We start from the raw sequence: 144,179 nt of genomic DNA, 5'->3' as shown, positions 1-144,179 counted from the left end.
CTCATCAATTACGTTGAGGAAGTACACGTTGCAGTCGGTGGAGGGGAGGGGCCCTTTGAAGTCCATGCTGAGGCACTCAAAGGGGCGGAAGACCTTCACAAGATGCGCTCTGTCTGGCCGGTAGAAGTGCGGCTTGCACTCTGCGCAGACTTGGCAGTTTCTGGTTACGGTCCTGACCTCCTCAATGGAGTAGGGCAGGTTGCGGGCCTTGAAAAAATGGAAGAACCAAGTGACCCCTGGGTGGCAGAGGTATCAGCGGGCAGCGAACGGCCAGATGAGCAGGGGTCCTGAGGCGCAGTCCAAAATGGCGCCAAAGATGGCGGTGCCCACATGGCGGGCGGCATCAAAGATGGTGGCACCCAGGGGCCGCACGTGGCTTGTGGTGGGGAAGATGGCGGCGCCCGCGGGCTGCACGTGGCTTGTGGTGAAGAAGATGGCGACGCCCCTGGATCACACGTGGGGGGTGTAGCAATGCTGGGCCTGGAAACAGTGGCTTTATTGCACAAGATGTTGTGCCTCCTGCAGCCGGAACCATAATGTGAGCAGCGCAGGAGAGCTTACACTTATACGCCACCAGCTGGGCGGAACCAGCAGGCTGGGATTTACTGTGGTACCTGTAATAGAGTAGCAGTACTGTAATACATGCAATGTGTTACTAGTGGTGTTTACCACAGCATGGAAGGCAGCAGGCTGCCTCAACCTCAGCTGTACATCCTGGACAGACACAGAGGCAGAGCGTGAGGAAGAGTGGGAAACTGTGGCACCTAGTGGGCACAGGTGAGCATAGGCACCTAGTTAAAATAACTCACCACTGTAAATAGGCACTTGTAAATAAACATCCCTCCATCCTGTCATTTCATGGCGCACGTTCTACAAATCGCCACGCATCCTCACCGCTTCATTCCTGTGCAAGTGGGAATGGCAGCGCTATGTCACTGCCACCTCCGACACTGATGACTCTCCGCCCCCCCCGTCTCACTCCTTGCATTAGGTGACAAGGCTATTGTAGCCACCTGAGTTGGCCAAGTCCCGATTTAAAATGGCGAATGGCAAAGGCTGAAGGGAAATTCAGCCAACACAGGCAGAAACCAGCAGGTGCCAGTTTGCTGTGTATTTAACTCTGCAAAAGCCCAGACAGCATTGATACCAGCGACCATCAGCATAATAATGTAGCAGCCATCTACATATTAATGAGCAATCCCCAGGAACAATAGCAACATTTGGGACAAACAAAACTAAGCCAGACTCTTCGGCGCCAGCAGGAGCCAACACAAAAGAGGTTAACGGACCCCTCAAGACCGCCCATTGATCAGGGAACCGCTCCAGTATTGGAGAAATTGAACCAAGCGATTGGAACAAAGTCCAATCACCTAGAACCAGGTACAGGGTCCGCCCCGAAAGGCGGGAAGCCCCTGGGGACTATAAAGTTAAGCCCCAAGTTCAAATCGCCCCTCTTCTTCTTGACCGGGTCACCCAGCAACGCGAACCAACATTGACCGTGACCGGTCCAGTGGCCGCCGAGAGATCGTAAGTCTTAAGTCAATGCTCGCTACGAGATGGGCGCTCCTAGCTACCAATCCATACCAACTTCGAATCCCGTAGACTCAGAACCCGAACGAAAGGCCATTTGTTCCCCTGACCTGGTGGGCCAGTCCGAAGCTAAGTATAGGCCTGTTAGTTGTAGAAGTAGCTTAGAAGTAGAATTTGTTCATGAGTAGCGATTACTATGTATAATAAATGTGCTTTGATTTGAATCTTACTAATCGGTGTATTGAGTTATTGATCATTACTTGAACTTGAACCTCGTGGCGGTATCATAAAGATACCTGGCGACTCGAGAGCAAAGGTTATAAAACAGAGCCAATTGAACTAACCAAAAGTTACCAACATTATTAAGTGGATGCATGAGATTTGAGTCTGCATCCTCACGGGGCAGCTCAAAGAAACCCCCATCATGATATGTAACAGGGTGAGTAATGATAGACTTCACCGTGAAGCCTTGCTTTGGGGGTCACAGCAGTGCATCTGTGTGATGTAAACTCTTGATTGAGCATTGGAGTTCAATGCTTGGCACTCAACTATTTTGATGGAAAACAAACAAACTAAATTAAATAAACTGAGGGACCAAAGTAAAAGGGGCAGCCCCTTAAAAGGATACTGCCGTAAAAAAAAGCCAATGAAACTTAAAACATCAAACCAAAATGTGATCAAAAGGATAGATTAAGCACCCAGACCCTGAGGTGGCCACTGGGCATGGAAGGCCTCAATTTTGCGCATGCTCCTCTCAAGGGACACTCGGCCACAAATGTGGCCGCGGTAGAGGGGTAGCCAGTCGGGTCGGACAACCCGTTTCGTCCCCCGCTGTCTGGACCTGTTTATGGCAAGTTTAGCCAGGCCCCGGAGCAGGTTCATGAGGAGGTCCTCCTCCCACCGCACGAAGAGGCCCTCCTCCCTCCGCACCCCGGTCCGCACAGAGTGCCCATAGATCAGGAGCATGGGGCTGAAGTGTAAACAAAACAGTAATAAAAGTTTTTCAAAAACTAAAATGGGTGCAACTTACTTAAGCATTGTCCACGGATATAACGAGGCCGCAAAAAAGGCAGGCGCCTTGGGAGTCCGTGAACTGATGCAGTTTATAGGTGTATGGGACTGCTGTGTGCAACACCCTCCACAAAGTTTGCAGTCGAGTATTCCAGATTTGAGGACATCACAGGCGTCAACAATGAGCTAGCCTCGTCCTGGGCAAACCACCTTCTTGATCATGGTTTCAGCGGCAGTTCTGTTTAGCTTTGTGTGGTGAATGTATTCACCTAAGTATGAACTGTCTGTATAGTGCTGTGACCTATGACCTGGAAATGATAATACGGACTACTTCCAGGTATTGTACTGGAACACTGGTGGGCTCCGCCTCTGGCTCCGCCCTCACCGGGGGATATATAGACCGGCCACCTGTGGGTGGCACTCATTTGTACAACAGATACTGGCAGTCGAGTTCATGGATAATAAAGCCTAGTATTCACTCGTTCTCACAGTTAATTGACCGTATAACACTTTGCATATCTAATTGGCACTGTTGAGTTGCCAATGAAGGATGAAATTGCATTTCAATCAATTGAATGCCTCGTGTGACAGGTGAGGCACAGCGGATTAGAGTAAAGCCTGCAATGAGCATGACATGCAGGTTGTGTTTTCTGTGTGCTTCTGCTTTTGGCTGCAAAAATGCCTTAAGGTCTAGTTTTTGTTTATTGCTGCCTCTTCTGCTTCTATGGCACAGGGAGGCTGTAAGCAGGCTTGCTCCCAGTTTGAAGAAGGGGAGGAGGTGCTCTCTCACTCCTCTGCTGTGCTCTGTGTTAGTGTGGCTTTCAGGTAATGATTGTTGCTGCCTTGAGAGACTGCTGCTGGGAACTGCCAGAGGGGGAAGAGAGAGGAAGAATGACCTGACTGTTGTTGCTGCCATTTGGAAGCTGTGTGCTTGCTTGCTGCCAGATGCAACCACTGCCAGTGCTGACGAAGGGGGAGGGTGATTAAACTGAGCAATGTGCTGAGGGTTTGATGAACTGCTCTTGCAGCTTGCTGGCACTTTTATTGTACTGCTGATGGTTCAATGTTTCATGCCGTGTGTTTGCTTGCTGCCGCCTCCTCTACTGTGGTTAACCACTGTATTGCATTGTGTTGTGTTGTACATGCCTGGGCTTGTCTCGGCTGGCTCCGCCTGTGGCTCCTCCTCTCGGGCTCATATATAAAGGTGGCTAGTCTCTGCCTCCGACCCAGTTCGGGTCCAGAGGCAGGAAGCTTGCTGTTTAGTGTATTAAAGCCTCAGTTACATTCATCACTCGTCGTGTGTTATTGATGGCATATCAATTTAATACACTAAACCTATAAGATGAACTCATCACTCAAGCCTGACCACCTGGAGCTGGACCCACAGGCAGCCAACGCCACAGAAACATTTGAGCACTGGCTAAGCTGCTTTGAAGCGTATCTCGCATCCTTCACCGAAGACTTCACAGACCTCCAGAAGAAGCAGATCCTCCACGCACGGGTGAGCCCACGAGTCTTTCTTCTCATCGGGGACGCCCCCTCGTATGCGGAGGCAATAACGCTGCTAAAAGGACAATACGTGAAATCCGCTAACGAGGTGAATGCTAGGCACCTCCTCGCCACGAGACGGCAACGCCCTGGGGAATCACTTGCAGAATTCCTGCGTGCTTTGCGTGTACTCTGCCGGAACTGCGATTGCCGGGCGATATCGGCTACCCAGCACGCGGAGCTGTTGATCAGGGACGCTTATGTCGCAGGCAGGAAATCAAACTATATCTGCCAATGATTATTAGAATGGGGTACACTCGGCCTCCCAGAGACAGTGCAACTCTCCAACTCGCTGGAGGTGGCCTCCCAGAACATGGAGGCCTACACCTCCGACCGCGCGGCGACCTCGTGGGCGCCGCCATCATCCGACCCGGGTGCGTCGCAAGCCTGTGCCGCGCTGCGGTCCGCCAAAGCCGGAGGCCCGAGGTGCTACTTTTGCGGCCAGGGTAATCACCCCAGACAATGCTGCCCTGCACAGAACGCACCTTGCAACGGGTGTGGGAGGAAGGGCCACTTTGCAGAAGCCTGCCAGGCCCGATCTCCCCCTAAAACTTCTAGGCCCAACAACGCTGCCTGCTGCCTGTCGGGGCCGCCCCCAGCTGCCGCGCCACCTGCCATGTGCAACCCGTGGGCGCCGCCATCTTCAATTTCGGCTGCCACGTACGACCTTGGGGGCCACCATCTTCAACGCATCCTCCAACTGCCATGCGTGACCCACGGGGGCCGCCATCTTGGACACCATCTCCGATGCCTCCCGCCACGCGCGAATCATGGGGGCCGCCATCTTGGGACCTCTCCGCAGCCTCCCAGGAGTCCGGCTCACCCGACCGTACGTTGACCACCGCTACCTCCGACCGGCCTACCAACCGCCTTCCGAAGCTCACCTCCATCACGCTCAACCAGTCCTGGCCGCACCACCTCGCGAAGTCTACGATGACCGTCCGGATCAATGGGCACGAGACGGCCTGTCTTTTTGACTCCGGGAGCACAGGCAGCTTCATTCACCCAGATACGGTAAGGCGCTGCTCCTTCCCAATCTTACCCGCGACCCAGAAAACCTCCCTGGCTTCCGGATCCCATGCAGTAGAAATCCGGGAATATTGTGTCGCGACCCTTACTGTACAAGGCGTAGAGTACGCTAACTTCAAACTCTATGTCCTTCCCCATCTCTGCGCTGCCCTATTACTGGGGCTCGACTTCCAGTGACACCTCCAAAGCCTTACTTTAAAGTTCGGTGGACCCCTGCCCCCCCTCACCGTCTGTAGCCTCGCGACCCTTAAGGTCGCCCCACCCTCGCTCTTCGCAAATCTCACCCTGGACTGTTTGCCCGTCGCTATTAGGAGCAGACGTTACAGTGCCCGGGACAGGGCCTTTATCAGGTTGGAGGTCCAGCGACTACTGCGAGAGGGGATCATTGAGGCCAGTACCAGCCCCTGGAGAGACCAAGTGGTGGTCATCAAGACTGGGGAGAAGCACCAGACACCGCACCCCCTTCACCGACTCAACAAATGGGTGAAGAAGAGGACAACTCGCTCCCGGACGCGCAGGTCTCGACACCGGTGCCCACACCACAGCTGGGACTGAGGCAATCACGGCGGAAGGTCAAGGCACCCGACAGACTTGACCTTGAAGGCCACTTTACCCCCGCCGGACTCTTTTTTTTTTAAACCGTGGGTGAATGTGGTAAACCACTGTATTGCATTGTGTTGTGTTGTGTTGTACATGCCTGGGCTTGTCCGGCTGGCTCCGCCTGTGGCTCCTCCACTCGGGCTCAAGTATAAAGGTGACTGGTCTCTGCCTCCGACCCAGTTCGGGACCAGAGGCAGGAGGTTTGCTGTTTAGTGTATTAAAGCCTCAGTTACGTTCATCACTCGTCGGGTGTTTATTGATGGCATATCATCTACTTCTGTGGCTTGGGGCAGGGAGGGGGAGGAAGTTAGGTGCCCTGCTGCCGGTGCTTTGGAAGGGAAGAGTGGCGGCCCGATTCAACTGAGCAGCTTGCTGCAGGACTGCTCATGCAGGGGCCAGTGCTTCTGTTGTACTGTTAACTGTTTCCTGTCCAGAAGTCTGTATTTGCTTCCTTTGCCTCTAATTCTGTAGCCTAGACCAAGGACTGAGTGGAGTCATGTGACCAGATGCGTTACTGCAGGAGGGAAAGGTTGATGGCCCGATTCCACTGAGCAACTTGCAGATTGTGCTGGTGACTGTTTACTGTTCCATTACTGGTGACTTTTTGTACTGTTGCTGAATGTCTGGAAGCGGTAGGGCCTGGGGGGGGGGGGGGCAGTGATTTTGATCAGTAAATGGGTTCAGTTTCTGGCCACTAATATTGTGGCGCATCCTCACGGTAGATATGAGATGGTCAGTGGGTCTTTGGGCACTTTGGTCTATGCGCCAAGCTGGGATGATGTGGGGTTTGTTAGGAGTTTGTTGGCCTCCACTCCTGACATAAACTCGCATCACTAATCTTGGGGGATGGGCACGATTCTCTGGAAAGGTTTCTAAGTGTGGTAGCGAGTGGGAAATGGCGCGAGCTTCCCAACGCTCCGCTCAGCGATGTCGGCAATGCAATTAAACATGAATTGGTCCATTTAACAAAGCCTCACGGACTTCTCGCCGCAAATGGCGGCTTGCCAGCTGATTCACCAGGACCGCGCTCATCAGCCCCATCCCCTCTAAAGAGATCAAGCAGCACTTAAACTGCACTTGCTCAGCCAATCCCAGCCAGCTCGCAACAATGGCGCTGAGGAGACCGGCCCCAAGATTCGCTGATGCTGACCTGGGGAGGCTCCTGGACGCAGTGGAGGTCAGAAGGGATGTCCTGTTCCCTCGAGGATCTCGGAGAGTCAGCCACAAGGCAGCCAGTGCTGCCTGGGATGAGGTGGCTGCAGCAGTCAGCTCGGGGAGTGTGACCAGGAGGTCTGGTGCCAAAAAGATGTCAACAACCTAGACCAGACAGCATGAGTGAATAGACATCAACGCTTCTTCTTCCCCCCCGCCCCCCCCACCCCTCACCCCCCACCGCTGAGACCTTTCCAGCCCCATGCGAGCATCCAAACCCCAACGCGACCCCCAACCCTCCCTTCACCCCGTACTCCCTTCAAAACCCCTACAACCCTTCCTTCATACCCCACCGCCCACCGCTGTGAACCACGCGTGTGGCTAACGATGCCCCCTCTGTGTCTCCTCAGGAAAAGCATTCCCACAATCAGCGGGAGAGGGCCCAGATGGGCAGAGCAGTGTCAGACATCAGAATCCTTCCTTCCTTTGAGGGGGCCTGAAGGTGACCGGGGTGGCCGAGGACAGGGCAGTCACCAACACGGAGGCTGGCAGACACCGCAGGGGTGAGGAACCACCGAGCTCCAACCGGAGGACCTGTCAAACGTGAGTACTGATTGCCTTACTGACTGACCCATCCCTCCAACTGTCCGCAGGTTCCTCCAGCTGACGGAGCCAGGTGGCCCCTTCTCCTGACTCCAAGGAGAACACGTCAGAGGGGAACTCCGAGGATGCAACTGCTATAGTCGCGGCACAGCTGTCATCCCCACCCTCCACCAGAGCAGATACACCTCGGTGGGAAATGTTAGTGGTCAGGCATCTGGGTCACAATCTGGTGAGCACCATTGATAATGCACATCCGGTGGGCGCAGGAAGCCCCAGGTGAGACAGCAGTCAGAGGCCTGCTGGATCCCAGGACCCATCTGGTCCCAGCCTGATGCTGAGCATCTGGAAGTGAGTTACCCGGAGCTGATGGAGACGATAGGGTGTGGCCGGGACATTCAGAGGGAGATGTCAGCGTCACTCCAGCAGATCCATAGCCACTTGCAGGTGTCCCAGAGGCTATGGGTGCAGGAGATGGCACCGGCAATGAGTGGCACCGAGGGCAATACTGCTAGGCTGGCAACCGCAGTGGAGAGCCTGGTGCACGATGTCGGCACCATGAGTGAAGGTGTCCAAGGTGTCGCGCAGTCGGTGACAGCCATGGCTGAGGGTCTCAACAGAATGTCTGCCTCGTTGGGGGATGTCACCTAGTACCAGGCCGACTTTGATGAGGTTCTGCGGGACATGTCCCAGGTGTAGTGAGCGACGGTGGTATAGTGGTGAGCATAGCTGCCTTCCAAGCAGTTGACCCGGGTTTGATTCCCGGCCATCGCATTAATAATTTATGGGCTGGCACGGTAGCACAGTGGTTAGCACAATTGCTTCACAGCGCCAGGATCCCAGGTTCGATTCCCGGCTTGGGACACTGTCTGCGGAGTCTGCACGTTCTCTTCGTGTCTGCGAGGCTTTCCTCCGCATGCTCCGGTTTCCCCCCACAGGTCCTGAAAGACGTGCTGTTAGGTGAATTGGACATTCTGAATTCTCCCTCAGTGTACCCGAACAGGCGCCAGAGTGTGGCGACCAGGGGCTTTTCACAGTAACTTCATTGCCGTATTAATGTAAGCCTACTTGTGACATTAATAAAGATTACTCTTCTTATTATAGATGTAGAGAATATAATAATAATCGCTTATTGTCACGAGTAGGCTTCAATAAAGTTACTGTGAAAAGCCCCTAGTCGCCACATTCCGGCGCCTGTTCAGGGAGGCTGGAACGGGAATTGAACCCGCGCTGCTGGCCTTGTTCTGCACTACAAGCCAGCTGTCTTAACCACGAATATCTTTTCACTTGTGGGAGAAGACCAAAACCAGGGTCATAAATATAAGATTAAACGTAATAAGAAAATTTAGAGAAACTTAACCTAAAGAGTAAGAATGTGGAACTTGCCCTAATAATGGTTGAGGCAAATAGCACTGATGCACTTAAGGGGAAGCTAGATAAATGAGGAAGAAAGGACCAGAAGGCAAGACTCCATTCACAGCATTTATTTCCTAAATTTGCAAACTTTAACACCAAAAGAACAAAGGCAGCTAGCACACAGGAACAGCACTACCTCCAAAGTCCCATTCCAAGTTGCCACTATCCTAATTTGGAAAGATATCACCATTCCTTCATTGTTGTTTGGTCGAAACTCGAACTCCCAGCCTCACAGACCTACGGAAGCACCTCACTCTCCTCTAGCCTACTCCATCTTCAAGTCTATCTGTGAAAACGACCACTGGGCAAATCAATGGCAGGACCTTCACAACTACTGAGACATCTCTGCATTTTCAAGATCTTTACTTCAGCTAAAGTAAAAACCAAACAAAACATCAGGGCTGCACTGAAATAAAGACTGAATTCAATTCCATTCTTATATTTACTGTTTTACGGGGCGGCATGTGGCACAGTGGGTAGCGCTGCTGCCTATGGCGCTGAGGACCTAGGTTTGATCCCGGCCCTGAGTCACTGTCTGTGTGGAGTTTGCACATTCTCCCAGTGTCTTCGTGGGTCTCGCGTCCACAACCGATGTGCAGGGTAGGTGGATTGGCCATGCTGAATTGCCCCTTAATTGGAAAAAAAATGTAATTGGGTACTCTAAATTTAATTAAAAAAAAGAAACTCCAAGGAGGCTTCACCTCAAAATAAAACAGTCATTTGGAGGGGTGAGAGATATGAAAAAGGTTAAATGCTTTCAGTGTTATAAACTGGGCCTCACAAAATTACAATACTGGAGATTAAAAGGTTAGCTGGTTGGGGTTATCAGATTTAAACAGGGAAAATGAACTTAGACACTGGACAACAAGAGATGCCTGTCAGATTGGTACACCAAGAGAAAGGGCAGACACTAGGGATGATAATGTGTGCACAACTTGTACTGGGGCCAGCAGGTGGTAGATGTGCTTAAATGTTTTGTGTGCAATGGGAAAATACTTCCATGCGAACAGGGTAGAATAGAAAAAAATATTTAAATTATATGAGATACAGGCACGAGTCAATCCCTAATGTTGTGGGATAAAGATTTTATTATCCAGAATGGCTATTGAAGGAAAAGGTTCTGGTCAGCAGCGTTCATGGTGAAATGAAAGAAATTCCAGGCATTCAAATTTCAGGAATTGAATTAATTCTAGGGAATGATGCAATAGGATCCCAGATGATAGTGATGCTTATTATAGCCAAACAGTCTAATTTGACGATGCCAATCTCGGCCCTTCATACTTGGCTCTGCTATTAGAGGCAGTTGAACTGACTGGTGCCAGTCACTTACAGGCATTGTTGTTGTTCCTAGTGCCACAAACCATGCTGATGTTAACTGTGATGACATCCCAACTTGGGACACTGGTTCGTGGGGGTGTATAATTTTATTTTTGGAATGGTGTGAGGAATCAAGTGAAACCCAGTGAGAATAAACAGCCTAGTTATCATTTAACAATTATTAAAGACTTATTGAATTAAACAGATAAATACACACTATCAGGACGACGCTACTCTAAGACAATTAAGTATATTAATTACTAAACACACGCACAGTTTGTGTAGAATGTACCCCTTGTTCCAAAATATATCTACGAACCCTGAACTTAAGACCCCCCTTTTCGCCAAACAGCATCCAAACAATAGATCTGTAAGTTAAAATCAGCTTATCGATAAATATAAACAATTTCCACTGATTGGGGAGTGGAAGACTAGGATGCATGGCTAAGAATTGGAACCAGATGTTGCAAGAGTGAAATTAGGAAACATTTCATACAAGGGGTGGTAGGGTTAATGGCAATTGATGTCAGTTAATTTTAAATTAGATTAATGGGTATTTGTTAACTGAAAGTATTCAGGAATATGGTGCAAAGAGGGTACGTAGAATTAGTTTACAGGTCAGCCACACTCTCATTGAATTATCTATTCTTATATGTTCCTATTCTTATTTATATGTTCCGAAAGACATACAGAGAAGCTGGGAGAACAATAGTGAAATTCTAGTGCCATCAGTGGCAAAGCAATGTAACTGCAGCATGACATCCAGGCAGTTTCCATTAAAATGTGGGCATGGGAATCTACAGGAAAAGTTGCTTGGAAACACAAAGGTTAATTTTGTACACTTATACAAAAACATTAATATAGAAAATTGATTTCTTAGGACCTGGAGAAGCATAGAGCTATAACATCTGCTGCAAGGATGTCAACAGGGCAGCATGGTAGCATAGCGGTTAGCGCAATTGCTTCACAGCTCCAGGGTCCCAGGTTTGATTCCCGGCTGGGTCACTGTCTGTGCGGAGCCTGCACGTTATCCCCGTGTGTGCGTGGGTTTCCTCCGGGTGCTCCGGTTTCCTCCCACAGTCCAAAGATGTGCAGGTTAGGTGGATTGGCCATGCTAAATTGCCCTTAGTGTCCAAAATTGCCCTTAGTGTTGGTTGAGTGGGGTTACTGGGTTATGGGGATAGGGTGGTGTGGGCTTGGGTAGGGTGCTCTTTCCAAGAGCCGATGCAGACTCGATGGGCCGAATGGCCTCCTTCTGCACTGTAAATTCTATGAAAGACTATGAAACAGATGCCGTGCTGTGGAGAATATTGCAAGGACAACAACAGCTCAACTGCAGCCTGAAACTTTGACCCTTGCAAGCATTAGCCAAGAGGTTCCTTGCTGATCCTTTTGTCTCTTTCCAGAGCATTTGCCACTCTCCTGTCTTTTAGCAAAATTTCAATTTCTAAAAGCATTTGATAAGGCTCCACACCCAAGCTAAGAGCACATGGTGTAGGGTGGTAACAAAGAACAATACAGCACAGGAACAGGCCCTTCGGCCCTCCAAGCCTGCGCTGACCAGTATTAATATGAATGAAGGATTGGTTAGCCAACAGGAAGCAGAGAGTAGGGAAAATGGATCTTTTCCAGGTTGGCAAGCAGTAACAAGTGGAATGCCACAGGGATCAGTGCTAGTGCCTCAACCATTTCTTTTTTTAACAAACATTTTATTCAGGCATTTACGGTTTTATAACAGCAAAAGATGCAAATACAAATGTAAACAATTCAGTGCGTAACACACCCCTCCATCTCCCACTGTTCCCGCCTAATCTAGACAAAATAAAATAGCCTAACTCCCCCTACCGCCCCTTACTCCCTAACCCCCCCCCCCTTATTGAATCTGCGAATAGTTTAGTTTCCCCCGAAGAAGTCAATCAACTGCTGCCACCTCCAAATGAACCCCAACACTGATCCTCTCAGGGCGAACTTAATTTTCTCAAGCCTGAGAAACCCAGCCATGTTGCTAGCCCATACCCATGATTTCAGGGGCTTCGAGTCCCTCCACACCAATAAGATCCGTCTCCGGGCTACCAAGGAAGCAAAAGCCAAAACGTCAGCCTCTCTCGCCCCCTGGACTCCCGGGTCTTCCGATACTCCAAACATCGGCACCTCTGGACTCGACGCCACCCTCGCTTTTAGCACCGTGGACATGACATCGGCAAATCCCTGCCAGAATCCCCTAAACTGTGGACATGCTCAAAACATGTGGACATGATTTGCAGGCCCTCCCGCGCGCCTCACACACCTGTCCTCTATTCCAAAAAACCTGCTCATCTGGGCCACCGTCATGTGTGCCCAGTGAACCACCTTGAATTGTATCAGGCTGAGCCTGGCACATGATGAGCACGTGTTAACGCTGCTCAGAGCATCCTCCCACCGATCTGCCTCGAACTCCTTTCCCAACTCATCTTCCCATTTACGCTTTAGCTCACCTAATTGGGTTTCCTCCCACTCTATAAGTTCTTTATAGTTTCCAGTATCTTCCCCTCCCCCACCCTCATTCTAGAAACTCCCCTGTCCTGTATCCCCTGCAGCGGTAGAAGCGGAAACCTGCCTTCGCACAAAATCCCTCACCTGCAGATAACAAAACCCATTCCCTCCCGGCAATTCAAACTCCTCTTCTAGATCCTGCAAACAGGGAAATCTCCCATCAATAAACAGATCCCCCAGCCTCTCAGTCCTGCCTCTCTGCCACCTCCAAACCCCCCCATCCATCCTCCCCGGTACAAACCGGTGATTACCACAAATTGGAGCCCACACTGCCGCTCTCTCCACTCCCATATGCTTCCTCCACTGCCCCCAAACTCTCAGGGCCACCACTACTACTGGGCTTGTGGAGTACCAGGCTGGCGGGAACGGCAGAGGAGCCGTTACCAATGCCCCCAAACCTGTGCCCTGTCATGAAGCCGCCTCCACCCGCTCCCACACAGATCCCTCCCCCACTACCCACTTCCTAATCATAGCTATATTTGCCACCCAGTAGTAGTTCCTAAAGTTCGGCGTCGCCAATCCCCCCCGGCTCCGCTCCAAAAGCACTTTCTTTATTCACGGGGGTTTACCCGCCCACACAAACCCAGAGATCACCGCATTTTTGGTATAGAAATAGGGAGGCACTGGGAAACAAACAAAAATCTCGAGAGAACTATTAATTTTATTTTCTGTACCCTCCCCGCCAGTGACAACGGGAGCATGTCCCACCTCCGAAAGTCCTTCTTCATTTGTTCAACCAACCGGGCCAAATTTAATTTTTTTTGGATAAATTTAGAGTACCCAATTTTCTTTTTCCAATTAAGGGGCAATTTAGCGTGGCCAATCCACCTAGCCTGCACATCTTTGGGTTGTGGGGGTGAAACCCGCGCAGACATGGGGAGAATGTGCAAACTCCACGCGGACAGTGACCCAGGCCCGGGATTCAAACCCGGGTCCTAAGCGCCGCAGTCCCATTGCTAACCACTGAGCCACATGCCGCCCTCAAATTTAATTTATGTAACTGCTCCCATCCCCGTGCCACCTGAATGGCCAAGTAGCGAAAACTCCTTCCCACTACTTTAAACAGCAACGCCCCCAGCCTCGTCTCCTGCCCCCTCGCCTGGATCGCAAAAACCTTGCACTTCCCCATATTCCATTTGTACCCCGAGAACCGGCCAAATTCCCCTAAGATCCGCATAATCTCCCCCATCTCCCCTAATGGGTCGAAAATATATAGGATATACAGGAGTAGGTCATTTGCATATAGCGAGACCCTGTGTTCCCCCCCCCCCCACCGGACTAGCCCCTTCCAATTCTTTGACGCTCTTAGCGCCATCGCCACCGGTGCCTGGTGCAGCAACCGAGCCCAGTCAATAAATCCCTGCTGAAACCCAAACCACTACAGGATTTCCCACAAATAATTCCAAAAGGCCTTCTCCACGTCCATAGTGACCACCACCGCCACCTCCCTCCCCTCGGAGGGCATCAAGAGCCTTCTAACATTGGCCGTTATCTGCATGCCTTTGACAAACCCATCTGGTCTTCCTCTCTCACCCCCGGAACACAATCCTCTAGCCTCGAGGCCAGAATTTTGGCCATCAATTTGGCGTCGACATTCAGTAGGGAGATTGGTCTGTATTGGTCTAGCCTCCTAATGAGGCTCCCTTGCCTCATTAAATGCCCTCACCAGCAGGAGGCACACCATCCCAGAAAACGTCATGTAAAATTCCACTGGGCAACTGTCCGGTCCCGGGGCCTTACCCGACTACATGGCCTCCAATCCATCTACTACTTCTTCAATCCCGATCGGAGCTCCCAATCCGTCCACCAACCCTTCCTCCACCTTCGGAAACTTCAACCCTTCCAAAAACTGCCTCATCTGCTCCACCCCAGCTGGGGGCACCGACTCATACAGCCGACTGTAAAACTCCTTGAACACCCCATTCACCCCCGCTGGATCCAAGACCGTGTTCCCCCCTCCGTCCTTCACTTTTCCTATCTCCCTGGCCGCCTCCCTTTTCCTGAGCTGATGTGCTAGCATCCTTCTCACCATACTCTTATGTCGCCCCTCTCACCTTCAACTGTCCCACCACCTTCCCAGTGGATATCAGACCAAACTCCATCTGCAGCTTCTGCCGCTTCTTCAACAACCCCGCCTCCGGGGTTTCAGAATACCTTCTGTCCACCTGGAGTATCTCCCCAACCAGCCTATCCACTCCACCTTCTCCCTATGAGCCCATATCAAAATTAGCTCCCCCTTAACCACAGCCTCCCACACCATTGCTGCCGACACTTCCCCATGTCATTTATCTCCAAATAATTCTGGATGACCTCCCTCACCCACCCGCACACCTCCTCATCCACTAACAGTCCTACATCCAATCTCCATTGCAGGCACTGACCCCCCTCCTTGCTCACCCGTAAATCCACCCAGTGTGGGGCCTGGACCGACACAACAGGAGGGTGGGTACCGGAGCAATAGGTCAGAAGGTGAAAACATTGAGGGAGAACTAGGGAATAGGGACAGTGTGGCTCTGAGGAAGAGCAGACAGGGAGATGTTGCTGAAAACAGCGGGTCTGGTGGCCTGAAGTGCATATGTTTTAATGCAAGAAGTATAACGGGTAAGGCAGATGAATTTAGAGCTTGGATTAGTACTTGGAACTATGATGTTGTTGCCATTACAGAGACCTGGTTGAGGGAAGGACAGGATTGGCAGCTAAATGTTCCAGGATTTAGATGTTTCAAGTGGGATAGAGGGGGATGTAAAAGGAGTGGTGGATTTGCGCTACTGGTTAGGGAGAATATCACAGCTGTACTACGGGAGGACACCTCTGAGGGCAGCGAGGCTATATGGGTAGAGATCAGGAATAAGAAGGGTGCAGTCACAATGTTGGGCGTTTACTACAGGCCTCCCAACAGCCAGTGGGAGATATGGGAGCAGATAGGTAGACAGATTTTGGAAAGGAGTAAAAGCAACCGGGTTGTTGTGATGGGAGACTTCAACTTTCCCAATATCGATTGGGACTCAATTAGTGCTGGGGGCTTGGATGGGGCAGAGTTTGTAAGGAGCATCCAGGAGGGCTTCTTAAAACAATATGTAGATAGTCCAACTAGGGAAGGGGCTGTACTGGACCTGGTATTGGGGAATGAGCCCGGCCAGGTGGTAGAAGTTTCAGTAGGGGAGCATTTAGGGAACAGTGACCACAATTCAATAAGTTTTAAAGTGCTGGTGGACAAGGATAAGAGTGGTTCTAGGGTGATTGTGCTAAATTGGGGGAAGGCTAATTATAACAATATTAGGCGGGAACTGAAGAACCTAGATTGGGGGCGGATGTTTGAGGGCAAATCAACATCTGACATGTGGGAGGCTTTCAAATGTCAGTTGAAAGGAATTCAGGACCGGCATGTTCCTGTGTGGAAGTAGGATAAATACGGCAAATTTCAGGAACCTTGGATAACGAGAGATATTGTAGGCCTCGTCAAAAAGAAAAAGGAGGCATTTGTCAGGGCTAGAAGGCTGGGAACAGACAAAGCCTGTGTGGAGTATAAGGAAAGTAGGAAGGAACTTAAGCAAGGAGTCAGGAGGGCTAAAAGGGGTCACGAAAAGTAATTGGCAAATAGGGTTAAGGAAAATCCCAAGGTTTTTTACACGTACATAAAAAGCAAGAGGATAGCCAGGGAAAGGGTTGGCCCACTGAAGGATAGGCAAGGGAATCTATGTGTGGAGCCAGAGGAAATGGGTGAGGTACTAGTGGTCCTAGGATGAATGTACTAAATTGGGGGAAGGCTAATTATAACAATATTAGGCGGGAACTGAAGAACATAGATTGGGGGCGGATGTTTGAGGGCAAATCAACATCTGACATGTGGGAGGCTTTCAAGTGGCAGTTGAAAGGAATTCAGGACCGGCATGTTCCTGTGAGGAAGAAGGATAAATACGGCAATTTTCGGGAACCTTGGATGACGAGAGATATTGTAGGCCTCGTCAAAAAGAAAAGGGAGGCATTTATCAGGGCTAAAAGGTTGGGAACAGATGAAGCCTGCGTGGAATATAAGGAAAGTAGGAAGGAACTTAAGCAAGGAGTCAGGAGGGCTAGAAGGGGTCACGAAAAGTCATTGGCAAATAGGGTTAAGGAAAATCCCAAGGCTTTTTACACGTACATAAAAAGCAAAAAGGTAGCCAGGGAAAGGGTTGGCCTACTGAAGGATAGGCAAGGGAATCTATGTGTGGAGCCAGAGGAAATGGGCGAGGTACTAAATGAATACTTTGCATCAGTATTCACCAAAGAGAAGGAATTGGTAGATGCTGAGTCTGGAGAAGGGGGTGTAGATAGCCTGGGTCACATTGTGATCCAAAAAGAAGAGGTGTTGGGTGTCTTAAAAAATATTAAGGTAGATAAGTCCCCAAGGCCTGATGGGATCTACCCCAGAATACTGAAGGAGGCTGGAGAGGAAATTGCTGAGGCCTTGACGGAAATCTTTGGATCCTCGCTGTCTTCGGGGGATGTCCCGGAGGACTGGAGAATAGCCAATGTTGTTCCTCTGTTTAAGAAGGGTAGCAAGGATAATCCTGGGAACTACAGGCCGGTGAGCCTTACTTCAGTGGTAGGGAAATTACTGGAGAGAATTCTTCGAGACAGGATCTACTCCCATTTGGAAGCAAATGGACGTATTAGTGAGAGGCAGCACGGTTTTGTGAAGGGGAGGTCGTGTCTCACTAACTTGATAGAGTTTTTCGAGGAGGTCACTAAGATGATTGATGCAGGTAGGGCAGTGGATGTTGTCTATATGGACTTCAGTAAGGCCTTTGACAAGGTCCCTCATGGTAGACTAGTACAAAAGGTGAAGTCACACGGGATCAGGGGTGAGCTGGCAAGGTGGATACAGAACTGGCTAGGCCATAGAAGGCAGAGAGTAGCAATGGAAGGATGCTTTTCTAATTGGAGGGCTGTGACCAGTGGTGTTCCACAGGGATCAGTGCTGCGGCCTTTGCTCTTTGTAGTATATATAAATGATTTGGAGGAAAATGTAACTGGTCTGATTAGTAAGTTTGCAGACGACACAAAGGTTGGTGGAATTGCGGATAGCGATGAGGACTGTCGGAGGATACAGCAGGATTTAGATTGTTTGGAGACTTGGGCGGAGAGATGGCAGATGGAGTTTAATCCGGACAAATGTGAGGTAATGCATTTTGGAAGGTCTAATGCAGGTAGGGAATATACGGTGAATGGTAGAACCCTCAAGAGTATTGAAAGTCAAAGAGATCTAGGAGTACAGGTCCACAGGTCACTGAAAGGGGCAACACAGGTGGAGAAGGTAGTCAAGAAGGCATACGGCATGCTTGCCTTCAATGGCCGGGGCATTGAGTATAAGAATTGGCAAGTCATGTTGCAGCTGTATAGAACCTTAGTTAGGCCACACTTGGAGTATAGTGTTCAATTCTGGTCGCCACACTACCAGAAGGATGTGGAGGCTTTAGAGAGGGTGCAGAAGAGATTTACCAGAATGTTGCCTGGTATGGAGGGCATTAGCTATGAGGAGCGGTTGAATAAACTCGGTTTGTTCTCACTGGAACGAAGGAGGATGAGGGGAGACCTGATAGAGGTATACAAAATTATGAGGGGCATAGACAGAGTGGATAGTCAGAGGCTTTTCCCCAGGGTAGAGGGGTCAATTACTAGGGGGCATAGGTTTAAGGTGAGAGGGGCAAGGTTTAGAGTAGATGTACGAGGCAAGTTTTTTACGCAGAGGGTAGTGGGTGCCTGGAACTCGCTACCGGAGGAGGTGGTGGAAGCAGGGACGATAGTGACATTTAAGGGGCATCTTGACAAATACATGAATAGGATGGGAATAGAGGGATACAGACCCAGGAAGTGTAGAAGATTGTAGTTTAGTCGGGCAGCATGGTCGGCACGGGCTTGGAGGGCCGAAGGGCCTGTTCCTGTGCTGTACATTTCTTTGTTCTTTGTTCTTTGTACTAAACAAATACTTTGCATCAGTGTTCACCAAAGAGAAGGAATTGGTGGATGTTGAGTCTGGAGAAGGGTGTGTAGATAGCCTGGGTCACATTGAGATCCAAAAAGACGAGGTGTTGGGCGTCTTGAAAAATATTAAGGTAGATAAATCCCCAGCGCCTGATGGGATCTACCCCAGAATACTGAAGGAGGCTAGAGAGGAAATTGCTGAGGCCTTGACAGAAATCTTTGGATCCTCACTGTCTTCAGGTGATGTCCCGGAGGACTGGAGAATAGCCAATGTTGTTCCTTTGTTTAAGAAGGATAGCAAGGATAATCCAGGGAACTACAGGCCGGTGAGCCTTACGTCAGTGGTAGGGAAATTTCTGGAGAGAATTCGTCGTGACAGGATCTACTCCCATTTGGAAGCAAATGGACGTATTAGCGAGAGGCAGCACAGTTTTGTGAAGGGGAGGTCATGTCTCACCAACTTGATAGAGTTTTTTGAAGAGGTCACAAAGATGATTGATGCAGGTAGGGCAGTGGATGTTGTTTATATGGACTTCAGTAAGGCCTTTGACAAGGTCCCTCATGGCAGACTGGTACAAAAGGTGAAGTCACACGGGATCAGGGGTGAGCTGGTAAGATGGATACTGAACTGGCTAGATCATAGAAGGCAGAGAGTAGCAATGGAACGGTGCTTTTCTGATTGGAGGGCCGTGACTGGTGGTGTTCCGCAGGGATCAGTGCTGGGACCTTTGCTGTTCGTCGTGTATATAAATGATTTGGAGGAAAATGTAACTGGTCTGATTAGTAAGTTTGCAGAAGACACAAAGCTTGGTGGAATTACGGGTAGCGATGTGGACTGGCAGAGGATACAGCAGGATTTAGATTGTTTGGAGACTTGGGCGGAGAGATGGCAGATGGAGTTTAATCCGGACAAATGTGAGGTAATGCATTTTGGAAGGTCTAATGCAGGTAGGGAATATACAGTAAATGGTAGAACATTCAAGAGTATTGACAGTCAGAGAGATCTAGGTGTACAAGTCCACAGGTCACTGAAAGGAGCAACACAGGTGGAGAAGGTAGTCAAGAAGGCATACAGCATGCTTGCCTTCATTGGCCGGGGCATTGAGTATAAGAATTGGCAAGTCATGTTGCAGCTGTATAGAACCTTAGTTAGGCCACACTTGGAGTATAGTGTTCTATTCTGGTCGCCACACTACCAGAAGGATATGGAGGCTTTAGAGATGGTGCAGAAGAGATTTACCAGGATGTTGCCTGGTATGGAGGGCATTAGCTATGAGGAGCAGTTGAATAAACTTGGTTTGTTCTCACTGGAACAACGGAGGTTGAGGGGCGACCTGATAGAGGTCTACAAGATTATGAGGGGCATAGACAGAGTGGATAGTCAGAGGCTTTTTCCCAGGGTAGAGGGGTCAATTACTGGGGGGCATAGGTTTAAGGTGCAAGGGGCAACGTTTAGAGGAGATGTACGAGGCAAGTTTTTTACACAGAGGGTAGTGGGTGCCTGGAACTCGCTGCCAGAGGAGGTGGTGGAAGCAGGGACGATAGTGACATTTAAGGGGCATCTTGACAAATGCATGAATAGAATGGGAATAGAGGGATACGGACCCAGGAAGTGTAGAAGATTGTAGTTTAGACGGGCAACATGGTCGGCACAGGCTTGGAGGGCCGAAGGGCCTGTTTCTGTGCTGTACTTTTCTTTGTTCTTTGTTCTTTAACAATCGCCGAATACTCGGCATCTACCAACCCCGCCAGCAAAGCCCTGTTCAAAATGAAAAAATCAATCCGGGAGTACACTTTGCGAACATGGGAGAAAAAAGAAAACTCCTTCGCTCTTGGCCGTCCGAACCTCCACGGATCTACCCTCCCACCTGCTCCATAAACCCTTTTAGCTCCTTCGCCGCAGCTGGCACCCTCCCTGTCTTTGAAATCGACCGATCCAACCCCTGATCAATAACCGTAATAAAGTCGTCCCCCCCCCCCCCATGATCAACCTATGCGAGTCCAGGACTCTTCCCCAACACCCGCCTCATAAACACCACGTCATTCCAGCTTGGTGCGTAAATATTCACTAATACCACGGCATCCCCTCCAGCTTCCCACTCACCGGAACATACCTACCCCCTGAGTCCGGCACCATAGTCCCTACCTCAACTGACACCCACTTATTCATCAAGATCGCAACCCCCCTAGTTTTAAAGTCTAACCCTGAATGGAATACCTGCCCAACCCACCCCTTCCTTGGCCTAGTCTGATCCACTACCCTCAGGTGTGTCTCCTGTAGCATTGCCAGGTCCGCCTTCAAACTCTTCAAATGCGTGAACACGCGAGCCCTCTTGACCGGCCCATTCAGCCTTCTCTAGTTCCATGTGATCCGCCTGGTCGGAGGGCATCCCCCACACCCCCGTGCTGTTCAAGGCCTCAACCATTTCTAATCTATATCACTGACCTCGATGAAAGGACCAAAAGTATACTTGTTACATTTACCGATGACACAGATAGGTAGAAAAGTAACTTGCTAAGTGGAGGTAAAGGGCGTCATTCTCCGACCCCCCGCCGGGTCGGAGAATGGCCGTAGGCCGCCGTGAATCCCGCCCCCGCCCCCGCCGAAGTCTCCGGTACCGGAGATTGGGCGGGGGCGGGAATCGGGCCGCGCCGGTTGGCGGGATCCCCCGCTGGATTCTCCGGCCCGGATGGGCCGAAGTCCCGCCCAGAAATTGCCTGTCCCGCCGGCGTAAATCAAACCTGGTATTTACCGGCGGGACCAGGCGGCGTGGGCGGGCTCCGGGGTCCTGGGGGGGGGGCGCGGGGCGATCTGACCCCGGGGGGTGCCCCCACGGTGGCCTGGCCCGCGATCGGGGCCCACCGATCCGCGGGCGGGCCTGTGCCGTGGTGGCACTCTTTCCCTTCCGCCTCCGCTACGGCCTCCACCATGGCGGAGGCGGAAGAGACTCGCCCCACTGCGCATGCGCGGGAAACTGACAGCGGCCGCTGACGCTCCCGCGCATGCGCCGCATTTTTGCGCCAGCTGGCGGGGCAACAAACGCCATTTCCGCCAGCTGGCGGGGCGGAAATCCCTCCGGCGTCGGCCTAGCCCCTCAATGTTGGGGCTAGGCCGCCAAAGATGCGGAGCATTCCGCACCTTTGGGCCGGCGCGATGCCCGTCTGATTGGCGCCCTGTTTGGCGCCAGTTGGCGGACATCGCACCGTTGGGGGAGAATTTCGCCCAAAGAGTCTACAAAGGCTAAGTGAGTAGTGAAAACTTTGGCAGATGGAGTGTATGTGGAGCAAAATGTGAACTTATCCGCAGAATAGAAAAGCTGTGTACTATTTAAATAGAGATTATAGAACACACTGACACTAAAGGATCTAGGTGTTCTGGTACTTGAACCACAAAACATTATTATACAAATGCAAAAGATTAAAAAGGCAAATGGAATGTTGGTGGTTATCACAAGGGGAATGGAATATACAAGTAGGAAAGTTTTCCTGCAGCTATACAGGGACTTGGTGAGGCCACATCTGGAGTATTGTATGCAGTTTTGGTCTCTTTACTTGAAAAAGGATCTAATTGCATTCAAAGAAGCTCAGAGTGCTCACTCAACTCTTATCTGGGATGAAGGGCTTAGCTTATGAAGAAAAATTGAACAGATTGGCCCTTTCCCATTAGAGCTTAGAAGAAGAGGTGATCATATTGAAACATCAATGATAATCTATGATTAATCTAGGACAAAGGTTCGGCACAACATCGTGGGCCGAAGGGCCTGTTCTGTGCTGTATTTTTCTATGTTCTATGTTCTATATAGAATCCGAGAGACCATGATAGGGCTGATACTGGAAGGGTGTTCCCTCTTGTGGGGAGATTCGCTCTTCAGGTTACCAGTTTGAAAGTAAGAAGTCTCCCTTCTAAGACAGAGATGAGGACATTTTTGTTCTCTGAGGGTCGTTAGTTGGAGAATTCTAACCCACCCCGGAAAACAGCGGAGCCTGCGTCATTAAATTCATTCAAGGCTGAGTTGGATAGATTTTTGATTGGCAACTGAGTCAAGGGTTAGGGGGACATACAGGAAAGTGGAGTTGAGACTACAGCCACACAAGCCATGATCTAATCTTATGGCCCATCTGGTGTAGATACATCCTCAATGCCATTAGGAAGGAATTCCAGGATATTGACCCAGTGACCATGGAGGAATACCAATATGTTTATAAGTCAGGATGGTGTGACATGGAGAACTTGCAGATGGTGATCTGCCTCCACTACACTTATGCTTCTAGGTGGCAGAGGAAGCAGGTTTGGAAGCTATGGTGAGTTGCAGCTGTGCATCTTGTACATGGTGCATTCTGAAGCTTCTGTGCACCGGTGATGGGGGAGGTGGGGGAATGAATATTTAAGGGGATGGGATACCAATCAAATTGGCTGTTTTGCCCTGGATGGTGTCAGGTTTCTTGTGTCATGAGGACTGCACTCATCCAGGCAAGTGGTGAGCATTCCATTGCACTTCTGGCTTGTGCTTTGTGATGGTCGGTTTTGGAGTCGGGAGTTGAGTTGCCCACTGTAAAATACCAGCTCTGATTGCCCTTTGTAACCAGTGTATTTATATGGCTGGTCCAGTTAAGCTCCTGGTCCGTGGTGATGTTTATAGTGGAGAATGGTTACGTAATTCGACATAAAGAACAAATCATTAGAACCAGTCTTGTTGGCAATGATGGTTTGGCACTCGTGTGGCACAAAGGTTATTTGCCTCTGTCATTCAGGTCTTACTACATGCGGGCACAGACACCAGGGGCGGGATTCTCCGACCCCATGCCAGGTCGGAGAATCGGCGGGGGTTGCCGTGAATCACGCCCCCGCCGCCCGCCGAATTCTCCGAAGGGTGAAAAGTCGGCGGGGCGTCAATCGCGCCGCCAGCCTCGGAGAATGGCAGGGGCGGGCGGGAGACAATGGACTCCGGGGCTGCCCATATTCTCCTGGCCGGATGGGCCGAAGTACCGCCGACGTGACCACGGGTCACGTCGGCGTAAATCAAAACACTGGTTGACGCCGTCCAGCATGGAGGTAGATCATGTTGCTGATTTTCTCCTTGGTTCAATGGCTCTGTTTTATCACCTTTGCTCTCGAGTCGCCAGGTATCTTTATGATACCGCCACGAGGTTCAAGTCCGAGTAATGATCAATAATCCAATACACCGATTAGTAAGATTTAAATCAAAGCACATTTATTATACACAGTAATCGCTACTCATGCACAAATTCTACGTCTAAGCTACTTCTACAACTAACAGGCCTATACTTAACTTTGAACTGGCCCACCAGGTCAGGGGAACAAATTGCCTTTCATTCGGGTTCTGAGCCTGCGGGATTCGAAGTTGGTACGGATTGGTAGCTAGAAGCACCTATCTCGTAGCGAGCGTTGAGTTAAGACTTACCATTTCGATGATCACTGGAGTCACTGCACCGGTCACGGTCAATGGTGGTTCCTTTTGCTGGGTGACCCGGGCAGGAAGAAGAGAGCGGTGAAGAGAGCGATTTGAACTAGGGGCTCAACTCTTGTAGTCCCCAGGGGCTTCCCGCCTTTCGGAGCGGACCCTGTACCTGATCCCAAGTGATTGGACTTTGTCCCAATTGCTTGGTTCGATTTTCTCCAATGCTGGAGCGGGTCCCTGATCGATGGGAGGTCTTGAGGTGCTCGTTCACCTCCTTTGTGTTGGCTCCTGCTGGCGCCGAGGAGTCTGGCTTTGCTTTGTGTGCCAAAATATCACTTATTGTTCCCGGGGATTGCTCATCAGTATGTAGATGGCTGTTACTTTGTTATGCTGATGGCCGCTGGTATCAATGTTGTCTGGTTTTTGCAAACACAGACACAGCAAACCTGCAGCTGCTGGGTTCTGTCTTGTTGGCAACCCATATTTTTCGGTCAGCGCTCCCAGACTTGCAAACGTCCCATCTACAAACAGATCTCTCAATTGTGTTACTCCTGCTCTTTGCCATGTTCCAAATCCCCCATCCATTCTCCCCGGAGCAAACCTATGATTATTTCTTATCGGGGACCGCACCGAGGCACCCGTCTTTCCCCTATGCCGTCTCCAATGCCCCCAAATTTTCAGAGTAGCCACCACCACCGGGCTTGTGGTGTATTTCTTCGGTGAGAACGGCAACGGCGCCGTCACCATGGCTTGTAGGCAAGTCCCCCTACAGGACGCCTTCTCCAATCTCTCCAATCCACTTACATACCATTGAGATGTTGGCGGCCCAGTAGTACTCACTCAGGTTCGGTAGCGCCAGCCCCCCCCATCCCTACTTCGCTGCAAAAATCCCTTCCTCACTCTCGGGGTCTTCCCGGCCCATACAAAACTCATGATACTCTTCTCAATCCTTTTGAAAAAAGCCTTCGTGATCACCACCGGGAGGCACTGAAACACAAAGAGGAATCTCGGGAGGACCACCATTTTAACCGCTTGTACCCTCCCTGCCAGTGACAGGGATACCATGTCCCATCTCTTGAAGTCCTCCTCCATCTGTTCCACCAACCGCGTTAAGCTTAACCTATGCAATGTACCCCAATTCTTGGCTATCTGGATCCCCAAGTAGCGAAAGTCCCTAGTTACCTTCCTCAGCGGTAAGTCCTCTATTTCTCTGCTCTGCCCCCCTGGATGCACCACAAACACCTCACTTTTCCCCATGTTCAGTTTATATCCTGAAAATTCTCCAAACTCCCCAAGTATCTGCATTATCTCTGGCATCCCCTCCGCCGGGTCCGCCACATACAACAACAAATCATCCGCGTAAAGAGATACCCGGTGTTCTTCTCCTCCCCTGAGTACTCCCCTCCACTTCCTGGAACCCCTCAATGCTATTGCCAGGGGCTCAATCGCCAGTGCAAACAATAATGGGGACAGAGGACATCCCTGCCTCGTCCCTCTATGGAGCCGAAAATACGCAGACCCCCGTCCATTCGTGACCACGCTCGCCATCGGGGCCCTATACAGCAGCTGTACCCATCTAATATACTCATCTCCAAAGCCAAATCTCCTCAACACCTCCCACAAATAATCCCACTCCACTCTATCAAATGCTTTCTCGGCATCCATCGCCACCACTATCTCCGCTTCCCCCTCTGGTGGGGGCATCATCATTACCCCTAGCAGCCTCCGTATATTCGTATTCAGCTGTCTCCCCTTCACAAACCCAGTTTGGTCCTCATGGACTACCCCCGGGACACAATCCTCTATCCTCATTGCCATTACCTTGGCCAGAATTTTAGCGTCTACATTTAGGAGGGAAATAGGTCAATAGGACCCGCATTGCAGCGGGTCTTTTTCCTTCTTTAAGAGAAGCGATATCGTTGCCTCTGACATAGTTGGGGGCAGCTGTCCCCTTTCCTTCGCCTCATTAAAGGTTCTCATCAGTATCGGGGCAAGCAAGTCCACATATTTCCTATAAAATTCGACTGGAAATCCATCCGGTCCCGGAGCCTTCCCCGCCTGCATACTCCTAATTCCTTTCACTACTTCCTCTATCTCGATCTGTGCTCCCAGTCCCACCCTCTTCTGCTCCTCCACCTTAGGAAATTCCAGCCGGTCCAGGAAGCCCATCATTCTCTCCCTCCCATCCGGGGGCTGAGCTTCGTATAATCTTTTATAGAATGTCTTGAACACTCCATTCACTCTCTCCGCTCCCCGCTCTATCTCTCCTTCCTCAACCCTCACTCCCCCTATTTCCCTTGCTGCTCCCCTTTTCCTCAATTGATGGGCCAGCAACCTGCTCGCCTTCTCCCCATACTCATACTGTACACCCTGTGCCTTCCTCCACTGTGCTTCTGCAGTACCCGTTGTCAGCAAGTCAAATTCTACGTGTAACCTTTGCCTTTCCCTGTACAGTCCCTCCTCCGGTGCCTCCGCATATTGCCTGTCCACCCTCAGAAGTTCTTGCAGCAACCGCTCCTGTTCCCTACTCTCCTGCTTTCCTTTATGTGCCCTTATTGATATCAGCTCCCCTCTAACCACTGCCTTCAGCGCCTCCCAGACCACTCCCACCTGGACCTCCCCGTTATCATTGAGTTCCAAGTAGTTTTCAATGCACCCCCTCACCCTTAGACACACCCCTTCATCTGCCATTAGTCCCATGTCCATTCTCCAGGGTGGACGCCCTTCTGTTTCCTCCCCTATCTCCAAGTCTACCCAATGAGGAGCGTGATCCGAAATGGCTATAGCCGTATACTCCGTCCCCCTCACCTTCGGGATCAACGCCCTACCCAAGACAAAAAAGTCTGTTCGCGAATAAACTTTGTGGACATGGGAGAAAAACGAAAACTCCTTACTCCTAGGTCTACTAAATCTCCACGGGTCTACTGCTCCCCTCTGCTCCATAAAATCTTTAAGCACCTTGGCTGCAGCCGGCCTCCTTCCAGTCCTGGATCTCAACCTGTCCAGCCCTGGCTCCAGCACCGTATTAAAATCTCCCCCCATGACCAACTTTCCCACCTCTAGGTCCGGGATACGTCCTAGCATGCGCCTCATAAAATTGGCATCATCCCAGTTCGGGGCATATACGTTTACCAAGACCACCGCCTCCCCCTGTAATTTGCCACTCACCATCACGTATCTGCCCCCGCTATCCGCCACTATGGTCTTTGCCCCAAACATAACCCGCTTCCCCACTAGAATAGCCACCCCCCTGTTTTTTGCATCTAGCCCCGAATGAAACACCTGCCCCACCCATCCTTTGCGTAGTCTAACCTGGTCTATAAGTTTCAAGTGCGTCTCTTGTAACATAACCACGTCTGCCTTAAGTTTCTTAAGGTGTGCGAGTACTCGTGCCCTCTTTATCGGCCCGTTCAGCCCTCTCACATTCCACGTGATCAACCGGGTTGGGGGGCTTTTTACCCCCCCCCCTTGTCGATTAGCCATCCCCTTTTTCCAGCTTCTCACCCGGTTCCCATGCAGCTGTGTCCCCCCCAGGCGGTGCCCCCCCGCCCACCCCACCCCATTCCGGCTCCCCCCTCTCCCCAGCAGCAGCAACCCAGTAACTCCCCCCCTCCCACCCCCCCCCCCCCCCCCCCGCTAGATCCCCCACTAGCGTAGTTACACCCCCCATGTTGCTCCCAGAAGTCAGCAAACTCTGGCCGACCTCGGCTTCCCCCCGTGACCTCGGCTCGCACCGTGCGCTCCTTCCTGCTTCCCTATTCCCGCCATGATTATCATAGCGCGGGAACAAAGCCCGCGCTTCCCTTTTGGCCCCGCCCCCCATGGCCAACGCCCCATCTCCTCCACCTCCCTTCCTCCCTCCACCACCACCTGTGGAAGAGAGAAAAGTTACCGCATCGCAGGATTAATAACATAAAACTCATCTTTCCCCCCCTTTTTCCCCCCCTCTTCGCCCCCCATACTCGCCCCACCACTTTGTTTCAAACGTTCTTTTTTAATAACCCGCTTATTCCAGTATTTCTTCCACAATAAACGTCCACGCCTCATCCGCCGTCTCAAAGTAGTGGTGCCTCCCTTGATATGTGACCCACAGTCTTGCCGGTTGCAGCATTCCAAATTTTATCTTCTTTTTGTGAAGCACCGCCTTGGCCCGATTAAAGCTCGCCCTCCTTCTCGCCACCTCCGCACTCCAGTCTTGATATACGTGGATCACCGCGTTCTCCCACTTACTGCTCCGAGTTTTCTTTGCCCATCTAAGGACCATCTCTCTGTCCTTAAAACGGAGGAATCTCACCACTATGGCTCTAGGAATTTCTCCTGCTCTCGGTCCTCGCGCCATCACTCGGTATGCTCCCTCCACCTCCAGCGGACCCGCCGGGGCCTCCGCTCCCATTAACGAGTGCAGCATCGTGCTCACATATGCCCCGACGTCTGCTCCTTCTGCACCTTCAGGAAGACCAAGAATCCTTAAATTATTCCTCCTCGCGTTATTCTCCAGCACCTCCAGTCTTTCCACACATCGTTTATGGTGTGCCTCGTGCATCTCTGTCTTCACCACCAGGCCCTGTATATCGTCCTCGTTCTCGGCAGCCTTTGCCTTCACGACCCGAAGCTCCCGCTCCTGGGTCTTTTGTTCCTCCTTTAGCCCTTCGATCGCCTGTAATATCGGGGCCAACAGCTCCTTCTTCATTTCCTTTTTAAGTTCTTCCACGCAACATTTCAAAAACTCTTGTTGTTCAGGGCCCCATGTTAAACTGCCACCTTCCGTCGCCATCTTGGTTCTTGCTTGCCTTCCTTGCCGCTGCTCCAAAGGATCCACTGCAATCTGGCCACTTCCCTCTCCTTTTTCCATCCGTTTCCAGGGGGGATTCCCTTCTGGTTTACCACACAGTGCTTCTAGCCGTTAAAATTGCCGTTGGGGCTCTTATTAAGAGCCCAAAAGTCCATTCCACCGGGAGCTGCCGAAATGTGCGACTTAGCTGGTCATCGCCGCACCCGGAAGTCTGTTAAAGTGATTTTAATAACAAACAGTGCATACACGTGCCCTAGCCCCTATAACTAATCTGTGCCCTGCACCCGTGCCAACTTACTCAGTGTCTAATTGTTTGGCCTTACGGGCCCTTTGACTACGCCTAGGTGGTTCCCCAAATGGTACAGCAGAACTGGAGGTGGACTCCTGCGATTCCTGCCCTCTGACTCGGGATCCCTTTGGCGGCCGTTTCCTGGGGCGTCCTGGCCTAGGTGGGCCAGGCTGCCGCCCGGGCGACTGGGATGGCGAGCTGCCAGCCTGTCCTGCCCGTTGCCCACCCGATGCACCTGGGACGGAAGTGGGGGAGTCCGAGGTGCTGCAGTGTTCCTGGACCTCCCCTACAGGGGGACCAGGGATGGGCGCCAGCAACTCCTCCTCCCTCGGGGTGCCCAATGGCCCCCAGGCCTCTACATGGGTCGGGGTGCGAACGGACAGGCCAGCCGACTCCCCTCCGACACCTGGCGCTGCCAGTCCTGGAGGCCCGTGCTGGTATCGACAGGGGTCTGCAGGTTTGCAGCCACGGAGCTCAGGGAGTTGGCCATCCCTATCTGTGACTGTGCGACACCGGCTAGCAAATGGGCAATGGCACCGATGCCCTCAGCGATGCCCTGCTGAGACTGGGCCATGGCCTGCAGGGATTGGGCCACGGCGTTGAGCGCCTCTGCTATCTGCCGCTGGCGCTGGCTCATGGCCTCCTGTGAGAGGGCAGCCATGTCCTGGGCCACAGACGCCGCCTGCACGGAAAGCCCCAGGCATCGCATACTGCTCCCCATGTCTGACACCGTCGCATCCACTGCCTCCACCGTGGACGCCACCCGTGCAGTATCGGCCTGGGTGGCACGCATGACCGGCACCACTCCCATCTCCTGGACACGGGTGGACTCCTCCACCTCCGACTGCAGCCGCTGCAAGCCGGCTGTCACCCTCTTCGCTCGTCCCATGTTCGGTGGTTGCAACGGGGCCATGGGTGGGTGTGGTAACTCCAGGAACCCGGGATCCATCTGGGCGGCAGATGTTCGCATGCGCCAGGATGCCCTCTGACCTCCCGGCCCCTCTGCTGCTCCTACCTCCACCTGCTGTACCTGTACGGCTGTGTTGTGCGCACCAGTGAATGTACCAGACGCCTCATCACTGAAGTGCCCAACCGAGGTGAGTGTCTGCGATGGTGGAGGGTGTTGGAGACAGCAGTGGAGTTGTGTCATGCGCATCGTCCGACTCTGAGTCCATGGTACTTTGGGGTGGCGGTTCATCTCCACCCATCCACTCTGTGTCACTGTCCTGTATTTCGATTTCCTGGGGAGGGGTCTCCTGGGTAGGGGTGTCCTGGGCAGGGGTCTCCTGGGTAGCGGTCTCCTGGGCAGAGGTCTCCTGGGCAGAGGTCTCCTGGGCAGAGGTCTCCTGGGCAGAGGTCTCCTGGGCAGAGGTCTCCTGGGTAGGGGTGTCCTGGGTAGGGGTGTCCTGGGTAGTGGTGTCGTGGGTAGTAGTGTCCTGGGTAGTGGTTTCGTGGCTCAGCAGCGACGGGGGCCTGTGGCTGTCCCGCTCGTCGCTGGGTGGCACACGCCCGCGTCGCCGCAACTGCACGAGACGGGTACGTTGTCTCCCTATTGCTCCAGGTCTCTCCGTCTCCCGTGGTCGCCCTGGGGCATCCTGCGGACGTCGCGTGCCAGGGGGTCCGGGTCTCTCCGTATCCCGCAATCGCCCTGGGGCATCCTGCAGGCGTCGCGTGCCAGAGGGTCCGGGTCTCTCCGTCTCCCGTGGTCGCCCTGGGGCATCCTGCGGGAGAAGGGGGATATGGGGGAAGGAGGAAATGGGGGATATGGGGGAGCGGGGATATGGAGGAAGGGGGATATGGGGGAAGGGGGATATGGGGGAGGGGGATGAAGGGGGGGTATGGGGGAAGGGGGATATGGGGAGGGGGATATGGGGGATTTGGAGGAGGGGGGCTATGGGGAGGGGGAAATGGGGGAAGGGGGATGTGGGGGATATGGGGGAGGGGGGATATGGGGGAGGGGGGATATGGGGGACATGGGGAAGGGGGATATGGGGGAGGGGGGTTATGGGGATATGGGGGAAGGGGATGTGAGGGATATGGGGGAAGGAGGATATGGGGGATATGGGGAAGGGGGGATATGGGGAAGGGGGATAAGAGGGATATGGGGAAGGGGGATATGGGGGACATGGGGGAGGGGGGATATGGGGGACGGGTGATATGGGGGATATGGGGGAGGGGGATATGGAGAATATGGGGGAGGGGGCAATGGGGATATGGGGGAAGGGGGATGTGGGGGATATGGGGAAGTGGGGATATGGGGAGGGGGGATATGGGGGAAGGGGGATGTGAGGGATATGGGGAGTGGGATATGGGGATATGGGGGAAGGGTGATATGGGGAATATGGGGGAGGGGGGGTATGGGGGAAGGGGGATATGGGGAAGGGGGATATGGGGGAAGGAGGAAATGGGGGATATGGGGGAGTGGGGATGTGGGGGAAGGGGGATATAGGGGAAGGGATATGGGGGATATGGGGCGGGGGATATGGGGGAAGGGGGATATGGGGATATGGGGAAGGGGGATATGGGGGAAGGGGGATATGGGGAGGGGGATATGGGGAATATGGAGGAGGAGGGGGAAGGGGATGTGGGGGATATGGGGGAGGGGGGATATGGGGAGGGGGATATGGGAGAAGGGGGGATATGGGGGGGTTATGGGGATATGGGGGAAGGGGATGTGAGGGATATGGGGGTAGGAGGATATGGGGGATATGGGGAGGGGGGATATGGGGGAAGGGGGATGTGAGGGATATGGGGAGCGGAGATATGGGGGATATGGGGAGGGGGGATATGGGGAGGGGGATATAGGGGAAGGAGGATATGGGGGATATGGGGAGGGGGATATGGGGGAGGGGGATATGGGGGAGGGGGGATATGGGGAGGGGGGATTTGGGGGATATGGGGAGGGGTATATGGGGGAAGGGGATATGGGGAAGGGGGATATGGGGGAAGGAGGAAATGGGGGATATGGGGGAGTGGGGATATGGAGGAAGGGGGATATGGAGGAAGGGGGATATGGGGGAAGGGGGATATGGGGAGGGGGATATGGGGATATGGAGGAGGGGGGATATGGGGGCTATGGGGGAGGGGGATATGGGGGAAGGGGGATGTGGGGGATATGGGGGAGGTGGGATATGGGGGAGGGGGATATGGGGGACATGGGGAAGGGGGATATGGGGGAGGGGGGTTATGGGGATATGGGGGAAGGGGGATGTGAGGGATATTGGGGAAGGAGGATATGGGGGATATGGGGAGGGGGGATTTGGGGGAAGGGGATAAGAGGGATATGGGGAGGGGAGATATGGGGGATATGCGGGAGGGAGGATATGGGGGAAGGATGATATGGGGAGGGGGATATGGGGAATATGGGGGAGGGGCGATGGGGATATGGGGGAAGGGGGATGTGGGGGATATGGGGGAGTGGGGATATGGGGAGGGGGATATGGGGAAGGGGGATGTGAGGGATACGGGGAGCGGGATATGGGGGATATGGGAGAAGGGTGATATGGGGAATATGGGGGAGGGGGATATGGGGGAAGGGGGATAATGGGGATATGGGGGAAGGGGGATATAGGGGAAGGGGATATGGGGGATATGGGGAGGCGGATATGGGGGAAGGGAGATATGGGGAAGGGGATATGGGGATATGGGGGAAGGGGGATATGGGGGATATGGAGGAGGAGGGGGCATATGGGGGAGGGGGGATATGGAGGATATGGTGGAAGGGGATGTGGGGGATATGGGGGAGAGGGATATGGGGAGGGCTATATGGGGGAAGGGGGGATATGGGGGGGTTATGGGGATATGGGGAAGGGGGATGCGAGGGATATGGGGGTAGGAGGATATGGGGGATATGGGGAGGGGGGATATGGGGGAAGGGGATATGAGGGATATGGGGAGCGGAGATATGGGGGATATGGGGGAAGGAGGATATGGGGAGGGGGGATATGGGGAGGGAGGAAATGGGGGAAGGTGGATATGGGGGAAGGGGGATATGGGGGAGGGGGGATATGGGGGAGGGGGGATAGGGGGAAGGGGGATATGGGGGAGGGGGGATATGGGGGATATGGGGAGGGGGATATGGGGGAAGGGGATATGGGGAAGGGGGATATGGGGAAGGGGGATATGGAGAATATGGGGGAGGGGGATATTGGGGATATGGGGGAGGGTGATATGGGGGAAGGAGGATATGGGGAAGGAGGATATGGGTTATGGGGGAGGGGGGATATGTGGGATATGGGGGAGGGGGATATGGGAGAAGGGTGATATGGGGAGGGGGATTTGGGGATATGGGGAGGGGGATATGGGGGAGGGGGATAGGGGGATATCGGGAGGGGGGATAGGGGGATATCGGGAGGGGGGATATGGGGCATATGGGTGAAGGGGGATATGGGGGATATGGGGAGGGGGATATGGAGGAGGGGGAATATGGAGGAGGGGGATATGGAGGATATGGGGAAAGGGGGGATGTGGGGGATATGGGGAGGGGGGATGTGGGGGATATGGGGGAGAGGGGATGTGGGGGATATGGGGGGAGGGGGATATTGGGGGAAGGGAGATATTGGGAATATGGGGAGGGGGATATGGGGATATGGGGGAAGGGGGATGTGGGGGAAGGGGGATGTGGGGGATATGGGGGAGTAGGGATATGGGGGATATGGGGGGAGGGTGATATGGGGGATAAGGGGGATGTGGGGATATGGGGGAGGGGATATGGGGGAAGGGGGATATGGGGGAAGGGTGATATGGGGGAGGGGGATATGGGGGAAGGGGATTTGGGGGAAGGATAATATGGGGAATATGGGGAAGGGGATGTGGGGGATATGGGGGAGTGGGGATATGGGGAGGGGAATATGGGGAGGGGAATATGGGGAAGGGGGATATGGGGAAGGGGATGTGGGGGAAATGGGGAAGTTGGATATGGGGAGAGGGAATATGGGGGATATGGGGAGGGGGATATGGGGATGTGGGGGAAGGGGGATGTGGGGGAAGGGGGATGTGGGGATATGGGGGAGTGGGGATATGGGGGATATGGGGGAAGGGTGATATGGGGGATATGGGGGAAGGGTGATATGGGGAATATGGGGGAGGGGGGATATGGGGGAAGGGGGATATGGGGAAGGGGGATATGGGGGAAGGGTGATATGGGGAAGGGGGATGTGGGGGAAGGGGGATGTGGGGGATATGAGGGAGTGGGGATATGGGGAGGGGAATATGGGGAAGGGGATGTGGGGGATATGGGGAAGGGGGATATGGGGAGGGGGATATGTGGAGGGGTGATATGGGGAGGGGGGATATGGGGGATATGGGGATGGGGGATATGGGGGAAGGGTGATATGGGGAATATGGGGGAAGGGTGATATGGGGAATATGGGGGAGGGGATCTGGGGATATGGGGGAAGGGGGATATAGGGGAGGGGTGATATGGGGGAGAGGGGATATGAGGGGATATGGGGGATATGGGGAGGGGGGATATGGGGGATATGGGGATATGGGGGAGGGGGTTATGGGGGAAGGGGGATATGGGGGAAGGGTGATATGGGGAATATGGGGGAGGGGATCTGGGGATATGGGGAAGGGGGATATAGGGGAGGGGTGATAAGGGGGAGGGGGGATATGGGGGATATGGGGAGGGGGGATATGGGGGATATGGGGATATGGGGGAGGGGGTTATGGGGGAAGGGGGATATGGGGGAAGGGTGATATGTGGAATATGGGGGAGGGGGGATATGGGGATATGGTGGAAGGGGGATGTGGGGGATATGGGGTGTGGGGCTATGGGGATGGGCTGTCGGTGGCTCACTTGCTGGTGGGCCCCCAACCTCTGCATCGGCAAACTCCCGGTCCTCAGGTCCGCCAGCCAGTTCCAAGGCTGGAGAATCGCGCCATAGGCAAAAAGATCAAAGTCTACCTTTTAGCATCGTAGTAGCGCATGATACAATGCTAGTGTAGTCATTGATTAATCAAAGCAATCAATCTTTTATCGCTCTTTGTCCAGGTGAATTCACAGTGAGACAGATGCTTGTTTCTATTGAGTAAACACTCCTGTTCTATTCAAACTGAGGAGTGCAGATCAGCAGTGCCATTGAGTTGTGTACCACAGCATCACAGGGCATAGAGTCAATATTTGATAACAATTAGCAATAGTTGAGTAATAGGCCATTTACAAATGCGCTTGCTTCCTTTGCTGTACATTTAGTCACGTACGAATACTGCAAATGTATTTTCCTTTAATTTAGCACTTAAGGTGGCCCATGTTGACACTTTTCCCCCCCCAGTTTAGACAGTCTGGTCTCAGTGAATTTGCTGGGAATTTAGGAATTCACTCTGCCATGTGTAAGTTTTACAGTTTCATTCTGGTCTCTTGTGACAGCTGGAAGTAAGTCCACTGAATTACCTGACAGTAAGAACAATGCAAATGTTGCACTGCTGTCTAGTAATGGAAAGGTGAGACGGTACATTCTCATAATTGACTCTATCTTCAATGTAACACATCATTATTGTTATCCTTCGCATTAATGAGTAAACACACTTTGTTCAAAATGTCTCAAAAAGTTTAAAGTAAGATATATCTCGCATGGTCTGTGAAGCAGCACGGTAGTATAGTGGTTAGCACAATTGCTTCACAGCTCCAGGGTCCCAGGTTCGATTCCCGGCTTGGGTCACTGTCTGTGTGGAGTCTGCACATCCTCCCCTTGTGTGCATGGGTTTCCTCCGGGTGCTCCGGTTTCCTCCCACAGTCCAAAGATGTGCAGGTTAGGTGGATTGGCCATGCTAAATTGCCCTTAGTATTGGGTGGGGTTACTGGGTTGTGGGGATAGGGTGGAGGTGTGGGCTTGGGTAGGATGCTCTTTCCAAGAGCCGGTGAAGACTCGATGGGCCGAATGGCCTCCTTCTGCGCTGTAAATTCTATGATTCTATGATTAAGTGCAGCCAAAGAAATACTATGGCGTTGGTCTCTTGCAGCTATTTCGAAGCCACTTGAGTTACTGAAGCTGCTGGTTTCAAACTGACTAATGAGTCCGGTATTAACGATGCACGTTAGTACTTTTGGAAAACAACATCTTTAATTATGTAGATGGAAAATCTGAGCAAGATTGTACAGTTTGGCTTGTGTATGTCGAACTACACAGATAATAAAGCTGGGGTGTAGTGTTCAGTAACCAAGAGACACCATGTGCCTAAGCAGGTCCACCCAGCCCACAAAGCACCTCTCTCAATTTTGGCTCCTGCAATGGAGAAACAATCAGGTTACAGTTTCAAATCTCGCGGTTAATCACTCTCACTCTTCTCAAGCTCAGTAAACACAGTGGGCGCGATTCTCCACTCCCACGCCGGTTGGGAGAATCGCCTGGGCCGCCAAAATTTCCGGGGACACCGGTCCGACGCCCTCCCGCGATTCTCCCAAGCGGCGGGAATGGGCCGATCGTGTTTCGCGGGCCGCAGGCCGGAGAATCGCCGGAGATACCTAAAATGGCGATTCTCCGGCACCCCCGCGATTCTGAGGCCCGGATGGGCCGAGCGGCCAGGCCAAAACGGCGGGTTCCCCCCGGCGCCGTCCACACCTGGTCGCTGCAGTCGTGGGCGGTGCGTGAACGTTGGGGGGGGCGGCCTGTGGGGGGGCGAGGGGGGATCCTGCACCGGGCTTCACCTTGAATGTAGGGTGGCCCGTGATCGGTGCCCACCGATCGTCGGGCCGTCCTCTCTGAAGGAGGACCTCCTTCCTTCCGCGGCCCCGCAAGATTCGTCCCCCATCTTCTTGCAGGGCGGATTTGGACAGGACAGCAACCATGCATGCGCGGGTGACGTCCATTATGCGGCGCCGGCCGCCTCATCTATTCGGCGCCGCTTTTACGCGGGCGACAAGGCCTGGCGTGGGTAGATGTCGCGGCCCCGATACTGGCCCATTCTCCGGGCCTGAATCGCTCGGGACCGGGGCCGTTCCGCGCCGTCGTGAACCTCGACGGCGCGGCCACTTCAGCGTGGGGGTGGAGAATCGCGCCCAGTAACTTTCACTTATCTCATCCGGGTCGGAGAATTGCCAGGGGCTGGCGTGAATCCCGGCCTCGCTGGTTGCCGAATTCTCCGGCACCGGATATTCGGCGGGAGTGGGAATCAGGATGCGCCAGTTGGCGGGCCCCCCCCGCCGCTAAAATGCCTGTCCCGCCGGCGTAGATGAAACCACCTACCTTACCGGCGGGACAAGGCGGCGCGGGCGGGCTCCGGGGTCCTGGGGGGGGGGTGCGGGGCGATCTGGCCCCGGGGGGCTGCCCCCACGGTGGCCTGGCCTGCGATCAGGGCCCACCGATCCGCGGGCGGGCCTGTGTCGTGGGGGCATTCTTTCCCTTCCGCCTTCGCCACGGTCTCCACCATGGCGGAGGCGGAAGAGACTCCCTCCACTGCGCATGCGCGGGAATGCCGTCAGCGGCCGTTAACGCTCCCGCGCATGCGCCACCCGGAGATGTCATTCCGCGCCAGCTGGCGGGGCACCAAAGGCCTTTTCCGCCAGCTGGCGGGGCGGAAATTCGTCCGGCGCGGGCCTAGCCCCTTAAGGTTGGGGCTCGGCCCCCCAAGATGCGGAGCATTCCGCACCTTTGGGGCGGCGCGATGCCCGACTGATTTGCGCAGTTTTGGGCGCCAGTCGGCGGACATCGCGCCGATACCGGAGAATTTTGCCCAATAACTCTATTATCTTAGGCTGTTTAATGCAGTAACTCTCACCTATCTCTGCCAATGCATCTTTTACACAGGATATGAATGTCATTGGTTAGGCCAGCACCCCTAATGGCCCTTGCGAAGCTGGTGCTGAGCTACCTTCTTCAACAAGTGCAGTCCATTTGTTGAAGCTACTCCTACAGTCCTATCAGGGAGGGTTCCAGGATTCTGACCCAGTGACAAAGAATTTCCAGGGTGTGTGAATTGAAGGGAAAGCTGCAGATGGTGGTGTTCTCATCTACCTGCTGTCATAGAATCATAGATTCACTATAATGCAGAAGGAAGCTATTCGCCCCATTGGGTCTGCATTGACCCTCTGAAAGAGCACCCTACCTAGGCCCATGCCCCGCCATCCCCATCCCGTAGCCCCACCTAACCTTTTGAACACTGAAGGGCAATTTAGCATGGCCAATCCACCAAACCTGCACATCTTTGGACTGTGGGAGGAAACCGGAGCACCCGGAGGAAACCCACGCACACACGAGGAGGATGTGCAGACTCCGCACAGACAGTCACCTAAGGTCGGAATTGAGCCCGGGTCCCTGGTGCTGTGAGGCAGCAGTGCTAACCACTATACCACCATGTGGACCAGCGATTCAGCGGTCCACAGGGGGCCAGCACGATGCCGGAGTGCTGTGCGCTGCTCCGGTGCCGAAAGGCAATAAACACATTGAACTCATTTCAAAGTCTGGAGCATCTTACCGGCTCGTTGGTCTCGGGGTAAGATTCTCGCTTCGGGGGTGTACTGCACGGAAATGTGAGAGGTCCCGGGTTCAGATCCCGGACGAGCCCTTTGATGAGGTTTTCTGTTGGTCAAGCAACACGTTTTCTTCAGGGGGCAGCACGGTAGCATTGTGGATAGCACAATTGCTTCACAGCTCCAGGGTCCCAGGTTCGATTCTGGCTTGGGTCACTGTCTGTGCGGAGTCTGCACATCCTCCCCGGGTGTGCGTGGGTTTCCTCCGGGTGCTCCGGTTTCCTCCCACAGTCCAAAGATGTGCAGGTTAGGTGGATTGGCCATGATAAATTGCCCTTAGTGTCCAAAATTGCCCTTAGTGTTGGATGGGGTTACTGGGTTATGGGGATAGGGTGGCGGTGTTGACCTTGGGTAGGGTGCTCTTTCCAAGAGCCGGTGCAGACTCGATGGGCCGAATGGCCTCCTTCTGCACTGTAAATTCTATGATCTTTTACTTAAAACTGCACCAAGTGGCAGCCTGTGTTATTCCAAACTACATAACACAACAGCACTCATCCAGGTAGGGGGCGGTATTCCATTACATTCCTGACTTGTACCTTGTGGACAGGCTTTGGGGAGTCAGGATGTGAGTTATTGTGTAATGCAATAACTCTCACTTATCTCTGTCAGCATTACATAGTCACTCTGGTGTATCTCAGTCCGTGTATTATCATGCCTATTTTCTCTTCCACAATGCATGTCCAAGGCAACCAAAGCTGGTACAACTGGGTGTGCAGATGATTTCTATTAGTCTGTTTATCAGCATGGGCAGTAATTGATATGTACCTAGCGGCATGGTGGAGGGCTGAAAGGGAGGCAGAAGGCATCTGACTTCCTCCAGGGGCAGGAGGGAGCGCTTTGGTCAACAAAGTTTGGTATAAAAAAAGCCTAATTTCACTGCCGAGTTAACCAAGCTTTAGGAAACTTGTGTGGCAAGAGTTAAATTTAAATCAGGCTTTCAATTGCATTGTGGGACCCGAAGTGTTCCGCCTCTACAAAATCGGAGACTTGCACACCTTATTATCCGCTGCCATCAAAGTTGACAAAAGACACATATGCGATGAGGGGCCTGTGTTTTGCATCTTCTAGGATTTGATTCTCCTGACGTCCTGCTTCTCGTTGTGGGGAGATTAACATTGAGTCATGTTTCTGCTTCGGAGAGTAGATTGATCACATTGGCTCCTTTCACTTATTTACAACACTTTAGTGTAGGATGTTTTGGTTTTATTACTCTTCTGTAGTATGTTCTGATACACTACTGAATGTAATATATGTTACTCAATGCTGTTGCTGATGAGGTTTTCTGAATCTTGATGAAAAAGACTCAAAGTCGTCCAGCAGTAACAAAAGATTTATTGAGTAACTAAAACAATAATTTTGTGAGTTCTTTACTTTAATATTAATACTAATAGTAAGGTGAACAAGATCTAAATACAGTAACTATGTTTAACTACACTAATCACTCTGAGCTAATCTATACTCCTGCTCTCGTCACAGTACACCCAAAAGAGAGAGGCACATTGCGGTTGCAATGGGGTACTGCCCTCTAGTGATCATCTGAAGCTACTGATTACACATTAACCACTTATGTACAAGCACATACAGAGATCATGACAGTTTCTGAATGCTAAACACCCATTCACGGTGGTCTCAGAATTGCAATTATTAGTTCATTTAAACTTTTATTTCAGTCTGGCGCGCTTTCCTGCTATTATCAATTTGCTTGACAGTTAAAATACTGTGACTGCTGATGTGTTATATGAGTTGGTTTAACACTGACTGCAGCTGGATGCAGTAAGACGAGAAACAGGCTTCCGACACAGGAGATGGTTCAACACTGTTTATTGAACCTGCTGGTTGCTGTACATAATCTGCTGTGGGTTGACACTCTATTAATCTAGACTGATAACCTCTGTCTGGCTTGACCAGACTGGTTCTCTGTCACATGGAGACGGTGCTCACTGCACTGTGCACCCTGACTATCTCTGTAGCTGTATCCAGTGAGAAGAGACAGAGTCTTGATGCCTCATGTGTTTTATAGTGGTGGTGTCCCCTGCAGTGTCCCGTCTGGTAATTGTTTGTTCTGTGTCCTGTGTGTTTATTAGTTATTCTGTGTGTCAGTCACTGCCTGTCTGTATCTCATTATATACATGAGTGGATATTATGACAACTATATGCAAGAAAAAGAGAACAATCTAGAGAATTAATGTTCAACAGAAATTTTCATTCTGCTGTTTGTTTAGAAGGAAGTCCAAAGGTTTGCACCTGACTGGTAAGATGAAACCGTGGGCCGGGATCAAATGGAGTCGGGTTCAGTAAAATAAAATGTCCACAGAGAGGGGAAAGCAGAAATCAAAACTCAATTTCTGCCCCTTGATATTAGGGGGTTGTGGATTTGGACCCGACATGCTGCAATTTGGAAATAGTCAGTACCAAAGTAGAAGTGGGCATTTCAGAACTTCCAGAATTTTTATCGAGGTCGGTGCATTTTGGAAACCCTTAATCACACATGCAGATTAGAGATATGAACCATGGGTTGGAGGCTGAAAAAGTATAAAAGGTGAGTAAAAATGGTGCCGCCTCCTTTGCAGTGCATCATGTAATGTTGCAACCTGAGTTCTATCTGTGTTTACTAAAGTAACTGATAACCCTGAAGAAGAGTCGTATGGACTCAAAATGTCAACTCTTTTCTCTGTCCACAGATGCTGCCAGACTTGCTGTTTTCCAGCATTTTCTGTTTTTATTATAACTGATAACAGTGGTATGATTGGAAAATGTAAGTGACCAGTACATAATGTGGTTGCCAGGTTGTTACACTGGCAAGCTGTAAAGTGCAACAAGAGCATTATTAAAATGGGAATGTCTTAAAATCATTAGAATAGATTATCCACTGAATAATGGATAATCCGCATTGTGCAATATTGAAAGTCTAACCCAGTTGAGATTCAGGTCTAATTATTTAAACACTCTGTATTGCTTTTGTTTATTATTTTCTGAACAAAAGGTAGTATCAATGAATATTGCACCTTATTATCTCTGAAGATACCCTGTAGGCTGCAGAGCTAAAATTTAAAGGGAACTATGCAGATGTCATCTACATTTCATAAGCCAGGCTTGGCCAATCAAAGCAGATTTGTTTGCTATCAAAAAGAACCCTGCAACCTACACTTAGACTTAATTTTTCTAAGAATTCATTGGATGTGGGCATCACTGGCTGCGCCAATATTTACTGCCCATCGTTTTAACTGGAGGTGATCGCGGACAGGTCGGTCACCAACGTGGAGGTTGGCAGAAGCCACAGAGCTGAGGAACAACCAGCCCCACCCGCAGGACCTGTCAGATGGTTCATATCTCTAATCTGAGATACTGCCATACTGACAGACCCATCCATCCCACATGTCCATTCTCCCGCATGTCCTCCAGCCGTTGGCACTGGCCCATCCGGGGTGGCCTCCTCGCCAGCCACCCAGCACACCACCTCAGAAGAGTGCTCCGAGGAAGACACGATTGAGGCATCACAGCTGTCAACCCCGTCCTCCACCAGTGCAGGTACACGCACCTCGGTGGGAAATGCTAGTGGTCAGGCTTCTGGGGCACAATCTGGTGAGCACCACACAGTCGCTGATGTACATCAGGTGGAGGCAGGAACCCCCAGGCGAGACAGCAGTCAGAGGGCAGCTGGATCCCAGGACCCGGCTGGGTCCCAACCTGATGCTGAGCCTGTGGAACAGGGTTACCCGGAGCTGATGAAGACGTGAGGGAATGCCCGGGACATTCAGAGGGAGGTGTCAGCATCACTCCAGGGCTGATTGGAGGAGTCCCAGAGGCTACAAGCACAGGAGGTGTCACTGGCAATGCGCAGCACTGAGGCCAACACTGCGAGGGCGGCGACTGCAGTGGAGAGCCTGGTGCACGGCGTCGGCACCATTAGTGAAGGTGTCCAAGGTGTCGCAGTCGGTGACGGACATGGCTGAGGGTCTCGGCAGAATGTCTGACTCACTGGGGGATGTTATCCAGAACCAGGCTGACCTTGATGAGATGCTGCGGGACATGTCCTGCTCTCATATGGGAATGGCTGAGGCACTGCGGAACTTGTCCCAGTCACAGGTGAGCATTGCCGAGGCGCTGTAGAGCATGCCCCAGTTACTGAGGAGTATCGCCGAGGGTGTTGACACAATGGTGCAGACCATGGGGAGCCGCCAGGGCCGGTCGAGCCTGATGATGCAGGGGCAGCTGGGATTCAAACCAGCTGACCCTGCGTCCCAGCGTGAAGCCTTGGGCCCTATGGGCACCGACCTGGATGAGGGGACGCTGGGTGCTAACCCGGACCCATCCCATGGAGTGATGACAGTGGCCACCAGCTCCCCCGAGCTCCACCCCTTTGATGAGGCCAAGTCTAGCGGTCAGCACACGCACAGGGCGGCTCAGCTATGCATGTGCCGCCGACAAGTGCGCCGGGGCCTTCCGGCTCCAGAGCCCCGAGAGGATGCCCGCCCGGGGCATCGAAGGCCACGGGATGAGGTAGGCAGCTGGCTGCCTCCACCTCTGATGTGCATCCTGGGGAGACACCTAGACATAGCGGTAGTTAGGAAGGCCAGGCACGTTGTGAATCACTGAGCGCACCGGGAGAGCGGGGGGTAGGTAGCGGTGAGGATTGGGGGAGGCTGGGGTGGGTGGTTGGCGAGGGGGGGGGGGGGGGGTGGGCGGCACCATCGGGAGAGTGGGGAATTGTATAACACATCAAACACCCTTGAGCACAACACGTGTGACGCGTCTGTCACTTCCTTCTGCAATGCGTGCCAACCTCCGAACCCTTGGCTCATTTCTCCAGGCATCTCACCCTCCCTACGCCCAGGCACACCACGTGCAGGTGATGGGTGTGAATGAGCACACAGCAGACAGGCAGCGGTCACACTATGGCATAGGTTGAGGAGCACCAGCGCTCAGCTCTCTGCGGGTTATCATCATCCCCCTGCCCTCGACAGTGTCCCGCTGACAGTGCCGACACAGACCCAGCACCCTGGCGTGACGTTGCACAGACCCTGGGAGGGTGGGGTTTGGGGGTGTGGGATGAGTAAGGTAGCGATGATGGTCCAGGACTCATTCTAAGTGATGTAGGCGAGTAAGAGGGCCTCCCAGGCCCTCGGAGCCTGCCGGACCCTAACCGTTGCTGCCTGTCCTGCAGCCTCCGGCTGGTCATCTGGTTCCTACCTGGACTCGTTCTCCAGCCCCTGCTGTTCCAGCGCCACCTCAGCATCCTTGCCCTACTCCTCCTCGGAGGTGGCCACATGTTCCTCATCATCAACCTCTATCCTGTCGCCCTACTGTGCACTGGAGTGCGCCACCAGAGAAGTCAAGGCATCGGAACCGCATCTTGAGGAGTCCAATGCACTGCTCAATCACAGCCCGGTGGCCGCATAGGCCTCATTGTATCGGGTCTCCGCCTCAATCTCCGACCTCCATAATGCCGTCATTAGCCAGGTCCTCAGCGGGTATCCCTTATCCCCCCAAGAGCTAGCCACCCATCCTGGGGTGGTCCTCGAAGAGGTCGGGGATAGCCGACTGCCCTAGGATGTAGCTGTCGTGCACACACCGTGGGAAGCGTGCACACACATGCATTATCTTCATGTGGTGGACGCACGTGAGCTGTATGTTCAGGGAGTGGAACCCTTTATGTTAACGAAGGGCAGTCCCAGATGGTCCAGTGAACACATGCATGCCATCCACTACCCCCAGGACCTGTGGCATCTGGCGATGGTGGAGAAACTTGCTGCATGAGCATCCTGTTGGGCATGGTCCATGTCAAAGTTTATATAGTTCTCTGCCGGGTATACAGGGGATTTGTGACCTATCGGATGCACCCGTGGGCTGTGCCTGAGAGGTGCCACACAGGTCCCCGCTCAAGCCCTGGAAGGATCCTGAGGCATAAATGTTCAGGGCTGCGGTGACCTTGATGGCCGCCGGGAGGGGGTGTCCTGGTGCCAAGTCGGTGAGGACGTGGCACAGGTGCCACACCATCTTCTTGTTGCGGCAGAGCCTCCTGTGGCACACGCTGTCCGTCATCTTTTCAAATAACCAACGACGCCTGTACACCCTGTGCTATCGCGGGAATCCCCCTCTGGGCCCTCCCTGGCCTGATGGGCGGCCGGGTCCTCAGAGATTGGGACGGGCCCCGGCAAGTGAACCGCTGCCTCGAGCTGCTGCTGCCTCCGGATCTGGTGTCTCGCCGCCTGGCCTCGCAGCAGCACCACTAGGGCACGTTCTTCTGGGTCCAAAACCTGTGCCATAGCATTCAATATCTGTAAGGCATTGGGAGAGGGTGTTAGACTGACAAACAACAGTGGCTCACACCCCAGGACCCTCAATTTCCCCATGGATCCCTCCTCCCCCTCACCTGGAACGCCCTGCCCACGTACTCCCGGCCATAGCAGGTTCCCCCCACTGGACCCCAAATGCTGTACCCCGGACACCCACTCATAACGTCACTCGGACTGGGCCCAGGTCCCCTCCCCAAGGAACCCACCCACCCTCCGGCCGTGGACATGCCCCTTGAGCTGTCCCCATCCCAGAGTCCAGGGATCACGGTCTGATTGGGATGCGAGGTAATAGCTCCCACATGCTACATGGTCTTCCCACCCACGGAAACCACTTGGGTTGTGTGAAGTGCTCAATTAACCATGCTTGCCAATTCTCTATTAGCGATAGTCTTCAGCTGCATGGCCAGAGGCCTCGGCAGTCGGTGGGGTTTATGGGTGGTCAGTGGGGCAGACAGGCAGGGACAAGGGTTGCTCCCAGTACGGGTAAACACGATCCAGGGTTTAGCATGGTGGGGCCCCGAGTGGTTGATCCCCCCGTTTGCCCCCCTCCCCCAGCGCCTCCCCCTCCACCCTCCTATGGCAGCCCACCCTTGCGGAGGGCACTCCACCCCCAGCCGGGGTCCCCCCTCCCACAGCCAAGGGTCCCCCACCCTCCGCTGAGCACCGGGGTGGCAAGCCCAGTGCCCCCAGGTTCTTTGTGTTTGAGCAGAGATGGCTACTCATCTCCGCAGCTCCCCACAGAAGCCCTTCCACCAGGTTGTGGTATTCACCACAGGAGTGTAAACCGCACTTTTACCGGCCAGACCGTGCACGCCTGGTGAAGGTCTCCCGCCCCTTTGAACGCCTCAGTGTGGACTTCAAAGGACCCCTCCCCTCCACCGACCGCAACACATACTTTCTTGATGTGGTCAACGAGTATTCCCGATTCCCCTTCGCCGTCCCATACCCCAATATGACGTCTGCCACCGTCATCAAAGCCCTGAATACCATCTTCGCTCTGTTCGGTCTCCCCGCCTATGTCCACAGTGACCGGGGATCCTCATTTATGAGCGCGAGCTGCGCCAGTACCTGCTCAACAGGGGCATTGCCTCGAGCAAGATGACAACTACAACCCCAGGGGAAACGGGCAGGTGGAGCGGGAGAATGGGACGGTCTGGAGGGCCGCCCAGCTGGCCCTATGGTCCAGAAATCTCCCGGCCTCCCACTGGCAGGAGGTCCTCCCCAACGCACTTCACTCCATTCGGTCGCTCCTGTGCACTGCGACCAACGAAACCCCCCATGAAAGACTCTTTGCCTTCCCCAAGAAGTCCACCTCCGGGGTTTCGCTCCCGACATGGCTGGCAGCTCCAGGACCCGTTCTCCTCCGCAAGCAGGTGTGTCTCCACAAGGCGGACCGTTGGTTGAAAGAGTACAGCTACTCCATGCGAACCCGCAGTACGCCTACGTAGTGTACCCCGACGGCCGCAAAGACACAGTCACCCTCAGCGATCTCGCACCAGTTGGGTCCCTCCCCCCCCCTGTCCTGGCGCCACCCTCCTCGCCCCTGGCGCACCCCACTGCAGCCCCTGCTCCAGGATAATCCGTCCTCCCCTTGCTCCCACCCGGGGATGAAGAGGATTTCGACATGCTCCCGGAGTCACCGAAGACCAAGCCGACGCCCGAATCGCCACCAGCACTGCGACGCTCTCAACGACAGATCAAGGCGCCCGATCGCCTAAATTTGTAACCTTCTCTGTAATTTAAAACCAATCTGTATGTTTATTGTCGTGTTGGGTGTTCTGGTGTACAAACGATCCAACACGGCTGGAGATGGTGTAACTCAATTTTATTTACTACTTAACTATAACAGCACACTGCTAACTTGGGTACGTGCCTTACCAGCTAATCTGTGGACCCTGTGCGGTCTTGCGTAGTGCGCGCCTGCGCATCGCGTTCCTCTGCATCAGCATCACCTCTTTTGGCACCTACAAGCGCGGGAGTCCTCGGAAAGCGCGCGAAATGTCTGTGGGCTTCTGCATGGCCGTGATGGCTGCCATCTTGTCGGCATCCGGCCGCACCCCCAACTGGGAGATGTGGTCCACCAGGAACTTCCGCTTAGTGTGTCCAAAAGAGCATTTGGCTCGGTTAAGACGCAGGCCCTGGTCCCGTATCCGTTTAAAGACGCGCTGGAGGCGACTGATGTGCTCCTGTGGTGTGGTGGACCAAATAATGACATCGTCTACATAGACGCGCACCCCTTCGATGCCCTCCATCATCTGTTCCATGATGCGATGGATCACTTCAGAGGCCGATATGATGCCAAATGGCATCCTATTGTAGCAGTATCTGCCAAATGGAGTGTTGAAAGTGCACAGCTTCCTGCTGGACTGATCCAATTGAATCTGCCAGAAACCCTTTGAGGCATCAAGCTTGGTGAATATTTTTGCCCGAGCCATCTCGCATGTGATCTCCTCACGTTTGGGTATAGGGTAATGTTCCCTCATTATGTTGCGATTTAAGTCTTTTGAGTCTATACAGATCCGGAGCTCGCCGGAAGGCTTCTTGACGCACACCATGGAGCTGACCCATGGAGTCGGCTCCGTTACCCGGGAAAGCACTCCTTGGTCCTGAAAGTCCTGCAGCTGCTGCTTGAGGCGATCCTTGAGGGGTGCTGGGACCCTGCGAGGTGCATGAACTACCGGGGTGGCATCCTGTTTAAGCCTGATTTTGTACCCATGCCCTCGAAAACATCCTGGTTGTGCGTGAGGAATGAGTTGAGCTGCGCCCTAAAGTCTGCATCTGGGAAATTGGACGTGCCTTCTGGAGAGAGAGAGTGTACCCGCTGAACGAGGTGGAGGATTGTGCATGCCTGTGCACCTAGCAGAGAGTCCTTTGAGGAGCCCACGATTTTGAATGGTAGTGTGGCTTTACGTGATTTGTGTGTCACTTCGAGCTGGCACGACCCCGTGGCGGGGATGACGTTGCCATTATAGTCAACGAGCTGACAGTTGGATGGCAGAATAGGTGGTTTAACCTTCAGGGTCTGGAATGCTGACCATGCGAGGAGATTGGCGGAGGCACCAGTGTCCAGGTGGAATCTGATCTGGGATCGGTTGACCGTCAGGGTGGCACACCACTCGTCGTCCGGATCAATGCTGTGTACTGACAGCGGCTGGTGCATTCGACTCGGGGACAGCTTGTTCTTGTTGATGACAGCAATGCGGAAGGGCTCCCTGTCCTCAGTGTCATTGGTCTGTGTGATGTCGGGATTGGACTCGGTGAACATGGGTTGAATTGCCCGAACGTTTCTGCGAGGCTGGTTAAACGGGTACGAGTTGGCAGGCTGAGCTGCTCGACAGCAGGCAGCATAGTGGCCCAACCTGCCATAGCGTAGGCATTGTCGCGCTTTGGCAGGACATTGACGCTTTAAATGGGCGGAGCCACAGTTGCCGCACGTCGTGACGTCAGTGCGTTTGTTGCGCCACCGCGCATGTGCGGTGCGGCCTTGCGTAGTGCGCGCCTGCGCATCGCGTTCCTCTGCATCAGCATCCCCTCTTTTGGCACTTACAAGCGCGGGAGTCCTCGGAAAGCGCACGAAATGGCCGGCCTCCTCCAGGCCGTGGCCCGGGAGATATTTGATCGTCTGGACCCGCCCCGCCTCGTGGGGCCCGTGCCGCGCCGTTTCGGCCGCCTGGATGTGTAAGTATCGGCTGGTGGCGTTCTCATGCAGGACGCAGGTCTCGACGGCAGTCGCCAGGGTGAGTTGCTTGACCCGAAGGAGCTGCTGGCGCAGGGTGACCGACATGTCTCCGAAAACGATCTGGTCGCGTATCATGGAGTCAGAGGTGGTCCCATAGCCATAGGACTGCGCGAGGATGCGGAGGTGTGTTAAGTAAGACTGGAAAGGTTCATCCTTACCTTGCAGGCGCTGCTGGAAGAGGTACCTCTCGAAGCTCTCGTTTACTTCAACGCTGAAGTGTTCGTTGAACTTCAGGAGCACCGTCTTGTCATCCTCAAACTTATTGATGCTACCCCTCACATAGTCATCTACGTTGTTTATATAAATGACAAACAATAGGGGATTTAGCACAGATCCCTGTGGTACACACTGGACACTGGCTGCCTGTCACTAAAGCAGCTGTCTGTCATCGCCCTCTGTCTCCTTCAGCTACAGCTAAGCCAATTTTGGATCCATTGCAGAGATACTCACCTCTGTTGGGCATTATAGTGAAGGGACTCCTGGGGCATTATCTGGTGCGCACCACACACGTACAGTGGAGGTAGGAACCCCGGAGGAGGCGGAGGTCGGAGGGCGGCCCGACCCTAGGGACTAGCTGCCGTCAAGATGGGTTGGGCGTTTGGAAAGGGTGGTCCCATCAATGCTGGAGATGCAGTCGCAGAGCCAGGGATTACATGAGTGGCTGTCAGCAACCATCCGGTGCCTCCAGGTGAAGTTGGAGGAGTCCAACCACCTGCAGGGACAGGAGGTGGTGCCGATCGTGCATACTACCCAGGCCAACATTGAATGGGTGATGTCCGCGGTGGAGTCCTTGGGGGGCCATGGGTCAAGATGTCCAAGGCCTGGGACACTCTATGAGGTCAGTGGCCAAGGCACATGACAAGGTGGCTCTATCCCAGGCAGCTGTGTACCAGGACCACCTGGACTTTGCAGCGGCGCTCCAGAGCTTGGCCCCATCACAACGGGTCATGGCTGCGGGTGTCGCCGGCATAGCCTGGGTACTGGCTGACGTGAGCCAGTCACAGAGGGACGTGGCACAGTCCAAGAGGAAGGTGGCCCAGTCCCTGTGCTCCATGGCTGCGAGCATTGTGACTCTGGATGAGACGAGGGCGGGCCTTCAAGAATGGCAGAACAGTGGCGGGGAAGACCCCGGAGGTCGCTTTGGCTGCAACCCCATCCCAAGGAGTACCTGGGGGCCATTAGGCACCCGAGGGAGGAGGAGGAAATGGGGCCCATGCTGGTGAGCCCCGCAAGGGAGTTGCTGGACCACCACAGTGCTTCAGACTCCCCCTCCCCCCTTCTGTCCTGGTGCATCCGGTGCGCAGCGGGCAGGGCAGAACAGGGTGACACCGTGCCAACTGGATGACCTGAGAGACTGCCGGGCCCATCCAGGCCTGGTCGCTCCAGAGGACGCCCACCAAAGGAGACTCAGGTCAAGAGCGGGAATGGCAACAGGCTGCCTCCACTCCAGATATACCGCCTGGGGAACCACATAGATCAGTGTTAGGACCCACAAGGCCAGAAGGTTGGACACCAGTTAAATTGGCATGCGTGCAACACACAAGATAGCGTTAGGGGTTAGGGCACAAATCTATGAAGACATTTTCACCTGTGCATAATGTTCACAAATATTCCAACCTGCCTCGGCCATAAGGCCGATGTTGCATCCTTAAGCACTAAAGTCAATACTGACATGCCAGTGCAGTTCTGAAGGTGTGTTGCAGTGCTGGAAATGCTGCCTTTTGGATGAAAAGTTAAACTGAGGCCAAATCTGCTCTCTCAGGTGGATGGGAAAGATCACTATTTTGAAGAAAAGCAGTGGAGTTGTCCCAGTGTCCTGACCAATATTTATTCCTAAATGAACATCACAAAAAACAGATTATCTGGTCATTATCACATTGCCGTTGTGAGAACATGTGTGTAAATTGGTTGCCACATTTCCTACATTACAACAATGACTACACTTCCAAAGTACTTATTGGTTGTAAAGCACTTTGGGGATACCTGGTGACCAGGAAAAGCACTTGATTTAAAAAAAAAAAAATTTAGAGTACCCAATTTATTTTTCCAATTAAGGGGCAATTTAGCGTGGCCAATTTACCTATCTTGCACCTATGGGGGCAACACGCAAACACGGGAAGAATGTGCAAACCCCACACGGCCAGTGACCCAGAGCCGGGATCGAACCTGGGACCTCGGCACCACCGTTCTGCCCTTAAAAAAAATCCACTTGATTTTAAATGCAAGTCTTTCTTTACATAAAACTAAATTAAGACACTATGGAGCAAATTTGTGAGCATTGCCTAGATCGTAGTAGTTCTCTCCAGTTCCAACAGCACTCAAGAAGATTGACGCCATCCAGGACAAATTAGCTTGCTTGATTGGCGCCCCGTTCTCCATTTAAACATTTTCTCCTATCTTCAACACACAGAGCAGCATTATGTACCCTCTACAAAATATACTGCGGCAACTCACCAAAATTTCTTCAACAGCGTCAAAACCATAACCTCTACCGTCAGTTCTGCAGGGGCACCTGAACACAGCCATCTCCAAAACTCTTTTCAAGTCACATGTCATCCTGACTTGGAAATATAATGATGTGGAGACTGGGGTGAGCACAGTAAGAAGTCTTACAACATCAGGAGCAGTGCTTCGAAAGCTAGTGATTTGAAAAAAACCTGTTGGACTTTAACCTGGAGTTGTAAGACTTCTTACTGGAAATATAATGGCATTCTTTCATCAGCACTGATGAAACTTCAGGAACTCCTTACTTAACCACCACCAGCTCAAGGACAATTGGGGATGGGCAATAAATGACACACTCATCCTGTGAATGAATATTTAAAAAATGATAAATGTGTTTTACATTTAAAAAAGGTAAAAATCTACCTCGAGCAACTACAGACCCATTAACTGACCTGCAAATAAAATAATGGAATAATTAACAGATCAAACAATGGAAACCATTCTATGGACTTAGCCGGGAAGTTCTGAATACTATTTTGTCAATTACGAAACTGATACTACCAGATAATTTATTTTACTGTTACAAAGAAAATGGGAAATCCTATAATAATAATTTAATTGGACATTGAGTAAGCTATTGACAAAACTCCACTCAAAAGTTGTGGAATGAAACTAAAACGTAGAGTGGGAAAAAAATTGTTGGTTGAATCAATAGTGATCTCTGTGTGGTACTGCAAGGGGGAATGTCATTCTGAGGTATGAGAATGTTGAGTGAAATCCTTCTGAGTTCAATGCTTGGACTAAATAAATGGTTAGAGTGCAAAAATTAATTCCTTGCTAATTTTGTAAAAAGCACTAAAATATGGAGACAGGCAGAGAAATGACAATTTGTACAAGGATATCATTCAGTTCTTGCAATTTGGCAGAAACATTGCCAATGAATTTAATACTTATCGATGTCAAGTAAATTGGACACAAAGTGCATGTATACAATGAATGGAATTGAATTATGACAAGAGGTCAATGAAGGGATCTAGAAGTAATAGATTTGATGCTTTCAATGTGGCACTGATTAAAAATTTTAAAATGGGATAAATAGCGAGTACAGTTAAATACATTTGTACAGAGGTTATGCTTACAACGCACTGCTCACATGATACTTGTTCCAAGATTTTCTCAGAAATCTGCAAAGGGTGGGAAAGCTGTACGTAGCCCACAATGGCAATGGCAGATTTTCACGCCATGTAGTGTGGCACTTAGTGTCAAAGACTTTCATGGACGGGTTCCCGGTCGTATTGCTGGCTGGCTCTGATTCGCCCGCCCCGCCATCACCTCAGCACTTTAATGGGCACCACATTAAAGTCCTACCCTGCACACAACAACTGGCATACTTGCCACTAGGAAGTCACGCCATGAAAGCTGTGAAGCATACGTCTCCAAAATTCACCAACACCTCCCTGGAGCATCAGCTGGATGCAGAGGAGACCCGCTGTGATTTGATATACCTGTGCTCTGGACCTGCCAGCAAGATCACCAACCCAGCATGGGTGCGGTGGCAGCTCTGGTCAGCACCAACACCTTGCAGAAGAGGGCAGGCATCCAGTGCTGCAAGTAGATGAATGATCTCCATTCTGCCAGGGTAATTAACTCTTCTCATCAATCTTAACTCACACACTCACAGACCCAATGTAAATGCACAGGGATCTTATATAATGCCAGTTCACAGAAAACCACCAATCACTCTCTCACACACAACTGCATCTCCCCTGTGGATCATGTCCTCATCACCTCGCTGGTTTCACTCACCATCCACACATGCCAGGCAATCTTATCATCTGTCCTGGCACGGCTTTGCTTACACTCTATTTGTCTTCATGTAGGACAAGCTGGCAGACAACAAGAGGGAGAGATCCCAGATAAGTGGAGGGATGCTCGAGCTGAAGGTCCTCACCGAGGACAGAACCATCCAGCTGGCTGGGAGGATGTCGACCTCTCCTGTGCTAATAGTGAGGTCGCTGGTGATAAACCAAATGAGGATCTAGAACTGCAACATCCATCAGACAGCCATGCTGGGAGTCCTGTCTCCTGTTTCTCAGGGCACTGCTGTGCACTAATCACATCTTCTTTCTTTAGCAGACACATCTGGGAAGCAGCTGAGGGAGTCCACCAGCCAGGTCCTCAATGGCAGCTCTGAGAACCATGCAGAAGAGGAACTCACAGAGCCTGAAGTGGAAGAACGGTCACAATGCTCACTCAGACCCTCCACCAGCACAGGGACAGACACTTTGGTGGGACCTAGTTGTAGAGCAGCCTCAGGGCCACAATCTGATGAGCACATCACACTTTCAGAACCACAGGAGGAAGAGGCCAGGATGTCTCAGGGTGCCATACTCCGGGGATTGGTGGAGGCCAGGAATCTGCTGAGTCCCAATCAGATGCTGAGCCTCTGGACTTGGTCGTGCCTCAGTTGCTAGAGCTCCAAAGGCAAGGGAGGGAAAATCAGGAAGGGATGTCTGGTACACACCTCAGATTGAAAGTCTGCATGGAGGATGGTAGAATTTCTCAAACTCCCTGCAGCTGCCCCTCTATCCCAAGGAGGAAGCCAGGGGCCCTCAGGCACCCATATGGAGGTGGGTCAGTTGATATACACCCTGGGGCCATCCACCCAGATGATTTCAGGAGTATCCCATCCATCTGAATTCCGTCTTCCTGAGACCACTTCAGCTCCAGTCCCACAAGCCAAAGAGGGTGGCACTGACACACAACAGGACCCTGAAAACAGGCTAGGGCCACTCAAGTCCTGGTCCTCCATGGACCTACACCAAGGGCATCACAGACAACAGGGCGTGGCAGAGAGCAGACTGGCTCCACCTCTGCTGTGGATGTTGGGGATGTACCAAGATGTACTGGCAGAGTTAGAAAAGTTAACAAGCTCTTGATACACAGCATGGGCACAGGCATTAAGCATTTGTATACAATATTCACCTCTGCAAATAAATTCTCACTATTTGCACCTTTTCTATGGCTCCTTATACTGATGAGATGTATTCCTGAATTCTGAATTGGAACGGTGATTCCTGCACAATATAAAGGCAAGGTGCTCAGTCCAGGGCTCCTTCAATGTGCTTTGTGCAAGGTGAATGGTTCAGCAAAATGGTGAATGAACACATCAGTCATGTCTGTATCGCGTAGGAAATGAGGATTGTCTCCCACAATGTACCGGGCTAGCATCATTCATTGCAGTCATTGTCCATGTGTGCTCTCTGCATCTTTGTGGTATAGCTGGCCCCCTCCTCCAGTCTTCTTCAGCCTCCAGTGACACTGAACCTCAAGGGTACAGCTCGTGAAACTTTCCCCTCTGCATCGCCATGGTATGACCCGAGTCATTTACAGCATGTGAGCTGGCCTCAGCCAGGCATTCACGGAGGTTCTGCGAGAATCTTTGCACTGTACCCACTGCAAGTCGTCATCATCCTCCTGGAAGGTAGGTTGTGATTCCACCTCTTTGACTCTTTGGCTTGTGGGGCTGGAGCTGAAGGAAGACGGAATTTGGATGGACAGGATACTCCCGGAAACATATGGGCATTTGCTCCCTACCCATGCCAGGAGCCTTATCACAGAGGGAGTGCAATGCTCACAGAAGGCATGTGAAGATAATGGGATGTCCTCACTGGATGTTCTCATCCTCCATAAATCTAGAGGCAATGGGCGCATTCCGAGCTCGTCTGCCTCATGGCCAACATTCTCTCTCTTGATGACCTCCTCAGCCTTGTCCCCTTTAATGTCCTCATCATCAGAGGAAATGTGCTGCTCCTCCATCTCCTCCTCAGGCAATTCCTACCCATGCTTCAGTGCCAGTTTGTGCAGAGCGCAGCAGATAACCACGATGCGAGACACCCTCAGCAGATTGCATTGCGAGGCTCCACCAGACCAGTCCAGGCGCTGGAACCTCATCTTCAGCGTCCTTATGGTCTGCTCCGCCAAAGTGTAAGTTACAGCATGAGCTTCATTGTACCTTGTCTCAGCTGCATTCTGTGGCCTTTGTACAGACATCATCAGCTAACTGCTCAGTGGGTAACCCTTGTCCCTGAGGATCTTCTGTGGACCCTGAAATATGTCAGGGATCTGAAAGAGGCTCAGAATGTAAGAGTCGTGCACAGTCCCTGGCAATCGAGCACACACCTGCAGGATGTGTTTGGGGTGGTGACGGACCAGCTGAACATTAAGCAAGTGGAAGTCCTTGTGGTTCACATAGTTCACAACTTGATGCCACAGATCTCTGAGTGCCACTGGAGTGCAGTCGATGGCACCCTGTACAAAACTTGAGACTTGCTCAAAGCCCATCCTGGCTTTCCTGATCAAGTTCGAAATGGACAAAGTTGTGTCTCCTCGTGAAGATTGGATCCATCAGCTCCTAGATGCATTTGTATGCAGAGGCTTGCGAAATCCCACAGAGGTCACCCGTGGAACTTCAGCTTGCCAGCAGGAAATCTCTCTTAAGTGCATCCTCAATGGGGGAAATCTCCCCGAGGCCTAAGAAAATGACAAAGTGCTGTTGGATAGTGGGTGTTTCTTGGTGTTGCAACTGCCAAGGAATACCCCGCTAAACACGCCATTTAGCAGACTTAACTTGAGTCTGCTGAATCACACCCAATGTCTCTAATTATCTACTCCCCAGAAATCCTAACAAAACCCCATTAGGCTTCACCTTTTAAACGTAAGCATGGTTAGAAACAATGATCATCTCACTTTTATGATATCTTAATTGCACCTTCTGCAGCCACAGTGTCTGCCTATCTTTTAAACTAGGATTTAAAAAAAATTACTGTAGCAGGTATACACACCCTAACCCAGGTTTTTAAAACCATTACTGTACCAGATACATAAAATATAATATATATAAGAAATTCCTACATTCATTACACCAAACCTTTACTCCAAGGCCTTGTGCCCAACCTGGTTGATGGGAAGCACTTGTCAATATGCAGCTCAGCACACAGCCAAGAATTAGGAGCACTCCCCCCCAGTCAGTGTCCCATTGCCAATTCTCCAACGGATTTAGTTGCTTTCTTAGTCGAGCAATGGTACAGGTATACCGTGGCATGGCAGTCATTGATTTTGGAAGGCAATGCACCAAAGGTAAAATGGTCAGCAGCAAACAGTGTCACTCACACACACAAGTGGGCACAATTGTATGACTAGTTTGACTCCAAGCATATCAATTGAGTTACAGCTGAACGGTCTCAGTCGCAACAGGGGTACTGATCACTACCATGTAATTTAATTAGCCTTGCCCATGTCAACATCTTGATTCCAGAAGCCCCCCTGCCCCCAGTTTGAGTGGAACTGTCAGTCCATGATGATTCCCAACCCCTTCACCGTACTGCCCCAGGCCTTCCTTCCTTCTATGAGACCTTTCCATGAAGTCTATTCCCCAGGCTTTGCTTCCCTCTGTGAGGCCCTTCTCAGAAGCCCGTGTCCCATCAGCAGAAGGCATTGTCAAGAACGTGCTTTTCACACTTGACAGTCAAACCCTTGGTCTCCCCAAGTCAAACCCCCCTCGCCCCTCCGCCCCCCCACCTCCCAGTCTCTGCTGGGTCCACAGGGGTCAACCCCTGGCACCCTGGAGTTGTACCCCAGTCTCACCCAAATAGATCCCTGGTATCCTAGAGTCAAAACTCTAGGGCAGCATGGTAGCACAAGTGGATAGCACTGTGGTTTCACAGCGCAATGGTCCCAGGTTCGATTCCCTGCTGGGTCAGTGTCTGTTCAGAGTCTGCACGTTCTCCCCGTGTCTGCGTGGGTTTCCTCCGGGTGCTCCGGTTTCCTCCCACAGTCCAAAGACGTGCAGGTTAGGTGGATTGGCCCTGATAAATTGCCCTTAGTGACCAAAAAGGTTAGGAGAGGTTATTGGGTTACGGGGATAGGGTGAAAGTGAGGGCTTAAGTGGGTCGGTGCAGACTCGATGGGCCGAATGGCCTCCTTCTGCACTGTATGTTTTATGTAATACTCCATGTAAAAACACTGCACCCTGGAGTTGAACCCCTTGTATCCTTCGTCTTAAACCAGTCTCCTTCCAGTCTTACCCTGGTCTCCCTTCAAGTCTTACCCCAGTGCTCCCAAGACAAGCCTGGTGACCTCTCAGTCAAACTTTGGTGCCCCCTCTGCCCCCTGATTATGCAAAGCCACTCTGCGTGTGCTGTGTTCACCCCTAAACTCCCATCGGCTGTCTGCTCATTAGGTACATGCCTTTTGAAGCCAGTTGTGCTTTGTGCTGTTCTGACATCACGCTGCCATGGATGGACAGGGGGCTATGATTCTGGAATATGGGCTGGATAATTAGATGCCAATGTATTCAAATGATGTTGCTGACATTCAAAGGTAGGAAATCTGGCCTGCCACTGTTGGGGGGTGGGGGGGGGGGGGATGATCGTGGCAAGCTTTCAGGCTGTTGTAAAATGTGACTTTGAACATTTGACAATATTTTATGTTCCCATCGCTGAACCCATCCAACGCAAGAGGGAGTGAAAAATCCCAGCCTTGCAGTGCTGTGTTCAGTTCTGGCTATTATCACCGAAGAAGAATAACCGTGCATTGACGGCTTGCCTCAGTTGATAGCATTCAGTTGATATGCCTAATGCTACTCTTGGCACACTCTGCTGCACACCACATCAAGCTTGTTGCAATTTTAATATATCTGGAACAACTCAAAATGACCTTGACCCAGTCCTGCTCTTTCTTATTCCAATCAAACCCCCACTTCAATTCTTTCACTCAATGCCAGACAACATTCCCCAGTTTAAGCCACCATTTGTTTCCAAGCTCAGGCACCAGCCTTGTTTCCCAGCTGCTCTTGAAGAGAAAATAAATTGTGAACATATCCATGGGTGATAGCAAGAAGGTGTGCATGAGGGGCATACAAAGCCAAAGAGGGGGAAAGGTAGACATGGGCTACAATTCGCTCTGCCACACTGTTTGCGTGTGGGGTTGTGGCTCATGACCCACCTGCACCCTTTGAACTCGAGGTTGGTAGGGTGCAATTGTCAACTACCCACCTCACTTGACTGTAGGTATTGATAGAGCAGACAGGTCTAGCACTGCTCCACTCTCCATGCTGCCTGTGGCATTTGGGCATCTGGGACCGCAAATCAGCTGGCACAGCCAGCCTGGTCTCTAAAAGACAGGCTGAACATTAAAGGCAAGCTGCACAAAGCTATTGCTGCAATGTAAATTATTACAAAGTATATACAAGGGCAGGCAGAGGCATCTAATGAGGGATGTGGCACTGATGGCATTAGTGTTGCAGATGAGCAGAGGACCACCCTCAAAAGGAAGTGGGAGAAGATGGGCAGAGAGGCCAACTCCCAGAGGCTGGACCCGAGAATCTGGCAACAGAACCACAAGAAATCCATTGGCTTCACATGGATGGGCAAGGTCAGTGAATGCATCTTCACATGCTATCCTCTAATCACCAAACCGGCAACCGCTCACACTGCTCGATGCACCACAGCCCCATAACTCTTCTATAGCACTCCCTGGCACTTAGTACTTACCCCATGACATTCAAATACTCCACTCATTCTCACTCACTTACCAATACTGCCAGCCTCACACCCACCTCTCACTGCCTCTACATACCTCCAGCTATTCATTTACGGCAGGCACATCATCCAAACATAGTGCTACACAATCACTAACATGCTTCCCCCATCTCTTGCAACACAAGGTGGGACGCACAGAAGAGAGCAGAACAGAACAGCAGGGGATAAGGACACCTGCATTTCTTAAGCCATGTGGGGTAGATGGTTATCATGATGATGGTTGTGTCAGAGCCTGTGGCATCCGAAAATGCTGAAGAGCATGCCAAGTGTAACATAACGCACAAGACCTATCGGGGGGGGGGGAATGCTCGTCTTCCCTAGGCTCCTTGCAATGAGCGCCCCCACTAGGGGTGGGGCATTTCAAGTACCCAGGGCGGAATTCTCCCCCCCCCCACGCCAGGTGGGAGAATCGCCCGGGCGCCGCATGAGTCCCGCCACGCTGTTCCGATGCCCACACGCGATTCTCCCACCCCCTCCACGAATCATGGCTCGCCGCTTGCCGTTGGTAATGGGCGAGCGGCGGTTCTCCGGCCCGGATGGGCCCAGCGGCCTGCCCAACACGACAGGTTCCCGCCGGCGCCATCCACACCTGGTCGCTGCCGGCGGGAATAGCGCGGGAATGCTGGGGGGGGGAGTGGCCTGTGGGGGGGCGAGGGGGGTTCCTGCACGGGGGGGGGCTCAAAAGGGGTCTGGCCCGCGATCGGTGCCCATCGATCGGCGGGCCGGCCTCTTTGGAGGACCTCCTTTCCTCCGCTGCCCCGCAAGATCGATCCGCATGCGCGGGTGACGTCATTTACGCGGCGCCGCTTTTACGCGGCGCCAAGGTCCGGCGCACGTAAATGACACGCCGCCGCTCCTAGTCCCCTGGGGGTGGGAGAATAAGGGGCTGAAAACGGCCTCCGACGCCGGAGTGAAATACTCCGGTTTTCACTCCGGCGTCGGGACTTAGTCTCCCGATGGGAGAATTGCGCCCCCAATGTATATAAGGTCGGACAGTAAGGCACCGACTGGAGAAGAACCCGATGGAGATCTACCAGAAAGTGTATCTATCGTTTGTGCAAATAAAGCGTTGTTCTTATTGTACTCGGTGTGGACTCCATGTTCCTGCCTTATGCTCCTTCTGAACTCCCGGCTCACCTCTACCCTGCTATCTGGCATTACGAGCAAGCTGATGATGGTGTAATCATGGACTTTTTGTTTCCCATCCCATCCCCTTTCCTCACACCAACTTTCCACCCTGAGGTTTTGCTTTCAGGCACACACGAACTACCAACTGTCCAGTCATAAGGGCTCTAGGAGGAGGAAAGAGAGCAAAAGCATATCGTTAATGAAGAGGCTGCTTGATGTGACACTCGCTGACACTGCACTTACCATAAAGGCTATTATAGAGTTGAAATATTCATGCGATGAGACATCCAGGCACAAGTGACCTGCTGCTAGGCCAAGGGTAATGGATGCCCTGTGCGCCAGGAGTGGGGGTAGCAGATGAGCATTGCTGCATATGACATAGTTGAGGACATTGTGATGTTCACTGTTTTGTAAATCAGGATGTCTTCAGTACATAGTGTTGAACAAAGAACATCAAGCTAAGTTACTGAACAAAGCTGATTTATTTACACTCCTTAAATAAGATTCAAACAACTCACAAGGTATAAGTTATTAAATTAAAATATACGATATCGCTAACTACAGAACTCTACACTATGCAACTAATCTCTGTCACACCTAAACACCTTCTCCCAGAATCCCAGGAATCACATGATACTTATATGACTGCTCCTTATCTCCATCTGGTGGTGAGAAGTATTAACATCAAATTGTTAACCCTTCGTATTCATTACAATATACATATTGTTACAGACATCAATTGGGTGACATACAGGATAATGCTAAATGAGGTTGCACATAGATGCCGGATGCACTGGCTGACCTGCCCCCATCATTGTGTAAGAATATAAAAGAGTCCAGTTCCAACTTGGCAGAGGGCATGGCGTGGACCTTTCCTTCTCTGCAAACGCTTCTTCTTCTATCTGTCAACCTGCAGGCGTTGCTGCTCCTGTACCTGTAGCCTTTGTGTGGGCAGGCCAGCTACTCCTGTGTCCTTCCCGTGAAGTTATGGCAACACTCTGGCAAATCACAGAACTCACCAAAATATCTTCAAGCACTGTCCAGAGTACTTCCAGCCAGATTGTTGAAATACATTAAAAAAATGCCTGGTCCTTTAAATAATACTAGTGCAGGGCTCATATTGAGGATTCACTCTTGTTCCTTCTTGAGTGAAGAACAGTTTTGTTGCGCCTGTACATTCATTGCTCAAATTTAGGATCCCGGTGTCACATTCATCATTTGAATTGTGTGATGTCAGGATTGCGCTGAATCAATGTCTTCTGACACATGCAGGGGATGCATCTGCATGCGGCCATATCCTCATGGAACATTGCCCAATCTATGTATGTAGTGTCTGGTGATGCCCAAAGAATAGAGACAGGTACAAAAATAATTAACAAAGAAAACCATCCAGCTATTAAAATGGAGAGGCATGTATTTTATTTATCTCTGAACATAGTGTCATGGAAGATGGACCACTTACAATGGACCACCTCTATATCGGAGAGACCAAACGCAGACTAGGTGATTGCTTTGCTGAGCACCTTCGCCCTTTGCGCATTCAGGACCCTGACCTTCCCGTTGCTTGCCATTTTAACAAAAGACCCTGCTCCCATGCCCACATATTTGTCCTTGGCCTGCTGCAATGTTTCAGTGAAGCTCAATGCAAACTGGAGGAACATCATCTCATCTTCTGGTTAGGCGCGCTACAGCCTTCCGGTCTCAACCTCGAATTCAACAACTTCAGATGATCAGCTCTACCACACCTCGACCCATTTGTTTTCATCCCATTTCATTTTAACTGTCTTTTACCATTTCTTTCTTTCTTGTCTTTCTTAATATATATTAACTCCTCCCCCATCTTATCCACCTTTCCTTACCCTTTCTCTTCTTTGCTTCCCCCTTCCCCTCCCCCCACATCTACAGTTCATCCTCTGATGTTAGTTTCTCTGCTATTTGACCTTTCACATCTTTTGTTCTCTCTGGGGACTGCCATTAGCACTCTGTTATAACCTGCCTACTTACGATTGGCTGGGGACTAATGACTACCCCACAATCCTGTGGGAGTATGAACTTCCCCAATGAGGGGGGCGGAGAAACTCCTAGTATAAATAAGCTGGCCAGTTCAGGAACCAGCAGGAAGGAGAAGGTAGCAAGGGAAGTTACTGCTACTGTTATGTATATATTGTTATAGTAAATAAACGTTATTACTTTGTATCCTTAAAACTCGTGCTGGATTCTTCGTGGCCCTTACAAAACACTCTTTCCCCTTGGTTTCTGTGGTCATTAGCACCCGGTTTCCCTGTGTTTCTGTGGCTATGACTCATCTTTCATTCTCACTCCACAGTATAAATATTTCCCACTTTCTCTGTTAGCTTTGACAAAGAGCCATCGGACTCGAAACGTTAGCTCTTTTCTCTCCCTTACAGATGCTGCCAGACCTGCAGCATGAGATTTTCCAGCATTTTCTCTTTCGACCACTTACAATGTTGGACTGCAGTTCACTTGGGCATCAACACAAAATAATCAAGTAAGTTAGCCTAAGCCTGAGCTTTACACGGTAATGACCCATTAAGCACCAACCTTCAGTGTCAGTTGTTAAAGAGCCTAGTCCATATAAATGCATGAGCAACACTGTGGGAGATACACAAATAATTATAAACTCTTTAACATAACAGTTATTTGGCTTTGAAGTGTGGAGTCAGCGTTTGTTCTTGAAACCTGCTAAAGAAAACTACAGTACAAAAGGGAGTAAATAGAACAGCAGAATTTCCAGTGTCTCACAAATATAATGGGCATACAAAGCCCTGGCCCTCATTCCTTTATTTTGGGCTAAATATGGTTAAAAAGTCTTAATTTTAAACACCTTTGTAATCTTTAATCTGTGGTCGTTTTGACAATTCCATAGAATTGCTCACTCTTAGGTGCAATTGTCCTGCAAAAGTATTTATCAGATTAGTAAAATAAAATCACCATCGTCCCAGATAAACATAGGCTGCTTTCCCCTTTGAGGGGCGAGCTGACTGGTGGTGATGTAACCTGTGGATCACCACACCTGAAGTGAGGGGTAAGGTGGAGAAGGCGGGTCTTCATAAATAACCTCAGCCGGTACAGGAATTGAACCCACAGTATTGGCCTTACCCTGTATCACAAACCAGCTGTCCAGCCAACTGAACTAAACCGGCCCAGAGCAAGAGTGACATACTTAGAAATTTGAGGATGTCATTGCCCCTGGTGTCACACATTTATTATTTTAGATTAACATTTTAAGATACATGACAAGGCTTCTTGGATATCTCATTTGGTTAAGAAGTAATTAAACAATATGGAGCAGGAAGGCCCAGGGATTTATTTCCAGCCTGTGCTAAATCAGCTAATTATAGATGGATTGGCAGTAAGAATGTGTCGACAATTGTCCTTCATGTGTGTGAAATAGGAAGGGAGAATATTAGCTAGGATTTTTGGACCCAGATCCTGGCAATGACTCTATTCTGAAAAGTGTATGTGTGTGGGTGCTTGGTGAGAATGTAAGATGGCTCAAGTGTGATGCCCACCAAGGTCACTGCTCAAATTCTCAGCTCACACATAAACAAATGCAACTCTGGGAAGATCCTAAATATGCCTGATACTTATGGAATACTATGCTAGCAGGTCACTCTTCAGGGATGATTGGGTGAAAAAAGTAAATTCAGTTTTAATAGTTGTATAGAATGGTTGCAATACAGTTGAAGCACAAATAGTGACCAACACGGAGACATCACAATTCATTTGGTGCAGATCCTCTCAGGAACTAAGCACATCTAAAACATTTTTACCTCGGCATAATTAAAGGAAACTTTCTGAAAGTCAGAATATATGTATATTTAATATACATATATATGTTTATATGTGAAAATGCATGTGGTTAATAATGTTATGATGTGCTTATCTCTGAAGCTCTTGAAATTATTCAATGGTATAATGAATCTAGTGCATTAAATGATGAATTCTTATCTTTAGTAGATGCACATAGATATATATGCTAACTGTGTTCATTCAATAAGGAGTGTGTCACAGTTCACTTTCAGGATTCTATTTTTTCAATAACTTTATTAGCAGTTTGTTTGAGATCTTTGGCTCTTTGCTAGTGGAGAATAGCTGTTATTTTTAAAAGTCCATGCGTGTTACATTAACAAGACAGCTGTTCCATTAACACTCTTAAGGGAATAGCGCTCCAAACAGTTAGACCCAAAAATATCTTTAGAGGAAAATGCACTACTTGTATAATCCAATAGCTTCCACAATACTTTTAATTAGAGTTCCTGATAAATGCCAATAAGTAAATATTGGTTGAAAACATTGTAATCTGTGCTGATGCTAGTGAGGCAACTATTACGTTTGTGCCTGAAATATATTGCTGGATTCTCCATCGGCAGGATCCTCTGTTTTGCCGACAGCGCACTCACACAGGTGGATTTCCCGATGGTGTGGAGGTGCCCAGAATGGGTGTGGCGCACAAAGACTTGGTGAGACGAATAGAGTGAAGTCGATGAGGCTTTATTAAGCGTGCCTAAAAAGGACTATGGAGCTCAGGATCATTCCAGAATGCCTGAGGATCAGCCCCCACGCAGTGAATGCGGCAGCAGCCTTCAAACACTGGCAGACTTGCTTTGAGGCCTACATCACATCGACCACAGGCCGAGTCTCAGACGAACAAAAACTGCAGGTCCTGCACTCAAGGGTGAGCACGGAGATTTTCACCCTCATTGAAGACACCCGCGATTTCCAGACGGCGTTCACAGCACTGAGAAGTCTCTACGTTCGCCCAGTTAACCAAATCTACGCTCGCTACCAGCTCGCGACAAGACGGCAAGCTCCCGGAGAATCGATGGACGAGTTCTACGCCGCGCTGCTGATTTTGGGAAGAGCCTGCAGCTGCCCATCGGTGAATGCAAACGAACATACGGACATGTTAATGCGCGATTCTTTTGTTGCAGGTATGCAATCCTCCCAAATCCGCCAAAGACTTCTAGAAAAAGAGTCGCTAGGACTCTCAGAGGCACAGGCCCTGGCAGCCTCGCTGGACGTAGCCGCGCGTAATACCCGCGCCTACGGCCCCGACCGCGCGGCAGGCCATTGGGCCCCGTACGTACCCGCCGCGGCAAACCCCCTACCCCCCCCCCCCCCGGACACCCCACAGGCTTGCGCAGTCCAAACGCCGAGTCGCACCGGGGGCGCCCGCTGTTATTTCTGCGGCCAGGCGAAGCACCCCCGACAACGCTGTCCGGCCCGCGCAGCCATCTGCAAAAGCTGCGGGAAAAAGGGCCATTATGCGGTGGTGTGCCGATCCCGCGTGGTCGCCGCCGTCCCGGGGCCACAGGGAGCCCTACAGGCAGTCTATGCCTCCCAACCCCCCCCAGCACGCCATGTGCGACCCGCAGGCGCCGCCATTTTGGGTCCCGACCACCGCGGCCCCGGGAGAACTGGGAGCCCTGCACGCCGCCTACGCTCCCCAACCCCCCTCCCCGCAGTCCATGTACGACCCGCCGCCGGCGCTCCCGATTTGGGTGCCGGCCAACACTCTCCACGGAGAGGAAGGGGTTTTTCGCATCCCGAACGCCACCCTAACCCCCGTCCCGCGCCCCACGCCTGACCCGCCGGCGCCACCTACCTTGACCCCGACCACCGCTGTCCCCGGCGAGGGAGCTCCGCACGGTGCCAGCGCTCGCGGCCCCACGACTGACCCGCCGGAGCCGCCGACCTGGGCCCTCACCCCCGTCCCGCGCCCCACGCCTGACCCGCCGGCCTGGGCCCCGACCACCGCTGTCCCTGGCGGGGGAGCTCCGCGCGGTGCCAGCGCTCGCGGCCCCACGCCTGACCCGCCGGCGCCGCCGACCTGGGCCCTCACCCCGTCCCGTGCCCCACGCCTGACCCGCCGGCGCCGCCGACCTGGGCCCTCACCCCCGTCCCGCGCCCCACGCCTGACCCGCCGGCGCCGCCGACCTGGGCCCTCACCCCCGTCCCGCGCCCCACGCCTGACCCGCCGGCAATACAACTTACCTGGACCCCGATCACCTCCGTCCCCGGCGAGGGAGCTCCTCACGGTCCCGTCACTCCGTGAGACGAATAGAGTGAAGTCGATGAGGCTTTATTAAGCGTGTCTGTTCCCCAGCAGCCCGATAGTAAACTGGCCTGCGGGGGAAGGCACCGGCTTCTTATACTTCGCCTTCAGGGCGGAGTATGAGGTCAACGGCCAACCAGGACCCGGGATCTGTCAGCCAATGACATTAGGGCTTCCAGTCCCACATGACCCCCAATACATACTACCACAATGGGAAACCTGATTGGCCGGCTGCTGGGACGGAGAATCCCGCTGTCGGTGGGGGCACGCCGCACCAGAAAATGGGTGCGGCGGGACGGAGAATCCTGCCCATTAGTTTTCTTGGAATTTAAAGGGTACCTTATAACTTTAAGTTGTTTCAAAGAACTCCATGCAAAATGTATTGCTCAGAAATGTAGTCCTACTTTTTACTAGGCAAAAGCAGCAAATATTTTATGCAGTGTTTGAAGTGAGGGCCTACATTTTCACTGTTAGCTTTCCTGAGGAGAAGTTGATACATTGGGAGTGCATGCCAGAGGTGATTTGGCAGGAGTGGCACTTGCAAGGGATGCATTTCAGAAAGCCGTGGCTGTCATTAATTCCAGTTGGTGGAAAACCAGGGTCCATAGGTCCACAATTCCTTGAGACGGACTCTTTGCAATCATTACTCCCCACTGGAGCACCAGATTACAGAATCCGCCGCTGGGAAATTCAAGAGCTCACTTGCTTCATGGGCCTGCATTTTTCCCCCAGAATTTTTATCTTTACCTGGGAGACCTAAAGGCAAAGTACGGTCTTGGGTGCATGAATTAGAACAATGTTCCATTCTACGGTGCTGTAATTCAAAAACAATTTTAAAAACTAACAGAAAGTAGAAGCCAGATTATTAGTGCCTTATTACATGTTTTGTAGTCACAGCTCTTAGTTTGTAATTTTTTACTTTATCTCTTGATTTGATACATTGGCAATATTTAGATGACAGGGTGTGATCTGAATCAATGATACTGCTACCTAGCATGTTGCATTGTTGTTGTGATATATTATTGGTTCTCAACTAAAACTGAAGAAAGGACTAGGTGTCCTCTGAAAAGTTGATCACAACACTTAAGTTGAGAGACATGGGTTGTCAGTGAACAGGTTAGGGAAGTTGGTTGAAATAAAACAGGTTAAATTCCTAAACTTTTGTTCGAATTAATATAAATTGAGCAAAGTGGCACGTTAGCACAATGGTTAGCACTGTTGCTTCACGGTGTCAGGGACCATGGTTTGATTCCCGGCTTGGGTCACTGTCTGTGCGGAGTCTGCACGTTTTCCCTGTGTCTGCGTACGTTTCCTCCGGGTGCTCCGGTTTCCTCCCACAAGTCCCGAAAGCCGTGTTTGTTAGGTGAATTGGACATTCTGAATTCTCCCTCTGTGTACCCGAATAGGCGCCGGAGTGTGGCGACTAGGGGCTTATCACAGTAACTTCATTGTGGGAGGAAACTGGAATATAAGTAAAGTTAGGGGACAAGAAACCATTGGGCTACTCTGAAGGTCCTTGTTAGGTTTGATTAGCCATAGCTCAGCCTTGATAGAGATTTGGGAACAAGTTTTCAATCTCTCCTCTTTGCTAGAACTTAATTTTAAAAATTTGTTCTTGGGATGTGAGTGTCGCCGACAGGGCCAGTATTTGTTGGCCATCCCTAATTGCCCTTGAACCGAGTGGCTTGCTAGACCATTTTAGTGAGGGGCAGTTAATTATCAACCGCATTGCTGTGTGGGTCCGGAGTCACATGTAGGCCAGACCAGGTAAGGAGGCCAGATTTCCTTCCCTGAAGGACATTAGTGAACCAAATGGGTTTTATGACAATCAGCAATGGTTTCATGGTCATCATTCGACTTTTAATTCCAGATTTTTATTGAATTCAAATTTCACTACCTGCCATGGTGAGATTTGAACTCAGGACCCCGGAGCACTACCCTGGGACTCTGGATTACTAGTCCAGTGACAATACCACTATGCCACCGCCTCCCTAATTAATTGCTAAACGACTTTAAATGTCAAAAAAGGAAAAAAAAATTGATCAGAAATAATAAAAAGCAGGGTGCCTCTTTATATGATGTTTACATAGACTCACAGTAGTGGTTTTAATTTATTTAGCCTATTGGCAGTGGGTGGCTAGTAATTGTTGATAAGTGATATTTGAATAGAAGAATTAATAATTGTAACCATAACTAGTTTGCAAGAACAGTCAGCACATGTTTAACTAGTTTACCTCATGTCACTTTAAAAGTTAGGAGGACTCAACTTTTGATTCTGAAGTGCTTTAGTACACCTCATCTTTCATCAAACACTATATGCCCAGTCAATTATCTTCCATGAAAGGAAATCTCCAAGCATTCCATTCCTCATTGCCAAGTTCTTCTCCATGTAGATCCAACCAGCAGCCTGTATTAAATTTCAACACAAAGTGTATACTTCTGACATTATCTTGTAATACACACCCTGCCTGCATAACTCCTATATGCCATGGAGTGACTCACACCTTCCACCCTCCGGATGTGGTTATGCAGCATGATGACATTGCACCCAACACTCCTCCTATACATGCAGTTCCAAGTAACTGAAATCTTCCATTGACGGTTCGGAAAATTTCCATCTTCTGTGGGATCATCAGAATTCCTGTCGTGTGTTCTGTTGCCAAGACAGATACAGACATGAATCTATTTACTTTATGGCATAACACAGTTGAGTTTGAGAGATATTTCTATGAGGTCAACACAATCGTACTGGATGCAAATGATACGTTCTTTCCACTATTCGTGCCAACATTTGCTTCATGCAACTAAGAAGGGTAATAGGGGAATATCAATGTGCCACTTCAGACACGAGCATTATTATTTTATTTTAAATGAAGGAGAAGATTGGCTCATCGGCCTTTGATATCTTGCCAACACATCACATCATTTGGAATCATAAATTTAAAACAAGTAATTCCTTCCCGTCACCCTTCACACTATTTTAAATAGATTTCCTGATTGAATCATAGAATAGTGAAAATAGGAAGGAACTTAAATGTGGAATTAGGAGGGCTAAAAGGGACCATGAAATGGCTTTAGCAAACATGGTCAAGGAGAATCCCAAGGCTTTTTATGCATATATTAGCAGCAAGAGGGTAGCAAGAGAAATAGTAGGCCCACTTAAGGACAATGGAGGGAAGTTATGCGTGGAGCCACAGGAAGTGTCGGTACTCACCAGGGAGAAGGACATGACAGATGTTGAGTTCAGGGATAGGTGTGTGAACTCTCTTGAGAACATCAATATATCAAAGGAGGAAGTGTTGAGTATCCTAAATTGCATTAAGGTAGACAAGTCCCCGGGGCCAGATGGAATCTATCCCAGGTTATTACGGGAGGCAAGGGGAGAAATAGCAGGGGCCTTTACAGATATCTTCACATAGGTGGGTTTACTGTGTTACAGGGATAGGTTGGAGGAGTGGGCTTAAGTAGGGTGCTCTTTCTAAGTGCTGGTGCAGACTCGATGGGCCAAATGGCCTCCTTCTGCACTGTAAATTCTATGATTCTATGATTCTCTGATCCTCTTTGACCACAGGCGAGGTTCCAGAAGAATGGAGAATAGCCAGTGTTATACCCTTGTTTAAGAAAGGAAGCAGAGATAATCCAGCAAATTATAGGCCGGTGAGCCTGATATCAGTGGTGGGGAAGCTTTTGGAAAAGATACTGAGGGACTGGATGTATGCACATTTGGAGGAAAATGGACTAGTTAGTGACAGACTGCGTGGTTTTGTACTGGGAAGGTCATATCTCACCAACTTGATTGAGTTTTTTGAAGAGGTGACAAAGAAAATTGATGAGTGAAGGGCTATGGATGTAGTTCATATGGACTTTAATAAAGCGTTTGACATGGCAGACTGGTACAAATACTAAAATCACATTGGATTCAGCGTGGGCTGGCTAGATGGATACTGAACTGCTTTGGTTATAGAAGACAGAGAATAGTGGCGGAAGGGCGCTTTTCTGAATGGAGATCTAGTGGAGTTCAGTACTGGGACCTCTGTAGTTTGTAGTAGATATAAATGATCTGGATGAAAATCTGGGTGGTCAGATTAGTAAGTTTGCAGAAGACATAAAGATTGGCGGAGTTTCTGATATTGCCGATGATTGTCAGAGGATACAACAGGTTATAGATAGATTGGAAACCTGGGCACAAAAATGGAAGATGGACTTTAATCCAGACAAATGTGACGTGATGCATTTTGGAGGATCAAATCTAGGTATGAATTATACTGTAAATGGCAGAACCCTTAGGAACATTAACATACAGCGGGACCTGGGCATGCAGGTCCACTGTTCCCTAAAAGTGGCAACACAGGTGGCCAAGGAGAGTAATAATGCATATGGCATACTTGCCTTCATCAACCACGGCATTGAGTACAAGAGTTGGGAAATCATGTTGCAGCTATATAAAACCTTGGTCCTGCTGCATTTGGAGTATTGCGTGCAGTTCGGGTCACCGCATTATCAGAAGGACGTGGAAGCTTTGGAGATAGTGCAAAGAAGGTTCTCCAGGATGTTGGCTCTGAGGAGAGGTTGATAAACTATGATTGTTTTCACTGGAAAGACGGAGGCTGAGGGGAGACCCGATAGAGGTCTACAAAATTCTGAGAGGCATAGACAGGGTGGACAGTCAGAGGCTTTTTCAAAGGGTGGAAGTGTCAATTACAAGGGGGCACAGATTCGAGGTGAGAGGGGGAAGGATAAAGGGAGGTGTTAGGGGGAAGGATAAAGGAAGGTGTGCAGGTAGTTTTATTACGCAGAGAGTGGTGGGTGCCTGAAACGTGCTGCCAGAGGATCTGGTGGAACGTTAGCAACATTTAAGAGGCATCTGGATGGATACATGAATTTGAAGGAAATAGAGGGATACGGACCGAGTAAGGGCCAAAACTTTTTTTTTACTCAGGGCATCATGATCAGCACAGGCTTGAAGGGCTGAAGGGCCTGTTGCTGTGCTATACTTTTCTTTGTTCTTATTCTTTGTTCTTGGTTACAGTACAGAATGGCGTCCATTCAGCCCAGCACGCCCATGCTGGTTCTCTGCAAGAGTAATTTAGCAGCACCTGCCATTTCCCTGCAATTATTTTGCCCTTCAGGTGCTTATCCAATTCTCTTTCGAAAGCCATGATTGACTCTGTACCCACCATCCTTCCAGACAGTGCATTCTAGATTGTAACCACTCGCTGTATAACCAAACATTCTTCCTCATGTTGCCTTTGTTGTTTTTTTTGCCAATTAATATAAATTTGTGTTCTCTAGTTCTCAACCCTTCTGCCAATGGGAATATTTCTCTCTATTTATTCTGCCTAGACCCCTCATGACTTTAAACACCTCTATTAAATCTCAACCTTTTCTTCTCGAAGGAGAATAATTTCAATTTGTTAAAATGTATTCTTTCACAGGGTGTGGGTGTTTCTGGCTAGGCCAGCATTTATTGCCCATCCTTAATTGCCTTTGAGAAGGTTTCATCCCTGGAGTCATTCTAATAAGTATTTTCTGCACTTCCTTCCTTCCTATAGTGCAGTGCCCAGAAGTGGGCACAATACTGCGGTTGAGGCAATACCAGTGTTCTATAAATGTTCATAATAACTTCCTTGTATTTGTATTCCATGCCTCTATTATTGAAGCTCAGGATCCCATATGCCTTTTTAACCATTTCCTCATCCGGTGCTGCCAACTTCAATGATTTTAAAAAAAAAATCTTTATTGTCACAAGTAGGCTTACATTAACATCGCAATGAAGTTACTGTGAAAAGCCCCTAGTCGCACATTCCAGCACCTGTTCAGGTACACTGAGGGAGAATTCAGAATGCCCAAATGACCTAACAGCACGTCTTTTGGGACTTGTGGGAGGAAACCGGAGCACCCAGAGGAAACCCACACAGACACGGGGGGGGGGGGGGGACCTGCAGACTTCAGACAGACAGTGACCCAAGCCAGTAATTGTGTTGATTCCCAAATTTCTTTATCCGTCAGTCTGGCCTCAATAAAAGTCGAGATGGATTTGCAAGTAAAAAGAAGTTATTTTATTCAGCTTGCAAGCTACCTAGTCCACAGTGATACAGATAACATGTTGCTTTCTGCAGCCCCGGGAACTAAGTGAAGGTCCCAGACAAAGAGATCAGTACTCAACATTCAAATGGCATCAAGTTTCACATACTCGACACCCATAGGTCATCCTATGTCCCTCCTGACTTGTTTGATCTATTCTGATTGGCTCACTTCCAATCCCTTTCTCCGGCCCCTATCAATGCAGCATCACTCTCATAGACACACCTCTTCCTGCTTTTTCCATGCGGTCTAAAATCCTTTGTCTCTACTTGCCAGAATCAAAGTGGCTTATTTCTACATTACATTAACTAATATCTCTAAAGTAACTATTTTATATCACATTCGTCATTCCCTCCTTTTATCATTTCATGATAACCGAACTATCCAATCCATAGCTACGGTTCCTCATCTAAAAAGAGCCGTCGCTGCATTTCCAATTCCTGTCTTAGCCCCCCTTCATCTGCTTCACCCTCAAGGATTTTTTGGTTAAATTTTACCCATCACACATTTAAGGATGGCCAGGCCCACAAAGATGCAGCCGATAGCTACCACTAGATACATGGCCATATTTATCAACCAGTCCTTCCAACCTCCAAATCCCCAGTTACCCCAAGAGCCAGGATCCTGCATTCTGTCCAGGTGATCCCGTATGTGATCCATAAATTTAGTGATGTTAGCGGTCAAGTCCTGAACTCCCATGATACACTTGCCCTGCACTATGACGCATACCCCACCCTCACGGGCCAGAAGATAGTCAAGAGCATACCGGTTCTGCATTGCAAACAACCGTAGCTGAGACAATTCCTTGGTTATTGCCCCGAGGGCTCCCAAGGTTTACTACCCGGGTTTTCCTCAGTTTGGCCTTTAACTAACTTAAGTGTATCTCTCGGTAACCTACGTTCTAGCTGTACTTCCCTTCTCATACGCCCCGTCCTCTCTCTAGTCCCTTTCACTTTCTCATAGCCTCTTCCTACGCTCTTCTGACAGCCTGATATTACCTTTATTGCACCACTCTTAACACATCCAAAATCGAATTTACATGTATTCCAAAAACAAGGCAATGTCTATATAATGTTCCCTTCCCATCGCCGGGACCGGTGCAACTGCTTCATGACTCCTGCATTCTCCTTAACTTTGATGACCTCCCATGAGTCGATACTATGTCCTCGTATATGGGGGCAGCGAAGAACATCACCTTTGCAGAGGTGATGTATCCTTGTAGATTGGTTGGGGCAACACAGATACATAATATTCCCCTTTTCCATGTCCATCGCCAATAACACGCCAAGCAAAGTGAGGCCAAATATTAGACAGACGATGCGTAGCCACTCCATCATGCTCCACACCTGTAAAATAGCACTGGAGAAGGGAGGCAGGTTAGTATCCGACCTTTTACAGTAGTGGAGATGGACTCAATTTACAGTGATGTAGGTGGACCCAAGCACTTCGCCCCTCCACTTTAACTGCTGTGGGGGTGGTAAGGAGAACTTGGAAGGGCCCGTCCCATCGCGGCTCCAACCCCTTCCTAGTCCAATTTTTGACCATGACTTAACTACCGGGCTGGACTGAAAGTGAGCTAGGTACTGGGGGCAATGGCTGGTGAGCCGCGCGGACCTGGCCATGGAGTTCCTTGAGCACTTGCGTGAGGGCTAGAACATAGGTGGTCATCTCTTCAGTCATCTGATGAAACTGAACCAGTCTGGGAACCTGCAGGCTCCAGGGAGTTCTAAGAGGCCTGCCATAAAGAATCTCGGCGGGAGAGAGCCGGGCCGGTCCCGCAGGTGTAACCCGCAGCTGGAAGAGGGCAACGGGGAGCAACTTAAGCCATGTCAGTCCCGTGTCTGCTCTTAATGTAGCCAATTTAGTTTTGAGGGTCTGATTGTGTCTCTCAACCAACCCGGCCGCCTGCAGTCTATAAGCACAGTGTAACTGCTGGCGTATGCCCAACTGGGAGCAAAACTCTTTGTTAATTTGTCCAATAAAATGAGGCCCATTATCAGAACTTAACTGAGCTGGTATACCGTACCGGGGAATGATTTCCCTCATCAAGACTTTAACCACAGTAGCAGCTTTATTATCGATAGACGGATACGCCTCAACCCATCTGCTGAACACATCCACAATGACCAGAACATATTTATAACATTGACACCTTTCCAACTCAATGTAATCCATTTGGAGCGTCTCAAAGGGACCACTGGGCAACGGGGTTTGCCCCATCCCACAAGGGATACCTTTTCCGGTGTTATATTGCTGACAAATCAAACACCGATTACTGATACTTTGGGCCAACCCCTGCATTTTAGGGTGCCACCAAGTGTCCAGCAACAAATCACTAGTCCCTCGAGCCCCACAATGAGTTGCAAAGTGTACACATTCGATGACCCATAAAGCCAGTACATCAGACATACAAGTCTGATGTGCAGGCGTGGTCCATAAAGAGGAAACAGAATCATATGTACAACCTAACCGTTTCCACATTTGTTTATCACTCTCAGGAGCGTCCTCCTGTAACCTTATGACGTCTTGGATGGTTGGCATTGACTTGTCAGAAGCAGACATATTTATAGTAGATCGTTTAGTCTGACTTAACATCTTAGGCACCATCACTTGCTGAATTTGCGCGGCTGTTCGCGCTGCACAATCTGCTCGTTCATTACCAACGTCAACTGGGGTTGTACCATTCGTGTGGGCAGCGCATTTAATAACGGAAATCTGCGCGGGCATAAGGAGGGCCTGCAGTAGGTAATTAACTAAACCCCGGTGGGATATTTGACCACACATAATCATGTCAGGTTGTTCTGACAAAATGTCACTCAAATCGCCCCTTATTGTGGTAGTTTCCTGAATCAAGGCTAAACAGTCGTGGCCAGGTGCATCTTCATGGACAGGGGGACCACTAAGAAAACAGGCTGGATTGATAGTGGTACAGTATTTAAATGTCAGACGTGGATTGTTCAAAAGGTATATCTCATACCTATTCTGACGAGCTGCGGTATGATGCTGAGTCTGCAGTTTCCTCAGTAGTGCGATGACCGAGTGGGAGCTATACACCGTAATATCCTGTTGGAGGGTGAGAGCATGTAACGGCTATGCGATGGCATTGATTGAACGTAAATCCTGTACTAATCGGTACTGGTCTGGTTTGGCTGGTTTAGGCACAGCAAGTATGGGGGTGTTACATTCTGATTGGCAAGGGACCAAAATACCCTGTTTCAACAGCTCTTGAATTAATTTATCTATTGATGGAGCAGCTTGAGATTTCAGGGGGTATTGTCGAATGGAAGGTAGCTTTACATGATCCTTAATCATCACCTTAATAGGTGTAACATTTCTCTTTCCCACTTGTGATGGGTATTCCGCCCAGACCTGTGGATTGACATATTCCAACACATCATGTCTCCTGTGATGCTGCAGTCGAGTGTTAATCGTTTCAGGGACCTCAAAATATTTTATGGTAGTGCCGTCCGGCATGACTTGAAGTGCGTAGTCTGTTGGATCCGAATGATCCACTGCCCTCCTTACCATTCGCCCCATATCCCTGGCATGGTACTGGTCATGGACCTGACGTGTAATATGAGGGCTTACCGAAGCTGACTGTGGCCATAAATGTGGTGATATTGTAACAAAATCGGCTGTACCTTCTTTTCCCGTGACTGTGGCTGTAACCTTGACTGGCCATTCGGTCTCAAGTAATGGCCGGTATTTGTCCTCCAACTCCCTGTTTCGTCCAGTTCTGTCATAGGCCAGGGTAACGTGATGCAGTGACTGTTCAATGTCTAACGTCCACCACTGGGGGTGATAGAAATATAGCACTGTTGTCTCATCCTCCATGATGTAACCGTTACCCCCTCATCTCCGCATTCTAGCTGTAGCTGGAAGATACACAGTAAATCTCGGGCCAACAAGTTACAGTCCAATTCAGTAGTCACTACAACCTGATGCTCTGCAGACTTATTCTCGTAAGTGACTGTCACAGGTTCAGAAATAGGATACTCACACACCTGTCCTTGGAACCCTGACAATTGCTGCGTGTGGTCGGATAATGGTAATTTAAGTGCTGATTGCACAGAAGACATGGCTGCCCCGTCCTCTTCTTCCAGTAGACCAATGGCCCCTCAGAGGGGGCTGCGGTTGTAGAGCTATTGATTCGTTCGGTGGGCCATAAAAAGGGGGTGAGGGTCCCTGTGGGTGGGTTTGGTATCCTCCTCTTCGCTGATCCACCCACCCAAAGTCACTATATTGGGGCTCCTGCTGGTAAACTACCATTTCTGCCGCTTGTTGGGGTCGCAGATCATCCTTTTTCATTACATACTCAGTCTTAACCTTTGTAACTGAGCCTCCTTCTTGGCCTACACCCTCCTTCCAATAAAATCTGACTGCCCTTGCCATCTGGGAAGGGTCGTTCTCTGTCCAATTCATGTTATTACATTTCACAGCAGTAACTACAGAAGGTGGTAGGCAATGCATTAACATAGCACAATATTGAGGGGAATTCTGACCATTTTGATACAGCAAATCGCCTGACTGCCCCCGGTAGATTTCATTAAAACGCTCCAGAAATTCCTCTGGCTCTTCAGTCTTCTTAGGTTTTAGGTCTAAGATAACAGAAAGATTTATGGGCCTTTGAAATGTGCTATTCAACGCATTCAAGATCTGTGTCCTTCTATCGTCGTCTAACGCATAGGCCTGCTGAAGTGCGGCATGACTAGCATAATTCAGGTGGTTAAGATAATTGCGGTACTCTGCTGGGGTTAAAATCTGCTGGACTAGGGCCCAGAGGTCCCTTAAATCAGCTTGATAAATTGAGATGGTAGTTCTCAAGGAATCCATGAAGGCAGCAGGAGATTTTTTCTATCTGGGATTGTAGACATAATAGCCATCATCTCACTGGGTGTCCATGGGAAGTAAACGTCTATCGTGGGGTTCACTCCCACAGTCACTGCGTCGGGGTTTCGCATCTTCCTAATCGGTAACTGTCTCCGAATGTCACCAGGGGGCACTCTAGCTATTTCCCCTGGTTGTTCCAAGACTTCAACGTCTCTCCCTGTCACTAGGGGGAGTTCTTTCTCTTCAAAAGAAGTTGTTTCAGCTTCCTTTGTTCCCGAATCTTGTGGTTTCTCCTTAGTTTGGGGAGACTTAGGCGATATGCTTAATTGTTTCTGGTGAGCGTCAAGCCCCTCTCTCGCTGTCCGAGATCTTGTCCTAGAGCTAACTGGGCTTATGGGACAGAGTTCCTTTTGCTCTTCCGGTTGTGAAGTTGGTAAATCAGGACCCACACTATCACCCACACTATCATCCAAAAGGGCTTGAGTTCCTGGCATATTTGAAATCTGGGGAGCAATGACTGGGTATATATTATTGTACTCTGGTGGTTCTGGAATGAGCGCAGACCATGCTATGGGTGCAGACGGAACTTTTACTGACTTTTCCAAATTATTGAATTTTTCTTCTTCTGTCAATTCAAGGCCAGCCATTGAACTACGTAGCTCATCTCTTGTGTGACCCGTGTCCTTCCTCTACTTGCGCTTTTAAAAAAAAACTTTAAAATGTTTGAAAATTCAAATTGAATTACTGCAACTTGCAAGCTTAGCTCTGATCTCAACTCAGAACTAAATTTGCAATTTGCTTAACACAAACTTGTACAACATTTACAACTTAATTATTTCTTTATCTTAACAATTTTTCTTTTAACAAGTTTTTTTTCTTTTACATACACATAAGTATTAGCAAAATCAACTATCATCTCCAGATTTACACTTTTTAAAATGGTGTCCATGATCTTCTTTAAGTTTTTATTAATCTCCAGATAAAATGAGATAAACCTTATTTCAAGTAAGTAAAACTTAAGATTCTGGCAATTTCAATCAATTGCCTTCGAAAATAATAACTTTTATCAAAGAGGTGGAGAAACCCACTGGTTTCCTTTAATTAATTCAAAACGTAACTTTGCTGGTGTTCACTGACTCAAAGGAAAGGTATCCGATTACACTACAGACTGGTGCTGTTATCTCAAGGCCTGAGTGAGAAGCACTGTCTGTCTTTTACTTTGCCTGCTGCTATTAACCCTTTGAGAGACTTCTGCTTCAACCAATATGCACATTCCCCACAATCTCAACTAGTCCTCGGAACTGCGTTTTTCGCCAATACAGTCCAAGGAGACAATTTTAGCTTAATCAACTATATTTTTAACACACACACACATAGAGGTGAACCATTTTCAATTTCAAATGTTGCATCGACCTCCCATAACGTAACCCAACCGAATTAACTCACAAATGAAGTTGAACCATTTATATTTTAAATGTCACATCAACAATACAGCCTACCCCAGCCGAATTAACGCACAAATGAAGTTGAACCATTTATATTTTAAATGTCACATCAACAATACAGCCTACCCCAGCCGAATTAACGCACAAATGAAGTTGAACCATTTATATTTTAAATGTCACATCAACAATACAGCCTACCCCAGCCGAATTAACGCACAAATGAAGTTGAACCATTTATATTTTAAATGTCACATCAACAATACAGCCTACCCCAGCCGAATTAACAATATGAAATCCCATCAATTAAAATGCTAATCCCCAGACTGACCTGTGATTTCGTCGAGGCGGTCTTTCTGTGCCAACCGCGAGTGACCAGACTAATCAGATGATAAGAAGAGGGGAACAATCAATGCGCGGTCATTTTCCAGTTCTACATTGAGGGCCCTCGTTCCCCATCCTCCTGTTCATACTCAGTCTAATTCTGATTTCGCAGTTGGACCAGGATCGCTCTGAGAAATCCCGGTTTTCGGCACCAAATGTTGATTCCCAAATTTCTTTATCCGTCAGTCTGGCCTCAATAAAAGTCGAGATGGATTTGCAAGTAAAAAGAAGTTATTTTATTCAGCTTGCAAGCTACCTAGTCCACAGTGATACAGATAACATGTTGCTTTCTGCAGCCCCGGGAACTAAGTGAAGGTCCCAGACAAAGAGATCAGTACTCATACATTCAAATGGCATCAAGTTTCACATACTCGACACCCATAGGTCATCCTATGTCCCTCCTGACTTGTTTGATCTATTCTGATTGGCTCACTTCCAATCCCTTTCTCCGGCCCCTATCAATGCAGCATCACTCTCATAGACACACCTCTTCCTGCTTTTTCCATGCGGTCTAAAATCCTTTGTCTCTACTTGCCAGAATCAAAGTGGCTTATTTCTACATTACATTAACTAATATCTCTAAAGTAACTATTTTATATCACATTCGTCAATTGAACCTGGTACCCTGGTCTGTGAAGCAACAATGCTAACCACTGTAAGCATTTTAAATTTCAGTTGAGCATCAACAAAAACAAAATAAACTCGATGACAATTCATGGTCAGGGCAGTGTGATGATTCAGTCCATAACGCTTGTGAATATAGATCAATTTTAATTTGACCAAAAGTGACTTCAAATGAGGCCAGCAGCACTGGAATTAAGACAAGACTAGCAATTGCCCACTTTGCATCAGCTGAATGACATATGGAGGGTATCCAACATTGGCCTGCTGAAGAAACAACTTGAAGAAACAACTTGAAAAATCACTGGTGTGAAGTATTGCACTGCATGGCTGTGAGAGCTGGACTCTCATAAGGCTGATGAGAAGAGAATCACAGCTTTTGAAATGTGGCTCTGGCGAAGGGTTCATACGATATATAGGAGCAGAATTTCTCTTTCACTATGGTAAAGACAGATACAAAATGCTCATTTCGTTCCTCAGCCATACTCTCTGCTTCCATGTGTAGGTCTCCCTTTTGGATCCTTAATTGGCCCCACCCTTCTTAGTACCGTTTCACTCTAGAGATTCCACACAATTATACCAGAACCAAGTTAAAATTGAACAGAAAAGCTTGAAATACTGGGACATTTCCAAATGTTACATTGGGAGTTAAGGGAAAGTGTTTTTTAAAATTAAGAAAGGTTTGCAAGTAAATTTATGAAACTGGGAAAGTAAAAAGACACATCGAGACATGAGGTAACCATGTACATCAATGACTGATCATTAACGTCCCAGGAGAGAGAAAACAAAATTCTCCATTCATTTAAGCAAAGCTGTGGAGACCCCTCTACCCTCCTCGTAATCCCAAATAATTAGGAACTTGACCTCTCCACTCAAGAGTTCACCAAGTTATTTTTAAAAGAGTAGAAAATCCATATCCACTTCCAAAGGCCAATGACTATCTGCAAAAATAAATTATTCCTGGAAGTTAAATTAATTCTGTGTTCCAAGAGTATTTTGTACATAAAAGGTGAGGGCAGCAAAGTGAAAGCAAGCACTCCGCTGGGCTCTGCACAACACCCTCCACTCCATCAATATCAAAATGTGCAGTAAAATAAATGAAGAAACAGATCCAATGAATGTGTATATACTCCATCAATAATAAAACAAATCAGAACACAATATACTACATGCTATATGCAGATTTTCTGTATCATGGTGAATTCTATTGGGGTATTCCACACTGAATATGGACCCAGGAGACCTGTGCTTTAATCTGATCCCAGAGGGAGGAAGTATGACACAGGATTATCACTCGAAGAATAAAGGAGGTGGAAGGTTTTTTTTTCCCTCACAGAGGGTTACTAGAAAATGGAATTCCTTATCACAACTAGCTGTTGAAACAAAGGCTGTAACACCATTTAAAAGGGAATTGGATAATAATGTGAAAATGAATATACGAAAGGGAATGGAGAAATGAATTAGACTGCCTAGCTTTCGCCCAGTTTAAAAACTGGGCCTGTAGACTTCTGGGCATTTATAGAGACTTTTCAGGCTATCTGTGATATACCGTAGTGCTTGGCTAGCAGGGCTGGTCTTACAATTTGCATCATAAGTAATGACACCATAGTCCCAGGTGACCATAGACTTCTTTCCCTTTGAGGGTCACAGCTGACTGGTGATGATTTAACCTGAGGGCAGCTGATGTACCATCAATGACGACAGATGAGAGTCGGAAGAGTAAACTGTGGCTTTAATCAGCTAAAAGACACCTGCTGGCAGCCGGTCCCAGAATGAGGGCAGGGCGGGAGGTTAGCTACCTTTATACTTGAGCCCGAGGGGCGGAGCCAGGAGGGACAAACCCAGACATGTAACAAACAGTAAGAACAGTAAGTACCATAAGTAAGAACAGTATGTACAATATAATACAGTGGTTCACCACATTCACCCCCTGTTAAAAAAGAGTTTGGCGGGGGTGAAGTAGAGATCCAGTCTGTCGGGGGCTCTGACCTTCCGCTGTGATCGCCTCAGTCCCGGCTGTGGTGAGGACACTGGTGTCGGATGAAGTGTTGAGGCCTGCGTATCCAGGAGCGTGTCGTCTTCCGTATAAGTAGCAACGGAGGGAGACGGTGTAGAGTCGTGAGTAGCAACGGAGGGAGACAGTATAGAGTCAGGGGTAGTGGTGATGGTCACTGGGGAACCTGCGGGTGCCAAGTCCCGAAGGGAGACTGTGTCCTCCCGCCCGTGATGGTGTGCCACGTAGGCATATTGGGGGTTAGCATGGAGGAGAAGGACCTGTTCGACCAGGGGATCCTGACTTGTGACTCCTCGCATGCTTCCAGAGGAGGACGGGCCCTGGAACTGTAGGCCAGGACGGGAGCGAGACCCCTGAGGTGGACATCCTGGGGAAGACAAACATCCTCTCATGAGGTGTTGCATTGGTGGCGGTACACGGGAGCGACCGGATGGAGTGGAGCGCATCGGGAAGGACCTCCTGCCAGCGGGAGACTTCTAGACCGTAGGGAAAGAAGGACGGCCTTCTAGACCGTCGCATTCTCCCTTTCCACCTGTCCATTTCCCCGGGGGTTGTAGCTGGTAGTCCTGCTTGAGGCAATGCCCTTGCTGAGCAGGAACTGACGCAGCTCATCGCTCATGAAGGTGGAACCCCGATGGATGTAAGTGGGGAAACCAAACAAGGTGAAGAGGCCGTGCAGGGCCTTGATGACTGTGCAGAGGTCATGTCAGGGCACGGGATGGCGAAAGGGAAACGTGAGTACTCATCAATGATGTTGAGAAAGTGCACACTACGGTCAGTGGAGGGGAGGGGCCCTTTGAAATCGATGCTGAGGCGCTCAAAGTGGCGGGAGGCCTTTACCAGGTGTGCTCTATCCGGCCGATAGAAGTGCAGTTTGCACTCCGCACAGACCTGGCAGTCCCTGGTCATGGCCCTGACCTCCTCGATGGAGTAAGGCAGGTTGCGGGCCTTGATAAAATGGAAAACACGGGTGACCCTCCGGTTGACAGAGGTCATTGTGGAGGGCCCGAAGTCGGTCTACTTGTGCGCTGGCACATGTACCGCGGGATAGGGCATCTGGGGGCTCATTGAGCTTCCCAGGTTGATACAGGATATCATAATTATAGGTGGAGAGTTTGATCCTCCACCTTAGGATCTTGTCATTCTTGATCTTGCCCCACTGCGTATTGTTAAACATGAAGGCAACCGACCGTTGCTCAGTGAGGAGAGTGAATCGCCTGCCGGCCAGGTAATGCCTCCAATGTCGCTGTTGTGGAAATCATAATAAAGACAAATTCCTCGAGGTTCGATTTAAGGACATTTATTGACACAAATATATTTGTGGAGAGAGTATTCCAGCTGCAAAAACTAATGCACTGCACTCTGAGTTATACAGCCGAAAACTATTATATTTATAGTGTGAAATAAATAACTTTGAAGAGATAAAGCTTGGGAACATACGCAAGAGGAAATATGAATGTTTTGCCCTTGGTTTAAAAACAATTCGAGTACGCATTTTGTTGTCCTTCGGAAGAACAACTTATTATCATAATAAGGCCGAGTACAACATACTAAGCATATTTAGTTTACATTACTTGACCTACTTATTTTCGCTCAAAAGCAGTGTTAAAATATAGTCAATATTCCTAGCATGCTTCTAAATTGGTAATTCATTAACTTCCCTTCCACAATCGCACAGCTTCCACAATTGCCTGGGTTTCCTTTTCGACGGAGGAGTGTCGAATTTCAGAGCCCAAGGAGGGTACGGGAAAAGAAAGCCACGGGCCTGCCCGCCTGGTTGAGGTTAGCGGCCAGAGCAAAGTCAGACGCATCACTCTCCACTTGGAACGGGATGGACTCGTCTACTGCGTGCATCGTGGCTTTGGCAATATCTGTTTTGATGTGGTTGAAGGCCAGGTCAGGGAAAAAATGGTTGATTTAATGAGTGGGCGGACCTTGTCTGCATAATTGGGGACACACTGGACATAATAGGAAAAGGACCCCAGGCATCTCTTCAGGGCCTTGGGACAGTGGGGCAGTGGAAGTTCCAGGAGGGGGCGCATGCGGTCGGGAACTGGCCCTAGGACTCCATTTTCCACAACGTAGCCAAGGATGGCTAGGCGGAAAACTCATTTCTCCTTATTGTATGTTAGGTTGAGGAGCTTGGCGGTGTGGAGGAAGTGTTGGAGGTTAGCGTCATGGTCCTGCTGGTCATGGCCGCAGATGGTGACATTATCCAGTTACGGGAACGTGGCCCGCAGACCGTACTGGTCAACCATTCGGTCCATCTCCCGTTGGAAGACCGAGACTCCATTGGTGACGCCGAAGGGGACCCAGAGGAAGTGGTCGAGGCGGCCATCTGCTTCGAAGGCAGTGTATTGGCGGTCCTCTGGGTGGATAGGGAGCTGGTGGCACGCAGACTTCAAGTCAATAGTGGAGAAGACTCGGTACTGCGCAATCTGATTGACCATGTCAGATATGCGGGGAAGAGGGTACGCATCGAGTTGCGTGTACCGGTTGATGGTCTGACTGTAGTCGATGACCATCTGGTGCTTCTCCCCAGTTTTGACGACCACCACTTGGGCTCTCCAGGGGCTGGTACTGGCCTCTATGATCCCTTCCCGCAGGAGTCGCTGGACCTCCGACCTGATAAAGGCCTTGACCCGAGCACTATATCGTCTGCTCCGAGTGGCGACGGGCTTACAGTCCGGGGTGAAGTTAGCAAAGAGCGGGGGTGGGGCGACCTTAAGGGTCGAGAGGCTACTGACGGTGAGGGGGGGCAGAGGTCAATCAAACTCTAAGGTAAGACTTTTGAGGTGGTATTGGAAATCTAGACCTAGTAGTAGGGCAGCGCAGAGTTGGGGGAGGACGTAGAGCTTGAAATTTTTGTACTCAACGCCCCGTACTGTGAGGGTTGCGACACAATACCCACGGACTTCCACGGAATGTGATTTGGAAGCCATGGAGATTTTCTGGGTCGCGGGTAAAATTGGGAGGGAGCAGCACTGTACCGTACCTGGATTAATGAAACTCTCCGTGCTCCTGGAGTCGAAGAGGCAGGTCATCTCGTGGCCGTTGATCCGGACGGCCATCATGGATTTAGTGAGGTGATGCGGTCGAGATTGGTCGAGGGTGATGGAGGCGAGCTTCAAAAGGTGGGTGGGCTGAACGAGGGTAGCGGAGGCCAGCGTACGATCTGGTGAGCAGGGGTTCTGTGAGGCGGTGGGGTGATTCCAAGATGGCGGCCCCCACGGGGTGCACGTGGTGGGTGGCGTTGAAGATGGCGGCCCCCACGAGTCGCACGTGGTGGGTGGCGTCGAAGATGGTGGCCACGATGGCAGCCCTCACGGGTCGCATGTGGCGGGTGGCGTCGAAGATGGCCGCCAAGATGGCAGCCCGCACGAGTCGCACGTGGTGGATGACGTGGTAGATGGAGCCGGTCCCCGTGGGCTACACGCAGCACTGCTGGGTTTAGAAACAGGTCGGGCCTGGCAGACTTTAGAGAAGTGGCCCTTCTTTCCGCACCCGTTGCAGATCGCGCTCCTCGCTGGGCAGCGTTGTCTGGGGTGCTTACCCTGGCCACAGAAGTAACATTTCGGGCCTCCGGAGTTGGCAGGTCGCTGCGCGGCTCAGGCTTGCGGCGCCCCTGGGTCGGGTGATGGTGGCGCCCACAAGGGTGCCGCGTGGTCAGAGGTGTATGCATCCATGTTATGGAAGGCCACTTCCAACGAGTCCGAGAGTTGTACTGTGTCTTGGAGGTCGAGTGTACCCCCTTCTAGTAGGCACTGGCGGATGTAATTAGATTCTATGCCTGCGATATAGGTGTCCCGGATCAGCATTTTGGTGTGCTTGACAGCCGATACCGCCTTACAACTGCAGTTCCGGCCTAGTACCCGCAAGGCGCGCGGAAATTCAGCTTGCGATTCTCCGGGGCGCTGTCGCCTCGTGGCAAGGAAATGCCTCGCGTACACCTCGTTGACTTCCTTAACATCCTGCCCCTTCAACAGCGTTATCGCATCCTCGAACGAGGTAGCGTCTCTGATAAGAAGGAAAACTTGCGGGCTCACCTGGGAGTTGAGGACTCGTAGCTTGTGGGTCTCATCGACGGCGGCGGCGGAGGAATCAATGTAAGATTTGAGGCAGCTTAGCCAGTGTTCAAACATGGCAGTGGCGTCGGCTGCTTGGGGGTCCAGCTCCAGGCGATCAGGCTTGAGTGATGGATCCATCTTAAAATTTTAGCTGATTAAATTGATGTACCATCAATGACGACAGACGAGAGTCGGAAGGGTAAACTGTGGCTTTAATCAGCTAAAAGACACCTGCTGGCAGCCGGTCCCAGAATGAGGGCAGGGCTGGAGGTTAGCTACCTTTATACTTGAGCCCGAGGGACGGAGCCAGGAGGGACAAACCCAGACATGTAACAAACAGTAAGAACAGTAAGTACAATAAGTAAGAACAGTATGTACAATATAATACAGTGGTTCACCACAGTAGCCACACCTCAGGTGAGGGGCAAGGTTGAGAAGGTAGGCCCCCATGAATAACCTCAGCCGGTATGGCTAATGAATCCATGCTTATGACCTCACTTGGCATCATGAACCAACTGTCTAACCAACTGAGCTAAACTGGCCCCTGGCATAAGACCATAAGATGTAGGAACAGAAGTAGGCCATTTAGATCATCAAGTCTGGTCCACCAGTCAATGGGATCATGACTAATCTGATATAATCCTCAACTCCACTTTCCCACCTTATCCCTATAACCCCTGATTCTATCATTCATGGTCAGATCTTGGATTTCATCTTGCTACCATGTAGTCACTTTGGGCTGCATGCCACTGCTTAAGATGCTGAGCTGTACAGTTAGTCCATCGGCATCCTGGTGGCTACCATTGACAGAACCTGAACGGGAGCAGCCTTGTAAATACAATGGCTAGAAGAGCAGGTCAGAGGCTGGTAATTCTGCATCGAGTAACTCACCTCCTGACTCCTCAAAGCCTGTCTATCAACTACAAGCTCAAGTCAGGATTGTGATGGAATACTCTCCACTTACCTGGATGAGTGCAGCTCCAAAAACACTCAAGAAGCTTGACTCTGTCCAGGACAAAGCAGCCAAGTTGACTGGCACACCATTCACTATGTTCAACATTTACTCTCTCTACCACTGAGACACAGTGGCCACAGTGTGTAACATCTACAGGATGCACTGCAGCAACTCAACAAGGCTCCTTTGACAGCACCTCCCAGACCTGCGGCCTCCACCACCTTGAGGGACAAGGGCAGCGGATGCCTGGGACCACTAACTGCAAGTTCCACTCCAGCTCACACACCATCCTGCCCTGGAACTAAATTGCCGTTCCTTCACTGTCGTTGGATCAAAATCCTTGAACCCTCTTCCTAACAGCACTGTGGATGTTCCCATACCACATGGCCTGTAGTGGCTCAAGACTTCACCTGCATCTTCTTGAGAATAAATAAGGATGGGCAATAAACATTTACTTAACGAATGATGCCCACACCCTGTGGAAGAATAAATTCTTTAAAAAGTGCAGTGCAAAGTAATATGGCAAATTATAATGGAGTCTGCAGCCTCTTGCATTAGTGCACTATCACTCCAGGGGTGCACAAAGAACATAAAAAATAAGTGTAGGGAAGGCCATTTGGTCTTTCAAGCCTATTCTGGCATTCAGTAAAATCATTGCTGGTCTTCTACCTCAGCTATACCTCTACACGCTATCCCCACGTCCCTTGATTCCCTGAGTATCCAACAATCTATGGATTGCTCTCTTGAAAATATTCAATAACTGAGCATCTGCAGCTCTCTGGGTTGGAGAACTCTGTAGGTCCTTAATCCTCAAGTGAAAAAAATTACTCCTCATCTCAAACCTAGATGGTCATCCCTTATTTGGAGATTGTGACCCTTGTTCTAGACCCTCCAGCGAAAGGAAACATTTTCTCAGCATATACCTTGTCATGACCTTTAAGATCTTTATGTTTCAATGAGATTGTCTGGCATTCTTGCAACCTTTCTGAAGTTTCTGCCTCGTCTACTTGATCTCTTCTCATCAGTCAATCCTCTTACCTCAGGAATCAATCTTCTTTGCACTTCCTCTAAGGCAAGAACATCTTTCCTTTGGAAGGGTGTGCAAAACTGCACACAGTATTCCAGGTGTGGCCTCACCAATGCCCTATATTATGGCAGTAAGAGTTCTTCACTCTTATACTCCAATCTTTTGTTACAAAGCTTAACATACCACTTTATTTCCTAATTGTTTGCTCTACCTCCATATGTTAACATTTTGTAATTTGTATACAAGCACGTGCACATCCCCCCGATTACCAACAACTCTCAGTCTCTAACCATTTAATAAATGATCCGATTTCTATTTTTCCTCTCAATGAGGGGAACTTATCAGTTCTCCATATTATATTCCAACTGCTACATTCTTGCCCAACCAGTTAATCCTTTAGCAGCCTCTCAAATACCTTCCCACTTCACTTTGTATTATCAGCAAACCTGAATACATTACATTCAATCCGTTTTCTAAGTCATTGATACAGATTGTAAATAGCTGAAGCCCAAGTGGTGACCCTTGCAGAACCCCCACAAGTTACAGCCTTACAGCCTGAAGATGACCAGTTCATTCCTACTCTCTATTTTTCTGTCTTTTAGCCCATCTTCAATCGATGATAATATATAACCCTAATCCCAGAATCATAATTTGTGATGGCCTCTTGTGCAGCACCTTACCGAATGCTTATTGAAATGTCTATGCTCTGAGCAAAGCTTTGTTCAAAACATTTTTCAGCTGTTTTGCCATGGCACTGCAGGGCCACTGTTTTACCAGATTGAGTAAATCAAAATCTGCTTTTCATTGCACAGGATTGCTTTGGATGTTTTGGGGGGCACCTTCTGCAATTCCATCCCCTTTTCCCTGAAAAATAACAAACATTAGTTTTTATATAGAATGATTTCAGGATGTAATTGTCAAATAACACACCAGCCTTTGCAGTGAGAAGCAGGCACACTAATCTTCCTGATATCTGTAAGTACCTATTTTCTTAAAAGTATTGTCATCATATATTACACATGCAATGCTTTCATATTATGAGCTTGATATAATATTAGACTGTGGGGTTCTGTAATTATTACTCCATTTCAAAAGGGGCCTTTCAATCAAGAAGTTTGAGAAACTTTGCTCCAGGTAAAGAGTTGACATTTGCCATGGCACCAGTACAGGCATAACAGACTAATGACCTTGTTCTATGTTGTAAATTCCGTAAAAATACGTAGAAAAGGATGAAGATTGATCACACAACAAAAGTGAAAGATACACTCAAGCCAAATTAATCATGGGGGTAGAAATATAAATAGCCTTTATAATAAATTATTAAGGCACCATTTATACTGTAACTCAACTTTGCAGCAGAGTTCAGGTTGCAGTGAGGAGTCAGGGCATGACCAGATTCTAGAGTGAGGTCGAGTGAGGCTTTCTGCAGGGGTCATGTCAGCCTTTGAATGATATTACTCTACAACATCTTGACAAAGCAAAGCTACTTGCCATCAATGTTACAGTTGGCCTCTAAATAGATCCTAAAATGGAAGGATTTGAGAGATACATATATATAACAATAAGAAGTAACTAGCTATCCTTCACGCATGCACAAACACATTGATCACACCTGGTAAAGCATGTACTATCCTGACTAAATGCAGTGAAACTTGTTGTTTGTCCAGTTGTTTGCAGTCTGGCAGGCATTAGCGAGACAATGTACTTCATTCATGCGTCAAGTATGCGTCAACAGTAGCAACTGGGTGTCAGACAGCAGGGAAATTTACTCTGAAAATGGCATCCTAAACTGAGAATGCATGAAGCAGACCATTAGGTTTTTGGAGCAAAAAAAAATATTTTTCTCTACTTCTTCCCATCTCCATAAAAAGCTTAGAGACTAAAACTGATATGTACTTAGGCCAGAAGAACATTAGAAAAAAATCTAAACTACTATGTGGGTCTTGTCCTTGATATGTTTGATAAGTAAATATTTTTAAAAGGGTTCCTTTGGTGTAGTGAGTCTCCCATTATTGTTCTTGACAGAATCTGGAACTACTGAGGCTTTCAATAGTGAAGGAGACCATTTACCCAAGTGCGTCTTTGCGAGAGAAATCTAAAACTATTCTCGTTGCACTCAGCCCTCTGGGGCTGGTTTTAGCACAGTGGGCTAAATAGCTGGCTTGTAATGCAAAACAATGCCAGCAGCGCGGGTTCAATTCCCATACCGGCCTCCCCGAACAGGTGCCGGAATGTGGTGACTAGGGGCTTTTCACAGTAACTTCATTGAAGCCTACTTGTGACAATAAGCGATTATTAAAACCTCTCCTCAGCAGCATCAACCACACAAATCTACATTGTATGCTCTATTACTTCAATGCACTCTAACTGTGACATAACCAATGTATTTTTAAAATTCATCACCATGTCCTGTTTTTGTTCTCTTATGCCCCGACTTATAAAATTCAAAAGATACCTGGCGCGTTTCTCCATCCTCGTTGTGCTCTTGGTCGAATGAAACAAGGCCGGAGAATAGCGGGAGAGGCTGAAAACGAGAGCCACGGCAGGCGCCAAACAGTTTGCAATGCAACCGGCCAGCTCCCGTGGGCGAAATCGGGATCTCACCGCAGCGTGGCAAGAAACCAATTGCCACTACTTAAGCCCTATTGCCATACAATTAACTGGAGCCACCCCATATCCAACGGCCTCTCATGATTCGGCGGCCTCCCCAGCAAGTGGTCACGCTGGCACCGATTAGTACTCCTTTTAAAAATCGTGAACCTGGCGGAAGGGCTTCTGTGGGGAGCCGAGGAGGTGAGTAGCCATATTTGCTCAGAGGCAAAGAGACGGGGGTACTGGCCTTGCTGCCCACTGCTCAGCGGGGGAGAGGGGGTGGGGGACCCTTGGTTGGGGGACGGAGGAGGCACACTCTGCAGGGCCAGAGAGGGGGAGGGAAAGGGGGGAGGCTCTGGGGGACAACCGTGCATGGCACCAGCATGCTAAACCCTGGACCGTGTGCACCCATTAGGGGGAAATCCTAGCCACTGCCCGTCTGCCCCACCGACCACCCATAAGTCGCACCAATTCCCAAGGATCCTGGCCGTGCAGCTGAAGGCCATTGCTAATATGGAATTGGCAATTGTGGTTAAGTGAGCGCTTCACAAAACCCAAGTGGATTCCCGTGGGTAGGCAGGCCATGTAGCATGTGAGAGTCATTGCCTGGCAGCCCAATCACACCTTGATACATGGATATTGTGCTTGAACACTGCAGCAGGCAACATCCGAACACCCAGGGGATGGGACACAGCTCCGGGGACATATCCATGGCTGTGGCGTGGGTGGTTGGGTGCCACGGGGAGGGGGACATGCCTGGAGAGATGGGCCAAAGGTTCAGAGGTCAGGCCACATTGCGGAAGAAAGTGACAGAGGCGTCATACTGCTTGTGGTCAAGGGTTTTTAATGGGTCACAGGTGCCAACAATGCCACACTCTCCCAATAGTGCCCACCCCACTCTCTCCACCACGCTCTCACCCCCTGCCTAAACCCCGCGCCATCCCCCCCTTCCCCATGTGCCCTCAGTGATCCTCAATGTGCTTAACCTTCCTAGCTCTACTGCTACATCTTGGTTATGTCCCCAGGATGCACATCTGAGGTGGAGACAGCCAGGTGCTTACCATGTCCGAGGGCATCTGATGCCCCTGGCGGGCATCCTCTGGGGGCTCTGGGGCTGAAGGGTCTCAGCGCCCTTATCGACGGCACATGCTCAACCGTGCTGCCCTAGCCCTTGTGCTGACTTCGAGACATGGCCTCATTAGAGGAGTGGAACTGCTGGGAGCTGGTGGCCACCATCCCCACTCCATGGGACGGATCTGGGTTGGCACCCAGCACCCTCTCCTCCCGCTCAGTGCCCATTGAGCCCTGGGTTCACCTTGGGACGGATGGGACAGCTGGTTCGAGCCCTGGCTGTCCCTGCTCTGCCAGCCCTGGAGTGTCCCTAATATCGGCACCAAGATGTCGACGCCCTCGGCGATGCTCCTCAGCGATTGGGTCATGCTCTGCAGCGCCTCGGCCATTCCCATCTGAGAGAAGGACATGTCCCGCAGAACCTCATCAAGGTCAGTCTGGTACTGGGTAACACACCCCAGCGAGTCGGACATTCTGCCGAGGCCTTCAGCCATGGCCGTCACTGACTGCGCCACGTCTTGGGCACCTTCGCTCATGCTGCCGACGTCGTTCACCAGGCTCTGCACTGTGGTTGTCACCCTAGTAATGTTGGCTTCGGTGCCACGCATTGCCATCGACATCCCCTGCGCCATTAGCCTCTGGGACTCCTCCAATCAGCTATAGACCTGCAGGAGCATTGCTGACATCTCCTTCGAATATCCCGGTCGCACCCTAACGCTTCCAACAGCTCCGGGTATCCCTGTACCAGAGGTTCAGCATCAAGCTGGGACCCAGCTGGGTCCTGGAATCCAACAGCCTTCCGACTCCTATCTCTCCTGGGTGTTCCTGCCTCCACCTGATGTGCATCAGCAGCTGTGTGGTGCTCACTAGATTGCGGCCCAGAAGCCTGACCACTAACATTTCCCACCGCGATGTGTGTATCTGCACTGGTAGAGAGTGGGGTGACAGCTGTGATGCGTTGATCGTGGCATCCTCGGAGCTCTTCTCTGAGGTGTTCTCCTGGGAGGCAAGAGAGGGGCTACCTAGGATGGGCCGGTGCTGTCGGTTGGAGGATCTGCAGGAGAATGGACATGTGGTCAGTGGGATGGATGGATCAGTCAGTAAAGCAATAACAAATCACGTCCTCGGGTGGGGCCAGGTGGATCCTCACCTCTGAGGCGTCCGCCAATCTCCGCATTGGTGACCGCTCTGTCCTCGGCCACACCAGTCACCTCCAGGGACCGTTCCTTGAAGGTGGTGAGGATTTGTATGTCCGGCACCCCTTGGCCGGTCTGGGCACTCTCCCGGCTATTGTGGGAGAGCTTCTCCTGTGGAGAGACAGCGAGGGCATTGTTAGCCACACACGTGGTTAATAGTGGTGGAAGGGTGTGTGAAGGAAATGTTTAGGGGTTTGAAGGGAAAGAGGGGGTGAAGGGAGGCCCTGGAGCTCTGTATACAGCTCACACCAGCACTGCTTTGTCCTGCCATGGACTCTCCTTAGCAGCACTCTCCAGCAGATTCAGTTGTGAGATCCCGGCCTGTTTGTGTCTCTGGCCCTCTCTTCCTTATAACAAAATGATCCATCTTCAGTTTTTCACAGTCCTGTTGCTTGCTTGCTCATAGCTAGAAAATGGAGGAATCTCTCCTCCGTGATTTTGTACCAAGAGCACTTTGTGCCATGTGCATGCGGTCAGTGTCCGTGCCAAGTCCGTGATCTGCACTCTGCCGCCGCTTCCAGCAGGAAGACTGCATCGTTCTGTTTAAAAGCCAGCCGTGGCCGGTCTCCTCAACTTAAAAGCTGGTCATGGCCATTGGGTGCTTCGACCGATTGCTCTGCGACCCTTCCGACACCCGCATGCGACCCACCCGCGGGTCGCAACCCGCAGTTTGATAACCCTGCTCTCGTGTATTTGATGCTATTTTACTGCGCCCCCTTCACATCCCCTCAAGTGGACATCATTAAATTCTGCCCAGTGGCTTTCTACTGCCTACAATAGGAAACAAAATGGCAAGAGTTGCAGGCAACTTTTATTCTACAGTAGCAGTGATTATCTTTGTAAGAAGGAACTTGTTACGGTATTCACTTCATATTGGTCTGAAAACAGTACAGTTAGCGCATGTACGTATCTGCTACTGTATAAGTGGGTCAACATAAAGCTAATGATACAAAAGCAGTACGATCTTGATGGTTTGTGGTCTACACAATGTGCAAGTATGGGCATTGACAGCTTTTTGTGGTTTCCATTAGCAGCCGAATATAAAATGACAGCAAAGCAGATTTTTTTTACTTTTTGGTACAGTTGTCTGAGAAGAGGTCATGATCTGGGTTCATTTGCAGATATATGTGTATTCTAATCAGAGAAGAAAGCTTTCTTGATGCAAATGTAAAGCAAAAGGGGAGTTTAGCATATCCAGCGGTGCAGAAAGAAATATTACAACAAAGCCTTCAGATCTCGTGCTGTTCTGAATGTCCATTGTGTCAGTTTGTGTTATTTAGTGTTTGTTTTACTCTGCTATTTTCTGCCTTTTCTGGCAGCATGGTGTACATATTGTGGTTAGTCCTTTCCCCTCTCCTAGGAGATTGCGTGACTGCAGGGAGTTGATGGCAAAGGCAATGTATTAGGGGTTGATTATACTGCACTATGCAGGACAGGACAGGTTTGTTGAACTAGCTGATCTTTGCCTGTCGTTTTTTTGTGTGTTTGTATGTTAGGCTTAGAAACAATAGCTTTTGTATTGCAGAACTGCTCAGAGAAAGCATTTTAAGCACCGAATCATAGAATCATCGAATTTACAGTGCAGAAGGAGGCCATTCGGCCCATCGAGTCTTGGAAAGAGCACCCTACCTAAGCCCAAACCTCCACCCTATCCCCGTAACCCAGGAACCTCACCCAACCTTTTTGGACACGAAGGGCAATTTAGCATGGCCAATCCACCTAACCTGCACATCCTTGGACTGTGGGAGGTAACCGGAGAACCCAGAGGAAACCTGGAGGAAACCACAGAAAAGGTCATTTAACCCAACATGTCTGTGCTGCTGTTTACGCTCCTATCTAGCCTCTCACCTCCTCACTTCATCTCACTAATATGTTTCTATATCAGAAATGTTGTAAGGTTGTTTGGGGTCTCAATAAGAGCTTCAGAGACTTGTAAGGTTGAACATTATTGGTTATCGGTAGCACATAACTATATACATCTCCAAGGTACAACCCTGACTTGTTACTGCTGGCTTCTGCTAGACTACTACTGTACCTAGTCCACTATCTTATGACTCTCTACATTATAATGTGGGCAGTACTGTTTTCCCTGCCCCACATTAACCCTTACTAACCAGAACAACATTATAATACACCCCCTCCAACTCTTTATCCAACATCTTTACAGTACAATATTTCTTTACATGCTATCCCTTCTCTCCCCCTCAAGTCTCTAATTTTATGGGCGGGATTCTCTGACCCCCCCGCCGAGTCGGAGAATCCCCGGGGGACGGTGCGAATCCCGCCCTGACGCCGGCTGCCGTATTCTCCGGCGCCGGTTTTCAGGTGGGGGCGGGGTTTGCGCCACGCCGGTCGGGCGCCGTTGGTAGCGCCCCCCCCAGCAAATCTCCGGGCCCCAATAGACCGAGCAGCCGTCAGCTTCTGGCCAGTCCCGCCGGCGTGGATCAGATATGGTCCCACACGGCGGGAAACTGGCAGGTAAGTCGGCTGGGGTGGTCCTGGGGGGGCGTGCGGGGATCCGACCCCGGGGGTGGGCCCTCACAGTGGCCTGGCCCGTGTACGGGGCCCACCGATCTGCTGGCGGGCCTGTGCCGTGGGGGCACTTCTTCCTTCCGCGCCGGCCCTGTAGGGTTCTGCCATGGCCGGCGCTGAGAAGACAGCCCCCTGTGCATGTACCAGAATACGCCGGCGGTTCCGCGCATGCGCGGGATCTCGTTGATCCTTTGGCGCATGCGTGGACTCGAGCAGTTCCTTCGGCGCCGGCTGGCGTGGTGCCAACCCCTCTGGGTCCACCTAGCCCCTGGAAGTGTGGAGAAGTCCGCTATTTATGGGCGGCCATCATGCTGATTGCGGAGAATCCCGCTGTATAAGTTCTGATGGTCTGGAGGCTTTACAGTTCTTCCAGATCTTATCCTTACTACACTTGGAGGAGAGTTAGTTTTGGTTACTTTGACTAGATTTTGTTGGCTCAGAATTGGAATCGTAGCATTCAGTGTTTCTGGCACTTGGTTGTCTCCGTCTAATTTGCTTTTTGCACCCCTTGGAGTTGATATTTTCCTCATCAACAAGCCATCTACTTTGTTCATACATTATAAGCTTGTCCTGTTCCTTCCTGAGGGAATGTTTGCTCTGTTCATTCATAGAGTGGACTCAGGTTTTCTTTTTCTGTGGGGTCCGCCATGTTCTTCCTGGAACTTGACTTTCTAAATTGGAACCTTCATTTCCACTTGTTTCACAATTTCAGCCAAATATTTGTTTACTCTCTTATTTTCCAGTTCTTTTAAGGCCTTTAATATTTTCATTTAGCCCAGCAACTATTCTGGTGGGTTCAGTTGCCTTTGTTTCAGAGCTGCCTGCATTTAAAAAAAAAAAAATTCAGAGTACCCAGTTCATTTTTTCCAATTAAGGGGCAATTTAGCGGGGCCAATCCACCTACCCTGCACATCTTTTGGGTTGTGAGGACGAAACCCATGCAAACATGACCGGATCTCCAGCACTGAGTTCATCCCTGTAGCTCCGAAGGGAAGGAGGGAGAGCAGGAGAGCAATAGTTATTGGGGACTCGATAATTGGAGGGACAGATAGACAGTTCTGTGGCAACGAAAGAGACTAAGGGATGGTATGTTGCCTCCCGGGTGCCAGGGTCCGTGACGTCTCGGACCGTGTTTTCAGAATCCTTAAGGGGGAGGGGGAACAGTCACAAGTCATGGTACACATCGGTACCAATGACATAGGTAAGAGAAGGGACGGGGATTTAAAACAGGAATTTAGGAAGCTAGGGTGGAAGCTGAGTGCCAGGACAAACCATGTTGTCATCTCTGGTTTGTTGCCAGTGCCACGTGCAAGCGAGGTGAAGAACAGGGAGAGAGTGCAGATAAACACGTGGCTGCAGGGATGGTGCAGGAGGGAGGGTTTCAGTTACGTGGATAATTAGAGCATATTCTGGGGAAGGTGGGACCTGTACAGACAGGACAGTTTGCACCTGAACCAGAGGAGCACCAATATCCTGGGAGGGAAATTTGCTACGGCTCTTCGGGGGGTTTAAACTAATTTGTCGGGGGGTGGGAAAATGAGCTGTGGTCCAGAAGCCAGTGTTGAGAGTAGTGAGGTACTGAGGAGGGTATCAAGGTCGCAGGAGTGTACCGGCAGACAGAAAGGTGGGTTGAAGTGTGTATACTTCAATGCAAGGAGCATCCGGAATAAGGTAGGTGAACTTGGAGCGTGGATTGGTACTTGGGACTACGATGATTACGGAGACATGGTTAGAACAGGGACAGGAATACGTTGTTGGAAGTTCCGGGGTATAGATGTTTCAGTAAGAGGCATTGTTAATCAAGGATAGTTTACCGGCTGCAGAAAGGCAGTTCGAGAGGGATCTGCTTACTGAGGTAATATGGGCCGATGTTAGAAATAGGAAAGGAACGGTCACGTTGTTAGGAGTTTTCTATAGGCCCCCAAATAGTAATAGAGATGTGGAGGAAGAAATTGCAAAACAGATTATGGATAGGTGTGGAGGTCCCAGGGTAGTTGTCATGGGTGACTTTAACTTTCCAAGTATTGATTGGAACCTCTATAGGTCGAACAGTTCGGATGGGGCAGTTTTTGTACAGTGTGTGCGGGAGGGTTTCCTGACACAATATGTGGATAGGCCGACAAGAGGGGGGGCCACATTGGATTTGGGACTGGCTAATGAACCGGGCCAAGTGTTAGATTTGTTTGTGGGAGAGCACTTTGGAGATAGTGACCACAATTCGGTGTCTTTCACTATTGCAATGGAGAGGGATAGGGCCATACAGCAGGGCAAGGTTTATAATTGGGGGAGGGATAATTATGATGCGATTAGGCAAGAATTAGGGAGCATAAGATGGGAACTGAAACTGTCAGGGAAAGGCACAAATGAAAAGTGGAGCTTGTTCAAGGAACAAATACTGCGTGTCCTTGATAGGTATGTCCCTGTCAGGCAGGGAGGAAATGGCCGTGTGTGGGAACCATGGTTCACAAAAGAGGTTGAATGTCTTGTCAAGAGGAAAAAGGAAGCGTATGTAAGGATGAGAAAACAAGGGTCAGTTGGGTCGCTTGAGGGTTACAAGGTAGCAAGGAATGAGCTAAAAAAAAGGGCTTAGGAGAGCTAGGAGGTGGCATGAGAAGTCCTTGGCGGGTCAGATCAAGGAAAACCCCAAGGCTTTTTACTCTTATGTGAGAAATAAAAGAATGACCAGGGTGAGGTTAGGGCTGGTCAAGGACAGTAGTGGGAACATGTGCATGGAGTCGGAAGAAATAGGGGAGGCGTTGAATGAATACTTTTCTTCAGTGTTCACCAAGGAGAGGGGCCATGTTTTTGAGGATGAGAGTGTGATACAGGCAGGTCGGCTGGAGGAGGCAGATGTTCTGAGGAAGGATGTATTAGCACTTTTGAAAAACCTTAGGGTCGACAAGTCCCCTGGGCAAGATGGGATATATCCAAGGATTCTTTGGGAGGCAAGGGATGAGATTGCAGAGCCTTTGGCTATGACCTTTGGGTCCTCTCTGTCCACGGGGATAGTGCCAGAGGACTGGAGAGTGGCGAATGTTGTTCCTCTGTTCAAGAAAAGGAATAAGAATGACCCTGGTAATTATAGGCCAGTTAGTCTTACTTCGGTTGTTGGTAAGTTAATGGAAAAGGTCCTGAAGGATAGGATTTGTGACCATTTGGAAAGATGCAGCATAATCCGGGATAGTCAACACGGATTCGTGAAGGGTAAGTCTTGCCTCACAAATTTGATTGAATTCTTTGAGGAGGTAACTAAGTGTGTAGATGAAGGTAGAGCAGTTGGTGGCGTATACATAAAACATAGAACATTACAGCGCAGTACAGGCCCTTCAGCCCTCGATGTTGCGCCGACCTGTGAAACCACTCTAAAGCCCATCTACACTATTTCCTTATCGTCAATATGTCTATCCAATGACCATTTGAATGCCCTTAGTGTTGGCGAGTCCACTACTGTTGCAGGCAGGGCATTCCACTCCCTTACTACTCTCTGAGTAAAGAACCTACCTCTGACATCTATCTTATATCTGTCTCCCCTCAATTTAAAGCTATGTCCCCTCGTACTAGACATCACCATCTGAGGAAAAAGGCTCTCACTGTCCACCCTATCCAATCCTCTGATCATCTTGTATGCCTCAATTAAGTCACCTCTTAATCTTCTTTTCTCTAACGAAAACAGCCTCAAGTCCCTCAGCCTTTCCTCAGAAGATCTTCCCTCCATACCAGGCAACATTCTGGTAAATCTCCTCTGCACCCTTTCCAATGCTTCCACATCCTTCCTATAATGCGGCGATCAGAATTTCACGCAATACTCCAAATGCGGCCGCACCAGAGTTTTGTACAGCTGCAACATGACCTCATGGCTCCGAAACTCAATCCCTCTACCAATAAAAGCTAACACACAATACGCCTTCTTAACAACCCTCTCAACCTGGGTGGCAACTTTCAGGGATCTATGTACATGGACACCGAGATCTCTCTGCTCATCCACACTGCCAAGAATCTTACCATTAGCCCAGTGCTCTGTCTTCCTGTTATTCCTTCCAAAATGAATCACCTCACACTTTTTTGCATTAAACTCCATTTGCCACCTCTCAGCCCAGCGCTGCAGTTTATCTATATCCCTCTGTAACTTGTAACATCCTTCCGCACTGTCCACAACTCCACTGACTTTAGTGTCATCTGCAAATTTACTCACCGATCCTTCTACGCCCTCCTCCAGGTCATTTATAAAAATGACAAACAGCAGTGGCCCCAAAACAGATCCTTGTGGTACACCACTAGTAATTGGACTCCAGTCTGAACATTTCCCATCAACCACCACCCTTTGTCTTCTTCCAGCTAGCCAATTTCTGATCCAAACTGCTAAATCACCCTGAATCCCATGCCTCCGTATTTTCTGTAGTAGCCTACCGTGGGGAACCTTATCAAACGCTTTACTGACATCCATATACATCATATCAACTGCTTTACCCTCATCCACCTGTTTGGTCACCTTCTCAAAGAACTCAATAAGGTTTGTGAGGCACGACCTACCCTTCACAAAACCGTGTTGACTATCTCTAATCGAATTATTCTTTTCCAGATGATTATACATCCTATCTCTTATAAACCTTTCCAACATTTTGCCCACAACAGAAGTAAGGCTCACTGGTCTATAGTTACCTGGGTTGTCTCTACTCCCCTTCTTGAACAAGGGAACAACATTTGCTATCCTTCAGTCTTCTGGCACTATTCCTGTCGACAAAGATGACTTAAAGATCAAAACCAAAGGCTCAGCAATCTCCTCCCTAGCTTCCCAGAGAATCCTAGGATAAACCCCATCCGGCCCAGGGGACTTATCTATTTTCACACTTTCCAGAATTGCTAACACCTCCTCCTTATGAACCTCAAGCCCTTCTAGTCTAGTAGCCAGAATCTCAGTATTCTCCTCGACAACATTGTTTTTTCCTGTGTGAATACTGATGAAAAATACTCATTTAGCACCTCTCCTATCTCCTCGGACTCCAAGCACAACTTCCCACTACTGTCCTTGACTGGCCCTACTCTTACCCTAGTCATTCTTTTATTCCTGACATATCTATAGAAAGCTTTAGGGTTAGCCTTGATCCTACCTGCCAATGACTTCTCATGTCCCCTCCTGGCTCTTCTTAGCTCTCTCTTCAGGTCCTTCCTAGCTAACTTGTAACTCTTGAGCGCCCTTACTGAACCTTCATGTCTCCTCTTTACAGAAGCCTCCTTCTTCCTCTTGACAAGTGTTTTGACTGCTTTAGTAAACCACGGTTCCCTTGCTCGACCACTTCCTCCCTGCCTGACAGGTACATACTTATCAAGGACACGCAGTAGCTGTTCCTTGAACAAGCTCCACATTTCCATTGTGCCCATCCCCTGCAGTTTTCCTCTCCATCCGATGCATCCTAAGTCTTGCCTCATCGCATCATAATTGCCTTTCCCCCAGATATAACTCTTGCCCTGCGCTACATACCTATCCCTTTCCATCACTAAAGTGAACGTAATCGAATTGTGGTCACTATCACCAAATGCTCACCTACCTCCAAATCTAACACCTGCCCTGGTTCATTACCCAGTACCAAATCCAATATGGCCTCGCCTCTCGTTGGCCTACCTACACACTGTGTCAGGAAACCCTCCTGCACACATTGGACAAAAACGGACCCATCTAAAGTACTCGAACTATAGCGTTTCCAGTCAATATTTGGAAAGTTAAAGTCCCCCATAACAACTACCCTGTTGCTTTCGCTCCTATCCAGAATCATCTTTGCAATCCTTTCCTCTACATCTCTGGAACTTTTCGGAGGCATATAGAAAACCCCTAACAGGGTGACCTCTCCTTTCCTGTTTCTAACCTCAGCCCATACTACCTCAGCAGACGAGTCCTCATCAAACGTCCTTTCTGCCACCGTAATACTGTCCTTGACTAACAATGCCACCCCTCCCCCCTCTTTTACCACCTTCCCTGAGCTTACTGAAATATCTAAACCCCGGTAACTGCAACAACCATTCCTGTCCCTGCTCTATCCATGTCTCCGAAATGGCCACAAGTCCCAGGTACCAACCCATGCCGCAAGTTCACCCACCTTATTCCGGATGCTCCTGGCATTGAAGAAGACACACTTTAAACCATCTTCCTGCCTGCCGGTACACTCCTGCAACTTTGAAACCTTACTCATGACCTCACTACTCTCAACCTCCTGTATACTGGAGCTACAATTCAGGTTCCCAAGCCCCTGCTGAACTAGTTTAAACCCTCCCAAAGAGCATTGGCAAATTTCCCCCACAGGATATTAGTACCCCTCTGGTCCAGGTGTAGACCATCCCGTTTGTAGAGGTCCCACTGACCCAAGAATGAGCCCCAATTATCCAGAAATCTGAAACCCTCCCCTGTACCATCCCTGTAGCCACGTGTTCAACTCCTCTCTCTCCCTATTCCTCGTCTCGCTATCACATGGCACGGGTAACAACCCAGAGATAATAACTCTGTTTGTCCTAGATCTAAGGTTCCACCCTAGCTCCCTGAATTCCTGCCTTACATCCCTATCCCTTTTCCTACCTATGTCGTATGTACCTATGTGGACCACGACTTGGGGCTGCTCCCCCTCCCCCTTAAGGATCCCGAAAACACGATCCGAGACATCACGCACCCTGGCACCTGGGAGGCAACACACCAACCGCGAGTCTCTCTCGTTCCCACAGAATCTCCTATCTATCCCCCTAACTATGCAGTCTCCAATGACTAATGCTCTACTCCTCTCCCCCCTTCCCTTCTGAGCAACAGGGACAGACTCTGTGCCAGAGACCTGTACCCCATGGCTTACCCCTGATAAGTCTTCCCCCCCAACAGTATCCAAAGCGGTATACTTGTTACTAAGGGGAACGACCACAGGGGATCTTTGCATAGCATAAACATTCCAGTCAAGTCAACACAACATCCCAGCAGACAGTCGGTCTGCCCCAGCCAATTTAAAACAAAGACAGCCCTTTGCAGATCCTAATCGGCAACAAATGTGCTAATGGCCTAAGCATTAACTGTTCTCACACAGTTGTTTAAACAAGGGAGCCTCATTTAACAACCCAAAATCAGTATCCCAAGACCAAGATTTGGACCAGCAGACACATTTAAATTATACTGTCCTGGGACCTTGTAGTTGTTTACTGCTTGTTCTCCAATGATGTGGAGATGCAGGTGTTGGACTGGGGTGGGCACACTAGCTTTCGGAGCGCAGCTCCTTCCTCAGGTGAATCCTCATTCCTCATTCACCTGAGGAAGGAGCTGCGCTCTGAAAGCTAGTGATTCAAAACAAACCTGTTGGACTTTAACCTGGTGTTGTAAGACTTCTTACTGTGATCTCCAATGAGAACAGGACTCTAAGTACTCAACCTGTGCTGTCTACCACCAAGCAGGTGGCAGCAGAAAGAACCCGAGCCCTCATCAAAATTGTTGAAATTGAATCTTGTCCCTCCAAGAGTTATTCACTCCACGAGCCTTTGCCAATGGTGGAAGTCTTGCTTTGGGAAAGACGTGATTACCCTACAATCTTATTCCATTTGACTTTTGATTCTGGACTCTGGACACGTGTAAAACCCTAATTTATATTTTATTGTGGTCATGCCCTGGACCCTCTTCCTGAATCCTTACCCCCCATTTGCAAAAGGGGTGGATGTTGTGAAGCCTCTGTCACGTGTGTGTGTATAAATAAACCCATCCTTTTTATTTTATCTTACTTTGAACCAGCTGTGCACGTTCGTCAAGGAGGACTAGAACACTCCAAATTTAAGGGTTAGGGAAAATATGCTACCATTTATTAAGGGGCAATTAAGCCAGAATAAAAAACACCTTTCTGTTTATGGATGGGTAATGAGTGAGGAGATCAGGGCAGTTTAAATTGACCCCCCTCCTGTCCGTAACACATTGAGGGCGACCCCTTTAAGTGCACCTATTCCATCACTGGCAGACCTGGGACTGGATTCTCCGCCGGTGGGATTCTCCGTTGCATCAGCAGCGCACCCGCGCCCACGGGTTTCCCAGCAGCGTGGGGTAGCCACAATGGGAAATCCCATTGGCAGGCGGCAGGAATGGAGAATCCTGCTGCCGGCAAAGGTGCGGCACCCAGGAAAACACGGCTGGTGGACTGGAGAATCCAGCCCCTCATGTTTAGCAGACCAGTGCGTACCAACTTACCTACTCTTACCCATTCTCCGCTCGCAGAAAATAGAGGGCAATTTTTTAAACTGCAAGAGAAGATGCCAAACATGGCCGATAAAAATGCAGGTAGAGAATTGCCACGTTTACAGTTGGGACATGTTTGCATCCAGGATACCATCTAAGGTACGTGACAACCAGCAGAGGTGACAAAGATTTGTTCAGGGCCAAGGTCCTATGAAGTTATTACACACAAGGCACAACAGTGAGGCATAGCCGTGAGGACAAATCAGATCCATTCCAGCTCCTCAACCACTGTATAGTCCTATTGGATCAAGGACTAGGTCCCAGATACAACTAGGAACAACATCCAAGAATGTAAATCCCACAGATCACTGATACCTCCAGGCAAGGTTACCATTACAAGATCTGGGTGTACCAGTAGATTACCACTACGCTTTAGAACATAGAACATAGAACAATACAGCGCAGTACAGGCCCTTCGGCCCACGATGTTGCATCGAAACAAAAGCCATCTAACCTACACTATGCCATTATCATCCATATGTTTATCCAATAAACTTTTAAATGCCCTCAATGTTGGCGAGTTCACTACTGTAGCAGGTAGGGCATTCCACGGCCTCACTACTCTTTGCATAAAGAACCTACCTCTGACCTCTGTCCTATATCTATTACCCCTCAGTTGAAAGTTATGTCCCCTCGTGCCAGCCATATCCATCCGCGGGAGAAGGCTCTCACTGTCCACCCTATCCAACCCCCTGATCATTTTGTATGCCTCTATTAAGTCTCCTCTTAACCTTCTTCTCTCCAACGAAAACAACCTCAAGTCCATCAGCCTTTCCTCATAAGATTTTCCCTCCATACCAGGCAACATCCTGGTAAATCTCCTCTGCACCCGCTCCAAAGCCTCCACGTCCTTCCTATAATGCGGTGACCAGAACTGTACGCAATACTCCAAATGCGGCCGTACCAGAGTTCTGTACAGCTGCAACATGACCTCCCGACTCCGGAACTCAGTCCCTCTACCAATAAAGGCCAACACTCCATAGGCCTTCTTCACAACCCTATCAACCTGGGTGGCAACTTTCAGGGATCTATGTACATGGACACCTAGATCCCTCTGCTCATCCACACTTTCAAGAACTTTACCATTAGCCAAATATTCCGCATTCCTGTTATTCCTTCCAAAGTGAATCACCTCACACTTCTCTACATTAAACTCCATTTGCCACCTCTCAGCCCAGCTCTGCAGCTTATCTATATCCCTCTGTAACCTGCTACATCCTTCCACACTATCGACAACACCACCGACTTTAGTATCGTCTGCAAATTTACTCACCCACCCTTCTGCGCCTTCCTCTAGGTCATTGATAAAAATGACAAACAGCAACGGCCCCAGAATAGATCCTTGTGGTACTCCACTTGTGACTGTACTCCATTCTGAACATTTCCCATCAACCACCACCCTCTGTCTTCTTTCAGCTAGCCAATTTCTGATCCACATCTCTAAATCACCCTCAATCCCCAGCCTCCGTATTTTTTGCAATAGCCTACCGTGGGGAACCTTATCAAACGCTTTGCTGAAATCCATATACACCACATCAACTGCTCTACCCTCGTCTACCTGTTCAGTCACCTTCTCAAAGAACTCAATACGGTTTGTGAGGCATGACCTACCCTTCACAAAGCCATGCTGACTATCCCTGATCATATTATTCCTATCTAGATGATTATAAATCTTGTCTCTTATAATCCCCTCCAAGACTTTACCCACTACAGACGTGAGGCTCACCGGTCTATAGTTGCCGGGGTTGTCTCTGCTCCCCTTTTTGAACAAAGGGACCACATTTGCTGTCCTCCAGTCCTCTGGCACTATTCCTGTAGCCAATGATGACATAAAAATCAAAGCCAAAGGTCCAGCAATCTCTTCCCTGGCCTCCCAGAGAATCCTAGGATAAATCCCATCAGGTCCCGGGGACTTATCTATTTTCAGCCTGTCCAGAATTGCCAACACCTCTTCCCTTCGTACCTCAATGCCATCTATTCTATTAGCCTGGGGCTCATCATTCTCCTCCACAACATTATCTTTTTCCTGAGTGAATATTGACGAAAAATATTCATTTAGTATCTCGCCTATCTCTTCAGACTCCACACACAATTTCCCATCCCTGTCCTTGACTGGTCCTACTCTTTCCCTAGTCATTCGCTTATTCCTGACATACCTATAGAAAGCTTTTGGGTTTTCCTTGATCCTTCCTGCCAAATACTTCTCATGTCCCCTCCTTGCTCGTCTTAGCTCTCTCTTTAGATCCTTCCTCGCTACCTTGTAACTATCCATCGCCCCAACCGAAACTTCACACTTCATCTTCACATAGGCCTCCTTCTTCCTCTTAACAAGAGATTCCACTTCCTTGGTAAACCACGGTTCCCTCGCTCGACGCCTTCCTCCCTGTCTGACCGGTACATACTTATCAAGAACACGCAGTAGCTGATCCTTGAACAAGCCCCACTTATCCAGTGTGCCCAACACTTGCAGCCTACTTCTCCACCTTATCCCCCCCAAGTCACGTCTAATGGCATCATAATTGCCCTTCCCCCAGCTATAACTCTTGCCCTGCGGTGTATACTTATCCCTTTCCATCATTAACGTAAACGTCACCGAATTGTGGTCACTGTCCCCAAAGTGCTCTCCTACCTCCAAATCCAACACCTGGCCTGGTTCATTACCCAAAACCAAATCCAACGTGGCCTCGCCTCTTGTTGGCCTGTCAACATATTGTTTCAGGAAACCCTCCTGCACACACTGTACAAAAAACGATCCATCTATTGTACTCAAACTATATCTTTTCCAGTCAATATTTGGAAAGTTAAAGTCTCCCATAATAACTACCCTGTTACTTTCGCTCATATCCAGAATCATCTTCGCCATCCTTTCCTCTACATCCCTAGAACTATTAGGAGGCCTATAAAAAACTCCCAACAGGGTGACCTCTCCTTACCTGTTTATAACTTCAGCCCATACTACCTCGGAAGAAGAGTCCCCATCTAGCATCCTCTCCGCCACCGTAATACTGCTCTTGACTAGCAGCGCCACACCTCCCCCTCTTTTGCCTCCTTCTCTGAGCTTACTAAAACACCTAAACCCCGGAACCTGCAACATCCATTCCTGTCCCTGCTCTATCCATGTCTCCGAAATGGCCACAACATCGAAGTTGTGAATTACTCATCTCTTTGGAGATGAGAAATTCTACACACTGATGTAAACTAGTATAGGAACATGTATTTTAAATAGTTATATTTCTTTGGAAGGGGAAAATATATCAAAAAATAAGGGGTACGTTTTAATATGTCTTGAAGGGATAGGAGCATGATATCACTAGAAAGGAAGTGTGTCATGCAATTGAGTTAGTTTCACTTTTGCTTTGAGCAGAGAGCGCGCAGACACATTTCAGCTGATGATGTATCGTCCAGCTTTCCATCCATGAATATCTGGTCACATGTTCCTAGAATTAATAACTGAACCCACAATGTGTTTATCCAATCCCTTAGGAGTGATTGGTGCTTTCGTAAGACTGTTAAAACACAACAGTGTGTTTGTGGGAGGCTGTGAGTTTGTAATAGACTTTCTAATAAGCACAGCAAAAATCTTCCCATTTTCTCCATTACCTTGACTGTAGGTGATTTTCTCTCACCTATCAAAGGGTGTGGAAATTTCCAGCAGGATACAACAAATAGTGTGCAGAATATTCTCCCTGTCCCTGTGCTACCATTTAAAAAAATGAAACAAACAAAATTAAGATGACACTGCCTGATCAAAATGTACGCATTTGTAAATATTTCAAGTATGGCTAATTCAAGTCAAATTGTTCAGTTCTTAACTGCGATATCTATCTACTTAATCCAATTGTTGTCATGCTTGTTGCTTACTATATCTAAGGCCACTCAATCTTTTCACTCCTCTTCTAATACATCGTCTCAAAAGCCTGTTATGTTTTAGAACTTTTCCAAAAAGAATTTAATATTAGACTTGCTTGCCCCAGAAAAAATATTTTAAATAAATCACTCTTTTGAATACAGTATTTATTCTTCATAGCTTTGAAATTAAGGTGTGTAATTAGTGTACAAACATTAAATACATTTATTTGACACCACCTCTCACTATTTTAATGCTAAACCTCACCTACCTATTTCAAATGACATGATGGCCCTGTTAAAATGGCGAACACTTCAAGCTGGTATCACACCCCATGATTTTGAGGCTTTTCTTGTTTAGCTCGGCTAACTGTGAAGTAAACATTTTCCGTTTCAATGTTAAGCGGAAGGTAGTTGGCTTTGGAGAAGGCATTTGTTGGAGTAAGAGTGCTTAAATTTTCTTCTTCAAATACATATAATCAAGCCATCTGTATTTTGAAGTGTAATTCCTATGTTATAAGGGAAGAAAATAATAACGCATTGCAAGCTGTAGTGCGATCTGAGAGGCAGAAAGGTATAATTGAACAGACACTCACAACCATGTAAATTCAGGTCATGTGCGAATGCAACTGCGAATTCAACTGAATAAAGTGTAAACTATTCGGTGGCTGGAGAGCCCATTTAGTATCACACGCAAATATATCTGGCATATTACCAAGGGAGCCTGTAATTTGAAACGGCATCTATTCCTAAAAATATATTTTTAAAGAATCTGTTACAGAGCGTTACGTAGCATCCATGAATTTTAGAATTCACATGAGGAAATCAAGAAACTGGTTGTTGAACCAGTAGTAAAGTGCGGTAGTTTTCAAAGTTGATTTGCAGTGGGGTGACACTTTGGCATGCAGTGCCATAGCTATCAAACTGTGATTTTTGCGAGGGGTATTGGACTTTGACCATGTCTTTCCATTTAGCAATACGAGCATGCAGGGACCTGTAGGCACAGATCTGTGCCCCACTATTTCCCCAGCTCAAGAATGCCACAGGTGTCAAAAGTTTACAAAAAATAAAGCCATAGTTTGAGCTTCTAACATAATGTTGACCCACATTAAGTAGTGTTGGGTTTTTCCCAATGTACATGAGATCACCAGATATCGTACATTGGGTTGGAGGAAGAATGTGGACCACATAGAACAAACAAAGAACAAAGAAATGTACAGCACAGGAACAGGCCCTTCGGCCCTCCAAGCCCGTGCCGACCATACTGCCCGACTAAACTACAATCTTCTACACTTCCTGGGTCCGTATCCTTCTATTCCCATCCTATTCATATATTTGTCAAGATGCCCCTTAAATGTCCCTATCGTCCCTGCTTCCACTACCTCCTCCGGTAGTGAGTTCCAGGCACCCACTACCCTCTGCGTAAAAAACTTGCCTCGTACATCTACTCTAAACTTTGCCCCTCTCACCTTAAACCTATGGCCCCTAGTAATTGACCCCTCTACCCTGGGGAAAAGCCTCTGACTATCCACTCTGTCTATGCCCCTCATAATTTTGTATACCTCTATCAGGTCGCCCCTCAACCTCCTTCGTTCCAGTGAGAACAAACCGAGTTTATTCAATCGCTCCTCATAGCTTATGCCCTCCATACCAGGCAACATTCTGGTAAATCTCTTCTGCACCCTCTCTAAAGCCTCCACATCCTTCTGGTAGTGTGGCGACCAGAATTGAACACTATACTCCAAGTGTGGCCTAACTAAGGTTCTATACAGCTGCAACATGACTTGCCAATTCTTATACTCAATGCCCCGGCCAATGAAGGCAAGCATGCCGTATGCCTTCTTGACTACCTTCTCCACCTGTGTTGCCCCTTTCAATGACCTGTGGACCTGTACTCCTAGATCTCTTTGACTTTCAATACTCTTGAGGGTTCTACCATTCACTGTATATTCCCTACCTGCATTAGCCCTTCCAAAATGCATTACCTCACATTTGTCCGGATTAAACTCCATCTGCCATCTCTCCGCCCAAGTCTCCAGACAATCTAAATCCTGCTGTATCCTCAGACAGTCCTCATCGCTATCCGCAATTCCACCAACCTTTGTGTCGTCTGCAAACTTACTAATCAGACCAGTTACATTTTCCTCCAAATCATTTATATATACTACAAAGAGCAAAGGTCCCAGCACTGATCCCTGTGGAACACCACTGGTCACAGCCCTCCAATTAGAAAAGCATCCCTCCATTGCTACCCTCTGCCTTCTATGGCCTAGCCAGTTCTGTATCCACCTTGCCAGTTCACCCCTGATCCCGTGTGACTTCACCTTTTGTACTAGTCTACCATGAGGGACCTTGTCAAAGGCCTTACTGAAGTCCATATAGACAACATCTACTGCCCTACCTGCATCAATCATCTTAGTGACCTCCTCGAAAAACTCTATCAAGTTAGTGAGACACGACCTCCCCTTCACAAAACCGTGCTGCCTCTCACTAATACGTCCATTTGCTTCCAAATGGGAGTAGATCCTGTCTCGAAGAATTCTCTCCAGTAATTTCCCTACCACTGAAGTAAGGCTCACCGGCCTGTAGTTCCCGGGATTATCCTTGCTACCCTTCTTAAACAGAGGAACAACATTGGCTATTCTCCAGTCCTCCGGGACATCCCCTGAAGACAGCGAGGATCCAAAGATTTCTGTCAAACAGCGAGGATCCAAAGATTTCTGTCAATAATAATAATAAACATACAAAATGCAATGCCAGTCCTCTTTTAACAGCGCCTTCAAAACCCACAACCTCTATCACCTGAAATGGGAACGCCACCGCCTGCAGGTTCACCTCCAAGCCACACACCAGCCTGACTTGGAACAAGATTGCTGTTTCTCCACTGTTGCAGGGCAAAAATCCTGGAACTCCCTTTCTAACAGCACTGTGGATGTGTCTACACCACATGGACTGCAGTGGTTCAAGAAGATGGCTCACTATCACCTTCTCAAGAGCAATTAGGGATGGGCAATAAATGCTAACCTTTTCAGTAACACTCGCATCCCTTGAAAGATTAAAAATAAAGTGTTTGCAAATTTCTATCCCAGACGGAAGGTTATTTGAAGCCTTGATGTGGGCAGAGTGGAATGTTGCATCTCCTGTGCTTACATGGGATAGCGGCAGTAAGGACAGCTGGTAGGAAAGTGAGTGTGGTAGTCACCACTGTTGTATTATATTGTATATATGGGTATTACGGTAAGGCCCCTATACTACAGGTACGGGGGTAGATCCCTGCCTGCTGGCTCCGCCCAGGAGGCAGAGTATAAATGTGTGTGCTCTCCAAACAGCAGCCATTTCGTAAGCTGCTGTAGGAGGCCACACATCTCAGTGTAATAAAGCCTCAATTACATTCTACTCTCGTCTCGTCGTAATTGATAGTGCATCAATTTATTACACAGAGATTTTTCAGAGATGGACCTTTGCATCAAGCCGGATCGCCTGCAGCTGCATCCTCAAGCAGACAACGCCAAAAAAGACTTTGCACATTGGCTAGCTTGCTTTGAAGCATACATCGGGTCTGCGCCAGACCCAATCTCAGAAGCACAGAAGCTCCAGATTCTGTACACTCGGCTGAGCTCCAATGTTTTTCACCTCGTCCAGGGCGCGCCTACCTACGCAGAGGCCATGGCGCTACTGAAGGAGAATTACGCTCATCAGACCAACAAGATCTATGCCAGGCACCTCCTATCCATGCGGCACCAACTTCCCAGTGAGTCTGTGGAAGATTTCTGGCGTGCCCTGCTCACCCTGGTGAGAGAATGTGACTGCCAGGCCATTTCGGCCACTGAACATTCAAACCTGCTAATGAGAGATGCGTTCGTTACAGGCATAGGGTCTGACTACATCCGCCACCGCCTCTTAGAAGGGGCCACGCTTGACCTCGCGGCGACCAAGAAACTAGCGCTCTCGCTCACAGTCGCCTCACGCAACGTACAGGCATATGCCCCCGACCGAACGGCCCACCCTTCCTGTGCATCGTGGACCCCGCCAGCGGCTACCTCATCGTGGACCCCATCAGTGACCGCCCTCAGCCAACCCCACGCCTGCGCCGTGCGGCAGCCAACCAACCCCGGGGGACCCAAGTGCTACTTCTGCGGACAGTCAAAACACCCCCGGCAGCGCTGCCCGGCACGGAGCACGCTCTGCAAGGCCTGTGGCAAGAAGGGACATTTCGCTGCAGTGTGCCAGGCCCGCTGAATCGCCGCTATTGTCCCGGCACCCCCCACGTGCGGACAGTGGACGCCGCCAGCTTCCTCTCCTCAGACCACGTGCGTCCTGTGGGCGCCGCCATCTTGCTCCACTCACAACATGTGCGTCCTGTGGGTGCTGCCATCTTGCTTGCCTCAGAAACAATGGGCATCGCCATCTTGCCTGCCCCAGGACACATGCAGCCTGAGGGCGCCGGCATCTTGCCTGCCCCAGGACATGTGCGGCCCGTGGGCACCGCCATCATACCCGCCTCAGGACCCCTGCCCGTCGGGCACCTCATCGGGCCGCTCATCGCGTGCAACCACCGACGACTAGCCGCGTCTTGCCTCGGTCTCGATCGACCAGTCTCGACTGCACAACCTCGCGACCGCTTCGACAAAGGTGAAGGTCGGCGGGCACGAGATATCCTGCAATCTAGACTCCGAGAGCACTGAGACCTTCACCCACCCCGATACGGTAAGGCGCTGTTCCCTCACGGTACATCCCGCTAACCAAAGAATCTCCCTGGTCTCTGGATCCCACTCCGTGGCAATCCGGAGGTACTCATCGCCACGTCCAGGGCGTAGAGTTCAGCGGCTTCCAGCTCTACGTCCTCCCCAACTTCTGCGCTGCCTTGCTACTCGGCCTGGACTTCCCGTGCAACCTCCAGAGCCTAACCCTGAAATTTGGCGGGCCCCTACCACCAGCTCCCCATTCGTAAGGCGGACGGCCCATACACTACGTTTGAAGCAGATGGCCGCCTTTACCATTTCCTTAGGGTTCCCTTCGCCGTCACCAACGGGGTCTTGGTCTTCCAATGGGAGATGGACCGAATGGTTGACCGGTACGGGCTGTGGGCCACATTCCCGTACCTGGACAACGTCACCATCTGCGGCCACGACCAGCAGGACCACGACGCTAACCTTTCCAAATTTCCCCACACCGCCACACTCCTCAACCTAACTTACAACAAGGCGAACCGATTAGCCATCCTTGGCTATGTGGTTCAGAATGGAGTTCTAGGGCCCGACTCCGATCGCATGCACCCCCTAATGGAACTCTCCCTCCCCCACTGCCCCAACACCCTCAAACGATGCCTGGGGTTCTTTTTGTATTACGCCCAGTGGGTCCCAAACTATGCGGACAAGGCCCGCCCACTCATTCAATCCACCGCTTTTCCACTGACGGCCAAGGCTCACCAGGCCTTCAACCATATCAAGGCCGATATCGCCAAGGCCGCGATGCACGCGGTCGACGAGATGCTCCCCTTCCAAGTCGAGAGCGACGCATCAGACGTCGCACTGGCCGCCACCTTCAACCAGGCAGGTAGGCCCGTGGCATTCTTTTCCCGCACCCTCCATGCCTTTGAAATTCGGCACTCCTCAGTCGAAAAGGAGGCCCCAGCGATCGTTGAAGCTGTGCAGCATTGGATGCTTTACTTGGCCGGCAGGAGATTCACTCTCCTCACTGACCAACGGTCGGTTGCCTTCATGTTTAATAACACACAAAGGGGTGAAAAAATCTTGAGGTGGAGGATCGAGCTCTCCACCTACAATTACGAGATTTTGTATCGCCCCGGTAAGCTCAACGAGCCCCCCGATGCCCTGTCCCGAGGAACATGTGCCAGCACACAAGTGGACCGACTCCGGACTCTGCACGACGATCTCTGTAACCCGGGAGTCACACGCTTTTACCACTTCATTAAGGCCTGCAATCTGCCCTACTCCATTGAGGAAGTCAGGGCTATCACCAGAGACTGCCAGGTCTGCGTGGAGTGTAAACCGCACTTCTACCGGCCAGACCGTGTGCGCCTGGTGAAGGCCTCCCGCCCCTTTGAACGCCTCAGCTTGGACTTCAAAGGGCCTCTCCCCTCCACCGATTGCAACACATACTTTCTTAATGTGGTCGACGAGTATTCCCGATTCCCCTTCGCCGTCCCATGCCTTGCCATCATCAAAGCCCTCAACACCATCTTTGCTCTGTTCGGTTTCCTCCCCTACGTCCACAGCGACCGGGGATCCTCATTTATGAGCGACGAGCTGCGCCAGTACCTGCTCAACAGGGGCATTGCGTCGAGCTGGACGACCAGCTTCAATCCCAGGGGAAACGGGCAGGTGGAGCGGGAGAATAGGATGGTCAGGAGGGCCGTCCAGCTGGCCTACGTTCCAGAAATCTCCCAGCCTCCCGCTGGCAGGAGGTCCTCCCCGTCGCACTTCATTCGGTCGCTCCTGTGCACTGCGACCAACAAAACCCCCCATGAACGTCTCTTTTCCTTCCCCAGGAAGTCCACCTCCGGGGTTCCGCTCCCAACGTGACTGGCAGCTCCAGGACCCGTTCTCCTCCGCAAGGACGTGCGGCTCCACAAGGCGGACCCGTTGGTTGAGAGAGTACAGCTACTCCATGCGAACCCGCAGTACGTCTATGTAGCGTACCCCGATGGCCACCAAGGCACAGTCTCCCTCAGGGATCTTTCACCAGCTGGGTCCCCACACCCCCCACCCCCTGCCCCGGTGCCACCCTTCCCTCCCCCGGCGCACCCCACTGCAGCCCCCGCTCCAGGACAATCCGTCCTCCCCTTGCTCCCACCCGGGGATGAAGAGGATTTCGACACGCTCCCGGAGTGACCGAAGACCAAGCCGACGCCTGAGTCGCCACCAGCACTGCGGCGCTCTCAACAACAGATCAAGGCGCCCAATCGTCTAAATTTGTAACCTTCTCTGTAATTTTATAACCAATCTTTATATATGTAGTTTTCCACCCCCCCCGCTGGACTCATTTTTAACAGAGGGTGAATGTGGAAGTCACCACTCTTGTATTATATTGTATTTCTGGGTATTACGGTAAGGCCCCTGTACTACAGGTACGGAGGTAGATCCCTGCCTGCGGCTCTGCCCAGGAGGCGGAGTATAAATGTGTGTGCTCTCTGAGCAGCAGCCATTTTGTAAGCTGCTGCAGGAGGCCACACATCTCTGTGTAATAAAGCCTCGATTACATTCTACTCTCGCCTCGTCGTAATTGATAGAGCAGTGAGACTGCCAGTATTTATAATCTTTACTTCACTGAAACTGTAAGCAAATTCAGGAGTCCACACTTGCACAGAATAATGCAGAAATCAGGGGTTGCTGTCAGTTAGTCTATGCTCCTCTAGAAGCATATTGAGGATTTCCCAAACTGCAATCTCCATTGCAATCATGATTTGATGGAAACTTTCATTTCTTCACTTTAATCTCACTGTAAACAACCCTTGAAAGAGTTATATCTTGTTGAATGAGGTGCAACTGACATGATTCTAAACTCATAATTACTACTAAACACCCTCATTGGTCCTGAAAAGTCAATCTTACATTTGCGGCATGGATAACAGATTCCACATATTTAAAAAAAATAAACTTTTAAAAGTCTGTTTATCTTTATTTTGGCTTCTATCGTAATCCAATCATAAATACTTACTTTACTCTCTGAAAATTTTAGAGTAAAGGATATTAAGTAAATCTAGCTTCCTAGTTTGCTATCTGTGAATCTTCATTTGATGTTGCCATCTGCTTGGTGACAATCACTGCTGCTACACACCAAGACACGGGCAGCACTGTAGCACAGTGGGTAGCACAGTTGCTTCACAGCTCCAGGGTCCCAGGTTCGATTCCCGGCTTGGGTCACTGTCTGTGCGGAGTCTGCACATCCTCCCCGTGTGTGCGTGGGTTTCCTCCGGGTGCTCAGGTTTCCTCCCACAGTCCAAAGATGTGCAGGTTAGGTGGATTGGCAATTGCCCTTAGTGTCCAAAAAGGTTGGGTTCGGTGGGGTTATGGGAATAGGGTGGAGGTGTGGGGATAGGGTGGATGTGTGGGCTTAGGTAGGGTGCTCTTTCCAAGGGCCAGTGCAGACTCGATGGGCTGAATGGCCTCCTTCTGCACTATAAATTCTATGATTCTACGATACTATGAAGACATCCCCTTGATTTGGCACCCGATGTAAACCACAGTGGGAAATGGGGCAAATCACGCCACACAATCGCTAGATTGCTATGATGCTAACCGCAAAATCTAGGCCACTGTTGTCTACTATTGTGAGGATCCTTCCTGTCCATTCTCTTACTGCCCCATTCTTTATTTTTCTGTTATCATTTTGACCCACAGATGCTTAGTGGACATATATATTTAAGTCAAGCAGCAGAGATAATGAGGAAATCAAGAATTTGCAACATAGTATGTGGACTATCTTTGGACAGTAGTACACAGACTTTTCGGCACCCGAGAAATGGGGTGGGGCTTGGTTTGATTGATTGGCTGCGAGCCAATAAATTGGCCAAAAGGCCTTATTTTGCCTGGCAACAGGTGGTGATTGGGTCCTCATGTGGAATGATTTTCAGAGAGCCAAGAGGCTCAGTTTGAATCCCGGTCACTCAGAGGAAAGGTCTCGCTCTCTCCAGAAAGGCTGTGAGTTGATGTATTCCTGAACCTACAGAGAACCTGATTAAATGAATCTACCGTGAAACCATTTCAGGCTGCAAGCAGAGAACTGGATCTGAAAGCTTACTTTGAAGGAAGGTCTGCTTAAAGACAACCATCTGAAACAAAGACTCATTTTCCTTTTACTTATTATTTTTACCTTTCTTCTCCCTTCTGTATTTGTCTGTCTTGTATACATATGTAGAGAGTGGGGCAAATTAAAGTGGGGGATTAGGAATTAGATGATAGTTAACAAGTTATATTTGCTGCGTATTTCATTATAGTTCTTGTTACAAATAAAAAGTAATTGGCTTTAAATTTACAAACCTGGTGATTGTAATTATTGGGTAGCCAAGGGCTAAAGACTTTGGGTATTTTTCTAAGAATTATTGGTTAATTCAATTGTGTTGTGACTCTGGTTAAAGCGGGGCTGGAATTGACTGCGCACTAGCCCAGGGTGTTTTAACACAGATCATTCCAGCATAATGCAAAGATAAGGCACTCCTCCACAATGGTGGAGGAGATTTTAAAAAAAAATTAAATGTACAAGCCCTTGTACATTTAAATCTGTTACACAATGGCATCAGCAATAGTTGTCTGTGTCTCTTTTTCCTTTCCTGTGTGCTATAGGGGTTGGGGGAGGGTGCTGATGGCATGTAGTTGAATAAACAAGTAAAAATGCGGGTATGCAAAGGTTAACTATACAAAATCTAAGAAAAATGATTGTGCATGTACCTTCAAGTACTCTTATAGTGTTGCAGCAGGAGGTAACTGAGACCCACTTAGACTAGATGTGATGGACAAAAACAGGTGGAGCTTCGGTCTTGCGTTGGAGCAGCTGCATGCACTGCCTAACTATTGACAGTAAAGATTACCTCTGACCCCAGCTGACTATTAATCTTGTGCTAATGGCTGTAAGATGAAGCAGAGTTAATTAAAGAACTTCTAAGGGATGCGGTGGGGGTGCCAGGTGGGAAGGTGGTGGCTGGAATGTGCCGACACAGTTTGCATAGAAACAGCTGCACTTTTTCTTTATTTAGAATGTACTTGGAGTTTAGGGGAAGAAATAGGCAGTCTTTTTATTTCAAAAGTGCCACTGTATTTGAGTGATGCATTCTAGCCCCAGGGTGACATTTTATTTGAAAAGCATAAAATGTAAAATTGAATAAGTGCATCACACCAATTATGTGCTGCAGTTTTGCTTTTAATTAGATCTAATTTTAGATGAATCGCAAGATGGCTCCAGCTGCAGTTTATTTTAGCCAGCTCTAAAGCTGTCAGACACTCAGCAGCAGCAAAGAATAATAACAGAGCCAGGAACACTTGCAATAAGGGCTCTGAGCTGTTAAGAGAAGAATGAGATCCACTTTGTACATGTTGAACAGTGAACTTTCGTTGACGCACAATCGCTTTGCATTCAAGTTTGTCAAATGCATAACATTTTTTTAAAATTCCAAAGCCCCCCATGACATGTTTCTCAGTGGCAGGAGGCAGCTTGCTGTTAGCCAGTGACCGGATCTTCTGATCCTGCCACCGTCAATGGGATCTCCCATTGAATCCACCCTCTGCCGCCGGGAAACCCGGTCGCGAGTTCGCAGTCGGCAGGACCGGAAGATCCTGCTACCAAGAAAGGCTGGAAAATCCCCCAAGTATACTCTTTTTCCCCTCTTCAGGGTCAAAGATGTTCAACATAAGTACAGGCAAATGAAGCGTTTAATAAATCTAGTTAATTTCGTGTCAAATTCCATGGCTATCCATCATATTCAATTGTCTCTTGAATGACTCCAGAGTTTTTGTTTCTGTTATCATACTCTGAAAACCGCTTCATTTATTAATCACTCCTTGTGCAAAGATGTGATGGTTCCTGAGGCCTGTTTGAACTTATTGGGGGTGATTTTCCGGGCCCATCAGCCATCAACATAAATTCTGTTCAGGCCACTAAATCTGGCAAGAGGCCAAAACGGGACGTGCACCAGCCGGAAATCCAAACATGGTCTTCCTGGGCCTTTCCTGCTGACATCACCAGGATCATGTCGAGATAGGGCGAAAACCTGATTGGATCCATTTTAATCTCATTAACGAATTGAAGTAGATGTTCCGGCTTCACCAAATCTTCCCACCCACCAACGGGATGTCACGCGGGCATCGATTACTGCTGTTCTTTAGAAACATGGACCAGGCGCCATGGACTCCATAGGGAGGAAGGAAGTGAGTCCCGCTCTCTACTTTGAGCCAAGATGCACAAAGAGAAAGGAACCACTGGTCAGATGCCAAGAGGGGTCCTTCAAGGGCATTAGGGGTTGAGGGGGTCAGACTGGGGTTGAAGAGGCCAGGTCGGATGTCTCCCCCAGTCTGGGAGTTGCGATGGGTCTACGTTGCCTTGAGGCCCGCTGTCTTTGAGGTTCAACACTCATTAACAGACCACAACACATCTGTAGGCTGTCTGTCCTAAAGTCCTCTCACAGGAAGGAACGATTCTATAGCTTCTCTCCTGGAGAAGCATCTCAAATCTCATGAAGTTTGAATAGGCTCTGTGGTTTCACTAAAACGGTTTGCCTGCATTGTTCCTATTGAGATTGTTTAATAGCAGATTTCACGCCCCATTAACGTTTACAATCTTTGCGGTTATCCTGCTCATGACTTCCTGCATTGTTCCTATTGCGATTGTTTATAGTAGATTTCTTGCCCCATTAGCTCTCATGAGGTTCTGCAGGTGCTCACCTGGCGTCTGGCTGAGCTCAGTTTTTTTCCAAAAGGTTTTTTTTGAAGCAGAATGATGTCAGAACTCTGAGGCTAGAACTGGGCAAGTTGCTAGGATACCAGACAGAAACCCCAATATTTTATTAAATTTTTAAGAATGTGAGGAAAGGACACTTCGCTTCAGGAGTGATTCCGTGCACAAATAGGGATATGGTATATTGAAACAGAATTATCTCCATTCAAGCAAAACCCATCTCAGGTCAAAATCCACTTTTAAATACAGTTAGCCAACCCAGGAATACTTGCAGTAAAGAGATGAATAGGATAAGCCACTTTGAGAGAAAGAGATCCTTCAGGAACCAGCTGCAGATCATTGTCTGTGTCAACTACTGTTCAACCTGCCAGCCTTTTCAGAAACTGTTGTTCAGTTCAATACTTCACAGTTTTGATAGAAACTGCTCCTGTTCACAGACAGATCAGAACTCACTGTTTTTGAGAAGCTGCTTTTCTGTCCACATCCCAATCTGAAACTCAATTTCATGATGGAAACCCAACACCTGACTGCTTCAGCTCCTGGCGCATCCCATTAACTACATTATCTCACTAAGCTAAATGTCTCTAATTATCCACTCACCAGGGTACCCTCTTTATACAAACAAAATTCCATTAGCCCAATTTTTACGATGCTTCAATTGCATTCTGTCACCAAAAAACCTGCTGCCTTTCCAACCAGGATTAAAAAAAAAAGACTACAGCAGTCACACACTAACACAGGCTCTGCAACAACCACATATCATACTATGCATCTGAAATTCCTACATTCATCACACTTGTCTGTCAGGGCTGTTTCATCCAGGCAGCTGGGTACACTCAGAGATTACAGTGCAAGGGTCCTTGAATGGATACTTTCTCACAGCCATTGTTGAACATTCAGGCTGTGTGCCAGAGAATTGAGAAGAAGCTCCCACATTTTGGCCATCAATGGCCTGCAGTCTGACGGAGTGGGGCTCAAGATTTGAGGGTAAGGGAGTAATACATTTAAAGGTTGCCAGCATAAGGGGCTAACTGCATGTCACCCAGAGAGAAGGCAGGACAGGGTGGGGGTATGAGAGGATGGCTATGGGAAGCGCCATTGGGCTTTGAGTTATAGGTCATGCAATGGCTGCCCAGTGTCTTCAGTGTGAAGGCATGACATCAATTAGATTGTGGGATGTCCAAGCTTGAGTGTCCAAGGTGCCTATTAGTATCGCCTTACTCTGCCTCATAGAGTACTCGTGCCCTCGTACATCTCTGCGAGTCGTGCTCATCCAACCAATTGGTCGTTATTATTAAATCCTCAACAAGGTTAGATGCCCTCATTCTCCAAGTTAATGTGAGGGGTTGAAGCTTTAAGTGTCAAGACCTGAAGGTTGGATGCCGCGCATCGGGAGGGATAGGCTAGTGCTCCACAGCAACAACCACACGACTGTACTGGGGGATCCAGGAGCCCTCAAAGTTCACATAGGTTGGCTTTCGGGTGTCATTGCCATGATGTGAAGGGCCAAAACAAGCAGATGGAAAGCTGGAGGCAACTATAAAGGGGCATGGGCAGTGACAGTGACCGGTGAAACGATGATGTGTTGGGCACCATCCCATGGGAAGAGCCCACTTAAGTCCACACCTCCACCCTATCCCCATAGCCCAATAACCCCACCTAACCTTTGGACACTAAGGGGCAATTTATCATGGCCAATCCACCTAACCTGCATATCTTTGGACTTTGGGAGGAAACTGGACCACCTGGAGGAAACCCACATAGGCACGGGGAGAACATGCAAACAGTCACCTGAGGCTAGAATTGAACCCTGGAGCTGTGAGAGATTTCCTTCCCTAAAGAACATTAGTGAACCAGATGCGTTCATGGTCGTCATTAGACTTTTAATTCCAGATATTTATTGAATTCAAAATTCACTATCTGAAGTGGCGGGTTTCGAACCTGGGTCTCCAGAGGATTACCCTGGGTGTCTGGATTACTAGTCCAACGATAATACCACTAAACCACCGCCTCTCCCACTGAACTGTATAGATATGGAGCTGCCGATTATCTTGATCACCGCCCTGGAGGTGGCCAGACAGCGCTGACTTCCACAAGCCCAACCCAGGCTGGGCCTACGTCAGTACAATAGGGGACCTCTGGTCAGGCTCAGGCCCCAGCTGTCCAACAGGCTGTGGAGTGGTGGGGTCGAAGACCCCGGAGAAGGAGACCTCGTGTGTACAGGACCCGTGTGTCCTTCATTGAGCTGTCGGACCTATGTGCCATAGAAGACTCCGGCTGAGCAAAGAAACAGAGCGGTACCTCTGCCAAGTCCTTGTGGACCTGGCACCATGTGGAGGCAGAGGGCACGTGACCCCAGTAATCGTGAAGCTCATGGCAACCCTGAACTTCTACACGATCGGGTCCTTTTTGAACTCAAGAGGTGACTTGAGAGGCTTCTCTCAATCATCAGCCTACAAGTGCATCTGGGAGGTTGCGGCTGCTCTGTATGCCTGGGCCTCCGAGTGCATCCAATTATCCCTTGAACATGCCCATGAAGATGTCTGGGTGAAGGATTTTCACCTTCACCAGGGCCCCTCAGGTCCACGGGGCCATTGATGGAATACATGTCAACTTGAGAGCACTGTGGCATTAGTGAGGGCCTTTCATCAACTGTAAGAGGTTCCACTCCTTGGAAGTGCAACTTGTTTGCGACCGCCGCCTTTACATCATGCATTTGTATGCATGCTTCCCAGGAAGAGTGCATGATAGTGATATACTGCGGCAATGGCAGATATCTGGGGTCTTCGAGGACCACCCCAGGCTGCCAGGATGGCTCGTGGAGGGCATGGGCTATCCGTTGAGGTCATGGTTGATGACGCCATTGCGGAAGCCCGAGACCAAGATGGAGTCCCGTTATAGTGAGGCTCACAGTTATATAGCCGTACATAGGGCTACTGAAAATATGATTGCACTGCCTGGACGGCTGTGGCAGTGCACAGCCCCCAGAGGGTCGCCCGCATTGTTGTGATTTGTTGCACACTCACCAACCTTGCTCAGCAGTGGGGTGACAATCTGGAGGAGGAGAAGGAGCAGCAATGTGTTGCTTCCTCTGATGAGGAGGACAATGAGGGACTGGGGGATGAGAACGAGGAGGAAATGGAGGATGGAGGACAGGCGGCAGCCAGGGTGTGACAGGTCAGGAGGATGAGGAAGACCCTCATAGCCTCCAGATTCACAATTTAGGTGGCTTGCTGTCTGGCGGCTCAACAACCACCACCGCTCATACCTTCCCAACCTTCCCAAACCCCCCAGACCTCCCTCATCTCCCAAAAAGGTCTACTTAACATCTCACCAGGTGAAACACCTGGGTTGACAGTGTGAGTGAGTTGCTTGTCAAGGCAGGAGGGTGATGACGACTTGCTGTGATGCGCCTCAGCTTTGGCCTACATCTGAATCCTATCTGGCTGCTTGCTGCACACTGACTCCTGCGCTCATGTCTGAGTGAGGGTCGGGGGCACATTCCTTTGTCCCAATGCTCCAAGGGTTGAAAAGAGGCAAGGTCAAGGGTTCACAGAGTGATGAAGCAGACATTCCAGGATGTCAGGCACTGTGGGTCTCATGGGGATCTAACCTTTGGGCTTGCTTGGAGGGCCTGCAGGAGTTTCTAAGTTCAGATAGGGGTCAAAGACAGAGCTGTCAGAGGCTTTAAAGTACAATATTATTTAACTTGGTGAGTCATTGCAGTGTTACCTTATCTATGCCCTTACTAACACTGATTGACCTTGCACGTGTCCACTTAGTGCTCACTTCTACTCTTGTGTGGCGTACCACTAAGTCTTGATGTAACCCCAGGATGCACATCAGAAGAGGGGGCACCCTGCTGCTTTCCTCTCCCTGTGGCCTATGATGCCCTTGGTGGGCGTCCTTCAAACCTGGGGGGACCAGGCTGACTTTCGGGTGTCATTGGTTTTGCTGCACCAACCCTTTCTGCCCGTTGCCCCTGAGGTGCACTAGTGTCAGGAAGGGGGGATTCAGAAGGGCTGGGGCCTGCCAAAGTCTCCTTGGTGGAAGGCCCTGGATGGGCCCTTAAGCTTCCTCCTTCCTTGGGATACACGTGGCCCCCTCAACAGAGAGGAAGCTGGAGTTATGTTATTCCCTAATTCTGAATAACGAATGTAGACTTACAGTTAACACAAACACTTTATTCAAAGGGTCCATTCTGCTTCCAGAGCACAACTAGATGTAAAACAGCCAAGAGGTATCACCAATGAAACTAAGGTAAACTGCCTATGCTAAGCTATCCCTGTCTGCTGCTGCTCACTAGCTCTGTGCTTCTAAAAGAGGCGGATTTTGCCTTGGGCTCGACCCTTTATACCCGTCTCTGATGCTCCCTCTAGTGATGCTGTGGCTGTCACATCTGTGCTGCAGTCCCTGGTGTATGTGCAGATGTATGTACAGATGTACAGATCACTACACACCCACTTTTGATTTGATATGATTTCAGACTGGCCACAAGAAAACTGTACATAACAAGTGGCGAGAATAAGCAAAGCTGCACACTGCGAAAATGATAAAGTAATGCAGAAGCAATTAACAGTGTTATGAGTCATTCGTGAGAAATGGTCATATTTGTCTTGTGGGTGTGCTGAAGTGTTGTTACAAATCTAGCCGGTAGTAGGGATGATGGTTTGATGTCATTAAGAGTACTGTCTGGCGTTGTCTGGCGAGGAACGTCCTGTGGACTAATGGACTTGGTCAAGTCCAGTGTGGGAAACACCGGCGTTGTAGGCCGAAGCATTAACAGATCCCGGCAGTTACGGCGAAAGAGTACTCCCGCCGCTGACTTGACAATGTAGGACCGCGATGCCTCCTGCCTGATTACCGTGGCTGGCTCAGACCACCCGCCTTCTGGGTCCCTGATCCTGACGATGTTGCCCACGTTCAGTAGCTTGAGTGGGATCACATGTTGATCGTAGTAAAGGAACTATATATTTCTAATGCCTGTGGACTTGCCAGGGATAAGAGCAAGGCTATCTTCCTGGCATCAGACGCTGAGGTTAGATCCTTAGCTTCTAGATATATTTTGAACTGTTGTATAAAAAGTTTCCAATTGGAATGCATATTACCAGTGGTCTTGAGCAGGCGTGGAGGTTGGATTGGGTCCATCGTGCCGATTGGTATTTGAAGGGTCCGAATGCTGCGAGGCCTTCCTTGGTCGAATGTCTGGTTTAAGTTCTCTTCTCTTGCTGGTGTCTAGCTGGCTTGCTGAAACCACTCCTGGTACCATATGTTATTCTCTAATTCTGAATAACGACTGCAGACTTACAGTTAACACAAACACTTTATTCAAAGGGTTTGTTCTGCTTCCAGAGCTCAACTAGATGTAAAACAGTCAAGAGGTATGACCAGTGAAACTAAGGTAAACTGCCTATGCTAAGCTATCCCTGTGTGCTGCTGCTCACTAGCTCTGTGCTTCTAAAAGAGGCGGATCCTGCCTTGGGCTCGACCCTTTATACCCGTCTCTGATGCTCCCTCTAGTGATGCTTTGGCTGTCACATCTGTGCTGCAGTCCCTGATGTATGTGCAGATGTATGTACAGGTGTACAGATCACTACAGGAGTGAGCTCCAGAGGCCTCTGCATCACCGAACACTGCCAGTCCTGCAGGACCAGCATTGTCTGCACCATGGTGTTGAAGGCCTGAGCGATGGCACTCTGTGTCTGCAGCAAGCTCTGAGGCCCCTCAGCAATCGCCCTCTGTGATTGGGTCCTGCTGTTGAGGCCCTCAGCCATGGTCTTCAGCCACTGCCCCATGCTTTGAACACCACCACTTAGTCTCTGATGTCTTGCCCGAGGCTCCCCACAGTGGTCACCACCCTTGCAGTGTTGACCTGGGTGCCATGCAATACTGGCAACATCTCCTGCAACTGAAACCTTTGGGACTGCTCCAATCAGGCTTGCAATTGTAGGAATGTTGCGGACAACCCGTCCTGGGTTTCCCGGTGTTGCCTTTGCATCCCCAGCAGCTCTAGGATGAACTTATCTAGAGGCACAGCGTCTGGCTGAGGACAGCTGTGTCCTGGGATCCAGCAGACCTCCGACTGCCCGATCCCTGCCACATTCCTGGATCCACCTGATGTGCATGAGCAGCTGTGTGGTGCTCAGCAAATAGTGACCCAGATGTCTGTCTGCTAGGATCGCCTATCGAGGTGTGTGTCTCTGTGATGGTTCGGGGTGATAGCTGTTATGCCTCTCAGTGTCCTCCTCGGAGCTCTCCTCTGAGATGCTGCCGAGCACTGCGAGGGGAGCTCTGCCTTTGGATGGCCCAGCATCATTGGATGGACACCAAGCGTCAATACCAGACTTGTGGCAAGGCTTAAACAACATAACGGCTACAAAGCAAAGCCTAGTAGAATCACTGGCAACAGCGCACGTCTCCCTGATGAACTCAATTCATTCTATGCTCGTTGCGAGCAGGAAACCAATAAACTGCGTGGGTTTCCTCTGGGTGCTCCGGTTTCCTCCCACAAGTCCCAAAAGGCATGCTTGTTAGGTGATTTGGACAGTCTGAATTCTCACTCAGTGTACCCGGACAGGTGCTGTGGTGTGGCGACTAGGGGATTTTCACAATAACTTCATTGCAGTGTTAATGTAATCCTACTTGTGACACTGATAATGATTATCATTATTAATTGTTGTCAATTGCCCCAACAGCCTCAGACACACCATACCTACCGTCACAGCTTCCAAAATCAGATCGGCCTTCTTGAAAGTGAACCCTCGGAAAGGTAAAGCATCCCAGATCCTGTACGGACTAACTGGCGGGGGTGTTTGCGGACATCTTCAACCTGTCCCTACTCTGCTCCACGGTTCCCACCTGCTTCAAGAAGACCACCATCATACCGGTGCCAAAGAAGAACCTGGCAATGTGCCTCAACAACTACCATCCGGTGGCCTTGACATCTATCATTATGAAGTATGCTTCACCCGATGTCAGTGTCTATGTATTTACATTGTGTATCTATTGTATGCCCTATGTTTTTCATGTATGGAATGATCTGCCTGCAGTGCACTGGTACACATGAAAATAAACCTAAATCCAAAACCTGCAAGACAAGGAACATGGTTTCAGTGAATGGGAAGGACAAGGGTGTGTGCAGTTAACAACTCACTTGAGACAGGTCATCTGGATGGAGGTTCAGTGGATCCTCAATTCTACGGCATACACCAACCTTGCTATCAGTGACGGCTCGCTCCTGACCCTTCCCTTTGAGCTCCACAGTCCTTTTTTCATAGGGGGTGAGGACTCTGAGCTTGGGAACCATTTAAATACAGTTCAACATTGATTGCAGTACTCAGCTGAGCCACGGGTCAGGCGAATCAGATGCCTGGGTAGTCAGGCATGGCGTGTTTCACGCGTGGTGCACTAATTGCACTAAGTGGCGGACAATCACGATTGGAATCACACTGCTGGCGCTAAGTGCACTGATTTTTGCGTCTGAAGTGACATTTAGTATTTGTGGCAACTCTGGGTCACCACCAGTGGATGAAGGCAACAACTATTTACAAGCAGGAAAACTGTTTTCATGCAACTTACTTGAGTTATTTGAGGATATAACCAGCGATATGGATAATGGGGAACCTGTGGATGTGGTATATCTAGACTTCCAGAAGGTGTTTGACAAGGTGCCACATAAAAGACTGATCCAGAAGGTGAGATCGCAGGGGATTGGAGGTAGAGTACTTGATTGGATTGAGGATTGACTGACAGAAAGCAGAAGGTCAGGATAAATGGATCCTTCTGTGGCTGGCGAACTAACTAGTGGGGTACTTCAGGGGTCGATCCTTGGACCTCAACCGTTTACCATCTATACAAATTATCTGCAAGCAGGGACAGAGTGTTACATAGCACCATTTGCGGATGATACTACAATAGGTGGGAAAGCAGGCAGTGAAGAGGGGATAAGGGCCGGGATTCTCCAGTGATTCTTTGGGCCTCGACGGGCCGAGTGGCCGCCGAGTTCGGCCGAGTCCCGCCGGTGTGGATTACGTATGGTCCTACCCGGCGGGACCTTGGATTTCTGTCTGCGGGGGCCATCCTTGTGGGTGGGCAGGGGTAACGGACCCCTGGGGGGTGGTGCTCCACGGTGGCCTGGCCCGCGATCGGGGCCTACCGATCAGCGGGCGGGCTAGTTCCGTGGGGGCCTATGTTCCTCTGCGCCAGGCCCCTGTAGGGCTCCACCATATTTCCCGGGGGCCGGCGCGGAGCTGGGAACCCACGCGCATGTTTGAACCTGCGCCGGCCATGGCGCGCTGGCTTTCGGGCGCTGGAGCTGCAGACACCACTCCGTCGCTGTACTAGCCCCCTAGGAAGGGATGGATACCTGCCACTTGACGAGCTTTTCACGCCGGCATCAGAACTTGGCCGCGGGATTGGAGAATCCCGGCCAAAGTGTTTATAAATTGATATAGATAGGCTAGGAGAGTGGGCCAAAATTTGGCAGATCGAGTTTAAAGTGTGAGATTATCCATTTTGGCCGAAAAAATAGAATGGCAAATTATTATCTATAGGAAAGCAGATTTAAAATGTGTCTGGGCAGAGGGATCTGGGTGTCTTTGATAAGGAATCGCAGAAAGTCTGTATTCAGGTACAGCATGTAATAAAAAAAGGCAAATGGAATTTTAGCGTTTTTTGCAAAAGGACTTGAGTATAAAAGTAGAGAAGTGCTGTTGCAATTATATAGGGTGTTGGTGAGACCACACCTGGAGCATTGTGTCCAGTTTTAGTCTCCTTATTTGAGAAGGGATGTGGTGGCTTTAGAAGGAGGTTCACCAGATTGATTCTGGGGATGATAGGGTTGATGTATGAGGACAGATTAAACAGTTTCCGCTCATACTCGCTGGAGTTTAGAAGGGTGAGAGGGGATCAGATCGAGGTATATAAAATAATAAAAGGGATTGATAAAGTAAAGGAAGACAAATGTTCCCCCTTGTGGGGCAATATGGAACGAGAGGTCATAGATATAGGTTGAGAGGCGATAGATTTAAAACTGAGAAGAGGAGGTACTACTTCTCGCAGAGGGTGGTGAATTTGTGGAACCTGCTGCCCATAATGCGGTGGAGCCTGAGTCAATAAATGGTTTCAAGAAGGAGATAGATATATTTCTGCTAAAATAAATTGTTAAAGGGGTATGGTGAACAGGTAGGGAGCTGGATCTGAGACCATGAAGAGATCAGCCACGATCAGATTGAATGGCAGAGGAGACTCGAAGGGCAGAACATGGGGCGGCATGGTAGCACAGTGCCAGGGTCCCAGGTTTGATTCCTGGCTTGGGTCACTGTCTGTATGGACTCCGCATGTTCTCCCCGTGTCTGTGTGGGTTTCCTCCGGGTGCTCTGGTTTCGGCCCACAAGTCCCGAAAGACGTGCTATTAGGTGAATTGGCCATTCTGAATTCTACTTCAGTGTGCCCGAACAGGCGCCGAAGTGAGATGATTAGGGGCTTTTCACAGTAACTTCATTGCAGTGTTCATGTAAGCCTACTTGTGACAATAATAAAGATTATTATTATCATTAGAATTGCCTACTTCTGCTCCTAATTCCTACGTTCCTATTTAGAAGACACAGCAACAGCAAACTTCAACTCCTAAAATCCCCCTAGTCCAGGCCATGACTGCGGGAAATAAAGCCCGTGTTCAGCTTTGATCCGCCTTCTCCCATTCCAATGGACGTGGTGTCACGTGGCAACCGAGATTTGCCGAAGCGTCGGACGAGAAAGTAATGTGTTCTCCGAGGTTCGCGCGACATCCTTCCACATTCAGGTTCCCTAGTACCTGAAAATCTTGATATCAATGTTCCATTCTATCGGGGAACCTCCCTTTACTTTGAGAGCGATGAAGTATGACTTCCAGTGGCGGCCATGGAGTGAGTGGTCGCATATTTGGTGTCTCCTGCTTGAGGTAGATTTTTTTTTACTCTTCCCCACTTGAATTGTGTGGTGTTGGATAGCAGGAGGTGCATGGGCACTGAGGGAATGTAAAACTCCTCTGGTGGGACTGGTTTATGGCTCATCGGATGAGAAGTGAAATGAGAAAGAGGCTTCAGCTTGAGCAAGAGAGTATTTGTGGTGCCAAGCAGGAGAAGATGGTGGAGTGTAGGGTGCAGTGCTGCCTGCACAGTGGTCTATGGAGTATCTGGTGGAATTCCTCAACAGCAAGTTCCAGCAGCAGAGGAAGGAGGCCTCAGAGGACCTGGCTAGATGGTGGAGCCACTTAGGGTAGGATTAAACGCATGGAGCAGAGGCAGGAGACACATTGCCTGGCGCTCCAGGGGGTGGAGGGGTTGGTGGGGGAGCATGAGGATCGGTTGACCTCGCTGGCGGCTGAGATAGGGATGGTGACGACCAAACAAAAAAGGCTGAAGGAAATGCTGGAGGATCTCGAGAACCTCTCAAAGAGGCAAAACCTTTGGATCATGGTGATGCCTGAAGGCATTGAGGTCAAGTACGTGGCGAGCATGTTGGGGAAGGGTGCCTTTGACCGGCCTCTTGAGGTGGATGGAGTGCACAGGGTGCTGAGGAGGAGGTGGCAGGTGGGGGAGTCGCCGAGGGCGATCGTGGTGAGGCTGCATCATTTCCTTGACAAGAAGAAGGTGGCTGAGGCAGACCAAGAAGTGCACTTGGGAGGACAGCAAGCTGCTTTGCTATCAGGACCTGGGAGCGCAGTTGGCCAAGCGGAGGGCCGGGTATAACCAGATCAAGGCTGCCCTCTACAAGAAGGGGGTGATGTTTGGCGTTCTGTACCCTGCTCGTTTGTGGATTACGCACCAGAAGCAAGAGTTCTATTTTGATTCGCCAGAGGAGGCGAAAGACTTTATGAGAGAATATGGACTTGGTATGAGCACATTTAACGATGGTGTTGTGTTGTGTATAAAATGTGGGCACACAGGGTGGGTGGACTGGTGAAGGTCACGATGGGGGGAGCGGTTAGGGTGACTGTGCCTTTTGTTTTTCTTTATATGTTTGTTGTTTGGAGGGATGGGGGTTGAGGGCTGGATTGGGGGGATGAGGGGTAGTCAGAGACCCCAGGCAGGACCCCATGCTAGCTGGTTGGGCTAATTAATGGGAGAGAAATGGGGGTTTGCCAGGAGGAGGGAGCGGGGAATGGGTTGGTTTTTGTTTGATTATGGGGAGGGGGGTGCTGGAGGAGAGGGATGCTGACATGGGTATGGTTGGTGAGATGCAGTTGGTTAAGGAGGAATAGCGGTGGACATTTTGGGGTAAGCCTGGAAAATTGTGAGATGCGGACCTGAAGGAGCTGGCTGAAGAAGGGGTACGGCTGTTCAGCAGGGGAAGGGGCCAGAGAGCCCCCCGACCCGGCTGGTTACATGGGACGTGCGGGGGTCGAATGTATTTTCGCACACTTGAGGAGATTGAAGATGGATGTTGTGTTTCTTCGGGAGACACACCTGAAGCTGGGAGATCAGACGAGGCTGAGGAAGGGAAGGGTGTGGCAGATGTTCCACTCAGAGTTGGACATGAAGAGGAGGGGGGAGGCGGTGCTGGTCAACAAGAAAGTGGCCTTTGAGGTTGGCAGTATTGTAGCCGACCGGGGGGGGCAGGTACGTGATGGTTAGTGGGAAGCTGGAGAGGATGCCGGTGGTCCGTGTGAACGTCTAATGCCCCAAATTGGGATGATGTGCACTTCATATGGCGGGTGTTGGGGAAGATCCTGAATCTGGACTAATGAGGGGTGATTGTAATACGGTTCTGGTGATGAGCTGATGTGCAGCCCAGAGATCAGCCTAAAATAATGAAAAGAAACACTAGCATTTACATCGTGCCTTCCACAATTTCAGGACGTCCCATGACTAAGTTCTCTAGATGTGAGAGAATACTTGGGGATGAATGACCATAATATGGTAGAATTATTTATCAAGGTGGATAGTGAGGTAGCTGATTCTGAGACCAGGGTCCTGAACATTAATAAAGGTAATTACGATGGTATGAGGTATGAGCTGGCTATGATGAACTGGGAAACATTACAGAAAGGTAGGACAGTGAACAGGCAATGGCAGGCATTCAAGGAATGAATAGATGAACTCCAGACGTTGTTATGCTTATTTGGCCGAAGGGTAGAAAAGGAACTGTGGCCAAACCATGGCTCACAAGGGAAATTGGAGATAGTATTAGATTCAAAGAAGAGGCATATAAGTTATAAGGAAAAGCAATAGACCTGAGGATTGGGAACAGCTTAAAATTCATCAAAGGCAGACCAATTGATTGATTAAGAAGAGGAAAATACAATTTGAAAGTAAACTAGCAGGGAACATAATAACCGACTGTAAAAGTTTCTATCGGTATGTAAAGGGAAAAAGATTGCTAAAAACTAATGTAGGCCCCTTACACTCAGAAATCGGAGAATTCATAACGGGACAAAGAAATGGCTGGGGAACTAAATTTGTACTTTGCTTCTGTCTTCACAAAGGAAGATATGAATAATGTACTGGACGTTTTGAGAAACACAGGTTTTAGTGAGGAGCTGATGGACAATAGTATTAGTAAAGAAATGGGGCGAGATTCTCCATAGGCCAATGCTGAAATCGCTGTGAGTGTCAACTTGACCCAAATCGCAATTCTCATCACCTTGACGGCGGCGTCACCGCATTCCGGAACACACGTACAATAAACGTCGTTTGCATATCATTAGTGGGCCCAACCCGGTATTCTCCGGGGACTCCACAATTCTCCGCCTCCGATGGGCCGAATTTGCAACAGTGTAGTTCACTTGTGCTTTTAAAAATCGTGAAACTGACATCGTGGCTGATGAGGGAGAGAAAGAAGGTCGGACACAGAGAGGCACGACTGTGGGCTACCAGGCTGGACACTGGCTGGGCAAGCTGGGGGGGGACCTGCCAGGGGGAGGTGGCTGGAATGAAGGGCCATAGAGCTGGGGTAACTCCCCACGGGGCAGTGCCTGGACACTGACCGCCATTGTCACAAACTGCAAGGTAACCATCTTGCTGCGTACCCCACTGATCACCCAGCCTGGTCCCTGGTTCTGCAGAATGACACCGGCCGTATTGGTGCCCCCACCCTCTCCACCCCCGCACTCCACCCACCGCCATACCCCCCACCACCCAACTGGCTGCCACCTGACACCTGCCGGCGGGGCATCAGGCGGCTCACCCAGGGCAACGCCCACTGCAGCCCCTAAGGGGGCTGCGGAGTGTAACGCTGGCAAGGGCAGTGCCAGCCATGGTACCCCTGGCAGCAGGGACAGGCACCAGGACCAGAGGCCCCCAAGGTCTCCCCTTACGCCCCGGGGTCCTTCCAGGCGCCGAGTGGAGACCTATCCGGGACCTCACAGAGCTCGGTGAATAGGTGCATCCGCGATGTCATGGAGCCAATATATGCCCAGTTGGCACAATACATCCATTTCAATGTGCACCCAGCCCACCAGGATGCCCGGGACACCGCCATTGCCGGGATGCCCCGGGTCCAGGGGGTCATCGATAGGATGCATGTCCCCCTACAAATGCCTACAGATGACAGGCCACTTCACACAAACCGGCATGAACAAGATGCCCCCCCCCGGATGGGGGTTGGCTCCTGGGTGGCAGGGGTTATCCGCTGCAGTTGTGACCGATGACCCTATCCGGAGGCGACAGACTGACGTGGAGATCCGCTACAACGACGCCCATGCAGCAACCAATGACATGATCGAGTGGTGCTTCGGCCTCCCGAAGATGCTGTTCAGGCGCCTGGACCACTCTGCTGGGGTTCTCCAGCATGACACCGAGAGGGTCGCCCGCATCGTGGCGGCCTGCTGCGTCCTCCACAACATCGTGCAGCCGAGTGGGGATGTTCTGGAGGAGAATGAACACCAGTCCTTGTCAGACGGGGAAGATGCGGGGGAGGGGGAGGATGGGCAAGACTTGGGCCCAGGCAGGAGACACTGCACTATGTGAGCGCCAGGGCCACCAAGCACGGGACGTTCTGATCGCCTCCAGGTTCACCAACTGGGTGGCGCGGGGGGAAACTGGCCTGGGGTATGACACCCCATCCCACCCCCATTGCCCACACCCTCCCCACACCAGCCACGCCCCCGCCTGCAACACACTCCGTGATACATATTTGCCACACTACAGGATGCGGGGCCCTGGGTTGGCAGTAACACCGGGTCTTGTCCATGGGATGGAGGATGATGACAACCCGCTGTGCGATGAGCTCTGGTGCTCCGCATCATTTGAGAACATCTGACTCCTGCTTACGGTAGCACTTTCTACCATCCACCTGGGTGATCCCTGCATGCGAGCTGGCCATTACATCACACGGTCCCATCGGATCCCTGGGGTAACGGTAGTGGGGACGGCCGAGGGGGGAGGGTGGGGAGACCAGGCCACCCACAACATCCGCCCATTCGCTCCCTCCCCCACTCTGCATCCCTTCTCTGGCCAGCCCAGACCTATCTCTCATACTCTTCTGACAGGGCACCGCAGCAGGTTGTAACAGTGTGAACAGGTGTTTAACATGACAACGTATATACAGATTTGTGCCCTCGCCCCTATCAATAAACTGTGCCCTGCACTCTTGTTGACTTAACTGGTGTAAACTTTCTGGCCTTATGGGCCCTAACGCTACGTCTCGGTGGATCCCCAGATGGTACATCAGGAGTGGAGGTGGCCTGCTCATTGACTGTGCCACCACCTTCTGGGTTTGTGTCACATCAGCCGGTGGCCGCGCCATCTCCCTCTGGGACTGGGTCACCTCCCTCTGTGTCTGCGCCCGTCGGCCAGCGTCTGGGCATTGCCGCCGATGTTCTCAGCCATGGCTCGCTGTGAGTGGGCCACGTTCAGAGGGGCTGCTTTGATTTCCAGTGAGAGGGCAGCCCTGCCCTGGGCCTTGGCCAGTGCCCGCACAATATGCCCCAGGACTTGGACATACTGATCCATAGCCAAAATCCTCACCCCCAAAGCCTCCACTACGGATGCCACCCGTGTGGTGTTGGCCAGGGTGGATTGGATTGGATTTGTTTATTGTCACATGTACCGAGGTACAGTGAAAAGTATTTTTCTGCGAGCAGATCAACCGATCATTAAGTACATGAAAAGAAAAGGAAATAAAAGAAACTACATAATAGGGCAACACAAGGTACACAATGTAACTACATAAACACCGGCATCGGGTGAAGCATACAGGGGTGTAGTGTTCATGAGGTCAGTCCATAAGAAGGTCGTGGCACGCATGGTTCGCACCACCTCCTGCTCCTGCATGCAGTTGGACTCTTCCTGCAGGTACTGGATGTTCGCCGATAACCCCTCATTTTGTCCCTGGCTCTGACTGCATCTCCACAATTGATGGGACTGTCTGTTCCCGAAGTCCGAAACCCACCTGGATGGCTGCAAGTTCCTGGGGGCGACCTGTCCTCCGACTGTCCACCCCCTTGGGTGCTCCTACCTCCATCTGCTGTATGGGATCACTTGTGTGGTGCGCACCAGATCGTGTCCCAGGAGTCTCTTCACTAAAGTGCCCGAATGAGGTAAGTGTCTCTGGGATGGTGGAGGGTGCTGGAGACAGCTGAGACGGAATTCAATATCATCATTGGACTCGAGCTCTGGGGTGTCTTGGATTACAGTAATATGGCTCCCATCCGTGCTGCTCACCTCATCGCTGGTCAGCACATGGGGGGACTCTGGCTGTAGCACTGGCTGGGGACAGGGGACACCAGATGGACCGGGCCCATCACCAGCAGACTCAGCAAGACACAAGACAAGATGCTTGATTAAACTACAGGCCGGAGGGGAGTGGGGTGGGGGTTAGGGTGGAGGTGAGGGTGGTGGTGTGGGTGGCGTTGCAGGAGGGGGGGGGGGGGGTTGACAAACGTGTCACGGGAACCGCAACTCAGCGGAGTCTCACTTCCTCGCCCGCGGCCAATCTCCATCCTGGCAACGTCCCTTTCCTCTGGGCTGCTGACCATGTCCAGGGACCTCTGCTCAGCCATGGTGAGGGGTCACAAGTCTGGCGGTGCCCCTCCAGTTTTCTCCCACTCCTGGCGGTTATGGGTGGCCTTCTCCTTGGGGGTGGGAGGAAACTGAAAGCGACAGTGTTAGACAGTCCGATGTATGCAGCTCACGGGGTTGGTAGCTGTTGGCCTCAATGGCCAGGGCACCCGGCCATGATGGCCGGTATGGGTGCTGACATGTGGTGCAGGGTGGGGGTTCGGCCACCCTCAGGGTGGGACGGGGTAGGGTTACGTGTGTGTGGGATGCGGTTAGTGCCAGGGTCACAGTGCTGCTTACTCACTTTGGCCGCCCTGAGGAGGTTGTGCAGTTTCTTCTGGCACTGTGGCCGTTCCGGATGCTGTTACTGGAGGCTCTAACGGCCTCTGCCACCTGTGCCCAGGCACGGCGAATGGCAGCAGCTGGTAGCCTCCTTCACGGGCCAGTGTACAGGGTTGCCCACCTCTCCTCCACGGCATCCAGCAGGGTCTCCAGCTCGGTGTCCATAAATCGTGGGGCCGCATGCCATGCTGCCATCTTGTTGGCTGGGATGGTGTGTGTGGGGAGTGAAGTGTGTATACCCGGCTGCAGCTTGTCAGCCTCCTGACAATCGCGAATCCGGCAAACCCCGAACCATTTCTCATTGGAATCGATTGTGTTCCACGTGGCGCGCGGTGTTAGCCCCTCAACAATTGCTGAATCGTTCAAGGTGTAGCGCCAGTTTTGCTGTCGTGGATGTCCACGGATCCTGTGCCAGCGTCAACACTTAGTCTCAGGAATGGAGAATCCAGCCCATGGTTTTGGGGAAAACACAAAGCTCCAGGGCTTGATAATCTTCATCCCAGAGTAATTAAGGAAGTGGTCCTAGAGATAATAGATCAATTGGTGGTCATTTTCCAAAATTCTTTGGACTTTGGAATGGTTCCTACAGATTGGAGGGGAGCGAAGTTGCTGGAGTCCATTTTCTTTTTTTTAAAATTTAGAGTTCCTAATTCATTTTTTACAATTAAGGGGCAATTTAGCGTGGCCAATCCGCATAACCTGCACATCTTTGGCATGTGGGGGTGAAACCCACGCAAACACGGGGAGAATGTGCAAACTTCACACGGACAGTGACCCAGAGCCGGGATCGAACCTGGGACCTCGGCGCCGTGAGGCAGCAATGCTAACCACTGCACCATTGTGCTGCCCCTGGAGTACATTTTCAAGGATTTCATTGGACAGCATTTGGAAAGCAGTGGTGTAATCATACAAAGTCAGCATGGATTTACAAAAGGAAAATTATGCTTGACAAAGCTACAAGAATTCATTAAAGATGTAACTAGTAGAGTTGACCAGGGAGAACCTGGATGTGGTTTATTTAGACTTTCAGAAGACCTTCGACAGGTTCTCGCATAGCAGATTAATATGTAAAGATAAAGCGCATGGGATTTTGGGTAGTGTCTTGAGATGGATAGAAAGCTGGTTAGCTGACAGGAAGCAAAACTTTGGAATAAATCGGTCTTTTTCCGATTGGCACAGTGAGGAGTGGGGTACCACATGGATCTGTGCTGGGACCCCAACTGTTCATATTAAATATTAATGATTTGGAGGAAGGAACTGAATGTATTATCCCCATATTTGCAGATGATGCAAAGTTGGGTGGGAGGATGAGCTGTGAGGAGGATGCTTCAGCGGGATCTGGACAGGTCGAGTGAGTAGGTACATGCATGGCAGTTGCAGTATAATGTGGATAAATGTGAGGTTATCCGCTTCGGTATCAAAATAGGAAGGCAGATTATTATTTGAATGGGTGTATATTGGGAGAGGTGGTTATTCAGCAAGATCTTGGTATCCTTGTGCTTCATTCGCTGAAGGTAAGTGCGTAGGTACAGCAGGCAGTAAAAAAGCAAATAATATGTTGGCCTTCATAGCAAGAGAATTTGAGTATCGGAATAGAGATGTTTTACTGCAATTGTATAGGGCATTGTTGCGTCCACACCTGGAATATTGTGTGCAGTTTCCTTATTAGAGGAATGATGTTCTTGCTATGGAGGGAGTGCAGCGAAGGTTTACCAGGCTAATTCCTGGGATGGTGGGACTGTCATATGAGGAGAGACTAATTCGGTTAGGATTATATTCATTGGAGTTTAGAAGAGTGAGGGGGGATTTCATAGAAATTTACAAAATTCTGACCGGATTAGACAGGGTAGATTCAGAAAGAATGTTCCCGATGGTGGGGGAGTCGAGAACTAGGGCGTCATTGATTGAGGATAATGGGTAAACCTTTTTGGACTGAGGTGAGGAGAAATTTCTTCACTCAGAGAGTGGTGAATGTGCGGAATTCGGTACCACAGAAAGTAGTTGAGGCCAAAACGTTGTGTAATTTCAAGAAAGAATAATATTTAGCTCTTGGGCTAAAGGGATCATGGGATATGGAAGGAAGACGGGATCAGGGTGTTGAACTTGATGATCAGCCATGATCATAATGAATGGCGAAGCAGGCTCGAAGGGCCGAATGGACTCTTCATGCTTCTATATTCTATGTTTCTATGACAGCCAATTGAGTGCTCGCTGTCACTATTGTAATGCCATGAATGTAGTGACAAACATGTGCAAAGCAAGACTACACAAGCAAATAGTGTAATCGTGCCTAGGAAATCTGTTTCCAGGTGTTGTTTAAGGAATAAACATTGATGGAAAAAGACAGAAAATCTGGACCACTGTACTTAAATGAAGAATGCTCTTCCATCGCCATTTCTCTTTAGACTTCATTATGCCACAATTATTCAGCACATTGACTAAGATACAACTCCTCAAAACTGGGATGTTACCAAGATGAAAGTTGGCCAAGAATATTATGGAGCAAAACTATGTAATTTCATCTGGAACAAAATCGGGGCAGCACGGTAGCATTGTGGATAGCACAATTGCTTCACAGCTCCAGGGTCCCAGGTTCGATTCCAGCTTGGGTCACTGTCTGTGCGGAGTCTGCACATCCTCCACGTGTGTGCGTGGGTTTCCTCCGGGTGTTCCGGTTTCCTCCCACAGTCCAAAGATGTGCAGGTTAGGTGGATTGGCCATGATAAATTGCCTTTAGTGTCCAAAATTGCCCTTAGCGTTGGGTGGGGTTGCTGGGTTATGGGGATAGGGTGGAGGTGTGGACCTTGGGTAGGGTGCTCTTTCCAAGAGCCGGTGCAGACTCAAGGGGCCGAATGGCCCATTTCTGCACTGTAAATTCTATGATAAACCTTACCTTCCAAGGAAAGCTGGAATTACTGAGATATATCCAAATTATTCACGAGATGTCAAATTTGAGCGATAAGTTGGAATAAATAACAATGTGGGTCACTAGCCATTCATAATTAACCATTAGATACAGGCTGGCAAGTTTTCATCAGCTTGTATTAATAGTAATTACATTAATGAGGACAAGAAAATGATCTCATAGAAATATGAAATAAATATGAAGCATGGTTAGTAATGGTAATTGGAACTATATATTAATGTAGAATTGGCAGCGAGTAATTAAGAAGCAGAAAATCAGGAACAGGATAAAAATGTTATAGTCTTTATGAAGGCTGGTAATATTTTTAAGACATGTTTCAACCTTTTCGAAAAGCTGTTTTGGTTAAAAATTCTTGGCAAATCCCTCTGGCTGACATGGTAATTTGGAGACGGGAACAAAGTCTATGGTCATTTAATGAGTGGCACAAACCCTCTGTTTGATGGTTCGTGAAGTAGAGGCATAGCATAATGAGGTTAAGATACCATTTTAGAACATCCTCTTGAGAGAACAGCATGGGAATGAGGCTAAAGAAAAGGACCAAAAGGACAAAGGACAAAGCTGAGAAGTATTTAGCACTGGATACAATCATAGAATTTACATCGCTGATGGAGGCCATTCGGCCCATCGAGTCTGCACCGGCCCTTGGAAAGAGCACCCTGCACAAGCCCACACCTCCACCCTATCCCCGTAACCCCACTTAACCTTTTAGGGGACTAAGGGCAATTTAGCATGGCCAATCCACCTAACCTGCACATCTTTGGACTGTGGGAGGAAACCGGATCGACCTCCTGAAGGCAAATTTAATTTTCTCCAGCCGAAGGAAATCCGCCTGGTCGCTCACCCACACCCCTGGCTTCGGAGACTCCGAGTCCCTCCACCCCAACAGGGTCCGTCTCTGGGCTACCAGAGAATCTGTTCAATAAGTTGTGGAGGAAAGCAGAGGGAGTGACTCCGGGCAGTATGACTGTTGGGGAGACCGCTATTCCCAGGGCTGAGGAGGCAGCAGCTACTACACTGACATTGAATCTTGGTCTTGTTCTGAGATCCAACCTCATCCCTTTCAGTTACTGGTACTTTTTAAAAACTGTTTAGGGGAGAGATAGAGATCCGTTAATCTCCCAGCCTCGTGTTTCCCCAGCTAGATTATAATTGGCCAACTTGTCTCTGTCCATGTACAGAGTGGGACCTTGGTGGCTGCTGACCCTTCCTGGGTGAATACTATCGGTTTTAATGGAAATTCTTTTTTACAAAATGAACTCGGCCATGCCCCATTCCATATAAATGGCATTTGCCTGTGTTAAAAAAGTGCACGGTTACACTGACCCACTGAACAATATGCCTCAGGGAACCCTGACATGTGGAAGAACATCTAAAACTAGGGGACAAGTGCAACAATGACAGTGTAGCATTTAAGACCAAAACTGAACTATTTTTCCTCTCAGGGGTCATTAACCTTTGGAATAGTGAAGGAAGGGTCAATGGATGATCTTGAGGCAGAAATAGACAGGTTCTTGAGTGAGTCAAAGGTTATTGGGGTATGAAGAATGTGGCGGTGAGGCCACAATTATATCAACCATGATCTTATTGAAGGCTTGGAGGCCAAATGGCTCATAATTCATATGTTCGAGATTTTGTTGCTGCTGTTCTAGGTAGAGTCTCCTTTCTTGTGACTCGTGAGGTCCTGCATCTGCACACTTGGGCCAATGCCTTCACCCTGTTTTGACTGCATTGATTAAATTTCACTCTCTCTAAGATAATATTTTTAATGAAGATTGACGTACAAGTCTAAGGCTCACATGACACCCTTATGGGAGGTTGTCATTTTGTTCACGCCCTTTCTGTCTGGTCAGCACATTGCCTGCCAAGCTCCCAACAGCTAACTTGATCTTTGTTCTCTTTATTCTCAACAGCTGAGGTGTTGTGGCGCCAGATAAAATATCTTTGCCAATTTGGCCATTGCCCAGCCCGTCTGGCCCTTGATACTTTCAAAGGATTCTGGTCGGGGTGAAGTAGCAACCTTGTTTGATGTTGTCTTTCCTGTGCTACTTGTCTTGCCAGTCACTGGGCTTCCCTCATTATTTGTTTATGTGCTGTGTGGTTGCTGGGTTGGCCGGACAGTTCTTCACCCACTGCTCTGCACTGTTGGTTTTCACTTGAGGCGTTTACTGCCATTTCCTACTGTTCCTTTGTGGGTGTAGTCACTGTTGCCACCACCTGATTGTTGGGTTTATCTTGAGATGTGTTGGCTTCTTACTTGAGAAGAGATCTTGCTGGAGACAATTTATTTTAGTCAAAAACATTTACTTACATGCTAACTATTTACAAAGGTTAAATAAGACCAAGACATAGCTGGGCCTACTCTCTGAGATGCTTCACACTCATCTCCTCTCAGTGAGCGACATCACTGCAACATGGCTCCTTCTGTACATGCTCAGTAGCTATTATTAGAAACAATCTTTAAGCCTGCAACTGTATCTGTGCTGTTGGAGGATTGAAAGATACGACGATGATTGAAATGAGCTTCAATTTCGCAGCATTTGGCCCAGTGGTGGTGGAGGAATCATCTTAGTGCGTCAGTGTCAGGACCACGGGAAACACAGGAAAAGATCATGAGAACCAGCCTGAGAGAGCAGAAACCTCCGCAGTGCTGAGGCTTCACGACGTTACTCAATCTTTGGCATTCTGTCAGACAGGGTGGAGTGCAGTGCACACCTTTAATGCATGCATTGTAGTTTCTACAGCAGCTCCACTAGAGATGTCCATGTCACCTTCCCTGACTTGCTTTTCACTAGCAGCCCTGGTGATCTCCGTGGCTCCCTCTTCCACTGTGGTGATGATATGTAGGTAAGAAACCCCTCCTTTCGCCTGGGAGCCCATTTTTCCTGCAAGGTGAAAAAAGAGAGTGTTCAGGCACTGCTTGTTTCCATGGCCAATGGCAATCGCTGATATACAAAAGAAACTTTGCGTTTCAGTACTGTTGGATCCTTAGCAACACTATGATTCTGAACCTTTCTGATGGGTCAGTAAGTACCCTGGACACACATTCCTTCCATACTCAGACGCAGCATGTGTCCTCAGGCTCCTCAGCTAGACTGTCTGCCAGATGTTGATACCCAGAGGCCTTTCCTGATAGTCTTGTATGGCAATGACCTTGCCAAAGTGAATAAGGTCATTGGTCCTCTTTCCTGCAATGGAGCCAGTTCCCCAGCGCCTATGCATACCAGCCTCCCTGAACAGGCGCCGGAATGTGGCGACTAGGGGCTTCTCACAGTAACTTCATTGAAGCCTACTTGTGACAAGCGATTTTCATTTTCATTTCATTTTCATTCATTCAATTTCATTTCATTTTTCATCCCACTGTATCTGCTCATTGTGTCAGCAACCTCGATCCAGATCCACATTGTCAGTGATAGCCTCCCCCCTTTCCACCTTTGTGAAGAGCACCTTCCTCCTCTCCCTCAGTGCCCCGAGGTGGACCTGAAGGGTGGCATCCAGACAACGAGGGGTAGACCTATTCTGGGTTCCAGCACTCTGCCTCGCCTGCTCCATGTTTATTCTTCAGGTCATTCAGAGAAATGGAAGCCACAGTAATGGCTGCTCCACTGGGTTTAAATGGGGCCTGTTTTCTTTCAGTCTTCCTCCATTCCCGCCTCCGCTGGTCATTGACTACTCTCCCACACCCACATCTCCCACCTAATCAACAGTCCGCTCCTGCAAAAATTGGGGGCTTTGAATGTTGGTGTCAACCGGTAAACAGATCCGACATTTGTTTCCTGCCCTCAGAAGGAAAATCTTGCCCACGGAGAAGAAAGCTGAATAAGTAAGTATACAAGGACTTGGAATCCACAAACTTCACTAAGCTCACAAAAGACACCAGAACAATTCTGTTCCCAGTTTTAAACCACAGATCATTTTAGCCAGAGTGTCTCCGTGCTAAATAACTTTGTGAGTTTAGATCTTTGGCAGTTCTGGAATGCTACTGAATTACTTCAAAAAAAGAAAGACGTGACAACTCTGAAGAAGCGTCATACGGATTCAGAACGTTAACATTGGTTCCCTCTCAGAGGACCGCAGATGCTGCCAGATCGGCTGAGTTTTTCCAGCATTTTTTGTTTTTATTTCAGTTTTCCAGCATTCATGGTATTTTGCTTTTATTGACATTTATAGAGTTGCCCAGAGTGCCATATAGCCAACAAAGCACCACTAAAGTGTAGTCACTATTGCAATGTACTAATGTGGGGAAACAGAGCAGCCTGTACTCAACATTGTCCTAGAAACAGCAATTTGATGTTGAGGCTTAAAATAGCCAGACAAAAATTCCTGGCACTGTAATTTTTTTGATCTATTTTTCATTGCATTGCATCCACAGTTTCAATTAAAATCTCTTGCAACTTCTCAGGTTTTGTTGCAGCGTTCCACCCTCACCCACTCTCAGGCAGCACATCACCTCACTCCAATATTAAACACAGAATTAAAGTGACGTTGTTTGATATGCCGAAGGTTATACATAAGAAATGGTCATTTGAGTGAGGCAATAATGGGCTGCTATCACCTGTGGGAGCACGTGATCAAAAGAAACGGGAATAAAAACAGCAGCAAAAACTGTAGGATAGCAAAAATGGAAATCAAAGCTATGTTCCTTTTCCCAGTTTAATAAAAGAAATCACAGTGCATCTGTCAAAGTGGCAAATCCTGCCAAGCGTAAAGGCACATAAGAATGTAAAAGATTGTGGAACATTTGGCTCATCAAGCTTGTTCCTTCCACAAACCACGTCATAGCTACTCTGTCGGTGGCTTATAGATTCATAGCATTTTGCAGCTCAGAGGGAACTCATTTGGCACATTAAACCTGTGCCAGGTCTCAGTCGATGCTAAAATAAAAGTAAAAGACTGCGGATGCTGGAAATCTGAAATCTGCAAATGTCCCCACTTCTGAGCCGAGATGATTGATCTCCAACCACCACAAACATCTTCCTTTGTGCCAGGTATGACTCCAACCAGTGGAGAGTTTTCCCCCTGATACCCACTGACTCCAGTTTAGCTAGGGCTCCTTGATGCCAAACTCGGTCAAATGCTGCTTTGATGTCAAGGGTAGTCACTGTCACCTCATCTCTAGCATTCAACTCATTTGTCCATGGTTGAACCAAGGCAGTAATGAGGTCAGGAGCTGAGTGACCCTAGCGGGACCCAAACTGAGCATCCATGAGCAGATTAACCCCAAGTAAGTGCCGCTTGATGGCACTGTTGATTATTCCTTCCATCATTTTGCTGATGATGGAGAGTAGACTGGTCGGTTGGTAATTGGCTGGGTTGGATTTGTCCTGTTTCTTGTGTACAGGACACACCTGAACAATTTTCCACATTTCCGGATAGGTGCCAGTGTTGTAGCTGTACTGGAACAGCTTGCCGAGGGGTGCGGCAAACAAATTTTGCAAGCTGATGTACGTCATCTATAACAAGCCATTCTCTCTCATGAGAAAAGATGACTGGAAACCTGAGATCTCCTCAAAACGACAGAAGATGTCAAAACAACCATTGTCATTAATCATACAGAACTGCAAGTTCTCAAGCATACAAAGAAAAAAGATTATCATGACTGGGGCTTCAGCTCTGAATTCATAGAATTTACTGTGCAGAAGGAGGCCATTCGGCCCATCGAGTCTGCACCGGATCTTGGAAAGAGCACCCTACCCAAGGTCCACACCTCCACCCTATCCCCATAACCCAGTAACCCCACCCAACACTAAGGGCAATTTTGGACACTAAGGGCAATTTATCATGGCCAATCCACCTAACCTGCACATCTATGGACTGTGGGAGGAAACCGGAGCACCCGGAGGAAACCCACGCACACACGGGGAGGATGTGCAGACTCCGCACAGACAGTGACCCAAGCCGGAATCGAACCTGGGACCCTGGAGCTGTGAAGCAATTGTGCTATCCAAAATGCTACCGTGCTTCTCGGACAAGCAATTGTCTTCTCTCTTTATGGAGCTGTTTGCCCATTCTTATCAGAGGTGCTTGAAAAGCTTCAATGGTCAGACCAGCCAACCACCCAAGAAGTAACCACTATGTATCCAGTGGAGGTTGTGAAATAGAGTGACCAGCGGTCTAATGAGTCTCTAATGGCTCAAACGACAGTAAGCTGGTCAATGCAGCAACCACTAACACGAATGTGAACGAGAATTAAAAGATTAACAGAACTCCAAACCATCTGAATCTTTGAATTCAAAGACTTGAAGGGGGGGATATGTGGTACTATAACGTGATAATGACATCTAAATGTATGATATAGTAATAACAATATAAGACAAATGATAAACTGTAATCACTTAAAATACATTGGATAAAGACTTGGGGGGGGGGGGGGTTGTAGTATAAGGGGTTGGCACACACAGGGTTAATGTGGGACTGAGTACATTACCTTCCATACAGTGATGCAAGAGAGCACATGACTCACACCAAGGGTCAGTCTAGTGCTGGATTGAGCAGTGTGTACCAGCAAGCAAGGGATACAGCTCCTAGCTTGTAACCTTTACTGAACATTTGTAAATAGTCCTAAGAGTTAAAGACATACATTTAACTTACGGCGACCATGTGACACAGTGGTTAGCACTGCTGCCTCACACCACCAGGGACCCGGGTTTGTTTCCGACCTTGGG

The 144,179-nt window shown here is 49.6% G+C and overlaps 1 long non-coding RNA gene and 1 other non-coding gene across 2 annotated transcripts; both read left to right on the top strand.

The window, feature by feature from the left end:
• The first annotated feature begins 8,172 nt into the window (after positions 1 to 8,172).
• On the top strand, positions 8,173 to 8,244 carry trnag-ucc (transfer RNA glycine (anticodon UCC)). The gene has a single exon. It is a non-coding gene; the product is annotated as a tRNA-Gly (tRNA).
• Positions 8,245 to 40,907: 32,663 nt separating this feature from the next.
• LOC140386009 (uncharacterized) lies at positions 40,908 to 125,367 on the top strand. The gene is made up of 2 exons (XR_011933530.1): positions 40,908 to 41,208; positions 124,965 to 125,367. It is a non-coding gene; the product is annotated as an uncharacterized lncRNA (long non-coding RNA).
• The last annotated feature ends 18,812 nt before the right edge of the window (positions 125,368 to 144,179 follow it).

The sequence above is a fragment of the Scyliorhinus torazame genome, chromosome 11 (genome assembly GCF_047496885.1).
Source record: "Scyliorhinus torazame isolate Kashiwa2021f chromosome 11, sScyTor2.1, whole genome shotgun sequence".
NCBI classification, from domain to species: domain Eukaryota; kingdom Metazoa; phylum Chordata; class Chondrichthyes; order Carcharhiniformes; family Scyliorhinidae; genus Scyliorhinus; species Scyliorhinus torazame.
Note: the sequence above shows the minus strand (reverse complement) of the source record. Positions and strands in the feature narration are given on the sequence as shown.